At 33.9% G+C, this 142,818-nt stretch overlaps 12 protein-coding genes across 20 annotated transcripts in view; 6 read left to right on the forward strand and 6 right to left on the reverse strand.

Annotated features, from left to right (window-relative positions):
* LOC106759577 (ethylene-responsive transcription factor ERF113) overlaps nucleotides 1-825 on the reverse strand; it is a 3,409-nt gene extending 2,584 nt beyond the window's left edge. The window contains exon 1 of the mRNA XM_014642816.2: nucleotides 515-825. Coding sequence (XP_014498302.1) covers nucleotides 515-632 — 118 coding nt within the window. The 5' untranslated portion in view covers nucleotides 633-825. The remainder of the gene's footprint in view (nucleotides 1-514) is intronic.
* A 4,514-nt stretch (nucleotides 826-5,339) lies between these two features.
* LOC106758123 (protein MEI2-like 1) lies at nucleotides 5,340-13,062 on the reverse strand. 7 transcript variants are annotated; one of them, XM_022780069.1, is made up of 15 exons: nucleotides 12,619-12,699; nucleotides 12,347-12,501; nucleotides 11,915-12,047; nucleotides 11,713-11,752; nucleotides 11,015-11,155; nucleotides 10,406-10,848; nucleotides 9,453-9,569; nucleotides 9,214-9,368; nucleotides 8,855-8,952; nucleotides 8,376-8,774; nucleotides 7,586-8,180; nucleotides 7,219-7,303; nucleotides 6,771-6,839; nucleotides 6,489-6,668; nucleotides 5,340-6,248 (listed from the first exon to the last, which is right to left on the reverse strand). In XM_022780069.1, the coding sequence occupies exons 3-15, from the start codon at nucleotides 11,990-11,992 to the stop codon at nucleotides 6,099-6,101; spliced, it is 2,550 nt and encodes an 849-aa protein (XP_022635790.1). In that variant the 5' UTR covers nucleotides 11,993-12,047; nucleotides 12,347-12,501; nucleotides 12,619-12,699; the 3' UTR covers nucleotides 5,340-6,098. The 7 variants fall into 7 exon arrangements, with proteins under 7 accessions (XP_022635790.1, XP_022635791.1, XP_014496536.1 ...); XM_022780070.1 differs by lacking the exons at nucleotides 12,347-12,501; nucleotides 12,619-12,699 and adding an exon at nucleotides 12,913-12,986; XM_014641050.2 differs by lacking the exon at nucleotides 12,347-12,501 and having other exon boundaries at nucleotides 12,619-12,719.
* A 9,353-nt stretch (nucleotides 13,063-22,415) lies between these two features.
* LOC106758202 (trihelix transcription factor ASR3) lies at nucleotides 22,416-26,619 on the forward strand. Its single transcript, XM_014641150.2, has 3 exons — nucleotides 22,416-23,381; nucleotides 24,777-24,830; nucleotides 26,012-26,619. Exons 1-3 carry the CDS (start codon nucleotides 22,739-22,741, stop codon nucleotides 26,293-26,295), a joined length of 981 nt encoding a protein of 326 aa, XP_014496636.1. The 5' UTR covers nucleotides 22,416-22,738; the 3' UTR covers nucleotides 26,296-26,619.
* Nucleotides 26,620-29,682: 3,063 nt separating this feature from the next.
* LOC106759315 (ADP-ribosylation factor GTPase-activating protein AGD1) lies at nucleotides 29,683-40,725 on the forward strand. Of its 2 annotated transcripts, none has more exons than XM_014642431.2 (19): nucleotides 29,683-30,150; nucleotides 31,476-31,552; nucleotides 32,492-32,592; nucleotides 32,918-32,988; nucleotides 33,327-33,389; nucleotides 34,033-34,077; nucleotides 34,384-34,449; nucleotides 34,540-34,587; nucleotides 34,676-34,771; nucleotides 34,846-34,887; nucleotides 35,026-35,241; nucleotides 35,335-35,475; nucleotides 35,576-35,800; nucleotides 35,896-35,982; nucleotides 36,061-36,399; nucleotides 37,241-37,386; nucleotides 37,489-37,582; nucleotides 39,505-39,959; nucleotides 40,136-40,725. In XM_014642431.2, exons 1-19 carry the CDS (start codon nucleotides 30,106-30,108, stop codon nucleotides 40,248-40,250), a joined length of 2,472 nt encoding a protein of 823 aa, XP_014497917.1. In that variant the 5' UTR covers nucleotides 29,683-30,105; the 3' UTR covers nucleotides 40,251-40,725. The 2 variants fall into 2 exon arrangements, with proteins under 2 accessions (XP_014497917.1, XP_014497918.1); XM_014642432.2 differs by having other exon boundaries at nucleotides 29,685-30,150; nucleotides 35,335-35,466.
* Nucleotides 40,726-42,207: 1,482 nt separating this feature from the next.
* LOC106759565 (inactive leucine-rich repeat receptor-like protein kinase CORYNE) lies at nucleotides 42,208-45,185 on the forward strand. 2 transcript variants are annotated; one of them, XM_014642790.2, is made up of 2 exons: nucleotides 42,208-44,064; nucleotides 44,705-45,185. In XM_014642790.2, exons 1-2 carry the CDS (start codon nucleotides 43,088-43,090, stop codon nucleotides 45,012-45,014), a joined length of 1,287 nt encoding a protein of 428 aa, XP_014498276.1. In that variant the 5' UTR covers nucleotides 42,208-43,087; the 3' UTR covers nucleotides 45,015-45,185. The 2 variants fall into 2 exon arrangements, with proteins under 2 accessions (XP_014498276.1, XP_014498275.1); XM_014642789.2 differs by having other exon boundaries at nucleotides 42,320-44,064; nucleotides 44,702-45,185.
* Nucleotides 45,186-46,185: 1,000 nt separating this feature from the next.
* LOC106758710 (serine carboxypeptidase-like 45) lies at nucleotides 46,186-49,832 on the reverse strand. The gene is made up of 10 exons (XM_014641674.2): nucleotides 49,277-49,832; nucleotides 49,070-49,171; nucleotides 48,841-48,936; nucleotides 48,309-48,401; nucleotides 48,136-48,215; nucleotides 47,660-47,941; nucleotides 47,408-47,532; nucleotides 46,943-47,035; nucleotides 46,692-46,809; nucleotides 46,186-46,578 (listed from the first exon to the last, which is right to left on the reverse strand). The coding sequence occupies exons 1-10, from the start codon at nucleotides 49,521-49,523 to the stop codon at nucleotides 46,429-46,431; spliced, it is 1,386 nt and encodes a 461-aa protein (XP_014497160.1). The 5' UTR covers nucleotides 49,524-49,832; the 3' UTR covers nucleotides 46,186-46,428.
* A 6,160-nt stretch (nucleotides 49,833-55,992) lies between these two features.
* LOC106759261 (RNA polymerase II C-terminal domain phosphatase-like 3) lies at nucleotides 55,993-62,751 on the reverse strand. Its single transcript, XM_014642347.2, has 12 exons — nucleotides 61,765-62,751; nucleotides 61,537-61,660; nucleotides 61,393-61,448; nucleotides 61,231-61,294; nucleotides 59,683-61,116; nucleotides 58,831-59,442; nucleotides 58,617-58,763; nucleotides 58,255-58,523; nucleotides 58,047-58,158; nucleotides 57,708-57,965; nucleotides 57,248-57,294; nucleotides 55,993-57,147 (listed from the first exon to the last, which is right to left on the reverse strand). Exons 1-12 carry the CDS (start codon nucleotides 62,379-62,381, stop codon nucleotides 57,084-57,086), a joined length of 3,804 nt encoding a protein of 1,267 aa, XP_014497833.1. The 5' UTR covers nucleotides 62,382-62,751; the 3' UTR covers nucleotides 55,993-57,083.
* A 5,225-nt stretch (nucleotides 62,752-67,976) lies between these two features.
* LOC106758807 lies at nucleotides 67,977-69,226 on the forward strand. Its single transcript, XM_014641797.2, has one exon. The coding sequence runs from the start codon at nucleotides 68,091-68,093 to the stop codon at nucleotides 68,952-68,954; it is 864 nt and encodes a 287-aa protein (XP_014497283.1). The 5' UTR covers nucleotides 67,977-68,090; the 3' UTR covers nucleotides 68,955-69,226.
* A 3,154-nt stretch (nucleotides 69,227-72,380) lies between these two features.
* Nucleotides 72,381-81,165, reverse strand: LOC106758922 (optomotor-blind protein). The gene is made up of 4 exons (XM_014641935.2): nucleotides 79,830-81,165; nucleotides 79,607-79,657; nucleotides 79,368-79,440; nucleotides 72,381-72,898 (listed from the first exon to the last, which is right to left on the reverse strand). Exons 1-4 carry the CDS (start codon nucleotides 80,735-80,737, stop codon nucleotides 72,737-72,739), a joined length of 1,194 nt encoding a protein of 397 aa, XP_014497421.1. The 5' UTR covers nucleotides 80,738-81,165; the 3' UTR covers nucleotides 72,381-72,736.
* Nucleotides 81,166-93,609: 12,444 nt separating this feature from the next.
* Nucleotides 93,610-95,950, forward strand: LOC106758882 (dirigent protein 9). Its single transcript, XM_014641883.2, has 2 exons — nucleotides 93,610-94,461; nucleotides 94,910-95,950. Exons 1-2 carry the CDS (start codon nucleotides 94,204-94,206, stop codon nucleotides 95,840-95,842), a joined length of 1,191 nt encoding a protein of 396 aa, XP_014497369.1. The 5' UTR covers nucleotides 93,610-94,203; the 3' UTR covers nucleotides 95,843-95,950.
* A 2,137-nt stretch (nucleotides 95,951-98,087) lies between these two features.
* LOC106759344 (histone-lysine N-methyltransferase ATX2) lies at nucleotides 98,088-111,485 on the reverse strand. The gene is made up of 25 exons (XM_014642479.2): nucleotides 110,539-111,485; nucleotides 109,869-109,920; nucleotides 109,702-109,776; nucleotides 109,339-109,561; nucleotides 108,682-108,805; nucleotides 108,445-108,549; nucleotides 107,740-107,945; nucleotides 106,264-106,353; nucleotides 105,951-106,048; nucleotides 105,350-105,520; nucleotides 104,781-104,924; nucleotides 104,345-104,392; nucleotides 104,112-104,223; nucleotides 103,967-104,032; nucleotides 103,825-103,886; nucleotides 103,586-103,642; nucleotides 103,073-103,141; nucleotides 102,795-102,990; nucleotides 101,234-101,518; nucleotides 101,011-101,072; nucleotides 100,848-100,925; nucleotides 100,415-100,510; nucleotides 99,237-99,340; nucleotides 98,959-99,101; nucleotides 98,088-98,451 (listed from the first exon to the last, which is right to left on the reverse strand). Exons 1-24 carry the CDS (start codon nucleotides 111,135-111,137, stop codon nucleotides 98,960-98,962), a joined length of 3,264 nt encoding a protein of 1,087 aa, XP_014497965.1. The 5' UTR covers nucleotides 111,138-111,485; the 3' UTR covers nucleotides 98,088-98,451; nucleotide 98,959.
* Nucleotides 111,486-125,054: 13,569 nt separating this feature from the next.
* The window catches only part of LOC106759167 (importin beta-like SAD2), a 28,845-nt gene continuing 11,081 nt past the window's right edge, over nucleotides 125,055-142,818 (forward strand). Inside the window, exons 1-14 of the mRNA XM_014642189.2 lie at nucleotides 125,055-125,459; nucleotides 125,854-125,986; nucleotides 126,076-126,163; nucleotides 126,390-126,539; nucleotides 127,477-127,639; nucleotides 129,480-129,664; nucleotides 129,758-129,931; nucleotides 138,061-138,206; nucleotides 138,286-138,409; nucleotides 138,478-138,658; nucleotides 141,219-141,378; nucleotides 141,466-141,507; nucleotides 141,593-141,711; nucleotides 141,839-142,037. Coding sequence (XP_014497675.1) covers nucleotides 125,370-125,459; nucleotides 125,854-125,986; nucleotides 126,076-126,163; nucleotides 126,390-126,539; nucleotides 127,477-127,639; nucleotides 129,480-129,664; nucleotides 129,758-129,931; nucleotides 138,061-138,206; nucleotides 138,286-138,409; nucleotides 138,478-138,658; nucleotides 141,219-141,378; nucleotides 141,466-141,507; nucleotides 141,593-141,711; nucleotides 141,839-142,037 — 1,954 coding nt within the window. The 5' untranslated portion in view covers nucleotides 125,055-125,369. The remainder of the gene's footprint in view (nucleotides 125,460-125,853; nucleotides 125,987-126,075; nucleotides 126,164-126,389; nucleotides 126,540-127,476; nucleotides 127,640-129,479; nucleotides 129,665-129,757; nucleotides 129,932-138,060; nucleotides 138,207-138,285; nucleotides 138,410-138,477; nucleotides 138,659-141,218; nucleotides 141,379-141,465; nucleotides 141,508-141,592; nucleotides 141,712-141,838; nucleotides 142,038-142,818) is intronic.

Raw genomic sequence — 142,818 nt, forward strand, 5'->3', positions numbered from 1 at the left:
ATGTGGTTTTTTAAAATTATATATATTAAAAAAGGATTAGTAAATCTTTTTTACAATATCTATATTGTGATATATCGTTCATAAACATGCTATACCAAAACTATATATATAACATCAAAATAAACAAAACTATGATATTCTTTCATGAAAAACTAACCTGTTTTTCTCAAAATACAGTGTAATTTCGAAAAAAAAAATGTATTTCAAGTCAACAAATAAAGATCACAGATCTTTGTTCGTGGCTTGGGGTGTAGACATTTCATATAATTATAAGTATATACTCATTTGAATTAAGATAGATCAGAATATTACACCAAAAAATGAATTCTTTTACTTTGTTTTTTGATTTTAAACAGATTGATTCTTCATAAGACATCCAAAGATGCATCATTTCTTCCTTTCATCGGAATTTAAAGACAGAAAAAAGCTTGTTTTTTTATGTTATTTTTCAAGAAATGACATATATATATATACATAAATGATGAATTGAAATAAGTTAAGAAAGCTTGCAGACCTTGATCTGAAGAAGGCTGAGGTTGATCTGAGAGAGGAAAAGATGATGATTGTGAGATGGGAGGGTTTTGATTTGCAGTTGTCATAACTTGAGCAAGAGCTGAAACCATTGCAGACATGTCGGTTTCCGAAGACCATGATGCATAAGCATCAAATTCTTGTACTGTGTCGTCTTTCTCTTCCTCCTTTGATGTTTCTGAAGATAGTGGTAGTTTTCCATGCCTTCTTGGATCCACTTTTAGGTTTCTGCTCTATGCTCTTTTTGTTCTCAGATATGATCTTCTGCTCATGTCAATGCTGCTATATAATAACCCTCTTAGACCACTCAAATTTAAGGGCTCATAACCAACTAAAAAATTATATATCTATTCAACTTTTCCTCTCTCAACTTTCTTTTCTTCCATAATTAACCATCATTCACTCTCATTTCAATTTTTATCTAAATTGTTTCCTCTTACATTAAGCATGCAATTAGCTATCTTAAACTCAGTCAAGATTATAATCTAAGCTTAATTACATTAACACTGTTCTTTATTCAAAATCTCAAGACAATAAATTAATAGATTTTCACTTTTATATAGTATTTTATTCTCTCGTTTTTATCTAATATAAAACTTGAACTATCAATAATTTCTTGTTTGAAAGAAGATGATTCTCTTTCGTATTAGTACATATAAATAGTAATGTTTAATTCTTTTCTTAAACATAATAATGTAAAATTAAAATTCATGGGCAAAGTAATAAATTGTTTGAGCTATGATGTTAAAGAGATTTTTTTTTGTTTAGAATGTTCACTTTATGTTAGTTAATGTTTAAAGGGTAATGATATTTTGACAATATTTTTTGACAATTTTTTTAATAATAGGACATGTGTCATTATTTTATTGATCTATTTAAATTTATATTTTAAACGGATCAATCACAAACTGTCACGTATATTGTCAAAAAATTATTCAAAAAGTTTTGTTAAAAGAAGTTTTCCTTCTTTAAATGACATTCTTTTTTACAGGTGTGAGTTCTGAGTTATGAATTTGTAGACCAAATATCCATATATATCTATTGTCATATTCTTCTACACCAATTGTGTTTGGAACAAGTGGCTTCATAACATTTAAAGAATAATGACAGTGACATGATTATAAGTGGCTAAAACAAAGACACATCTCTTTTTTTTTCTTCCTTTTAGTAGATCAGATTTTCAACACCTTTATCAATTTGTAGGATCAATTTGAAGATGGTTCTTCTTTATCATTTTCATAATTAATATTAATTGGTTAGTAGATTTTAGAACTAATAACCATTTTTTGTATTTATTAAAAATTATTTTTAAATAATTAACTTTTTTTGGATAGGGAATAAAAATATATTTTTTTTATATTATAACTCATGTAAAAGATATGTACGAAGCTAACCAAATTTAACAAAAATTTCTTCGAAGGAGAAAGGAAAATTGATGAGGAAAACTTGTGATACATTTTGAAGGAGTAAAGTAAAACTTTTATTTAAGAATTTTTTTTATCAACTTTTAGTAGGTGTTAAAAAAAAACCTGACGAAATTTAGTAATATATATGTTCTTTTTGAAAAACTAAAATAGAAAATTTTTTAGCTGTGGAGCATGTTTGGGATAACTATTATCTACTTTTCTTAGAAATTTTTTTTTGACAAATTGGGATGACTGCTAAATTTTTTAAATACATTTTTTTAAACAAGTTGTTCTTATCCATCTAAAAATTTCAAATTTATAATTAATTTCTAATACTTTTTCTAAATATTTTCTTCAAGGTTCAACAGCTTTTTTATCAGCCTTATACTTTCTGGAACTTAATATGTAAAAGTTATATATATACGTGTTGTTGATTTGAAATAAAATTAACCATCTAACACTATTAATAGTATTCTTATATATAGTTAATTATAATAATATTAATCAAATAATAATATATAATTGACTTTTTAAAATAATCGTTTTTGGGTTTGATTTGATTCATAATTATCAGAAGACTTACTAATCACTTAACCTTTTTTTCTTTTGTAAATTCAATATTGTAATAAGATGGAATTTAATTTTAATATTTTCTACAATGTTGATTAATTAAAAGTTCTTAGATATAAATTTAAAGTAACTACTATTAAAAAATCAATAATTTTTAATCACACGACAGCCACAAATGACAGTATAAACAAACATTCAATTCTTTCACCACAATTAACTATTTAAAAGGGTGAAGCTTATATAACTAAACATTTAACCATAAGATAAAACATGAAGATGAAGATTTTCTGTCACGTTGAAATAGACAATGAATATATATTACACAAGGAAGAAGAAGACAACAGACAAGATTATGATTATCATCAAAGATTATAACAAAGATTTTGGTGATGTTAACTTGACACTGACACAGTTCCTTAAGTACACCCATCAATTTTTATCAACACTAAATAATTCAATGATGTTTTTTGATACAGCAATCTTCATGGCGATCGATTCAATCGCCAAATTGCATTGCATGTTGTGACGGTTTGTCTGGAAATAGTGCAATAGTGCAGAGTGAGGTAAGAAATATCTGCTTTCAATTGTCGATATCCCATATTTCCAACAACTTTCTTTCGTTCCAATCTCAAAAACTTAGTTCACAAAGTAACCATTGCAACTTACAATCTGCACTGCACGCCGCGTGCATGATGTACAACGTTGTCCTCATTCATTCACGCATGATCTTTGGTCCTTTCATCACATCTAACTATCTTCTTTCAGCGTCCTATGATACAATCAATCCTACAAAATTGATTATTTAGTTACGATAATTCTGATATCGTGTTAGAAGTGGATTTTAAATTTAACTCAATTTCATAAAATTAATTTGTAAAATAAAACTTACGTCCACTTATATACTATAAATTAATTTTATGTATAATAAAAAATAAGTGAATAATGAGAATGAGTACTTTTCACTCCTAATCGTATCGCATGGAATGATTGGTGATCTTACTTTAATACTTTAGATTAGTTGAGTTGAGAGACAACAGATCAGAATCTCTTTTACTTGGTAGCTTTATGAGTAGTAACATAGAAATGTTGTACTTAGACGATAAGCGGTGATTAATTAAGTAATTAATTAGGTGATTTAAGAAACATTCAATGAATGGATTTGGAAAGCAAAAGAAAAAGGGTGTCGGCGTGAGTGATTGATTGATTCACTGCATCACATGTGTGAGCCGCAAAGCAAAGAGCATGCATAATGCAACTTGCAAGGGAATGGGATGTGGATGTTGATGTCTACGCATGCATTTCTATCTGCATCGTCTGCATGTGCATGTGCAGTTTCCTCGCATGCTATCACTGTCCTTTCATGTGTGTCAACATCACTCTCACATGCCTCCAACATCCCCCACCTTATGTTATTTTTCTCAAATTTAATAATTACTAAATTACAAAGAAAAAAAAAAGTTACACACCTTCTTTTTGCGTTTTAATGTAACATCTATACGTTTTTTTTTTAATAATTTTAAGGTTTCCAATTTTGATGAATGAAAACATATATCATTGTCTTTATCCATGTTCTTTGTTCATAATTTGATCACAAATTAGTTCATATATATATATATATAAAACACACTTTTACATTTTGATATATATGATAGATATATACACGCTGTATTACCGAACGGTAGTTACTTAAATATCGTTCGATTCTTTTTTTTTTTGAATAACTACCGTTCAGTAATACAGCGTGTATATATAATATAAAATTAAAATAATCATAAAAAGTAAATTTTTATATTTAAAAGAAAAAAGTATAGAATAATATTCAATAAATATAAAATTTTTATGTGTAATCTTAATTTGCTAAAGTTTTTTTTCTTTTTAAATTCTTCATTCTCGATATATTGATATGTCATATGAAAATTCCTTTCGAACTTGAAAAAAAAATCCGAAAAACTATTCCAAATGGTTAATTGTTGATAAATGACTAAGTCCTTTTCTTTGAGACTTTGGTTGATTGAAATTTAAGATATGAAAATATTTAATATGATATGAATGACATATATTTTGTTTAATTATTTGAATACTATTTTGTCTTTAGCGATAGGGCAATTAATAGGGATGTCATTTCAAAACTGATAGAATTCTGACAAGTGTATTGCCACCACTCAAATATACTCTTTATTCTCATTATGGATCTGTCAAAAGAAGCTGCTTCTTTCTTTCTTCTCCCCCAAATATTAGATTCTATTTGCCATCACACTTTATGAAGACAAAAATGTTGCTATTTCTCTATCAGTGACAGAAAAATATAAACACAAATTGTAATTTCCTTTGTTTTCAAATTAGGGAAATCACACTCACATCTATCTTTTTCCAAAAAGATGGCATTCAACATAATTTTAATAAGGTTATTCTAAAAAGTATTTTTCAGGTATAATATAACAAGTTACTTGTTTAAATAACTCAAATCATATTACCATTTTTATATTATTTTTTGTTCAATTTTAAACATAATATTTGGAAATTATACATTTTCTTGTCGATTTAAACAAACAAATAAGAAGATGAAGAACTGTTTCATGCCTTTTGATTGCCATATGGGCACTTTTTTAATAAATAATGCAATGCGTTTGTTAATTTTTTTTTTTTCAAAATGGCTATTCTGTCAAAACTGTCTTGATAAGAAATTGTAAATAAAATTATTTTTAACTCGAATATTGAAATAAGTAATTCAAACTAGTTCACCAAAAACTAATTCACCGTCACTAACATGGAATAATTTTACTTTAAAAGAACTTAAATACAAAAACAAGAGAAAGAACTCAAAAATTAAGATTATTCAGCTCTTTGTAGCATTATGTATTAATACAATGGAGCATACATGTAAAGTTCCTTACATGCTAATTTGACCCAAAGTTACAATGAAAATAAATTAGAAAAATAACAAATTAAGAGAATCAGAAATTGCCAGTTTTGATGAATCAGAATTCACATGAAACCTTCTGTATTGAGTTTCCTCTAGTAGCATAATTTGAGATGTGAGTTATATCTTTACATGTGACAACAGAGACTCAAAAGACGAGACACGACAGGTACATTATTCAAAGTGTAACATTTTCAAGGAAAAAGTGAATAGAAGAGTGTGTATGCACACCAAACATCAACAATGATGAACAGTCAACGAAGGCTTCAGCACAGTACACAAATAGTAGAAAAAAATTTCACCAGTTTGGGATGAGAAGGACTCCAAAATCAACAATATACAGAAGAAAAAAGCAAGGAGAGGAAGAAGGAAAACAAAGGTAAAATTGATACAGACTAAGTTCTCCTCAAACCACTTTACAAGCCTCTCCTCCAGTCTCCAATGTGAAATTCCTGTACATGTAATCTTTTGGCACAGTACTCTTGCACATGAAAAGTTGTGATTTAGTAACAAAAGCCAAAAGAACGGGAAAACTTCTTGCCTTACTCAAGGTTAGTGTTGGTAAATATGTACCACAAACATACTTTATGAATGTGACTAGATCACTTGGCTTCCAAAGGTTAGCACCCACTAAAGTTAATGGTATGGCAGAAGGAACAAGGATGGCTTCCTTAGTCTGACTCCAACGAATGACTGTCTCCATCAGATGAGAGCTTGCTGATTCCCAAATTATGTTGACTCCCTTGGAGGCTATCCTCCTGAATGCTGCTTCTCACTCTTACAGATTTGTTGCGAATATTAATGCCCACTGGGAAAGGAACCTGTGTTCCTTGCAAAGTTAGTAGTCATTCTGTACGTAGTTTCTTCCTCTCTTGGTAAAAAAACGGAAGTGAAAATTTCAAATGGCTTGCGTAGATTCCATACTATTCTTGAAGCAGGTAAGAATACATGCTATATTATGCTTCAAGCCAGCAAGAATACATGCTAGCTACATTATGCTTGAAGCAAGTAAGAATATATACAATGTAACAGATAAATGGATCTTAAAAGGAAATTTATACCTGGTCACCGGCATTAGGGCCATCTGTATTGAAGAGGATAGGCCTGCAGCGCTTATCCTCATTCATCAAGCTTGAATTTTGGAAGTGAGCAATGAGTGCTGCTTTCCCTTGTATGCGAGCATATGCAAGTGATGCCACTTTCTCACTGTTGAATTTCTCCCATTTCTTTCCATTGAACACCTACCACAGTTGCATCATATGATTTAGTTAATTGGTGCAGGGTGTGAGTGAATGTAATGTGATTATAACATATTCAGTGTATCATCATTTTCTAAAGCATACCTGATAGAATGGTATAATCAAGTCGGGATTGGTTATGTTGATGAATGCATATCCCACATTACATTTGTTCTGCAATTAATGTTGATTCCGTGTGAATAATCAAACGAAAAATGAGAAAGGAATACTAAAGTAAATTAAATTTCGCAGTAGAAATGTTCTATAAAAGGAACCCGTTTTCATGCAAACTAGTATATTTTACTAAAGAAAATAATTCAGATGAGATTTGCATTTTCTTAAACTTTCTTATTGTTTGATTTGTTCATGAAAATGACTTTCCCTGCAAGAAGGTCGGTTCATTTTCTTCTCTTTGAATTTGATGTAAGAAACCAAGAAAGTATTTTCATTTTACTGCAGCACGAAACAGAGAAGGAAACAAATATGTTCCTGAAAGATATTCTATATACATAAAATGGGCGATTAAGTTATTTTAAAGGGAGCAGTCACTTGCCCTGAAATCAATTGGTAGGTAAACAAAATCATATGTTCCTCTATGACGTTCGTCAATAGCAGCCAACAGCATCTTGGATGTATACCTGCAGGAGAACAAATCAGAGTCTAGGAAAATGATAAGATTAACAAAATTAATGTAAACGAGGTGTAGAATTGAAATAGAATTCGCCACATCAAATTAATAATAGGTCTGCCTTAAGAAACCATATATCCTAAGGTTGGCTGAAAACTCCAAAATCTATTGCAAAGTGAAAGTACAACCCAAAATGTACCAAATGAATGTAAAAACGTTTTCATAGGACAAAGTAAAAAAGTAAACACAAAAGACTAAAGCTATTTAATGTAATATATACATTGCTACTTACTTGTTAGGAATATTCTTTATCATAAGTGTTGTTCGGATATCTTCCCCTCTCTTTATGCGGTCAATATCAAGTTCATACTGTTTCTTGTCTGCCAAGTCTGACACACCTTCAGTTCTCCTGCTTCTAGTACGTTGTTTGTGAGTCTCAAATGAATTAATCATATGGTTTCTTCCAGGAAACATTAGGTCCTTTTGGTTATGAAAATGGAGTCCAGGGTGCTTGGGGAGGATTCGAAAATCAACACAGTTTCCCCCAAAATGGGGAATGAAATTGCAAGAAACAAAGTCAGCACAATTTGATGTTGTATTACCAGAAAAATGCATATTCCCAAGAGATGCCCCTGCATAGGTATGTCTTCTGTCCCAAAAAGGAGCTGAAGCCACATGCTGGCTATTTATGGGTAGAACAGTTGTCATCATATTAGATGGTGACCTAGGAAGTCCATGCAATCTTGGCAGGGTGGGGGATGGACAAACTCCATCAAAATATAAAGGTGAATTTGGCCACATCATTTCAGGAGGCTGATAGAAGTTCCCACATTTGTAATGATGGTCAGGAGGAAGAGGGAAGCTTCCATTACAAGAGGATTTGAAAACTGAGAAAAGGGAGAGAATAAATATGATCAATTTGATATTTCTTATACATATCTTAAAAATTAGGCTTTTGTTTCGCATTTACTATCCAGGAAGTTCCATGATTTATAGATTTGCTAGCCATAGGAGGAAGAAAAAAAGAGAAACGACAGTAAAAAGTTATTACACATTCCAGTCTATTGCTCTTTATAACTTACCACATTCATTGAATTCCATGAAGCGTCCATTGGAGTTTACTGGACAGAACTGCATGCTTTCTATTCTTTCTTGTGTTTTAAGATTGATGTTTGCTGCCACCTCAGGAGAAGTACGGCAAACACTGTTAGCTAAACCATCATGAAATTCTGGAAGGAAATGGGGATGAGAAGCTGATGCGTCTTGAACATCAAAATTCAACTGGCCTGGTGAATCGTACTCAGTAATTTCACATCTGTTGTCAAACGACTTAACACTGACCAGTGATGGTAATGACTTGGAAACACTTGAAGAGACCCCATGAACACAAGCAGTTTTCACAGATGGTGTACATGAGGCAGGCTCAACACCAAGAATTCTTCCACCATCCATCTTACCAGGTTCAGAAATGCCACGCAAACCTGGTCCAACGTACAAACATCAGTAAGGGAAAAAATATGTTTCTGCTGTTGAATTGATAGTTGATTAGCATATGTTCTACCTGGCAAGCTAGTTGGTGACTTAAGAGGAGGGCTGTTCTGATGCAGATAAAGGTTACTTCCTTTCCGTTCTAGTTCTGGATGGATCTGTTGAGCCATACTGCAGCCAAAAAAAAGCAAAGAAAAATTAGCAGAACAAAAACTAAATAACTAACAATTAAATGGCTTCTGATCCTGTAATTTGCTTCTTGAAGCAATAAGGAACATAGAATGAAACACTGATACTATTTTAAAAAAATGCATACAAAATTGTGATAGACGTTTCGGGGTAAGATTTGACTGGTATTGCCAGTGTGACAGGAGCAAAATTAAATTTAGAAAGCGTATGTAGAGGAAAAGCACAATTGAACCCAAAGATTACCTCCGTTTTGAGTCTTCAGATAGGTATGGTTCAACCTTTAGCCTCTTCCTGATAGTATCATCTCTATTTAAAGCATGGAGAGCTGCCTCTGCTGCTCCAGAATCATAATATTCAATCAACTTGTGATGTAGTAGATCATGTGGGCTTTTTCGAATCTGCAGTTCAAGACAGTTAGCCAACTACACACAAATTGTTCTGATCAATATTTGTGCAATAAATTAATTGGTAACCAAACTCACCTCCTTTATTTCTCCATATACATTAAATATACGGTGAAGCTCATTACTCGAAACAGATGAATCATACAGAAAGACCACAAGGGTGCCCTGATTCATATATTTCTTGGAAGGAGTATCCTGATGAAATTTGTGCCACAAGCAAGACATCATTATCGAACTCAAAGCAAGCAAACACTTTAAGTGTTACGAGGAATCAAATTCTCGGCACAGTACGTTGTAGCATTATCAAAAAGACCAATAATTCAACTACAAGATTGGATGAGCTTCTGTGTTCTAGGAGAAATTTCTTTTAAGAAAATACAATGGACTCATCCATAAACTAAAATTAGTTTACACACAAGTTGAAATTAAAATTTTTTAAAAACTATATGGAAAAGTTTCGACAACTTAGTCTATGCATAAACTTGTTTTAACTTAGGAATTTCAACTTTACTTCCTGTTTTTCTCTTCTAGAAATCTTTGTGCAGAAACTCGTCCAAACATACCAATTTACTTTCACAACTTATTCATGCAAAGCAAACGTGTAAACAAAATCAACATTTACTGTCCATAGTGATGAGAAATGCAGCATCCAATCTTCCCGTAGTTGAATGGTCTAGTCTGGTGTGTTATCATTGCATTTTGGGCAACTCTGATATCATAATATGATATCACAACAAACCATTGTTGCTTGCTCTTGGGAGTAATCCAAATGCAAATCAAAATCGCACATTGGATAAAAATAATAAAATTAAACATTATATAAGATGAAAAACTCATAAACTCTCTGTCTTAAGGTTTTTGGTTAAAAGTGGTGTCAAATGTCTTATGTAGGGTAAGATTCAATGTCATATACACATGTATAATCTCTTCCTAATAAAGTGTTTGAATGTTCCCAAATTACTTAAAGAAATTCTGGATAAAGAATTTGTCTACACAAAAAAAAAAAGGACAAGAAAACAGCAAAAGCATACCTCAGAAGGAGATCTCAATTCAGAATCTTTGACATCACTATTAATGTTTCTCACAACTAATGTTCTAGAAGGGTGTTTCTCGTAACACTGTTCCCCATCAATTAAGGCACTACACAGTCCTAGTTGACTGTTACAAGCTCCATCAAGGATTTCAGAATTCTTTTGTCCAGAAGATGGACTATTATCATCTCCTAAATCCATTCCTCCAAGACTACTGAAAAGTTCTAGTTCATCCACGTCCTCACCAGAGCTGTCTTGGATGATCTGGTCGAGCTCAAGTTCATTTGTCACTGCAGAAAGGAAATCATCATCACTGGGGAGTAGATTTCCAATAATTTGAGCCTCAAGTTCTTCAAGAGAGTCAAAAAGTCTTTCTTCCTCGTAGTGGGAAGCAACAGTGTCAACAGAATGCCCATATAAAGCATTATTTGCTGATGATCTCACTGTACCAATAGAAGTCATACAAAGGCATTTTAGCTAGTAGTTTTCTTTAGAAACCTCAGCATACAACCCAAACTCATTTTAGAAGTTAAATTTGAACAGTAGAACCTCACTCACTTATCCACATAAACGAGGCGAAACATGCATTAAGAGGCAAATAAAACTTACATTTCCTGCTAAACAACTCTGACAGAGAACTTGAAAAGAGGCTACTCTCATTCTGAGTAGCAACTATATTGACTTTGCTACGATCTGGCAAATGGGATAATGCTTGTACACTCAAGCTGGTTTTTATTCCTTGATCAAAATCTACATGATATAAGAAAGTCAAAGACTGATTAATAGGCCATTCTGTACCAACAAAGTACTACATCAATGCATCTTTGAGTTACTTTCAGTTCATACACTTGGCATGACAAGTAATTTTCTAACTGCTAAGTGCCTTGCATCTTGTACTATCCTAAACTGATAGTGGACGATGTTGAGAAACAAACTAACCTAAAAGCTTATGTTGTCAGAAGCAAGGTAGAAATGGTTTTCAGCACACCTTAAAAGCCTTTTTGGCTTGAAGCAAACAAAGCAAAATAGCACTCAAACATGACAGATCAAGTTCTTCTAGTAATGAGTGACCAGATAAAATTTCAAAATTGCTCAACCAAGGCAATCTGAGATTCCTAATATAGCAACTTGTAAGCGCAAATCGAGCAAATGACTCCTAAATCCTTAACAACATATATACAAAAATCATATAAATTAGGGGGAAAAAGGTATTTAGCAGCAGATAACTGCAAAACGGATCCACTCCAGTAGCGTGCAGTCGTGACAACAATAATAATAACACAGTCAAATAGATTAGTAATACTAACCATAGCATTTCGGCATGTTATCTGATTTCCACAAGCTAACCTGCCTCAGCAAACAGAAAGAGAAAAGAGCAATAAATAAGGACTGGAACCGCAACAGTGTTTCAATTTCAATTTTTTACAAATGCCCCTAAAGTAACACCATGTACAAGTGTGTGTGTACATATATGTGTGTGTGTGTGTGTGTGATGAAATGAGAAGATACCTCATTAGAAGAACAAATATCTTCAGAGGAATACAACGATGAAGAGAAACAATTAAAGTCAATTGTTTCAGAAGGCATGATGAACCCCACAATGTACTATGCCTCAAAATTGAAAATCTCCTAACTTTTATATCTGTTGAGCACAACATAACATGGCAGTCAATTCAACCTTTTACCTCCCCAGCAAGAAAGCTACGAGGAATTATAAACCTTCCAAGTTTTCAACACACGGTAAAAACATAAAACTTTATAAACATTAAAACTCTTAATTGGGATAGATTGTGGCAAGTTAAAACTCATTAAACTAAGAAGAATGCGAGATGTTGTGTTGCTCCTAAAAATCTCTATGTGACATGTTATCAATATTTCTTTTTTGTAAATTAAAAACATGATTACGATTCACATGATCAAAACCATCCAGTTCCAAATCACCTAATAATTTCTCAAGATCATGACCCTCTAACATTGGCACGCAACATTAATTGCAAATCCACCGACATCGTGAACGATCAAGAGGATTTCAAACAGTTGAGCATCTTAATATTCACCCCCCTAAAAAAGCTTAGTTGCTTGACCCGTTGAACATTCTAAAACCACAAAGTCAAAAACCAAAACTTGAGAACAGAAAGACAAAAATTGACGTAAACCCAAAACCCAATGATGAAAAAGCGAAAAGGGGTGTCAAAAACAAAGACAGTGCTGACCTTGTGGGAATTGGAAGAGTATAAGACAGAAGTGGAGGGAAGAGGTGAGAATGAGTTAAATAGTGGTAGTATTTGGAAAGAAGAAGAGGAAGAAGAAGAAGTGTGAGAGAGAAAACGAATAAAGTAGGGCATAAGGCAAGGTGGGAATTTGCAAAAAGGGAGGATCATCTTTGTAAATTGTAGGTATCAATGCATGTGTGGCGTGCAAGATCCTCCATCCAAACCTTCTCACAACCTTTTACCGTTCCCTGCATTGCACGTTAACTAACTACTTCAACTTCTCTCCTTTCTCACCTTCACTTCTTCTTCTTCTTCTTCTTCATTTCCAAACTTCATCGGAATTTTGAGCTCTCGCCGGAAATGTGATTTTTCCGGCCAGCAGGGACTGGGAGACGACTGTTTTTTCCGTTTATTCGTTAACGGCGTGAATACGGTTTCATACTACGTTCCTCTTGAGATGAGATGACTTTCTTATCATTCAAATTTCCGTACATGTGTTTAACAAATACATTACATTAAATTGACTAAATTGACACATTGATTTGATGATTTAATTTTTTTTTAAATTAACACGGTGACTTTATTATTATTTTCTAAAATGACAAGAGTTTTGCTAACTTATTTTCTTTTAATGAATAATTAACGTAACCTATTATGGTGTTTTTTAGTATAAATATATTGATTTGTTAATTAACACTCTTAAAAATTCAAACATTCAACAACAAGACCTTTTTATAAGGTAGATCAAAAACAAAGTTCCAATATGAAATAATAAATAAAATAGGATGTTGTATACAAAGTTTTATTAGATTTATCATCTCATCAATTTTTTTTTATCCGACCATATAAAAATAATACATTAATTATTATTAACTTAACTGTTTTTCCAATATTGATTTTATTTTGTTGTTGGCTAATCTTTGTTTTAAATAGACTGAGTGTTCTTTGACTTGAAGGAATAAAAGGGAAAAAGATGGTTGTATGACTTATAGTAAACTTATGTAATATATATATATATATATATATATATATATATATATATATATATATATATATATATATATATATATATATATATATGATTTAAAAATTTCATACAGCAGTGATAGTTAACTTTGTTTAGTATTTTTTTTTATTTCATAGAAAAAAATTTGTACTTCTTATTGGAAATAGCACAAAAATTGAGATAGTTATCAATAATATTATATACAACTGATCATAAAATTAAAAAAGGAGAAAAAGGAAAGTTGAGGGCAAATAGAGAGATTAATTTCCAAAAAGGAGAATAATGTTTGTTCGATGACAGAAGCATGCATTAAAACCTACTTTAGCCTAAACATTAGTANTATATATATATATATATATATATATATATATATATATATATATATATATATATATATATATATATATGATTTAAAAATTTCATACAGCAGTGATAGTTAACTTTGTTTAGTATTTTTTTTTATTTCATAGAAAAAAATTTGTACTTCTTATTGGAAATAGCACAAAAATTGAGATAGTTATCAATAATATTATATACAACTGATCATAAAATTAAAAAAGGAGAAAAAGGAAAGTTGAGGGCAAATAGAGAGATTAATTTCCAAAAAGGAGAATAATGTTTGTTCGATGACAGAAGCATGCATTAAAACCTACTTTAGCCTAAACATTAGTAGTAAGTAGTGATTAGTAGAGGGTTAAATATGCTTTTAGTCCCTGAAGTTTCATTGAATTTTGGTTTTAGTCCCCGCATGAAACTTTGATAGCATTTCATCCTCTAAGTTTGGTAACTCTTACTTTTAGTCCCTCGTTTTGAACGGCGTTAACTTTTTGGTGATGTTGGTAACGGCACAACCACCTCACCACTGTCCACTGCCTGCCACGTAGGTTTATTTTAATTTGGAATGATATTAAGCATTTTAGCACGTGTGTAGGTGAGTTCGTCTTTTATAAATCACAGCCTAATAACGGTTAGGTATTTGTTCGTGATCTGGGTTGGGTGGAACGAAAGTTGTTGAGGGCTTACATGTGAAGCTGGGAGATCGTGTTGTTGAAGAGGTAAGTTGATAGAAATTGTTTTGTTGTTGTGTGTGTGAATGTAAGTAGTGGGGATTTTAGGGTTTGGCTTGGCACGATAGGTGATGAAGGTTTTTGTTTGTTGTAGTGAAATGAAAGGTGAGAGTGCAGCAAATGTTTGTATGCGAAAGACGAATGGTTCAGCAAAGTCTCAAAGTTCTGCATCATCTTCACGGTTACCACCTAAAATGTGTGGTTGTGGTGAAACGTTGTTGCTTTTGAAGGCAACTACTGCGAAGAACAAAGGAAGACTATTCTATAGATGTAGAAATTGGGCAGTAAGTGACTAATTCTTTCAGTTCATGTGCTCAACTTTCTTTCTATTAATGGCTTGTTTATTTGATTGCAGAGGAATTCAAGTTGTAATTACTTTGAATGGCATGATGAAGAAGTTACTCAAATAGAAGGAAAACGTGAAGAACTTGATCTGTGTTTCGGAAATGATAAAGATGTTGTGGATCTGAAGAAGAAGATAGAGAAGTTGAAAAGGAAACTAGAAGCAGAGAAGAAAGTTGGGAAAATGATGTTGTACTTGTTTGTGTTGTCATGGGCGTTAACTATTTTCTTTTGTATTATGTTTCTACTAAAGTTGAATTGTAATTAAGAAATTTGAATGAATAAAAGTGACTTTTTGTCCATATTATTGTTGTGTGTTTCTTGACTTTGTGTGTGTCGTGAGTTGGAAGTAGTTAAAGATATTGTACTTAAAGAAAGAAGACCATGGCAAGATATGCTAAGCTAAGTAACTAAAAATTGACTTTAGCAATCTGTTCTGTTATTGACCAAGCTCTTGCTACAATTTTATGACATCTCGATGCACCATACAAATCAGAATTTCAATGCCAAAAACTATACAACTTGCAGTGAACAAAGAAAGGTAAATTTGGTGGTTTGGCTAGTGAAATATGCAGTAGAATTGGCTTATTTTTGACAACTCAACCAACCAGATTTTGCTTTAATGAATCAAATGACATTTGGACCAACTATTGCATCCATATTTACCATTTAAAACTTGAACAAAGAATTGGANTCTCAGTTTGCATTCAAAAGTGCAGGTCTGAACTCACTTAGAATGCTAATTTTGCTGGTTTGGTTAGTGAAATTTAAAAGAAATGACTTTTAGTGTAATTTCTCTGCATAACCAAGTTTTAATACTNAAAAAAAACTTGTGGACACTAGCTTTTGAAGCTAAATTCAATCACTGCAGATTTGGACTATTTGAACTCTGAATATGCAGTAGAATTGGCTTATTTTTGACAACTCAACCAACCATATTTTGCTATAATGAATCAAATGACATTTGGACCAACTTTTGCATCCATATTTACCATTTAAAACTTGAAGAACGAATTGGAATCTTAGAAAGGTAATTTCGGTTTTAGTCCCTGAACTCTTACTTTGCATTGAACAGTAGGACCTTAAATATTATGCAGCAGGTTTTAGTCCCTGAACTCTTAGTTTGCATATTCAACAGTAGCACCTGTAACATTCACTATTATGCAGATTTTAATATTCTGCATATTCCACTATTGTGCAGTCCAATAAATTATGCAGATACCAAACAGCATCACGTGAATAAAGTTGATGGAAACAACAGTGGTCCCAATAAATTATGCATTCAATATTAGTAAAGTAAACATCTAGTGGTCCATTCCCACTCACAAAAAAATAGTGCATTCAGTACAAGTGGTCCCTGCCACCTACATCAGTTTTAAAATAGTACTACAGACTACAAAATATATTAAAGAAGGGTCTTCTTGCAACTTTGTCTCTTGATGCAGCTTGGTCAAGTGGTGCTTGCTTGGGAACCGAGATGGTGTGCAAGTCCTGAGGCTGTTCTTCCTGAAGCTTGGCCTCTTGATGCAGCTGCTGCTCCACTTAAGGTTGGTCCAGGTTGGCCTCTTGATGGCCTGCAACTTCCCAAAAAACCTTGCTTACACCCCTCCAAACACATATAAAAAGACCCAAATCTTGGTGGCAAACTTGGTTGGGGTTGATTCACTTTTATTTTAAAAGTTCCACACTTGACTCTTAGCAATTCCCCCACATAATCATATAGACGTGCATATTGTCTATCCCCATCACCTACCAAACAATCCAAGGCAATTTGTTTGGCCTTCCCAGCTTTCCAAGCAGAGATTCCCACACTATATGACTTCTTAATGTCATCAATNATTTGGTTGACAGTCATGTTAGCCACATTTACAAACCTGTCAATTAAGACCTGGGCAATCCAATTCACAGTTGCACTTGTGTTTCCAAACACTCTTCCACACCTATGTCTCCCTACTAAGGTTTTCACTTGAATTGTTTCCTTCCCTCCTACTTTGCTGGCCATAATAAGAAAGCCACACTTTTTCTTACATTCTGCCCTTACTCTTGTAAGGTCATTCTTGACAAACTTAATCTCTTTCCCATTTAATACACTATGCTCCATTAGTGCATTCTTAAAATCCTTCAATGAACCAAATTCCATCCCCAATGAGAATTTGAAATCCTTGTTCATATCATCTTGTCTAAACTTTTTCAACTTTCCCTTTTTCAAGCTACCATCCTCATCACTTTCTAAATCAGAATCCAATTCATCACTTATGTATTCCTCGTCAATCTCATGCTCTCCAACTTCATCATCCATTACAAATGAACCTTCATGGACATACCCTCTTCTAGTCACACGTTTTTTTCTTCTTCTCATTGAATTCCACCTATCCAAAACTGGGTTGATGTNTCTGCGAACATCATCCTCAACACCGAACCCATCATCATCATTTTCCATTCTTTCTTCTTCACTCTCATCAATGTCTACCTCTTCCTCACTATCAGAACCCTCATCATCACCAATTACAACCTCTTCCTCACTATCAGAACCCTCATCATCACCAATTACAACCTCTTCCTCATCAACTTCAACCTCTTCCTCACCAACTTGTACCTCTTCCTCAACATCATTATGTTCCTCAGCAGGATGACCTTCTTCCTCAGCCACACCCTCCATGTTTCCATCAACTGTATCTTTACCACCACTAAGAAACAAAACTTCCTCTGCCTCACTAGGGACATGTTGAACATACATTTCTACCATGTCCCCAGTCCCCTCTGCATACTTAGACAGGTTCATTGCTTCCCTGTCATCACTCAACAATCTNAGATTATTCATCATGATTTCCCTNGACCCCTTCCACCATAACTTAAAGTCTCCATCGTACTTAAATTCCTTAACGATATCCACTGCTTCAAAATAAGACCATCGATCTGGATCAAGGCCTACTACCACGTGAACCTCTCCGCCAACATATTGTAGCCCCCTATCAAACCTTCCCATGTGATGCAAACGAACCTCGAACACCATTTTTACACCTACATTCACACAATCACACTTAACTCACTATATGGACCCAAGAACGATAAACGAAATACCTTCACTTACCTTGACACAATACGTGAACGAACCACGACAATGCTTGGAGAAGAAACCGCAACGAACCACCAACGACCACGACAACGATAACCGCAACGAACCACCAACAATGCTTGGAGAAGAAACCTTCGAGATCGTGTGTGGAGTTCGAATACCTTCGAGAAGTAACTTTTCCCCAATTCGTAAAATTAATTTTCTCCTAAATTAAACTGCCCTAAATTAACCCTAATTTTTCCCTAATTCGTCTCAGACTCACGTGCACAGATAATTTTTAATCAACGTGGCAAGCAATGGTAAGTTAATGGAAGACTACGTGGTTCAGCCGTTAGCCACATCACTGTTCACACTAACGAAGTTTGTTTGTAGGGACTAAAAGTAAGAATTACCAAACTTGGAAGATGAAATGCTATCAAAGTTTCATGCGGGGACTAAAACCAAAATTCAGTGAAACTTCAGGGCAAATAGAGAGATTAATTTCCAAAAAGGAGAATAATGTTTGTTCGATGACAGAAGCATGCATTAAAACCTACTTTAGCCTAAACATTAGTAGTAAGTAGTGATATTAGCAGAATCTAATTGTGAACAGTAGTTCACAATAGGGGAATTGGGCTAGACCTACAATTCGGCCCAGCAAGAGAAAAAGAAAAAAAAAGTATGATTATGGGTTACTCTTCTTAGCAGATAATAAGGCTCGTCATTTACTACTTCGGGCCTTCTTCCTGCAGCTCGTGTTTTTCTTCCTGCACCAATAACAATTCTTTATTAAATATTTAACCTTCTTTTACAAATTTCTTATTATAATTTAATACTACTTCTAGGTTAACAATTTCATCTTTTTAAATAATAGAACAAACAATAGAATGATGTTTAATAATGTTAAATAGTTTAAATTTTTAATTTATTTGTAAGTATATATATATATATATATATATATATATATATATATATATATATATATATATATATATATATATATATATATAATATTAAGTGGAATTACAAAAAAAATAATTTTCTAAAATCAAATTGAATTAACTTATTTTTAATTCATTAATTCAACCCATGCTCAGCCAGCCCATGTGAATTGGATTGTCTTTAACAATGTAACTATGATGATAGAAATAAATAAATAAATAATTGTGAAATAAAAAAAGAAAAATTAGGATAAATAATAATAAAAAGGGAGAAGAAAGACATAGAATTACCTATAGCCCATTGTTTGTTTTTTACCAAGAAATGAAAAATGCTGAAAAGTCAACATGATTACAAAATTGGAATTATAAGACTGACTTATTGATGAAAGTTAAAAAAGGTGAAAAAGGTTGAGTTCAACACTCTTAAATAATATTTAACATATATAATGCTAGTTTGAAACTGAGAGAAGTTGTGAGTTCCACTCACTTATGAAACAAAAAATACTAATATCTAATATTTATTGATAAAAAAACATTATTATAAAATACTAATATCTAACATTTATCGATAGAAGAATATCCCTACAAAATTATTATTTTACTATTTTTAATTAGATTTACAATCCATTTCAATTTTATAAGAGTATGAAAATAAATTATTTATTTATTAGTAAATAAATCCAACAACAAATAATTATTTATCCTCCATATACCGTCTATCTCGTTTATCCATATTAAATAAAAATGAAACATTTTCTTAAGGGGTGATTATATGTAAGTAACTTCAATAATTAAGAATTAGGTTAATAATTCAACATTGTAGCCCAAAGACTCGGCTAAAAAAACATAAGAGAAAACAAACATTTCATTAAAACAAAATATCACATACCATAAGAAACGGATGAAACTTAAAAAATAAAACACAAGTTGAAGACAATGAAGATCCACAATGTTAAGAAAAAATTCTTTTAACAATTCTGTTTTAATAACTTTTTAATAACATAACAATTTATTATTAGTCTGTTTCAAATATTTTTTAAACATAAATTCAAATAAATTAATAAATAACGACACATGTTTTATTATAAAAAAAATTCTCAAAATATCATGGTCTTAATACTATTTAAATATGTAGCCAAAATTAGTTGAATTTAATCTACCATGTACTTTCTTTAACTCACTCTTCGACTTATCTTAGGAGCTTTATTTGCACGCATCCAATTCTTGAGGATTTGAGAGAAAACAAAATAAAAAACAGAGAGATTAAAAGAAATAAAGAACGAAAGAGAAAGAAAAATAGAACATATGTCACCACTGGATTTTCTTAATCTCAATTATAACCAGAAAATAGTGACAAAGGTTGTCAGAGGTTATTAAATATTCAATTAACAAATCCGATGTTGTTTCTTTGTCGATTGCAATCATGTTAATAACTTGTCCAGGCTCCAGCTTAAGAGTGTTACAAACAAATCGTGATGCAATACGATGGCAACGAATTCGAGATGGAATGTCCACTTGTTATTTGATCTGTAAAATGAAAATTTATCTAATGATAATTCATCACTTGTACGAATATTTATTTAAAAAATATTGACAGATATTTTAAAACCATATGTGGTACCTATAAATATTTTAAAAATATATATTTTATAATTTTTTAAAATAAAATTTCAAAAAAAATATAAAGTATATATAATTAATTTTAATTAAATTTAAAATAATAAAATATAAATTAATTTTAATTAAATTTAACTTAATAAAATATAAAAAAATAATTTATATTTCGTGGATAATCGATACGTACGGATATTAATAATATAATATCCACGTCTAACTTATTTTTAAATGAGTATTAATATATTTATTATTCGCGAATAATAAATATATGTGAATACTAACTCTACTAGATGGACTTAAAAGACTTATCTTAAAAAAGACACGGGCGTCTCACTAAGAACAACCAACCATAATTCTCGCTTAGGGCAAGATTAAGGTAAAACATGATTAAGACTATTGTGTGATTAAGATTTCACTAATCATAAGTTCATGTAAAAACTATAAATATAGATCAAATGTATGAGGTAGGTGATTCAAATTTACTATACATTTATTACTATTCTAAATTCAGAGTGAACTGTGCACTAATCTGAGCATCGAAGAACCTTTGATAGGTATCCGACCGAACGATATTGGTTCAAAGGAGAGATTTGAGAACAAGACCGGACGATATTTATAAGAAGAAGATAGCAGGAGGTGGAACCGAACGACCTAGAAAACAAACTGTGAAGATATCGACAATAGCTCAACTCCACAACTGATACACTAACTATGCGTTACAAATTTTATCCAATATCTCTGAATAAGAATTTTTTTTGGTCATCCAAATAATGGGAGAAGTAATTTCCCCTATCTAACACTACATTAAAATTCACATTTATAATGTGATTTAGAACAATTTTTGTCATATTTAACCTTGTAGTCAAAACTACTACAAAGATTAAAACATGATACTTTAAAATATAGTACTTAGGTACACAAGTAAAATTTTATTAGGTGAGTTTACATCTCACATTATATTAAAAATGAAAAAAATGAGCATTTTAAAAAAAAATGAGCATTTTAAAAAAAAATGTTGATAAATTTATTATTTTTAGATTTAGGTTAAAATTAGTATGAATTTTTTATTTAAATTAGATTTAGATCTTATTGGTAGTGGGTATTTTGAGTTATATAATTATTGTGGGACTATGAATTTAAATGAAGAATGTATTTTTGTTTGTTTTGGTTATTAGGTGATTTTGAAGATTTGATGAAATAGTTTTGGTTTATTTAGCGAGAATGTGTGAATGGCAGCTTACGTAATAGGCGTGCGATAAATTATAATTGAGTGAGAGTAGTGGGTAATGAGGGTTTTGTTATGTGAAAGCAGAAAGTGGGTTTAATGGAGGGGGCCATGGAGATTAAGCATTGTGCATTAAGTAAAGATTAGAGGGAAATTATTCGATAAGATAAGAGAGGTTGAGAAAGGAAAGAAAGGATTAGTGAGTGAGTGGTAGGGTAGCATGCCCTTGTCAACTCATCATCCAAAAATAAAAATAATTATATTAATTTAAAGATGAATAATGCATTTGAATATTTAATGAAGTAAAAGAAAAGATTAAAAAAAGAAAAAGAAAAAGCTCATAGTAACATCAAGGGGTTGAAGGTGGAATTTTAGACGTTACATGGAACCCCGAAACAGACCAAAAACAGGAATAGAAAAAAAAACTGAGAATGGACAATGAAATGAAAGTGCTGTTTGGGGAATTTTATGTCAAACCAACCCAACAAGTAACCTTTACAAACAAAGAAAATCCCATTAATTCAGAATTAAAGATAAGGATATGAACCCAATAAATAGTAATCAATAATAAATAAAAGAAACCCTTGTTAAGGGGTTAAGGGTCAAAACATGATTAGTGAAGTAAAAAAATTAAAAATAAAAACCCCAAATTCACTGGCAAAAGCCACACAACACAAAAACAAAAACCCATTCTCTCTTTCTCTCTAATTTTTTCCTCTCTTTCCTTCTTACGGAGAGAAACATAAATAAACAAAACCTAAACCCTCTTCTTTTTTTTTTTTTCTTAACGCCGTAACGGGCATTCCCAAAGGCACCGTCACAATTTCTCACGTGCCAGTCACGTGTTTTTTCACAATTCTCTTTTTCATGGCTCTGGACCAGCCTTCCAACCCCAACGCCGTTGACGGGGCGGGTAACGGCGCCGCGCCGTGCTCCGCCGCGGACGGAGGCGACGACGGAAGGCCGCCGGCGAGGCTGCCGCGGTGGACGCGGCAGGAGATTCTGGTGCTGATTCAGGGGAAGAGTGACGCGGAGAACCGGTTCAGACCGGGTCGGGGGAGCGGTTCGGCGTTCGGTTTGAGCGAACCGAAATGGGCGCTGGTCTCGGCGTACTGCAAAAAGCACGGCGTGAACCGGGAGCCGGTGCAGTGCCGGAAGCGGTGGAGCAACCTCGCCGGCGATTACAAGAAGATCAAGGAGTGGGAGTCGCAGGTCAGGGACGAAACGGAGTCGTTTTGGCTCATGAGGAATGATTTGAGGAGGGAGAGGAAATTGCCCGGTTATTTTGACAGGGAAGTGTATAATATTCTCGATTCTCCGTCCACGGCGGCTGCTGCGACTGTGGAGACTCCTACGGCCGCGGTGGAGGCGGCGGTGGATGAGGAAGTGCACCTGTATGATAGTAATCGGAGAGTTGGGAGTGATGATGGGTTGTTCTCTGATTGTGAGAAGGAGGAGGTTTTGCTTTCGGCCCCTTCCAAGGATGTTCCTGCACCCGTTCCAATCTCAGGTTCGTTTTTTGGAATCAATTTTGGACACGCCTTTTGTGATTTTGTGAACTATTGTTGTGTTATAGTAAGGGTTCTTTTTTTCCCCCTTTTCCTCTGCTTTTGGTACTGTTGATTTGTTGAGAATGATTGCATTACAGAAAAGTTATGGTGAAATTTATGGTAAAAAATTGTCTTATGATAGATAAAATCCATTGGTGAGTAACTGTGTATTTTGAATTTCAGTTTCATTCGGCTGAATTTGAATCAATCCAACACTCATAATGCTCCTCTGTTTATGCATTGGATAGTACCATATCTACGAACAATGCTGTTCTAATGGATTTCCAGACATACTCAGTGACTTAGTGCATATTTGTAAAACCGATGTCTCACATTTCGATGATGCAGTTCAACAAAAGTTTAAACGTCACTGAAAGTACCAAAGGATGAAGAAAATTGATAAAAACTTAAAATTCTTAAGAAGGATTTATTGGGTATTTGGATTTATCATTTATAATCACGTTGAAATACAACTAAGATGGTTTTAGGTAAATATTCATGTATTTGGTTCCATGTTAAGAAATTGAATATGAATCTGTAGTTAATTTTAGGTTGAAATAACTTTTTTGCTGGTTCATACAAATTCCATACTATGTTTTTTTATCATCTAGATCTAGAATAAAAACAAAGTACTTAAGTTTAGTTTAAAATCAATTTGTGTGCTTGGTTGCGAGTGACTTTCTCCAGCAAAAAATAGTTTTTTTGTGGTGATTTCGTGTCGATTTTTTCTTGAATATTGTTTTTTCTATGGCCGATCCAAACAGACAATTAATCATGCGAAATCAATTTTGAGTTACTCATATATAACAGTGTGTGTTTTCAAATACTCATCTATAGAGTGTGTTTGGTTTGGTTTTTGCAAGACACTGAATGTTTTTCACTTGTTCCGAAGCTGAAAATAGAGAAGCAAGTATGTTGTTGGATTGGAAAAAAGTGGCGTAGGTTAAAGCCCACATTTCTTCTAACACTCACACAGTGAGTTGAAATTTAAATATATTCACTAATATGTAATTTATGCGACAGATGCAACTCAGCGAAAAAAAGTTTTTGTTGATATCATTGTTGTTGGTAATGTCTAGCATTTATTGGTATATGCTAATGTTGTTGGGTTGTCTTTTGTGAAGTTGGAAAGTGTCTAGACATGCTACTGGCTTTCATGGTTTTGGGAACACTTTTCTTTTGTTATGAAAGACTAAATTTTAGTGGGCTTTTTCTTTTCGAAATTTTTTTTTTTCGATTCTAACAATGTTGTAAAGTTGGAACTTTGGAGTCAAGGGTACTGAGATTCCCATGTGGCATTCTTCAACTATGTATATATATATGTCCTTGATTTTTCTCTTCCTTCTGATTTGCAGAGAAGCAGTTTCAACCACTCCTTCAACTCTGTGAAGGGGAAGGCAATGCTGAAGGTAACAGAGTTTTTTACTCTTTTATTCTTAATGCATTTGAATATTTAATGATGGATTAAAAATCATGATTATTGTTTTAAGATTGGAATAATAGGATTAGCAGTTGTATTGGCACTGGCACCATTCTCATTGAAAGTTGAAACCTTGTATTTTTTCCGAAATGGATTCTTGTTGTGTTCTGTAGACAGCCTTGATATTTTGGCATAAAAGCTTAGGCCCAGGGTCTGCTGATGTGACCAACATGATGTAGTAGGCCCTAAACCTAGTGTCTATGTTTGTTAAAGGGCATCCAATGTCAATGACAGGATAGCCAAACAAAAACGTGGAAGCTACTTCGGTGTCCTTTCCATGTCTTCAAAATATCATGAATTCAGTGCTTATACAAAGCAAGCTAAAAACTCGTTAGTGACAGCTTGCTACCTTGTCCGCCGTGTTTGTTTCCCATTCTTTCTGTTGCTGCTGCATTCTAATTAATTGGTTACCTATTTTCTGCCATAAATTTTTGCTATTGCATTTAGAATTTCAATAATGCCAGGTCCCTTTTTTTCATTCATTTGTTATCCATACTGGTACCATGTTGCTTTTACTGGAATCTAAATCCGATTCCTGCATATCAAATTTGTCTACTTTAGTACAAACAGAATGATGGTTTATCTGAAGATGAAAATGTTACTAGGCTTGCAGTTAGCCCACCTTTTTACTTTTGGGATTAAGAATTGATAGGATTGGAGCATTCAATGTATGATGGGTTACTTAATAATATATTGGATGCTAGGTATAAAACATATATCTCTACAAAGTGAATTGGATGAGTAATGGTGCTGACTCATGCTTAACGTTAGCATTTTTCTGGGAAGTCATTGTATTGCACTTTGGATCTCATTGTCACTTTTCTTTTAACATTCCACATTCTAAACCTACCCCAATAAATGAAAAACTATTTTCCGCAATTCATGTCTGAAAAGAAAGTTCTTCTCTTTTAATAAATGTCAAGCTATGTCTTAGGCACAAGCTTTCATCATGCTATTACCTAAACTTTTGAGCTTTAGCTGCTAGGCCGTAGCTTACTTAAATAGGTATAGGAATAAGACCAAAGCTTCTATTATGACAGTCACAGTATCCTGGACTTAACTGATGTCATTATTGTAACTTCAATGTCTTGACATTCCTTAATTCTACAGGTACTACCAATGAGAAACGGGCAACCCCAAATCCGGAAATGGGTTCTACATCTCAAGGGGGACGGAAGAGGAAACGATTTTCAACCGATGCAGAGGAGGAAAGTTTGCAAAGTCAATTAATTGATGTCTTAGAAAAGAATGGCAAAATGCTTCGTGATCATCTTGAAGCTCAGAACACCAATTTCCAATTGGACCGTCAGCAACAGAAAGACACTGCAACTAACATTGTTGCTGTACTTGATAAGCTGGCGGATGCTCTAGGGAGAATTGCTGATAAATTGTAGAGCGAGGAGGATCAGAATAGAATAGTGTACAGAACAATTGGAGTCAACAATAGTGGTTCCCAAAATTTATCTCAGGGTAGTTTGTAGAAGATGAATGTCACACACACTGCTTACTTTTTTTCCTTTATCTCCAGTCACTGCATAATGTCACTTTTTTTTTTGTTGTTTATTACTGTTACTACAGCATTTTATACACAAATTTGGAGGTTACTACATTTATTTATTTTCTTCTTTCGGTGAGGTTTATATAATGAATATTTCCAGGTCAATAATAGCGGTTGTACAGATGAATTACTATTACTAATTTAAGGTACATTTTTATTAGTGGTATCCCTTTGCGTGCTCTTACAATGTTTTTCTTCTCTTGTATAATTCATCTTTCCACCAATCTTTGCTTTTTTAGGTTGATTTAACCATTAACCATACTATTGAGAAAAAGGAGTCAGTTCATCGAATCACTCCATGTTACTTTCTCTGCTCTTAAAGGAAAATAGCACCAAAATAAAGAAGTGGAACAGAACCGGTTAACCTAGGCTTAAATTGTCCTGCCTTAAATTGTCCTGGTTAACCTTGGGTTAAATTGTCATGTTTTCCTATTGATCTTTGGGTGACATGCTCTGTCTAGATTCATGGATTTAACTTAGTCGACTTAAGTAGATTTTTTTTTTTAATTAAAATGGATTTGCCTTTAGCATATCAGAACCTGATAACAAATCTGTCTCATGTGCATATCTTAGATGTTATTATTGATTGAGGTGGGCATTTCTTAAGAAATTAGGTTTCTAGAGTCAGTTGCTATAATGTTATTTAAGTTGATCTTAGAATATGTGTTCTGGAGGGACAAAATTTTCTTAACAAGTGATAAGAAATTATTTCTGATAATTTTACATGAAAACATATATTAGGTTTTGCTCGAGAGATAAACCCATTAAAAAGAATTAAAGACTTTAAAATAGGAGCCCATGCCCTTTCTAATTTTGTGTTCTCTAATAATACTTATGCTTAGTGGAAAATACTTAGATTCTGAATAATTTGTATGGTGTGATCATGAGTTCTTAAAAAAACATTAAATTGTCTGTTATGTTCAAGCATTGAATCCAAAAAATTCAATAAACTTTTGTATGTCACAGCAAAACATGAATTTCTTGCATATCAAATTCTGAACTACTTACTAAAATTATTTTAGTCTCTTATTCTTACTTGACAAAATTCATGTAACTTTGCACTGCTTACAGGTTTGAGTGTAGTGAAAATGACATAATAACAAGTGTTTTTTCATCAAGTGATCACTTGAGATATATATCATGCACACAATAGTTACATGTACCAGGTAAAACTTGTATATAGAATTGTCATGCTAACTGTACTTTATCCAACCACCACTTTATACTAGGTTTACATATGTAGTTATTTACTTCTTACTAAGTTGTCACATAAAATATAATTTTAAAACACTATCGTTTTTTGTCTCAACAAGTGTCACATTAACATAATAAAGATTATACCATAACTCTCTGTCAATAAATATTCACTTATTTTTGGAAGACAAAGACAACAATTGCCTAGTAATAAAATTATATATTGAAATGATCATTTAATGAAAAAGTACTTATTATTATACCATTTTCATTATAATAAAACCTTTAGCCAAAATAAAAACCTTGTAGAGTTGTCTAATGGAAGTAAGTACCTCCATTGTTAAAATATCATTACTTCCACTTTAATTATACTCAACATATAAATAGTCACGTTTTGTACTTTTAAGCACAAAGTTACCACTAGTAACATCTAAGAAACAAACTTGCAATGTGTCGATGACATTTATTCTTTATTCAAGATTTTGTAAAGAAGATCTACCTGATGAAAAGAGAGGTTCTAATATGTCTAATGAAATCAATCTTGACGACCAATTTAAATTTTTTTAAAAGACTAAATTTGATTGTTATTAAAAAAAATTGAGCTAGACAATTTTTAATGAACATATTTGTTATTTTTATAAAATAGACAAATTAAACAGGATAATACATACACAACTTAATAAAAGACAAAAAGAAGGGTGTGAAATTGTTTAAAAAATTTACAAAACTGACTTTTGGAGATAGATTATGAGTAGATCGTACGTACAAGCATGTACAAGCATACACATACACGTTAATTATGTTTGGAAAAAAGAACAAAGCTAAGAAAATAAAGCAAATTTATCATGTAAAAATTAGTTTATGTAAAAATAACACAAAAGTATGCTTATATATTTTTAGGCAACTGGCTGCATAGTTTTTTTAGTTAATTTTGGATCATTTAGTTTATCGATAAACTAATTTATTAAAAAAATAAATGTACATCAATTAAAATAAATAATGTAATGTTGAAGGAAGAATAAAATTTACTATAACAAATATCTTATTTTATAAAAAATAGTAAGAAAAAAATCTATTCTATGAAACAATTGGGTAATAAAAAATGATAACTTATAAAAGTAATCTTATAAAAATAATATAATAATGCATTCGTGTTTGCATACAATTGCACAGGTGTCAGTGGTCTTGCCTATGTAAAATTGGAATAAGCAAAACAAATTATAGAAAAAGAAGAACATAAAAAAAATAAAAACAGAAAAGAAGATTATTGTTGATAGGTGTCAGTTTTATAACATACCCAAAATAGGAATAGGCAGCAAAAAAAATAGAAAATAAAATTAAAAAAAGAAAAGAAAAAGAAGATAGATTATTATTGATGAGCATGCGAGGAAAATGTATTGGGAGGAGAGAGAGTGGGGCCCACCTACGGCCCAAGAAATGGAGGGAAACTAGGTTTTGGCCCACAAACCATTCCTTTCCCACAGTTTACACAGACAAACAATTATTCTGGTCACGCTCGGTGTAGCGCGTGCTGAAATTCGCCCATCAAACAAGGCCTTGTTTGTTGCTGGTTGTGGTAATGTGTGTGTGAGTGAGTGACGGAGGAAGGTTTAGATTACAATAATAAGGCCGTTCTCTTCTATCGTACGACAGCGTACAACGTTGTTTTTTCTTTACACCAAACTTATATTTCAATTATCAGATTTAACTCAGTAAAAAATAAATGTTGAACCATTTCAGTTCATTATTGTATAGAAAGAAAACGTGTATGTAAATAAATAAATAAATAAATCTAATAACTAAGTTATAAAAAGTAATGGAATGTTTTTTGAATTAACAGAAAATAATGAATTATTATTAGTGTGTATATTTGAATTAAATAATTGAAGAAAAATGTTGGCAGGGTGTGGTGATGGTAATTATTATGAGGGTATTATAATAATATGATTAAAAAAAAGAGAAAGATAAAAAAGAAAAAGAGGGGGGCAAGAAAGGGAAAGGTGCATGAAAAGGAAGTGAATGGGTGTGACTTTAGTCCAAGTGAGTGTCTGTTACACACATGGGATTCCAGAATTTTGGTTTGATTAGTGAAATTTTTGTTAAACAATTCCCAATATACCTTTTACTTTCTCTTCCTTTCATTTCATTTCTCTTGTTTGCTCAGAAGAGAAAGAAGATGCAGCAGTGAAACCAAACACCAACAACACAACACTCAACAACTCATAATACCCAACACACATCAAAATCAAATCATATGCTACCTCCAACTCCAAGGTTGTCTCTCAGCTAGGGTTTCGGTTCGCCACCAAATCTAACTCAACTCCAAATGGTCCTCTTCCTCTTCGCCTCTTTGATTCCGAGATCGACCATTCGTGCCGCGATAATGCTAAACAATACTTATTCTTAAGCCTGTTCAACCACCAGTAAGTGCGAATCCTTTGCTCCGATCAAAATGCAATTCGCCAAGCTCGATGACTCTCCTATGTTTCGCAAGCAGGTCATTCCTTTTTTTTTTTCCTCTTTTGATTTGTTGCTAGTTAGTTTTGATGTTGTGGGTAATGTGTAGTGAGTTTTGTTTGTCTTTGAGCTTGATCGGGTGATTTTAAGGGTTTATCGAGTGACGCTTTAGGGAATGAAGGCTTGATTTTTGTGCATGTTTTGGTCTTGTCAAATGGAATGTGAATATTCTGAAGTCTGAATGGTCTTGGCTAGTTTTGTCTGTGCTTGGAATCCTGACGATTCTTTTTTTTTTTTAATTCTGGGAAATCTCTCAAAAGGGAACAAAGTGGTTCCTTTTGAGGGATTTTCTGTATTTTAGTAAAGGTTTTGGGCCTGCTGTTTGCCTTCATAGATTTACTATGTGCTATTGCCAAGCTTATTGAGGGAAGTGAGTCTTTAGTTTCCGGTTTGTTGCCCTCTGAGGTTAGTCAGAGATGGGAGGATATTTTGCACTTGCACATTTGATCAGGCATCAAAGATGGGATTTGGTAGAGCTTGGGTGAGCAGTGAGAGTGAGAGAAAGCAACAGTTGTATCAAGAGAGTTCTCGTACATTTGATCAGGCATCAAAGGTGGGATTTGGTAGAGCTTGGGTGAGCAGTGAGAGTGAGAGAAAGCAACAGCTGTATCAAGAGAGTCCTCGTGCTTTTCCCCCTTTGTTACTCCATCACTAATTGGGGTAAGAAGACTTGGTCCCTAAAGGGGGAAAAATGGCACTCCAAGAAAGCTTCCCCGTTTTCTGCTGATATGGCAGGCACACATACAAATTCATATGATTTTACTCCGTGAAAAAAGTCACCCCCTTTCTACCTGCAGACCAAACTGATCGTTATGTTAATACTTTTATAGAGTGTTTAGGCATTGCTCTTTTTGGTTACTTCACGAACTTAACCATTAAGTTCCTTTTATATGTTAAATCATAGTGGTATTATTCTTAAGAGAAATCCGTTCTTCTCTATTATTGGTTGTAAATCTTGTACTTATATTTTATTTTCTAATAAACCATTTGATCATCTTCTGAATATTCTGAAGTATAGTGTATTTCTTGTTGGTTGAAGGATATGATTATTGGAAAGCTTTGTAAAATTTGAAATTTAGTGGTTATTGAATGAGGTTATTGTCAATGGGGTTGGAGATATTTATCCACTTTTGGCATAGTATGTGTGATAATTTGTTGTTGCATTGTATCACATCTGACAATGATGCTGGTCTTTTCAATTCTTCCCTTTGTTTCATATGTTTCATTTAGTACAGATTGATAGGTTCTCTCTTAACTGACTTGATGTTCCTAAGATTGCTTCTCCTTGAATTCTTTGATGAGCAGATACAATGCATGGAGGAAAGTGCTGAATCTTTAAGAGAGAGAAGTTTAAAATTTTACAAAGGATGTAGAAAATACACGTATGTATTTTTTAGCTCACTTAACTTAATGTCCCTTGTGTTCGTGGAAGGATCTCTGCTGTACAAATTGCAGTTTATTTATGCTTTTATATGCCTTTATTTTTTAACCTTGATGTCTTTTTCTCTTTTAATTTCTTCTAGTTCTGTATTACTTTAGCTCTTTCATCTGTTAATTTCTTGGTTGGTTTTTGTGATTTGTTTTCTTCGTGACTAGATGAAATCAGCATAAAATATTTTCTTTTGGATAGAAATTTTAGATTTGATAACCAGGGAAAATGTCCTTAACAAAGGCTCTGAGTAAATCACGACAAAAGCAATCAAGATAGCAGAACACCATAGTAGCATGAAAACAGTCATATGTTATAGCATGTTTAAGGACAGAAGTATTTTTGTTTGTAGGATCATTCCCTTTCAACCCAACAACAGCATAAGTTGCATGACACCATAATATTTTAACATCTTATTTGTGCCAAACCTTTAATATAAAATACAGAAACTTCCTTGAAAGTGGCTATTGGCCAGTGTAAAAGTGAGTCGCATTTTTATTTCCAAGCTAGAGCCTATTGGCATTCAACTTATCCTTTCAACAACATTCTGTATTTTTTTTTTTTATCTCAAGAACATTTATTTTCATTATGAAGGAGTAAATATGATGCACTTTTAAAAATAAAATTAATAGTTTTTCATTAGGTAGAAAGAGGAAACTCTTAGTTCTACTTAATAGTTTGTTACAATAGTAGATCCTCTATGGAGGATGTTCCTCATAGTAATTGTCCTGCAATGTCTGTCAATTTATCCAAAGGAAAACTTTAGTCTTTTTTTTTTCTCTTATTAGTTGTTAGGAGTATCTCATAGCTTATAGTTACATATTGATTTTGAAGTTGTTAGGTTTGTCTTTTGTTTATAAACTTTAATTGCTTTCACTTATGTACTTTCCAGTGAAGGTCTCGGGGAGGCCTATGATGGAGACATTGCATTTGCCAGTGCCCTAGAAACTTTTGGTGGTGGACATAATGACCCAATCAGTGTGGCTTTTGGAGGTATGCCCCTCTTTATATCTATCTTATGATGGTTGACGAGAGTTTCTCTGTTCCTCCTAGAATATTTTGTTTCCTTTTTTGGCACCCCAGATGAACTGTCAATAAAGGATGACTTATAATGCTTGACTTGTTAACATTTCATTCTAATAATTTCAGTTCTTAGTGAGATAATTTGTTTTCAGTTTTTCTCTTTAATGCAGTGGCCAACTGACTGCTTGGGATTAGTTGACTTCATAATTTGATTTTAAGTCTGTACTTTATCTTCAACTCTAAAAGTTTATTGGCAATGAAATACTTTCTGATTGAGTTTCCACCTTCATTCCAGGCCCTGTTATGACCAAATTCACCATAGCCCTAAGAGAAATTGGGACATACAAGGAAGTCCTTCGGTCACAGGTAGCTATTGTGTTGTAACTTATAAGTGTTTTTTAATACTTGTTGTTAAAGACTCCTAATGATGCATTTTAAAAGGGAGAAAATGTAAAATAGAGGATTTCTTAATTCAATCTGTCATTTTTTTATCTTAATGAATCTATTCCTTTCCAAAGAGAAAGAGAAAAAGGAAAAAAAAAAAAACTTATCAATAATGCATACAACTCAGAAGCCGAATCCCATTATGACCTTTTACAGTCAGCTTTTTCGGAGTCTCTTCCTGGATATTTGTCCTTATCAATTAGTTCTTAGTGACACATTGTCTGCTATACTGCTAACATAGATTGCGATCTTTCTGTCAGGTTGAGCATATGCTAAATGACAGATTGCTTCAGTTTGTCAATATTGATTTGCAAGAGGTCAAGGTACTCTTTTTTTATAAAGAATAAAATATTGAAAATTTTTATGTTTATCCTTTCAGTTAGATGTGTACGAAACAGATGTGAGAACTGATAGACTTTTCCAGTAATAGTATGTAGACCTGTGAAGTAATAATAGGCATGTACTTGGTCTTCGTTTCTTTGGTTAGTAACTTAGATTTTTAGGAATGTTAAGTTGAAATAATTAATTGTCTTATTTCCCCTAAAGCCCTACCAAGAAGCTGCCAAAAAAATCATTATTTCCTCAAAATGAGCTAATCCATACATACATGGATTGATGATTTGAGAAGGAATTCTTTTGATGCCCCTGTGGAAAGAGTAGTTTGTCAAATATTTGGGTCTTTCAACCAAACTTCAGGATCCTATGTAGGGGTTAAATTTGTCTTTCTACTCACTTTTTATTATTATTTCCATTTTAAACGAGCTAAACTATTTGGGTTTCATTTTCCGTGTTTGGGATTTTGTGAGTGTGAGTATATGAAGTATTTTAAACTTTATGACTTATATATGGTTTTTGTTTTGTTAATATTGATTATAAATATCACCTAATAATAAGGATAGTTGATGTTACTTTTGTGAGAAATTTATACACTTAGTTTCTGCTCTAAGGGTTTCTCTCTTAATTCAGGAAGCACGGAAACGCTTTGACAAGGCTAGTCTTATCTATGACCAGGTGCGTTCTCATTATCTAACTTTTTTTTTGTCTTATTTTCCCACGTGGTATATTCCTCCTGTGTTGGAAAAAAAAACATGGATGCTTAGCGAACTGCCTATGATAATGAGTCATTCAGGTAGAAAGAAATCATTGGAGATATAATGAATTTAACAAAATGAATTGACTATTAAGATGAACCAAAAGTTAGGTCTGTTCTTAAAAAGCAGAAGTGATTGAATTTCCTGGAAACTTGTTTTGAAACAAGCAGTTTTAGAAGCTGCAAATTTCTCTTTTCAACGATTGCCAAATTTTCTATTCGTGCAGACTCGGGAGAGGTTTCTGTCCCTAAGAAAAGGCACAAAAACTGATGTAGCTACTGCTCTGGAAGAGGTAGGCCTTTATGTCTTACCTGTTGATTCAGCTTAGATTCATTCTCGTGTATGTATTCTTTAAACCTTTAAACGTTTGGAGATGTTTCAGGAGCTTCATAGCGCAAGATCAACATTTGAGCAAGCTCGATTTAATCTGGTTAGTGAATTTATTTGATCAGAAGTACTTAAATGATTACTCTTTCCATGACATGTTTTCACAAGTAAATTATGAGTCTTTTGTCCAGGTTACTGCATTGTCAACTGTTGAAGCAAAGAAAAGATTTGAATTTTTGGAAGCAGTCAGTGGGACCATGGATGCACATCTTCGTTACTTCAAACAGGTAGGCATATTTGTTAAATTATTCTTTTCCTACAATCTGTTTCAGCTTGCTCAAGTTCAATTTTTCACTTGTAGGGGTACGAGTTGTTGCACCAAATGGAGCCGTATATTAACCAGGTTTAGAATCACTTGTCTTTACACTTATTTTTTGGTCTAAGAGGGTACACGTCAGTGTAAAAACATTTATTGAATAATTTTCTAACAGTTGAGTCAGTAAAAATAAAATTGATTCACTCCAGGCTAGCTGTTTTGCAGGTCTTGACTTATGCTCAGCAATCAAGAGAAAGGTCCAATTATGAGCAGGCAGCCCTGAATGAAAGAATGCAAGAATACAAGCGACAGATTGATCGGGAGAGTAGGTGGGCCTCAAATGGTTCTAATGGGTCCCCTAATGGAGATGGTATACAAGCCATTGGTAGAAGTTCACATAAGATGATAGAGGCTGTTATGCAATCTGCTGCAAAGGGAAAGGTTGAATCTAGGCCTGAAAATTGTTGATTGAAGTTGTTAACGATTACTTTCTCCCAGTGATTTACTTGTATACTTGTTGTTTCATTATTTTAGGTTCAAACAATTCGACAAGGTTATCTCTCAAAGCGTTCCTCAAACTTAAGGGGTGACTGGAAGAGGAGATTTTTTGTTCTTGATAGTCGGGGAATGCTGTATTACTATCGTAAGCAGTGCAGCAAATCATCTGTAAGAAGTGTAATGCAAAACATAAGTTGGTTTTTCAAGGATTTAATCTAAGTCAATGTTTGTTCTGAATGATAAATTTCACCTCATTCTTGTTATGTATGATGTATAGGGGTCGAGTAGTCAACATTCTGGCCAGAGGAATAGTTCTGAGCTAGGTTCTGGACTTTTAAGTCGATGGCTGTCTTCTCATCACCATGGTGGTGTACATGATGAAAAATCTGTTGCTCACCACACTGTGAACCTGCTTACGTCAACAATTAAAGTAGATGCTGACCAATCAGATTTGAGGTTTTGCTTCCGGATCATTTCACCAACAAAGAACTACACTTTGCAGGTTATTTGATGTTATTTTTGGATTTCTTTTAATTCATACAAGGATGGTGATTAAGGCTTTATAGTTTCATTCCTTAATTATGCTTGTCAGTGCAGGCAGAGAGTGCGCTGGACCAAATGGATTGGATTGAAAAAATCACTGGTGTTATTGCCTCATTACTGAGTTCTCAGATCCCTGAAAGGGTAACTTCCAGGAACTTTTGTTGGTCATGTAGAAATGAAGTAAAAGTCAATTTAATTAATGTTAAGATTGTTTATCAGATGTTGCCTGCAAGCCCAATGGGAAGTGGTCATCATAGGTCTACCAGTGAGAGTAGTTCTTTTGAAAGTTCAGATTTTGATCACTCCGCTGTTGAAGAATGTGCAGCAGATAGAAGTCTTGCTTCTGCACATCTGGAGCGCCCCTCAAGAAGTTTGCAACAGCAGCGCTCCTGCACTAAAATTGAGAAGCCGATTGATGTTCTTCGAAGAGTTTGTGGGAATGATAAATGTGCTGATTGTGGTGCTCCTGAACCCGATTGGGCATCACTAAATCTTGGTGTTCTTGTTTGCATTGAGTGTTCTGGTGTGCATCGCAACCTTGGTGTGCATATATCAAAGGTAGACCATACAATTGCACTCTTTTGATCCTTGTTTAGGTTTTATCTGCAAACCATTATTTTACTTTCCAGTATAATTTGTAAGGATGCTTGACAACGAGCTTGGTGTAATTAAAGAAAATTAAGGTGATATAAATTGTGTAATTTGGAACAGTTGGTTGTCTTTATAAAATAACTATGGTTGAAGAGCCTTTGTTGGCCTAAATTCCCAGCAATCCAATTTCAGCAAACAGAACTCCTTGTTGGATATACAGAGGAAGGGAGAATTTTCAGTATTTTTATCTCAGTAAAGTAATATATTTTACTTGTATTTTATTCTTTTTTTATTCGCCTATTCTTTGTGTCTTCTCTCATGATAAATTCTTTCATGAAAGAAAACTCTGAAATCTAACTTTTATGATGTACTTATAGATGTATTTATAAAATGCAACCCACCTTGTGAGTGCTTTTTTTATATTGTAGCTTAATGAGGATTGCAATTGAAACCGATTTGTAGATGTTTGGTGCCTCCTCCTTATAATAACAGATAATTGATTTTTTTTACTGCATTCCATAAGGTCAGTGACTTCATATACATTGGAGAAGATAAGCATCTCTTGTGAAAACTATGACCATTTGAACTGGGTAAAAGTAGGTACTCTTGATTGGATGTGTAGGAATATTGGCTTTCCTTTACTGATCATGTTTTCTTGTATACTTGTAGTTTTAGGACAAAAATCTTCTTTGATGCCATATAAAATCAATACTTGTGTCTGGTTTAGATATTTGGGGTTTAGCTGGTACTTCCTTTTTGTGATGAGGTTTTTAGATTAATCATCAAGCACCATTTTGTCTCATTACAGGTCAGGTCTCTTACTTTGGATGTTAAAGTGTGGGAACCTTCTGTCATAAGTTTATTTCAGTCTCTAGGGAATACTTTTGCCAACTCCATTTGGGAGGAATTATTACAATCAAGAAGTGCCATTCAGGTTGATCTTGTCCCTACAGGGTAAAGAATCCCCATTATTATATCCTTGTACTGAAGCCATTATTCTTACAACTATTATTGTTTGACCAAGTATTGCTGATATTCTCTTATATTATTGTGAAGCTTAAGCAAGTCTGATAAGCCGCTGATGTTCTTCTTTCCCAAGCCTTGTCAATCTGATTCTCTATCAGTGAAGGAAAAGTTCATCCATGCAAAGGTATGCCTTAAAAAAAAGAGGAGTATTCTCAGTATTTGTGATAACAATCTCAATATACATGGTTCCTATTTATACAGTTATAACAATAGGGAATCAATCTCTAGAATCAAGGAATTCATTCTGTGCTGATTATGCTAAATATACTAATTTTCAATAATAGGGAATAAATTAGAAAACCAAATGTTTTTTATAATATTTATAACATTATGTCCGTACTCTGTACACTCAACTCTTGCTGACCGAAAATGATGTTCTGGTTTTGTTCAGAAAAACCTGTGGAAGGGTGAGTTTTAGGGAAAATGAGAAAGGAAGACGGGTTTTGTTGATTTTGGATTAATTTAAAGTGATGTCAGTTGTTGAAACAGACCACGTTCTAATTATGACTTTGGAAGCTGAGGTAAAGAATAAAAGAAAGTAGGACATGGAACCCGAATTCCTAGGTATCTTAGGTTCAATGGTCTGTGTTTCTGTGATATATAAGCTCTTTAGCAGCGCTCAAATGCTAATTGGATATATAACATGAGACAAAACTAGAGGCAGAAACTTGGAGACTTAATTGTCACTGAGCCGACAGCTTATAAGTTTGAATTATTTATGAAAACTTACGTGTTCTGGCAAAAAACTGAATGCCTTTTATCAAAGACAAAAAGTTATGAGAACCTCTTTTGACATAGTTTTTGACTACCTTTAAGCCAAAATCAGTTCTGTCCTGTGGTCATGGGAGTTAGCATTTTATTTATAAATAAAACAATTACAAATCATTTTTATTCCCAAAAGGCGGAATATAAAAGATTATAAAAATAATAAAATAAAATATTTCAAAATAATAACCACATATCCAATCACCTTTATAAGGATATTTATTAATAAAATTTAAATTAAATTTAGGATGAACTTAGGTCCAATTTCTGGACTCATAAATTTTAAGTCGACTTTTGGACATTTAATATTCATCATTGAGTATTGAGTTGAGCCCTAGATGAATGGGACGGTACAATACTCTTTATTAGTTGCATTAGAAGTTAGTGCAAACATGTACAGGTAATGAAAAAGTAATTTTAATATTGAGATTTTAACCTTGTGTTTAGGGTAGTTGATTCATGACATGGTATACGAGCGTATGATGGATTGATCTATGTACAATCCTTAACGCTACTTGCCTGTTAATTTTAGCACAAGGTGGGGGAGTATGTGCATTATGTACACTTCAATCCCAAAAGCCTCTTTCATGAGGGGTATTTTAGGAAACATTCATGTATTTTTTCTTTTTACCTATCAGCTTAAGCTTTGGGAGTAATTGATTCATGGGAAAAAGACAATTTAATATTTCCTTTTTCCAATTCCCTTTCCTTCAGCTTTCTTTAGAAGCTGAGCTATGGTATTAGCTACAGAATATTGCTTTTATCTGCCATAATGTATTTGAATATCTATGTCTTATAGTTGTATCATGTGACGTTGTTCTCCTGATGCCAGTGATGTCATGCATGGGTATAGAAAACAACTGTTCTTCAGAAGAGATGTTTCCATTAAAAATGGATTTGTGCTGTTATAGATACCACTTATCAGAATAGTCTCATTTTATGATAATATGTTGAATGAACACATTTATCTAACTGAATATCAATGTTTCTTGTCAGAAGACTCGATTGAGTACTTTAATTTTTATTAATAATTTGTTAGTTGAGACTAGTAGTTTCTTAAAAATTTAAGGTAGCTTTTAAAACGACTGGAAAGGGTAAATGGGGTGGTGCTCTGAATTCGACTTGAGATTTTGCTTGATGATTACTTTTTGTTTGTATTTTAGACTTCAAGCCAAACCGTGCTTATTCAGTTTGTGAAGCGTACTTAGGTATTTATTTTTATAATATTTTTGCTTCTATGCTATTTTCTGACTCCATGAACCATTTCTGTTTCCATGGCAGTATGCAGAGAAGCTTTTTGTTCGCAGGCCAAAGGACAACCGACTCTCGGTGGCACAACAAATCTGGGAGGCAGTTCATGCTAATGACAAAAAAGCTGTATATCGATACATTGTTAATTCTGACGTTGATGTTAATGTTGCTTATGAGCAAATGTGCAACAGTTCCCTAACCCTTGCCAAAGTAATGCTATTACAAGAGCAGACTAGCCATGATCACAGCTCTTCTTTGGCCAGCAACACATTGGACTGGTCCTCAAGTAAAGAAGGCCCGGTCATGGACAATCTAGATGGGTGCACCCTACTTCACCTTGCGTGTGAAACTGCAGATATTGGTATGGTGGAGCTCCTCCTACAGTATGGTGCAAATGTTAATGCAACTGATTCAAGAGGTCAAACGCCACTACATCGTTGTATTCTCAAAGGCAGATCTGCATTTGCAAGATTAATGCTTTCAAGGTGAGTTTGTGCAACAACATATATGATATATCTGGTTCTTTCAATTATTTATCTATTCAGCTTTAACTCTGATATTGTCATTTAAATGAGCAATTTTGCCAATTCACTTAGAGTTTCATACTTATTTTAATTATAGTTTTGGCTCAATGGATGATATTGAAATCTTTAAAATGCAGGGGAGCGGATCCGCGAGCTGTGGATGAGCAGGGAAGAACCCCAATTGAACTTGCTGCTGAGTCAAATGCTGGTGAAAGAGAAGTCCATGCTCCATTAAATGACTCTAATGGATGAGAGTGATAGGCAAATATTTCGGAGTTTATTACATATATAAAATATGGAAGATTGGATTATGTAAATTTGTATTTCATAAATTGAAAAGCTGTTTTTTTTTTTAAGTAAAAAGTCCCTAGTGTGGAAGATTAAGGGAGAGGTAGGTTGAAATGCCTGCCCCTTAGTCATCTTGTGCAAAAATAGTGCTAAGATCTGTAATGTAAAATGGCCACATTGGTCTAAGTAAGTTGAAGAGTTATGCTGCACTGGTAGCACCCAGCCAGCACTTTGTAATATGATGTTTGTGTAATTTTGTTTACTTTTGAGGTGAAGCTGCGATGCACACTAGGCTAGGGATTTGTGTATGCTGTGTACATTGGTTTTTGTGAAGGTGTTGTGGCTGTAATTCAAATTTTTTGTATTTTTGGGATTACTTGGTAGGACATGTACCCATGATGTCATGTCCCTAGCTCTCTAATATTCGGATGTATTTATATATATATTGTCAAAGGCAAAAAGATAAAGAAAACCATCAATCACCTGCTGTTTTAGAGTGACCCCCTACCCCCCAAAAAAACTCAAATCATTGTAAATTTAATAAAGTTTCAATCTTGAAAAGACGGAGTGGGACACCATGTTCGAATGCATGGGAAATTTTTGGTCAATTTAATCAAAAAGTGAAGTGGTCCATTTCATACCAGTTTTCAGTATTGGAAAATTATGTCGAAAACACTATTTTTCGTACCCAGCAATGAATAATCATTGTTCCTGAACTGGTACATCGTTTGAAAAATGAAGTTTAGATTTTTTTAAGCTTGTAATGAAAAATTTTCACTGAGAGACATGCTTTTTGGACAAAACAAAGCTGAATCTAGTAGGTTAGGCAACACTCATGTTATGTTTTAACACAGCTCTAAACTAAAACCTCAACTTTTGTCACGGGTGACCTTAACATAATTATTGAGATTAGTGACAGTCTAACAAACACCTGAAGTGGACCCTCCTCAACTGGGCTATGACTTATGACCAGACCACATTGTAGAGGAAAAATCGGTTGTAATCTTTCAAATATACAAAAGCGATATGACCTTGTCTTTGTTTTTAAAAAATAGTCTTGAAAATTATGAACACCAATTCTGTTTCTAGTTATATAAATTAATCTTCATTTGATTTTCTCTCATAAATTAAAATAAGAATGTTCTCAGTTCAACTGTTTAAATTGATTTATAACTTGAGGAAAAAGTCTTATTCATTTTAACTCAATTTTATTTTCTGTACAAGTATTCTTTTTAAATGTTATATGAACTTAAAAACCAGACATTGTGGAGAATACTTTCAAAGGGAAAATGACTGATTTGTTTAGCGTGTGTTTTAAGCTGGACATTTTGGTACGCAAGTTTGATTAACTATTAATAAATTAACTTACAAAGTTGAAGTTCATTTTCAGATTATTCTATTCTCTAGCACCCCACCCCCTTTTCATGTTTTAATTTATGACTAATACTTTGTTAACAACAAAAATGTTCACTCTTCAAGGATTTTCATGAAATTGGTAGTTCCACCCAATTTCTGAATTTCACAATCAAAACTGTTTATAATATAAAATTTTACGTTATTAAGCTAAGAAATAAAAAACAGAAATTCTACACTAAAATACAAGTTATTTCTTAATTTTAATCCAAAGATAATCTTATTCATATTCGTATTCCACAAGAGAACTTTGAAGTAAAAATGTGGTTAAAGTCATTCCTAATCATAGCAGCTGCTGCCACCAATAACAGAGAAAAGAAAGAAAAGATAAGATCGTAAAGAAGGAAAAGCAAAAGCATGCAATATGTGTATATAAGAAATATAAATATATATAGTAATTAAAACGTAAGTAATTAAAGGCAATTATTTGATCGAAAAAAGAGATAACTTTACTAATGAGACACACCAAACATAACACATAGCTAGAGTTGTTAACCACTCACTCATAGCATATCACAAATTCCCAGGCAGCTTATTTCAACGGCCCATATGCGTTCTGATGAGATCGGACGGTCCACGAGAACTGTACATTGCCCCTCTCACGGATTACAATGTTTCGCTTTCGGACCAAAGGTGGGCCCCACATGGTACTGTGTCCTGAGTGCTGGCTCCTCACAAAGGCGGGAACCAGTTTTTTGTCGCAGAGGTATGGTTCTTTGTTGTCTTCAGAAAGAGAGAGAGTGTGTAGAGAGAGAAATAAGAGACAATCACTGAAGCACTCTACATGCTGTGTGCGTGACTCTGTCACTGTTTGTGTTTAAACACCTAAATCCAATGACATTGCAGTTTCTGAGGAGCATTTCGTTGTGTCTGTTCTAGTTGCAGTTATTGTTGTTGTTGTGGTTCAAGTTTGGTTACTACCACATGTTCATGCCCCTTCAATTCCTGTTCAACTTTTTGACTTTCTGTTTGGTTTCCAAGGAAAAAGATAGCAACTTGTTTCTGGGGCTAGTTTGCTTTTGGTTGGGTTTGTTAGTCCCTGCTGGCACCTAGGAATAGTGGGGTTTTGGTTTGTTTTTGTTTTCAAAAGGTTCAAATTCTTGTTCTGATTCCTGTGAAGGTAGAAAATTTATGAGTGGTGAGAGGAGTGAAAGGATGGGATTCGGTGGTAAAATGTAAACTATTCGGTGACAACATGTGTCCTTGCTTTTCTGAGATGGCTTTCTTGTGAAGATTTTGGTTTGAAAAGGTTGAGGAGGATGCTTATGCTTATGCTTATTCTTGTTCGCGTGCTTGAACTTTATTTAACCCATTTTAGCATCAAGTGTAAAAAGTTGTTCTTGGTCATGTTTCCAAGTGTTGAGGTGATGGTGGGTTTGGGCATTTGAATGATTCATGCCTCATTTTGGAGCTTCCGGGATTGGTTTCTGGCTTTGTTTGTTTGTTGTTCTTTGATGTTTAGGAAAAGGAACATCGCTTCTTCTCTTGCCAGGGAATTGTTGGCACTTCAGCCACTTTTTATTATTTTCTTGTTCAGCTTGCACCACAACACTGTGCAATGTCAAGGAAGGTTGAGTAAACATGTTTCTTCAGAGCCTCCATCGCCTTCTAGGCCATCACCACCTTCATCATCAGGATACAGGGATGACCCCAAGAAGATAATTTTGAGCTTGGTTTTAGGAGCAGTAACTGGACTAGTTTGTTCTGTTTTCTTTGCACTTGTGGTACGTTGTGTGGTGCAGTACCTAAACCGCACACCAATCCTCAAGGGGCCTGTTATTTTCTCCCCCAAAATTGCCCCCAAGACACTCCAATTAGCTTTGGCGAAGGAAAACCACTTGCTTGGTTCGAGTCCTAACGGGAAATACTACAAAACTGTGCTTGACAATGGACTCACTATTGCAGTGAAAAGGCTAACACCCTTTGGAAGCAGCTCCCCAGAGGCTAAGAAAAAATCAGTGAAGAGGCAGATACAAACTGAGCTAGAGCTTCTTGCAAGCTTAAGACACAGGAACTTGATGAGTTTGAGAGCCTATGTACGTGAGCCTGATGGTTTCTCATTGGTTTATGATTATGTGTCCACTGGGAGTCTTGCTGATGTGATGAATAGAGTTTGGGAGAATGAATTGGCCTTTGGTTGGGAAGTTAGGCTGAGGATTGCTGTTGGTGTGGTGAAGGGTCTTCAGTATCTTCACTTCACCTGTGCGCCTCAGATACTGTTGCACTACAACTTGAAGCCAACAAATGTGATGCTGGATGGTGATTTTGAACCCAGATTAGCGGACTATGGTTTGGCCAAACTTCTACCCAACTTGGATAGAGGAACTTCTCTCTACACTCCTCCTGAATGTTTCCACAACTGCAGGTAAGACAAATCACTCGGTTTGAATCATGCTCACTCACTGGTGTTTCAAACTCAGTCTGTTTCTTTTCTTCGTTTCTGACGTCAAAAGGGTACCTAGGTAGTTGACATCAGCTATTTGTTTGATTCGTTTCCTTTTCAAAAGCTCCAAACCTCATTGTAGTTATTCCCTTTTGAGCACCCTAATCAAAGACTCTTATTCTTCAATTTTTATTGTGTTCATTTGCGGATGGAAAATGGTATTATTTAGTAAAAACTATGTAAAGTGGTGCTTTTGTAACTAGCTATTAGTATTACTTCCTAATATGAAGTTTTAGACCTCGGGCTCTTTGTCTGGTCCAAACGAAAGTTCACATGCTGCAAACTACTGAAACATAGATTGGTGAGTAGAAACCCAACTAAAAATTATAGTTATTATAATATCACTGGACAAAGGTTTGTGCCCACTTTAACTTTATGTGTGTATAGCTTTTTTTCATTGGTATATATGCCCCTGGATGAATCAATATCAATAGTAATAAGTAATATCACTAAAAGAGGCTGCTTGCTTGATGCATTGAATGTTTATGAACTTCATTCGGTTCCTTCTTGTGAAATTTCATCGTATTCAGATGTAATGGTATTTGTTTTGCAATTTCAGCAGGTACACTGACAAAAGTGACATCTTCAGTTTTGGCATGATACTAGGTGTTTTGTTAACTGGTAAGGACCCTACAGATCCATTCTTTGGAGAAGCAGCGAGTGGTGGAAGTTTGGGAGGTTGGTTGAGGCACTTGCAGCAAGCTGGTGATGCGAGGGATGCCCTTGATAAGAGCATGTTAGGGGAAGAAGGAGAGGAAGATGAGATGCTAATGGCTGTTAGGATTGCTGCTGCATGCCTCTCTGATATGCCTGCAGACAGGCCTTCTAGTGACGAGCTTGTTCACATGCTAACGCAACTGCACAGTTTTTGAACCAAACCATCATTCTTGGGTTTCTAGAGATTTTTTCTTCTTGTTCTCTTATCCCTATATCTGTAATAAGATTATAGGGGTGTGTGGCTGGCCATGATTCTGGTGTAATTGATTGTTTTCCTTGATCTTGGTTTTTCATGGTGTGGTTTCTAATCATCTACTTTCTGTTTCTATATATTCTTTTGGCTGACTTTGCAGGTTGTAGTTGGTTTAGGTCACAATAGCACATTATGTTTGTAAATGACTTAGTCATGTTAACAAGAATTTTCTTCTCATGTGAACATTCAAAATATCTCTTTTTTTCTCTCTGGTTTGCATATGTAAAAGTGAAAGCATTTGATGCAAACCCAGCAAAGAAAAAAAAACATAGAAAGGAATAACATTCCTTAGCATGGAAAGTAAAAAGAGTAGAACTAGACATTTTGACATGTTTTACTGATATATCTGAGATGTGTAGCACTTCATCTAAATCAAGTAGATACTGAAAATAATTTTGTTAAAGTTGTTTATATGAAAAGTTTGTTGGTGAATGATGTGTAGCACAAATTTCCTAACCTAAATTCCAAATTGATACTCCAGTAGTGTGTTAACAGTACAACAATTGAATCGGTAGAATGAGCTTTTGTTTTTGTTTTAAACAGCTGTTAGAAACTGAGATCTAACATGAATTCAAACAAAAGCTGTCACCAAAGGGGAAATATTAAAAGAGAAAGCTAAAGTATACATGTGAAAATGTATGTCAAATGTTTTAACATTCTTAAATCTCTTCCATTATTAATATATTTTATCACTAATGAAGGATAAATTTATAATTATAAAATGAAATTATATGTAATACTTTTTTAGTAATAATTTATAGATAAGTGGGTATAAGAAATTTTAATTATTTTTTTAGAATGAGATGTAGGGAATGATTTGTGTATAAAAGTGTGGTAGGAGCTAGGCCAATGAGATAGAGATAGCGTGTTATTTTGTCATGGAAACTAATGAGTAATGTCAAACCATATTTCAAAATGAATCTTCCAAATAACACAATGGAAGCAACCATGTTGAAACAAATCACCAAATGCACTTGTAATGTGGTGCACTCAAAGTTAGGTATTCTAGGTCAATATACGTTATGCTTTTGGAGTAGGTCATCATTGATACAAAGGTCAATTAATCTTCGATTGCAAGTGAATATTTAATTTTAAGCAATATAAAAAAAACACAGTATTGAGTTTACAAAATACAGATTATAAACAAGAAGAAACTGTGATGGAGAAAGAAGATAAAAACAAATTCCCTTCGTACTTGGACACTATACAAAATTTTCTACATTCCAAAATGGCACCATTGATTAGCAGTGAAACCAAATAAACTACAATGCAACAATCACATCTTGCCAAATCCCCAACATATAATTTTTCAGTTATCAAAACTCTTCTGGCATTGGTCGTCCTTCTAAGAAGGACTTGAACAGCACAAGTGACCTCTCAGGCTGTGAAAATGGAGCCTCATGTGATGCTCCCCTGATAGTGGCAAATGAAAGGATGTCACCATAAACTTGAGTCCACCCACCCACCTGAAAATATTTCATAAGCACAACAAAAATTCAGCTACAAATTCTACGAACAAGCAAGCTGAGTTTAATTTGTATATAATCTCAGCAAAACTCAATAGAATAATAAGGTTCACCTGCTGCTTCTCAAACCACACCCTGTATGGCACAGTGGTTTTCAATCCTAGCTTTTTTGCCAATTTATGTACTAATGTTCTACTTCCAGTCAGAGGGATTACCGAATCCTGATCACCACTGCATAACAAGAGTTATTAATTCACTCTCAAAGACAATAATACTAATACACACTCTAATTAATGATTAATGCCATGCCAAATTCCAATTTGATCTGCAACAGAATTTACTTCATAATGACGCAAACATGTACCTGTAAACCAGTACTGGTATTCCCTCCTGTACTAGCTTCCCCACAACAGTGATTGTTGGTATTTCCAAGTCACGCAGCTCATAATCCAGGACACTGACAAGCATATAGCATAAAGCAGTTGACAAAGAAAGTTAGAGATGAATAATTTAAGACAAAACATAAAGTAATTGGAAATTTCTGTCCAAGACTCTAGAGAGTAACACTAAAAAACATGTTCACGAAGAGAGGCAATGCAGGACACTAATGTTTGACTACATTAGTTTCTGAACATGTTATCCTGTCCTATCCATGGTTCTTGTTGGAAGTACTAGAGATAGGCCGAGTTAATAATACTTAAATAGGTGTAAATTTCAGTTTAAAAATTGATTTTGTGAGATTGAGTTAGATATAAAGTTCATTTCTCAACCGGTTTTTATAAAACAAAAAAACACAATACAAATAATGAAGGCTAGAGAAGGGGATTACTTGCTGCATGCAGACCATCTTTGAACTCCAACAAGACGTGCATGCAAAGCTGATTGCACATCTTTTCTGTTCAGATAATTGACTGTTTCATCTTCCACACATACATCTATCGTCTCAGTGACTTGCTGTTTGACAAGGAAAAACAAGACCAGAATTTCATGTTCAGTACTACTTTGATTCAGGTTGGATAGAAAATCAAGTCAAGTTTGTTGGTGAGAAATGGAATTAAAGAGAGCTATAAGTTAAGCTCACCTGGGGATTGAGGACTTTGGTTTGTGAAAACACTGAAGATAAACAAACATCAAGGGTCACATCATACTTGTCCACAAATCTACTTGTTTCTGTACTAACTTGGCTCATAACACTTGAACAGACAGGAGAAACAGCACCATTGTAATATTCCCTCACATATCTTGAATAGTTACAAACAGAAGTGAACACTTTGTACGTTGTATCTGAAATTAACCCATGCGACCAGAAGAACTCTGCTCTCGAATTGAAATCCGTTGCAAATTCTAGAACTGGATTACCAAGCTGCAATGAAGGAAACCAGCTTCAGATGCCTGAATTGCTTAGTCAAAATGAAAAACTGAGATAAATCTTTAGCTGAACTTTTTGTGTTTTCTAATTTTCACAAAATATTTACAGATACCAAAAGATTAAAAGAAATCTGACACGTGTCAGGAATCACAGAAGAAGAATAATTGGAAGTTTGTGCCATAACTCACAGCAATGCCTTTCAGATTGAACAACTTCTCCTTTTTGTTGAATTGGAGCATAAGCTCAGCCAGTTGAGGAACATAATGGCCTAATGATAAATTGCAAAATATATAAATAGATACATAATTTGACTATTGCTTGCTTCAGTATACACAAAAGACATAATAGATGGAAGGGTTACCAGCATAGCTTTCTCCTACAATGAATAAACTTCTGTTTCTGTATTCTGGGAACTTTATAAACCAGTTTTTCAAGAACACCAAGTTATCCCTGGCTATAATAAAGAATAAAAAAAAGGAAACCAGTTTCAGAAAATCAAGGCAATCTTCAAAGAAGCAGATCTATCAATTTTGTAAACAAAAACAACACTAATTAGTCAGTGGACAAGGCATAACTGTAAAGTAAATTAGCAGCTTCCCAAATAGCAATATTGTTAATAAGCAAACTTTGGGGGAAAGGGACAGAATATTGCAAAAGGTAAAGATAGAAAACAAGAAAAGCAAAAGGGAGATAGTGAGAACTAAGAAGGGGAAAATGAAGAAAAAGAAAGTTGACCCGAATCTTCCTTGAGCAAATATTTTCTTTAGCCAGCTGAAAATGCTGCATCTAATGGTCCTTTACCAATTACGATTCTAACCAATAACATTGAGAATTATTTTATTGGGTACAAAAAAATTATTGAAGTTAAACAGAAGGATGAACATTAAACTTGCCTGTAATTTTGTCATTCACACCCTCATAAGCAGAAGTATCACTTGAGTAAGAGAATCCAACTCCAATTGGAGTTTCCAAATACAGCATATTAGCTTCTGCAACTCATGTGCACAATGCTAATTAGCATGTCATAGTTATGCACTTAGGCTAAAAATGAAAGTTCCCATTTACTAGAAAAAAAATACAAATGTGTAAGAAAATGTTGGTTCGGGAAGATTAGGTAGGTACCTCTGTTCCAGCTGAATTGATTCCTAACCAAGCCTTCTCCTTTGGGCCTAAATGGTCCATTCTCTGAAAACGCACCAACCCCAAGAGAAGAACAACCAGGCCCTTCAAACAAACATGAAACAACAACACAAAACATAAGTCTCCAAACTCAGAAATTCTTATCAGATTGAAAACTTTTATCAGCAAGAAACAAGGAGTGAGGAGTACCTCCATTGAGCCACAGAACAAGGGGCTTGGAAGCTGCATCCTTTTCAGCTTCAGCAAAGTAGAAAAAGAGTGCTTGCTGGTTTCTGTGATCAACATTTACATAACCTGAAAACTGCTGAAACTGAACTTGGGGTTGGCCCGGTAAGTGAGTGATCCTGATATGAGAGGGTGAAGGGTGCACAATGCCAAGCTGAAGAAGTTGAAGTGCTACACACATAACAATGGAACTCCAAAGAAGAGAACACATGACTTGGCTTTTGCTTCCTTGCTTTTACTTTCAGTTGCACTACAGAAAAAGCTTCACAGCTAGTTGTTATCGTTGTGTGTGAGTAAGTGGTGCCTATATTGTATATAGAAAGTAGGAACGTTTTTGCTTTTTCGATGCTTTTTATTATTTGGAGATTTGGTTTGTTTGGAAATTTGGGGTTGGAAATTGGCGAGGGAGTGAAAGTACAGTGAAGGGGTGGAGTGAAGTGGTGAGTGAAATGTGATGTGTTGATTCGAATCACTGTGTAAATGCACGTTGACAATTTTGAGTTGTTTTATTATTCTCACTTACTGTTTATTTCCCCCACTCTCACTTTTGCATTTCTTTAGGAAAATATATTTTGACAAAGATTACAACATTTTGACATATTCAACATGTCAATTTTGTCATGTTGTAAACCAAAATGTTCACTTAAGTAAATTACAATGTTTTGTTAACATGTGAGGTGAAAGATTTTTAACAAAATTTCAAAGATTGTTAAAGAAATATGAAAGATATGGGTGAAAATATATGAAGATAGTAACAAAAATAAGAAAGTGAGACTGAAAACTTTGAAAAGACAGTTTAACAGAATATTTTGATAAAGTATAGGAACTTTTCAATGCTATGTGGACATGCAAAGATAGCATTACACACCAATATGTGGTGGAAAAAGTTTAGAGAACTCTGATTCCAAGATTTGATGATATGGTTGTGGTTGTTTGAAGATCTTGGAGATTGAAGAACTAAAGTATTCATTGGAGGCACATGAATACTGTATATATTAATGATCGAAGACAATGTCAAGAATAAACACTTCAGGCTCGATCTCAATACAAAGATAAGAAAGGGTTCAAGAAGAATGACAAAGGTAGCACTAAGCACAAGGAATCACAAGAACAACAGAGTGAAGATTCTAGTGATCCTATCAAATGCAAAAAGAGAAAATCTTGCACCAAATCTCATGGAGAAAAAGAATGGAAATTTGATAAAATAAAGGTGAGATGCTACAATTATCGGAAGTTTGGCTATTTTGCCAAAGAATGTTGGAAAGGGGATGGAGCCAAGTGTTGGGTACAAATAAAGTCTCACGTCAGAAAAAATGATAAATGGACATGAGTTTATATACACATAAGATACCTCCATTGATAAGAGGCCTTTTGGAGTGGTACCAAAAGCAAATCCGTGAGGGTTTGGCCCAAAGCGGACAATATCTTATCAAATGTGGAGACTTATGTGTATGTGTGAGTGTTGAACCCCTCCCTACAAATGGTATCAGAGCCCATGGTTCAGGTCTGGTGACCGGGCTTAGAGGAGTACGTCCCTCCATGATCGGGTGAAGCCCTGGAAAGTGGGCCAGTGGCCGATAGCCTGGAAGTGAATCATGAGAGGTAGAGAGCAAGAGATGAGTAAGAGATGTTCAATGTCTGACCATGGACTGTGAGAGAGAAGTGTTGACCATGGTATACTCGAGGATAAGAAAGAAGTCTTCCGCTGTATGGGAGGTGGTCCTTTGTTTGAGGGGAGGATGTTGGGTACAAATAAAGTCCCACATCAGAAAAAATGAGAGATGGACATGAGTTTATATACACATAAGATACTTCCATTGATAAGAGGCCTTTTGGTGTATGTGTGAGTGTTGAACCCCTCCCTACACCAAGAACAAACTAAAAGATAGAGCTCATCTATCATAAGATGATACTTTAGAATCAGAGGTTGTGATGTTAATGGCCAGTATAAACTAGACAAATGGTGCAATTTGGAAGTCATGCAAGGGAGGATCGAGTTTTTTGATGACGGAAGTCTCACAGTAGAAGGATCTGGAAGGGTTGTTTTAAGAGATGGTGATGACAGTAAGGTTGTGACCGAAGAAGTTTTGTATGTGCTAGGGTTGAAGACAAATTTGCTAAGTCTATGCCAATTGCTCCAAAAGGGATTTGTGATGAGAATGGAGGATTATTGTCTTGGTATTTTTGATCAGAATAGAAGATTGGTCATCCAAGCACACCTGTCCCAAAATAGGACATTTCGCATAGTGATGAATGTTGTCAAACATTAGTGCTTTGTTATATTAGAAAACAAAACAAAATGGCAATGGTATTTGAGGTTTGGACATCTGAATTTTAGAGCTTTATCTCATATGAGTCAACATGAAATGGTTAAAGGTCTGCCTATGGCTAAAATTCTTAAAGCAATATGTAAAGAGTGTGTTCAATTAAGAAAACTAGAGGAAGCTTTCAGAAGTTTTTGTCTCAAAGGACAGAGAAATTGAGTGTAGTATATTCGGATGTGTGTAGTCCTTTTCAAACTGAAACACCTGGAGACAGCAGGTTCTTGTTGTTTGTTGATTATTAGATTAGGAAAAGTTGGTCCTAAGTCCGGACAAATTACAATGAGTAGATATGTTGTGATTGATGAAGGTGATTGGATTAAAAGAACTCTATTCATTCATTTTTTAAATTTAAAATCCAAAATATATCAAAATTTCAAAGACGAATTTCAACTTCGCATCAAAATTTAAAAATTAAAATAACCCTCAAAATAATAACATCAACTAATTAAAAATATTAAAAACACAAATATTATTCATTATTATCAAAATAATTATCTTCAAACAAAAACAATATATATAGTGGATCTCTTTGTGTCCAAGAGGCTCTGAATCTTTTCGTTGCTGACCTCTAGTTCTTCATTTCCTTCAAATATTTTATTTTTTAGAGAACATTTTTAGAACAGCAAAGTTAAAAGAAAGCCTATAATAGATATACTGTGTAAAAGGAGTGAGAATATATTACTGTCTCTCTTCTAATTAGGTTACTTTCTTTGGAAAAGTTATGAAGATTCTGTGGAATCTTCAAGCAAAAAATCTAAGTCATTATATATAGTAATCTGAACAAAACTTATTCTTACGCAAGCCTTTAAAAAGAGAAAAGAAACTTTTCAAAGAGAAAGTGAAAAGAAGAAGAAAAATATTTCTTGAACACAGTGAAACAATAAAAGTATTTCATCTGAACTTTAATTAAATTCAGTAAGAATATTAGTTCACATGGTTAAACTATAATTAAAACACTTAATTAATTAAGCTCTAAAAACAATTAAGAAATTGGTCATATGGTTGGAAAATGTGGCAGGAATGTGAAACCAAGCTGCTTCGAATATTCGATGTTCTCACTCATTTTAAGGTAGACAAAAATGAGAACAAAAACAGATAAAAAAAAAATAAAGAGAGAAAATAGTAACGTGAAATAAAAGAAGAGACAAGTAAGAAGAAAATAAGACAAAAATAAAATATGCATTTACTTTAAGAGAATAAAAGATTATGCAATAACAAGTGAAAATAATTTTATATAATCACAGTGTATTCCATATGATAAAAATATAAATTAATTAAATATTCACAAAAAATTTCATCAATTAAAAATTTCCTAATACAGAATATTGACTTGTTTCTTTAATGTTTTGAAATTGTAAAATTATTCAAATTTAGGTTAAAATAATATCTTATAAAAATTTGAAAATATCAATAGATCTTAAACTTGTTTGACATGCAAACATATCCTTCGTTTGTATTAAAAATAATATATCTTGACACATTTTTGTTTATAATATTTTGATACAGCAAGCATATTATATTTTTCTTAATTTATTATTTATTTGTTAATATGTTAACATATTCTAAACTCGATAAAATAATAACACATGTGTAATGTGTTAAATGTTATAAAAAAATTTACATTATATATACATTGTCCTCACATTATATATATATTTTACATTAAAATATTATCAAAAAAATTATATTAACATATAATTGCCCTTTACATTAATTAGTAATACCAAGAATAAAAACAATAGTTTTGTAAAAGGTGGAAACTTATATAAGAGAAAAAAATAAAGAGAAGATTGGAAATTGCACCTTCTTCTTTGTGAGATTATTATGAGTAGAATAATATATGGTGATGATCATGATTACCACTTACCATGTTTTGCTAAAAGCTTCTTCTACTTCTTCTCCAAACACAACCTTCACTCACTCATCCTCTTTTTCTTTCTTTCCAGCCATATAATATTAAATCATAAAAGCCATATAATATTAAATCATAAAACCATGTTTCCATGCCATATATCTTACATTTTTACTCATGGATAATTATACTTAAACAACATTTTTTTATAACATTTGAATATCATCTACGTGTCATTCTGTAATTGGTCTAAAATTATTCCACAGTCAATAATAATAATCATGGACATCATCATGGATCAATCACAGAATAACATATAGATGATATTCAAATGTTATCAAAAAATTATTGTCTAAGTATTATTATCCTTTAGATATACCGATTCATCTCTCCTAGCATGTGTTTAATGGAGAAAGTCGTGTATCGATCATATCAAAGATAGTTATTAAAAAAAGTTTTCTTTGGACAGAAAAAGAAGATCATTTAGCATCCTTGGTTAATGATGTTTGCTTCTGAAATGATGATGATGATTATCCTTGGTTAATGATCGTGTCTTGAAAGGAATAATAATAGGATGAAATTAATATGCTTTTTTGATGAAGAATGAAAAAGTAATTGTGTTGGATAAGACAGAGAGAAGAGAATGAGGTCAAAATCACCTTTAGAATGGGACTGTCTTTCTCTTTCTCTCTCTTTTTTCACAGTAAAAAGCTTTCTACCCTAACAAACAAAAACGAAACTAGGGCTTTTGGGGTATGCTTGTGACACAACCCACTGTATAATAATATTAATGAATATATATAAAAAATATGTATTACTCAAAGATCAATGATTTTTTAAGATATGTTTTGGACCCAACCCACTTCTCATAAAACGTTAAATAATTTTCGACAATTATTTCCTGTATCCTATCATTTTCTTCCGAAATACAATAAACAATTCTCAGTTTTTTTTTTCGTAAATCAATCACACCCTCTTTTTCCAGAAAACATTTTGGGAAACTTTTGATGGGGTATAAGAAGGAATTATCAATAATTTTTAAACTTATAGTGGGTTGATGAAATTGGTCTCCTAAACAATACAATAAACTAAAATTATATGTGATGGGATTTTTTTAAGAGATTTATTAGAGAGAAATTGTGACTTTAGTTTTAATTCATACACAATTTTTAACATAAAACGTTAAGACATTATATTTATACAGTTGTTATGATACCGTTAATGAATTTTTTTCAAGAATATTAGAGAGAACTTAAATATATATATATATATATATATATATATATGTGTGTGTGTGTGTGTGTGTGTGACTTTAGTTTTAATCCACACAAATAATTGATATCACTTTTAATCCAAAATATTAAAGCATTAGATTTGTGAATATTTCTTCTTATATGATATGTAATTTTATCAAATGTAAAACTTAAACTCATATATATTATTTTCAATAGTATAAGTTCATCTAAGAACAAATTCATCTGGTTCACACTATATATAACCTTATGTATATGTTATCAAAGCAACCTAATAACAATTGCTTTTGTAAAATAAGAATTATTATTTTTAATATGAATTATTGATTAATGTTTTAATATTATATTTGTTATATTGTCTTTGTGCTTTCTGTGGGGTTTTTTCGGCAGTTTTGAAAGGAAAAACACCATCTTCCCTTCCTTTTAAACACTGTTAAATTGGTTTTGTGAACAGAAGATTGTTGGGTTTGTAAAAGGCTGAACTTGAAATCTGTGAAGTGAAGACTATGTACAGACTCCGAATTTTGTCTCATGCACTATCCATTTCAGTCTCACTCTCTAATTCAAGCCAACAAAAACTTACATAGAAAGAACCCACCAACCCACACAATCCCATAACATAAAAGCAGTTTAATATGTTATATTTTATGAAGAAAAAAATTTATAGCCCCTATAATTCCCTGATACTATTTCTGTGTCAATCAACTTCTCTTGATAAAAGAAATGCTATAATTCCCTGATACTATTTCTGTGTCAATCAACTTCTCTTGATAAAAGAAATGCTATAATTCCCTGATACTATTTCTGTGTCAATTTATAGCATCTTCAAATATTTCATGAAATATAGTTGATAAAAGAAATGCTAAACTAACCGGGTCACTGTAATCATTTTAAATTTTCAAATATTAATTTAAAACAGTTTTTTCCAAAAATACTAATAAAACTTAAGTAAATTTCTTTGTATAGTTTCCTTATTCTATTTTATCCAAAAATAACTTATACAGAATTAATTTAATTTATAAAAAAGCATTTTCATTTTAGTTTTCTTCTCCTTCATATTACTTATAAAAAGGTTTTAAAAGAGTAAGAAAATCGAGTGCCATGTCTCTTTTCTTACAAGTGTAGTCCAATAGAGGACCCTTTATCATTAAGTTAATTGCGTAAAAATATAACAACACCAGGGGGCGGTAACATTATTTTTTCAAGATTGTATAAAAGAACAAAAGAAAATTGCAAAACAGCACTACAACGTTAATATAAAAACATTTTATCATTAAAATGAAATTTATAGATAGTTTACTGGGAGGCAGAGTTTTTACTCAGGTGCCAGATAGGAGACCAAAAGGGCAAACAAGGGATCAATAATGTTGCCAAAAATGAACAGGCACGACAACATGACTCTTATAAGAGGGTACAATTTGTGTGGTCCTTTTTCAGTACTGCACAAGAATCTGTATCTTTATTGTTGGGGGATTTATACAGACCACGAATTTTATTCTTTTACTATTTTGGCCCCAAGGGCTTTAAATGAAATATTGAATCAGAATGCCACTTTTAACAAAATTTTAAAGATTTTCCTATTGAATTGTGTTATAAAGAAGCGCAATCCGCATAAATTGAAGGAAATAGCAAGCAAAAGCTTTAGACTAAAAATCACGGTTAGACTTTATAAATGCTTCCTTTCATTTTCTACCCTTTGCCCCCTCCCTGCAAAGCTTTTGTTGTTTTGGGGGAGGGAGTAGTCAATGGTGTGATTTACTTTAAACCCTTGAAATGCTTTTACAGTGTGACGCATTGATATACAAATTCAGTTATCAGAAACTCATTTTGCTCGGCCATGAATCAGTTTTCCAAACATCCCGACTCAACTGATCTAGCATCTCCTCCTTATACCTCCCTTACCTCAGGCTGAGTTCCTCCACATGACTGAGGTATTTAACTTTCATTTTTGTCAGCAAAAAATAAATTTCACACTCAATACCATATCAGGCAAAATTTTCCGGGGGAACTACTCCCAGGCCACCCCACAAAATGTAACTCACCTAGTGCCTACGCCAGTCAACCAATTCTGTCAAGCCTACAGCACCGATCCCTTATGTCCCATGAATCACAAGGGCACTACACACTGTCCTCCATTTAACTCCTCCACAACTGGCTAGTCATCTTAGTAAAACTACATACACTCGCCAACCACCATCTCCATTCACACAGTCATCATGAATTAAAACTATCTCTGCTGACCAGTTCTGATCTAATGGTTTCACTCCCCCAAAATCAATGTGATTCTTGATTTATGTTATCACAATTTTAGTTAATGAAAGAGAATTAAGTCGGTTTCTTTTTTATGGTTTAATGGCAAAATCTTGCTCATTCGCCCTCCTATATAGCAATGCCGATGCTTCCACCCTGTTTTTCACAAGGGAAGGGGAAAGAAGCAGAAAATGTCAAATTCAAGAACAAAAAAGGCCAAAAGGACTACCATAAATGTAAATTCTGACATACTCACCAGCCAGGATGGACAACAAATCTTCCAGTGGAAAGAGCCCAATTCACCTGCTCAATAAAAAAGAAAAAATAAATAAAGTAGCACTTGTCAGGCTTCAAAAATTAATGCACAAGAACTAGGAGTGAAGATTTTAAATAATGTTCATCCTGGTGGGATTGTGGAAATAAGCAGAGAAAACAGGTGCCTTCTAACTGACGGAAGTAAAATGGTCTTTCATCAGTTCTCTAAACATGGCGAGGACTATTAAGAATTAAAACACAAATAATTTGATTTGCAGTCAATTTCATCGATAGGTAACCATTTTATCCCAACAAGGGTTACTCTGATATATTATGAAGAACTATAGCATTGCAGAATCTAATTTTGTTGACTAGTTTAATACAACAAATAAACAAAACAAGGCATGCTTTGTAGACAGAGACTATAATAACGCATTGAGACTCAGGACATAGAACTATACCTTATCAGTCCCCAGGGAATTCGCAACTACATGAGTAACTTGTTCATCAATCTGGTTGGTGCATACAGCACCAAACTGTTCAGCTGTCTGCCACAATGGGTGAAGGTGAGGATTTGCTTCACCAACAGGAAACACCCTACTAAATACTATACGACAGCCAGCTAAGATTTTTCTCTGCTCTGACGCTAATATATTTCTGACATCAACTTCTTCTAAGGATTGAGAAGCAAAAAAGTTTTGATGTATTCTCTCAATAACCTAGTGAGGGAAGTGAAGAAATTATCAACTGGAAGAACAAGCTATCCCAAATTCAAGAGAAAAAAACTGCTAAAAACTCACTGCCAAAGAGGAAGCCAGAGTTCCAGCTTCAGGTCTCTCATCGTGATCAATCTCAAGAAGGGAAGGACCAGGCAATCCAAACTGGCGTCTACTACAGGGGAAGTACGTATACCTACAATATATTAAAAATTAATATAGGGACGATGCATTGGCCCAACATACAAAACCAGAAGAGAATTGCATGAGTTCAAAACCCATTTAGACAGACCTTTCCACCACTATCAAGTTCAGTTTGTTATGGGGCCAGACCCTCACAGAATCATCTATGATTACAACTGCTGATTCCATTCCCAAAACGCCTTCCAAATCTTTGCTTTTGGGAGCCCTCTCCTCACCATCAACTGAATCAGTATCATCACCTCTAGAAATAACTCTTCCAGCAAACAGAACTCCCTTTGGATCAAGTACCTTTGCCATTTCTGTTGCATATAGTTTGTTTCCCATAGTGTAAAGATGTAGCTCATAGAGCTTACTAGCCTATAAAGCATTTGGGAAAAATATGAATATTTTAATTCCAAATGTAGCCCTTGTAATATGGCAGCCTAAAGCAAATAATAGAATTCATGTTACCTTCTCCAAGAAGTTCCAGATTCCTGGTCTGAGTTTAGTCCACATTCCCATATGAGGAAAGCGAAAAAGATGTCTGTGAGGCTTCTCACGGTCCTGTTCTTCTTTTTTTCTCAATATTTCGTCATGCACAGGATCAACTTCCACAAACTGAGAAAATGTTAGCATGCAGTAACGCAAACTTTAATCCAAAAAGGACTAACTTCATGCAAATTACCTTGGCAGAATTAAGTAGAGTATGGTCTAGGTCCAATACAAGACACAATTTCCTAGCGGCAAACATTTTATTCTGTTCTTCGATCCTCCTTGCCCTCTCCCTCTGAATAGCAGCCTTCTGCTGTTCATCATAACCTTCAAAAAGATGTTCAACATCTCCCCATGTACTCTGGGATCGAGAGGTACCTGGAGCACATATTTCATGAGCTGATCCTACTGTGCCAGCTTGCAAGTTCTGAGAGTTTGACACAACAGATTTCTGCTCCCCTCTATCTATATTAAGGGGGACAGATGCAGAAGAAAAACTTTGAGCTGCAGTTGAGTGCGTAGATGATTCTTGGGAAACAGACATAATATCAGCAATGTTTTTCAGATTCTTGGTGAATTGCCGAGTAATATCAGGTGCTGCACCTGATTGTGGAGGTACTAATTTAGTGTCCACCCTGCCCTCCAGCTTCTGGGCATTGACATTGTCCCCAGTTACCTGGCTGTTAGACACAGGGGATACTATGTTCCCACTCTTTTGAACAGAGTTATTAGTGTGGAGAATGCGCCTTGGATCACGGGGCTTCATGCGAATCTTTCCTGAATAATCATCTTGTAGGCTTTGTGCCTGATTCAGTCAACCACATGAAAAAATGTAAAATCCAATGAGCTTGAAGGGGATTTTATGACACTAAATTCACTGTCAAATTCTCAAATCAATTCTTTAGTCAAGGATCACAATTTTAAAAATTCAACTTAATTTTAAAAAACAATAGGAAAAAATAAATATATAATTGGATAATAACACCGCAGACAAAGTGAACATTCAAAAATTGACAAAACAAACAATCTCATTAAAGCATTTTACCGTAGAAGTTGATTGTGATGAAACTGGAAGAATTCCAACAGAAGTTTGAAGACCAGTAGCCATTGATGAACCAATACTCACAGTGGAGTCTGCTCCCGCTGCCGAATTTGAGCTTGTTGGATTCAGAATATTTGTAGCAGACTCAGAAGATTTATTCACGGCATTTCTTAATCTGTTTTGCTGCTCGAAAATTAAGCCTAGCAACATGGTTGGATTTACAACTATATCTTTCAATACAGCAGGTAAGGAAGATGCTATGTTGCTACTTGTAATTGGTACCTGTTCATTTCTAATGCTTGTTGCATTGAAACCAACAGAACCAGAACAAGAGCTACTGACTGTATTCAATGTCTTTTTGGGTTCAGGTGCAAATTTGTCCATTAAATTATTCTTCTCTATCAACTGAGTTCCAGGCCCAGTATTATCTTCCAACCAACCTCCAGTTCCAGCTATAGTTCTTACTTGACTCGAATTATGCTCAATATTTTCCAATGAACTTTTTAGTCTTTTTGATACAGTTACATCAAAAGGCTCCTCAACAGCCTTTTGTTTCCTTGAGATTGTTGATCCAGCATATTCCACTTTAGGCATATTATTTATCACAATGGAATGGTTATCCACAGCATTTGCTTCAGGATTAATAAGTCGACGCCTAGGATCTCTACTTTTTGCCGAGCTTTTCACAGGGAAAGACCCCGGACCTGCTGCATCAACTCTAGTATTAATCAATCCAAGCAGTCTGGAGTTATCCATGGAAGTAGCAGAAACAGGTGGCTGATCTATGAGGGTTGGCTTAGTGGTTGTTAAAAAACCACCGGTAGATGCACTAGAGACCTCCTCGTTTGTATCAACAACCATATCATCGCAGTCACCCGAAGGAGTTGGACTTGGTAGTTTATCATTTGTAAAAAGGGAACTTCGACCAAACTTCTGTTGATATGTGGAAACAGCTTTCAAAGCATCAGTTTCATACAGATGAAATTTAGTAGAACCTTCACTGTCAACTTCCATCTTCCCAGGCTGCATCTTAGCTGCTGAACCAGATTTAACCATGGCCTCTCCAACAGAAAGTAATTTATTCACAGGGAAGCAGGAAGGTGCCTCTCGGGTTGGTGATGGTAAACTGTCTGCATCATGATCTTTGTGAAGGTCTAGCAGAGGGAGCAGAATCCCTCTACCTTTAATACTATTTTGTCCAAGTTTTAAAGCCCGTGATCCCCCAATTATGTCACTATGCAAAGGCTTAACAGAAGAAATCAATGCAGTTGCTTCTACTGCTTGATTTTCTTGAATATTTATAGCATGGGTCTGCACTTCTAAAGCTGAATTTTCCTGAGACTTTATCTCAGGGGTCTGAGATTCTGTCTTCATGTAAATAGGCTCGCTACTTCCTAAAGCACCAACAGAATCAATTGCAGTCATCATGCCCTGGATCTGATCGAAGGAACAAACACATTTCAGATTATATCCAATCTTTGAATTTTCAAATTGAAAATTATGACAAAGATAATGAAAAAATTTCCTAATTTCACTTTCATTAAACGTCACCTCTTTTATATGCTTTGGAGATAATAATTGAGCCTGTTCTTGATCCTTCACAGAAGAAAGCAACCTGACATCAAAATTGTAGCCAAGGAAACATATGTTAGTGATAGAAGACCCTTGAAATAATTCACAGCACAACCTAACAACTTGTATTTTGATAAAAACCTTAAAATGCTATCCTTGTTCCGTTCCTTATCCGAAGAGTCCATGGAGCGAAATACCTAAAATAAATCATAAAACAATAAGGCAAAATTCTCACTACAAAAAGGAATGATATCAACAAAAGCAAAAAAATATTGTAGGTCTTACAGAATAAACCACTTCAATTGCATTAAATGACAATCGAATGAGATCATCCTTCTCAGAATCAGCAGGTCTAGAGAGCACCTCAGAAAGGGCATTGAGCAGCCTGCTGGAAGTTTGAACAAATGACCTACAATAATAAATCACAGTCTATTTAATTTGACGAATTTGTAATGTGTCTCCATGGCAAAAATTCAGTGAAAAGGAACAAAACCCATGAACAGCACCACTTACTCCGCCACATTAGCAACTGTAACACCCTCAAGAACGTCCCTCACACCAAGCTGCTCAGAATCAGAAACGCCCTTTTTTTCACCAAACTGCTCAGAATCAGAAACAGTCTCTGAAACAACAGAATCAGCCACAACACTCTCTGCCTCTGTTTCAGGGTCAGCATCGGCATCAATCTCACCCTCCTCCAACTCCCCTTCCTCTTTGTCCATATCCACAACAACCACCTCCTTAGGATTCACAGAAACAGAAGACTGTCGATTGGAGTTGTTGTTACCATTAGCATTGGCGTCAGAGTCCAGTTCCATCACAAAAATATCATTCAAAGGCTTGTTCTGCACGGCTTGTGCCCAAGCAAGGTTATACAAACCCGAAGCATATCCCCGGCAAATAGTAGGGTACTTTGAGTAAAGATCATGAACAGCCCAAACCCTAGCATCACTTCCATTGGGCTTATTGTTATTATTCACCTTAACATCCTGCTTATTGAAATCCGCTTCTGAAATCTCTTCCACCGAAGCAGTATCCGAAATCTCGCCCTCTTCCACATCCTCGACCTCCTTACCCATCTTCTCCAATTTTCCTAATTTCTGACAATCCAACAACGATCCGAAAACCATAGAAAGCAGAGACAAACAACAAACAAACCACAACGAATCGCACGATCTAAATGGCGGAAAAGTTTTACGGCAAAGTGATTAATTAGGGTTTATATTTGGGTCCTTCGAAATCTCTCGAGATTTAGGGCGCGACGACTGTGCTAAAACTAAATCCGAAGTTTCACTGTGTCGGATCTGTTTCGTGAGATCGGAATCGCAGAGAGTTCTCTTCGGATCCGACGAGCGATGAAAGAATCAGGTTTTTGGAAAGAGCGATGGGAGAGAAAGAACAGTAACGATAATAGTGAAAATTGATTATAATAATAATTGATAATGAAAAACAGAAAGAAAATATGATACGCGATGGTGGCGGAAGAATAGCAAAATCAGGGAGCGAGAGAGGGTTTTATAGGGATACGACACGAAGGAGAATCTAAGTGTGATGGGTTTTGAATCTAGACCGTCCACGTCACTGATCCGCGAAAGGAACACCGTGGGCTTAGTTGCTTACGAACGAGAATGACCCAAGTACAACCTATACTATTACGAGTAACACTATTCCTGTGTTTCCCTTTTTCCGTTAATTAATTTTAACCGTGTTTTCAAACGATCATTTTCATACTTCTGATATCTTTTATCACTAATTTATGCCATTATAGATTACATATATTTTCATTTCAGATTATATTTTTTTAGATTTTTTCATATACATATCCTCCTTCAAATATTATTATTTTTAAGATATAACGAACATTAATCCAAATATATTGCGTAAATAAATTTAAATTTTAGTTTGTTAAGTCGTAGATATTAACCTTTTTTTCCTAAGTTAATTCCCATTAGTTACCAATTTATCTTGTTTTAATTAAAATCTGAAACATATCTTTCCTGGAAAAATCTGTATATTCGAGTGGTTTATATACGGTGGAAGATTTTAAAGTTAATTTTTTAGCTTTTATATTTTACTATTTATTTTTTATTAGTTGTTTTTTTAAAATAATATTTTCACATCTAAAAAGTTTTTATTTTTATTGGACACTATATTCACTCTATCATTCTTTTATCATTGATTGATTTTTATTTCATTTGTAACTAAATCCAATTTTTATATATTTTTTTAAAGATAAAATATTCAAGACTTTTACTTTATACTTCTCAATATGATTTTAAATATTATTTTCTTTCTTGATTATTTGAGATAAATAATTTATTTTGTTTCTAACAAGATTATGGAAAAAAAATTGATTTTAACACTAGTGTGGAAAAACATATTTTAGTTTATTCAAAGTATTTCGATTTATTTAAAATCGATGTAAATATCAATGTAATCACATTATTGTGATTATAAGAAGTAAATTCTATATGTGGTCATATGATTGTATCTTTATATGCAAGAGATTTTTTATATTTGTATATTTATTTTTTTTTAAAGGTAAAATATCCAAGAGTTTTGTTTCGTGGTCCACAATATATTTTTAATATTATTTTTCCCGTAAGTATTTAAGAGAGATAATTGTGTTTTCTGTAATAATAGTATAGTAAAAAATGTTGATTTTAACACTGAGGCAAAAACAGTATATTACATTATTTAGATAATATCTGTTTACAAAATTGTAATTGTTATAATGAAAAATTATATGAGTCACATGGTTATAATTTTATATACGATGGATTTTCATAATTTTATATCTGTTTTATTAAAAGGTAAAATATTCAAGAATTTTTATTTTTTAGATTTTAATATAATTTAAAGTATTATTTTTTTTCACGTGAGGTTTTAGCTGTGGTTGTGTTGATCGTGGTTAAATGTGGAAGAGAATGAAACTAGTTGGATTAGGAGGTGTTTTTGGCATATGAGGTTTTAGGTACTTAGGTTTTAAATTAAAGGTTAAAAATATTAAGTTCAGTGTTAAAGTTTTGTTTGTAATGATTTATAACTTGTTAGAGTAATTAATTAGTTGAAAGTATGATATAAATCAAGTTAGTAGTATTTTTGCTGGTCTTTAAATATATTTTAAGGATTTTGAATGGTGATATTTTGAATTATAAGATATGTGTTAAAGGAGAGAGTTTTGGACTTGTTGTCGAATCCTTTACTTAGAGTTAAAAATGTGTTTACAAATGTTTCTTAGTGTTTATAAGGTCATGTGAATCATTTAAATTTATGTAAAGAGTGTCCAAGATCAGTTTTCAAAGCATTTTAAATTTTGGTGCGATGTTGAACGTTCCTTGAACATCCCCTAGACGCCTTTTTTTGTGCAAGATCTGGCGTTGAACGCCTTCGAGCACCCCCCTAAGCCCCCTTTTAGTCAAGATCTCTGGCCGTTGAGCGCCCCCTAAGTGCCTTTTTTTTACATGCATTGAGCCAATTTTAGGTATTTGTTTTAGGGTGTTTTATGTTGGTTAGGGAGTCTTGTTGCAGTTTATGATACTTTGATAGATGTTAATAGTTTTCACATGATTATCTATATAAGTTTACTTATGTGAATAGATGTTGGCCTTAAGGTTTTGCGTAGAGAGTGGTGTCAATTCCTTATATGGTTGGGCTTATATCTCATTGGTATTGTGTCTCTTCGATGAACCTCCTCCTTGATAGACCCAACATTTACTTGTATTGAAATTGTGGTTATTTGTTGATGTATTCATTATTTTAGGATAATTCTGTTTACACTGGTTTACCCTTGTTTTCTCTGTGCTTGTACTGTATGATTTGTTCATGCATCGACTATAATCATCTGGTGGGTGTAAGTAGAGGCAATGATGTTTTTTTGGAGCAAACATTGGATTGAGAGATGACAAATGTTTACTTTCTTTTAGATTAGCTATTTATATATAGTTTTGATAAAATTCGTTTTATGATTATGTTAAATGGCTGTAAATTGAATTTATATTTCCATTTCTTAAGTGATTTTTCTTATTATTATGTGATGATACATGGTTTAATATTATATTTTGGAATGTTAGAAATTGAATTTTAAATGAATTTTAAATTGAGTTTGAAATGAAATGAAATTGAAACTAACATATCGAAATTGAAATGAATTGTCAAAATGCAAACACGTTTCAATATGTTCAAAAGATTTAAATGCAATCAGGTGACATAACTTTCCACTTTGCAATATACAAAAGTGTATTAGGGACCACCACCCGGTCAAAGTTACCACTGGACGGGCGGTTCATCAAAGGTCCAGGCGTGAGAACAACAAGGGCGAGGTCCGAGCGGGCATTGCCATCCGCTGAAGGAAAGTCGGTAGTGGCAAAAGAACAATCCAAACAGATCCAGCAGTTAATACCACAGCTCAGCTTTCATATCATTCCACTTTCCGCCATTACTGAAAGCTAAGAACCGCTGCCCGGTGACACCATAGCCGGACGGTCGGTTACAGGATTTACCTGTAGGGTACGATTAAGGGGTAAGGCGGTCGACTGACAGAGAGGCCGGACGGTCACAGTCATCAAGATTAAGGTAAGTTCAGAATGATTTGTGTAATTACATGTTTTAGGTGGTTGGGCCATAATTGGGCCTTAATTAAGGTAACCTTAATACCATGTCCATGTCCACCACTATAAATACGAGTCAAAGGTCACAGGTAGGCAAGTTCATTTTATTACGCATTTAATTCTGAGCTAAGATACCCGACCGGATAACAAAACTGACTTAAGCATCGGAGTGCCTTTGGCAGGTACCCTCCGGACGTCTGGAACATAGGAGCACGCGGAAGAACTTGGACAGTAAATTGATCAAGGAGAAATTGTGTAGGTTTGGATCTCGGCCCTATACCGCAACAAAAAGAATAATTGCACATCATCTCATTGAATGCTAGTGTATAGATTGAACTAAAAAATTAATACTTTAATAATTATTTAAAAGATTGAATTAAAAAAATATGAATAATATATATATATATATATATATATATATATATATATATATATATAATAGAAACAGTATTATTAATATTAATATTAATATTAATTTTAATACATGAATGAAAAAGATAAAAGCGCCTGGATTTGTCATCAATCTACTTACATGCAAAAAACGTAATCGAGTGGATTCATTTATATAATTTTCGAAAAAATACATTTTTACAAAGTAATGATATAGCAAGTTATGATAAAGTTTTCAACAAAGAATAGAAAAGGTATAAAATATATAAAAACAACATAGCACGTACAACATAAAACATATAAATTAAAAATAATTACTTCACATATTTTCTGAAGTCCAACACGTTTTTATAAAAGATAAAGTGCCCTTAAAATGGAAAAAAGGAAATTACAAAAATAACTATGAATAGTAAATGTAATAAAATGAAAATGGTGAATGAAACTTAAATAAGCTGTGAATGTAATGTATGCTCATTACATCAATTACAAATATTAAAAGAAAAAGTTAAAACTATAGAATAATTGAATTTGAGAAAAGGTGCAACCAATATGGTAACACAAAATGTGAAATTATCAGAACTTAAAAAAAAAAATATGAAAGCTTAAAACATTAAATAAAATTACCATTTTCTATATATTTTCAGTTTTTATGTTTTGTTGACCAATGTTTTTGAATTTTGAATACTAACTTCATATAATTAGAGAGTAAAATTTAATTTGGTTTTCTTGTGGCTTAATAACATAATTTTAGGTTTATTAGTGTGTCCAAACCCTGGTCAAAACCTTATCCTTTTCTAATTGATACATTATAATTGATTTAAGGAATTTTTGAAACTGATTTAGCTCAAAATATTACATATTTAATATCTTACGTGATTGTGTATAACTTTCTGTAATTACATAGATGAAGCTCGGAGTAAAAGAAATTATTTAAAAAGCCATATACATATGCAGAATTATATCTGGCTTATATTCACATCACTTAAAGATGTGGAATTTAATTTACATGAAACAAGGGAGCAAATTGCAACAACTTATCAAGAATTCCCCCATGGAATCCTATTTATCATAACTTGTTGGATAATTTGGAAGTTAATGTGAATATAATAATGTAATTGCAATTAAGCTCGTTAAGGACCCTCTTGCAATATCATTAAGATTGGTGGGTCATATCTCAACATACTCTTTGAGAAAGCAATGTTTCCTCAATATGGGTGACAAAGTTTGACTCTTCTTCCTTTTTCCCTCTTTCTTCATTGACATCATTGTCCAATAGTAACTAACACTCCCATGCAACTAATATCTTTTAACAAATATAAAAAATTATTATAATGATAAAAATAAATACAAGTAATAATTTTATTTATATCGTAGAGTATACTTTTATTATAAAAATTTATTTTACTTTTAGAAAATAATAAAATTTTTAAAAATAGTCAAATAAAAAATAGTTAAATTTAAAAATAAAGTACTTCAAATAAATATTTAAAGGTAAATAAAGTTTGAAAAAAAAAATGTAAATACGAAATAAGATAGTATAGACATTTAAATTAAACAACTTCATTTATATTGGATTTAAGGTGAATAAAAATCTAGGGTGACACCTATTAATTTTTTAATCAGTAATTAAAATTAATTAATTAATTTAGGGATAATTTGTCAACATTCAGTATAGTAGGTACACAGGTGGCATGCTAGATCTATTTCAAATATTCAATTCAGGGACTTGACCAGAAGACCGCCAGAGTCTATTTGGCTTCATCCACACTGTTCACCAATCCATATCATAACCATCCAACGGCGCAAAATCTTAGAAGGTGATTGCCGCGTTGCACCCGAATGTACCAGAAAGCTACCTGGCTCCCTTATCCTGCGCACACCGCCCCTGCCACTGTAACCACAATGGCCGAAGAGCCCGAAACTAACCCACCACCGCCGGACCCTCCAATTCCCTCTGCACCGGAGGTTGAGGCGGAGACGGCTCCTCCGGCTGCAGCAACTGCATCGCAGCCGAGCATCGAGATCGCCGCCCCTCCGGCGTTAGCTCCGAAGCGGCAACGCCGTCCGAGCGTCCGTCTAGGAGAGATCGGCGACCAGCGCGCCGCCTTACATGGCCACGACTCACATACGCGCCGCCCGAGCATGCCGCCATGGAGCTGGCGGACTCCGAAGGAATCTTCAAGAACTTCGAAGGCGCGCTCCGTCACGAACATCGCGAACGGCGGCGAAGAGTTCGGAAGCACCAACAACCGTAGGGGAAAGGCGAAGCGAGGAGGACCAACAGCGAAGCGGTTGAGATCAAACTGGACTCCGCGAGCAACGATGGATGAAAACGGTGAGGAAGAAGGTTTTAGGGATTTCGAACATGAACTTGAACAGGATCAGAGTCCGGTGCACTCGGTGGAAGATAACGGTGTGGATTATTGGCACGTGGATCGGAGCGAGGATCCTAGAGTTAGGGTTTCGGATAACGACGGCGTTGAATCGGAATCGCGGGAACGGAGGAAGAGCGACGGAGTTAGGTCTTGGCTTTTCGAGTTAGGTCTGAGTAGGTATGCGCCTATGTTTGAGATCCATGAGGTCGATGATGAGTTGCTTCCTATGTTGACATTGGAGGATCTCAAAGATATGGGGATCAACGCTGTCGGGTCCAGAAGGAAAATGTACAATGCAATCCAGAAGCTGAGGAAGTGCTTTCCGTGATCATGGTGTAATGGGATCAAGATGAGTTAATGTATGTATCTATATGTATTATGTATGCGTAGGTTTTCATAGTTTCTTTGTTCTGGTTTTAAGTTGTGGATAGAAAATGCAGTATGTATAAGGAATTTTTTTTTATCTATGGTGAATGAACAATAGGGGGTTAGTGACTATTATTGTCTCTTTTCTTTGTTGAAACTTCTTGTCTGCCCTGTTTTCTTTCCCATTTGTTCTGTGTGATCATGTTGCCATAATTGAAATATCTGTTTATCTGATCCCATGGTTTCTTTAACATGAGAGAGTAATGAATCTGATGCATGACCACTTAATCAATGCACCACTCATATGGTCATTGTAGTTTTCGATCTATTGTTCAAAGATTGTTCATTATTTTGTAGTAATGTGCAATTTAATGCTCCTGCAACTTCTGGTTAAGTTGAAGAGTGACGTGATTTTTTGAAATGGAATTATTATGGAATCATGATTTGAGAAATATGTAGAGTCATTAAGTTGTCCCACAATTGATGATAATGATCTCTTGATTATACTTCTATTTTTCCATCAAAGCATTCTCTTTCAGAGTAAGATTTCAAGCTGTTACTTGCCCCTGGTTGTTATGAAATAAATTACTCGTTCATTTTCCTTACTTGCCTTTAAGCATGTATGCTGATTGACTTTAAGCCTTGCATTGTTAAGTGCTTATGCACTAAATTGGATTTCATTCTTTATGTAGCCTGACTTCTTGTTTGATTCTTCCGTCTCTTGTTCCCCCATAGACTCAACAACTATGTTGATTGTTAGGATATTTATTCTATTTATCATGATTATATTGTGAATAGGGTTACTCTAATTATCATGATTATATTGGATCTAGATTACTCTAATTATCATGATTATATTGTGTCTAGGTTATTCTAATTATCATGTACTCTTGTATCAATTTATTATTATAAATAGAAGATTATGAGAGGGATCAATCAAGCTTAGACATCTCCTCCTCGGTGGAATTCATATCTATAAAATATAAGATTGCCGACTAGACAGAATTTTGTTTCTGTATACTGATTAACCTTTCAGCTACTGTATGCTAACTATGATACTGCAGTAGGGGTGATCTTTTTTATTTTTTTATGAAATAAGGAACACAGGGTCAGATATGATATTGTACTTACAGTTTATACTGATAAGATTTCATGATCTCCAGATAATTGTGTTGATGTTTATATTCTGCAAAGTAAATAGTCATAACTTATGGTGGTTGTGGAGACATCTTTTTTTTCCTTTTTTTCTTTCTCATTGTATACTTTGTAATTTTGCATTCTTATGTAAAAAATGACATAGTGGATGTGGTATATTTTCTATGTTATGATCAGTATTCCAACTAATTGATCCTTATCGTAACTACATTTTGCAATGCCTTAGCTGGTTTGTGTTTGTAATGATTCAATGAGCTGGGTCATAGTTGAAACCACTGCCACAGTTTGCTTGAGTGGAAAGTCTCAATAGTAGGATCTCATGTGGAAAAGTTATAGCCACAGTTTACTTAATACGGGAATTCTAGAACAGTAATTGCTACAGTGCCACTTCAGTTGGCTTCAATCAGATCTTGGCAGGGAAATGCAAGTGAGATAAGCCGGAAAATGACTTATAGTGATTAGATTTGATCCGTCTTTTGCATAGATTGGTATCATTTCAGCTACCTTTAACTTTAAACTGGCCAATGTGCTTATGAAGCTAATCATGGTTTCAAACATACTTTTTGAATTAAGGGTATCTCCTCATATTGCTTTAAATGCATTGCACTATATGATAAAACGTTTTGCCACCTAAGAAATCCTTATTCTATTTGATTGATTTAAAACGTCCCACCTCGCAAACAAGTTAAGAATATATTCAGTTTGATTGATTTCTCATGTCTGGTTAAGGTTTACCATTTGTTCTCTTTTCTCTGGAATTCCGTTTGTCTCTAATATCCTTTAAAGAAATTGAAGTTAAATGGACTGAATTTCATTGGCACCATTCCATACGTGTAAAAGTAACAATATTTCGCACAAAAAAAGGGTAACACGAGGATCAATTGTTCTAAAAAGTTTAAATGATTTGTAAACTAGTTCATCCTTAAACTAATTCGCAATATAAGGGAAATTCACGAGTGAACTGAACATTTGAAACTGGTGAAATTGAAATACGAGTTACGAGTAAATCGAAATCACCAGTTTAGGCCACCAAAAGTATATATATTACTGTTACATTAGTATTCTAACTTAAAAAGAACAACTGCAATCTCTGATATCTCAATTGAAATTTTAAAATCAATCACTCAATATTAATCTTTATCCATAAATATATGTTAATATTACAGTTTTAGTCAGTCATTTTTTCTGGGTTTTTGAATAATGCCATGATGAAATTCACTACCCATTTAAAAACTATGAAAGTTGTAGACACCTTCAAAAATCAATTAAAGTTGTCCATACAATGGGCCTCTCAAACTAGTAGAAATGAGTCCAGTCCATAGTCTTCGTAAACGCTCTTAAACGAAGTAGGACAATGGCCCAAGCAAACCAGAAAGATAAGGCAAATTCTTCCTACACTTCCATACTTTCTTTCTGCACCCCAACGAATATAATTGTTTTTTTTTTTTTCATTTTTTTAGATTGCGCAATCTAATTCAAGTTAACATCCTACTCGAAGTCAAATTCTTAAAAAACATTCTCGGTACCATAAAAAATTACAAGAAAAAAAAAAACATCTCGACAAATAAAAAAATCCTGTCTAGATCTTGTTAACTTCGTTTCAGTATTTACAAGAACTTCTAAAACTACAATTGCTAAATCTTTAGAATATTTGTATTATTAATAAGCTATTTTTCCTATTAAAAAATAAATGAAAATTTGTACTTTTCTTAATTTATATTGTTAATGCTTAATTTTTTTCATTCTTGATTAAAGTCCTTAATTTTTTTTAATGAAAGGATTTCTACACGTATTTTCCTCTCGAATAACTGTCTTGTTTTATTTTTTTACATGCCTACTGAACTTTCATGTGATTCTATTTTTCTTCTAATAATATTTTAACGAAAGATTTTTTCTTCCATTAATATAATTTAATAAATACCAAACTTGTCTCCATTAACATTGGATACAATGTCGATATTTTCAAAAATAAATTTTAATAAACTAAAATAAATTTGACCAATTAAATTTTAAATGTTGGTGTACATATATATATACTTGTAGCTGACACAGAAATATTTTATGATAAATTTTAGATACAATATCATACTTAATCAGAAATAAATCCACTCATTAAGAATCATAACAATCATAATAGTAACATATACCTACACTAATTTAAGTTTTTTCTTTTTGTCTATAAGCAGAAGAAATTATATATAAAAATGAGAATAAAAAGAGACTAAAAGGGGAATAGGGTTAGTGGATAAAATTAGATTGAGTTTTGTGCTTGAAATACATTTGATGGCAATTTCTCACCCACCCCTTCCAACATGGGAATACAATTTAGGGTAATTCTACCCACCCCAACCAAAACCCTAATGGAATAAACATGTTTTGGAGGGGGACATATATATATGTGACTTTTTCCATAATCTCCATGTCAATTAAGAAATATAGAAGGGGAAGAAAAATCAAAATAAATAATAATCAAAACCCATTAGAATAGAAAATTAAATCGAAAAAAAAAAACTAAAAAAAAAGAGGTTGAGGAAGTTTAGATAAGTTAACAAAGATACAATTAACAGCATGGAAGTTAATTAGTTGTTCTTAAGCAGTGGTTCTACCATAATGGAGCACCATGACATGATCCGAGGTTGAGGAATCTGAAAGCAAAGATGTTGTGGTGTCTCTGGGACTCCATATGTTATCCCTCACATGCTGCAACGTCAAGAAAGGTAAAAGTTGCTGTCCTCTGCATGTTATCTCTATCTGCAACAGTGATTCATTCATTGCACATTTATTAATATTACTGTTATTATCATTCTCCATTATCATCTTCCACATCACGTGCCCACACAGTAATATATCCACCACCATCACAACAAAACAAATATATATATACATATGATGTCAAGCAAAAAAGAAATACACAGTACATGCATCACCTTATTGCCCATGGTTAAACTCATTATACATATCATCATCACAACTTTTCATCTAGTGCGTTATTATAACAAATTATACTTGTTATAATAATCTTCATTTTCCATCTTATTCCATTTTCCCAACTTCTTTTTTCTTTTACCTTTCTTATGTTCATTATTCTTATATACTATAAACCATCATCATGTTTACTTTTTCATATATTATCCCTCATCCCGATATTCATATCTCCCTTTACGCGACGCCTCGCTTTAGTTTGCTTTCAAGTAAAGACTCCCCTGTTTAAATCATATATATATAAGTGCAAGACAGACAAAATATGTTAAATGCTCATAATTTTCTTCATTAGTCTAATAAGAGGTAGAACAATAGGATTGAGAATTCACTCTTATGTTTCATGTCACGTTAAGAAGTGAACTTTAAAATCACAAAAACGACTTGTTACAAGGTTTACAAACATTTATATACTTTAAATTGATCTTATTTCTATTCGATGTGAAACTTCCAATATGCTGACAACTATAAGAGAAATTTGGACTGTTCCTTTAGTTTGTAATCTATGGGAGTAATAGTAGTGTTTAGGGAGAAGAGATGAGTTTGGTAAAAATGAAAAGAGTGGTTGAAAAAATGGAGGATGAGAATGAAGTCATGCTTTGTCAGTGGCTTACGTCTAGGGCCTACTTAGGAAGGCATAAGATCTTTGTAACTTCTACTTTACGCATAAGATTGATCCACACAGGTCTCCACTTTGGTATTTGATTTTAATGTTTGAGAAAAGCAAATTTCTTTAAGGCAAGAGATTCCTATATCCTTAAGCATGCACGCATATTTGGGTCAGCGGGCAATCGTGGAAATGCCCACCCAACCCACCATCTCAAAAACTGCCCTATCTTTAATCATTATGGGGGCCCATTCAGACTTTCCTCCCAAGCCATAATCATCATCTCTTAGACTTCAGTCTTTTCTTTTTCCATTCTATTATATATTTCATCTCTATTAATTAACATTTCTCACTAATCTCCTCTTATTATTATTATTATATTAAACACCATAACGTACAATATTATTATTATTATATCATGCAACGCTCGATCCATCAACCACGCCGAACAATAGGCAAACCCACAATCTAAACTATACTATTCTTCGTTTTTCCTCCCTTCAAGAGACCTAATCACGCCTTTATATTACTAAATTTTTCATGCTCATCATGCACGTCTCCATCACGTTGCAACCAACACCCAAACCCTAATGCATGCCACCGTCAACATTACTACTGCCCTTTTCATTTTTCATCATCGACTATGGCTATAGTTAACTTCTTTCGTCTGTCATATATATATATATATAAAGAAAAAAAAAACTAAAGTCCATATTTATTTAACATCGTACGACAGGTTTGAACTCGACAAAGTATATTAATAAAGAAGCGATTAAAGGGGCGTGGTTGTTTATATATAATTCCAACTGGTTTTTTTTAATGGTGCATGGAAATCAGTTAGCAAGTTTTGGTGTTTTTAAGTGAGTTTTGATGGTGAATTGGGGAGATGTGTGAGTAAGATTAAGATTTTGTTGTTATTAGAGTGTTTATACTGTGGTTGGTGGAAGATGCTGCGTAGACATAATGGGATTCTTTCTTTTGGTTCCATTCCATGAGAGTGCAGCACTTGACAGTTTGATGGAGCTTTTAAGCCAAATATTCCATGGAAAAGGAGAGAGAGAGAGAGAGAAAATGGGAATGGGAAGGGCCTACATTTGAAGCGAAAGCGTGACGAAAGAGGAGAGAGAAAATCGAAGGCATGCAGATAGGTATTGAGTGGTGAGAATGACAGGGTCCACGTGTGATTTTGGAAGCCCTAGGATATGATGTTCGAGTTAAATTAAGAACAAATATCTGGTAACCTTTTTGTATGAGTAGTGCTGTCAACTAAGTAGGCCAAGATAAAGATATATCCAACTTGAAGATTATGTGTTTTTACATCTTAAAGTCAATGCACTCTTTATAAATTACAAAAGCAACAAGCAAAAGGGAAAAACAAATAATAAAACCCCTTCCACAATCAAACTCATCTTTTTGCTTTCTTCCACTCATTATTCCCTTGACTATCTATTATATATATACATATCCATGTTCATATTATATATGCCATATATAAAACAAACCACCTTCTTCTTTTCTCTATTAACCTATATATATATATTTATATGCTTCACCCTATTTCTTAACTTAGAGGAGAAAAACTCTCAAATAATCTGGATGTATGCTAATGCTTTAAACCTATGCAAAGTATATCTAAAACTTTTCCAGAATTTACGATCAGAAACTCATAAATAAACTGTTTATATATACACAGAAGAAAGAGATTAAGGTAGTGTGTGTATATATATAGATATATATATCCCTATAGCTTAAGTTATTGGATCATGTAACACACTCATTATAAACCTAATGATTAGGTCTTTATAGTTTGAAACCAAAATCATGTGTGAATTATGTATATATATGTTCCGGGCGGCATGGGAACTACATGCAAACCAGCTAGCATGTTCTTATATATATTTTTATGATGTCTGGTATACAACGGAGGAGTCTTAGGTTGACTTCTCGTAACAAACAAACAAACAACAAGCAAAAACAAATTGGAAAGCAGCAGCCAGAGAAGTTATGTTGAGTGCGTCACACATTCTAATTAACTATCACAAACTTATTATAGATTAATCTAATGATGTTTAAACTTTAAGTTCACGCAACTCATTCCCAGAATAATCTTCTTAATTATATCAAAAACTAAATTTTTATAGATAGTAGATTTTTTCAGCCCAAAATAGTTTTTCAGAAAAGGTAAGTCCGTACTAAAATTAATATATGTAAATAAATATGAGAAATATTCAGACAAATAGCTGTCCTCTTTATAACAAGCAAACATAAATTTATTCATTGAAGTAGTTGTCTTCAAATACAGGGTTTTATAGTAAACAAATCCCACATACAACTCAATGACACCTCCCTGCATCTACTTATAATTTTTTTAATAAGAAAAACAAAATCCTAACCATATATTTAAATTACTTTATTTCAATATTACTTAATATAATCATAGTCAAAGTTCATTCCTTCACGATAATATATTCTCATTTAATATATATAATTTACTCTCTCATCCTTAATGTGTAAAGATCATGCAGCATGCATATATATAAATATATAAAATATTATATAATATAAAAAAAAAAACCACGAGGGTTGACCGAAAAAGTAACTTGCATGAAAATCTGACGAACAATGGAATGTTGATTTTATGTATTCTGCAATCTCGCATGGCTTATTTTTTTAGACAAATCTGGTAATGGATACCATGAACGTATACGAAAATTTGCGTACTGGACTACAAAATTAAATTAAACAAATGGGTTTCTGAATGAAAGTTGTAATGCATGTTCGATACATTTGACACTGATGCTTCTGTTTCTTCGTGTCAGTTTGGCATGAAATGTCTAAGACAGTATTCTATTCTTAAACATGTTCCTTGGCTTTTGTTGTTTAGTGGATAATGCTTCTGTTGTTGCCAATACAGACAAAACTTGTATTCAAGATAAACAAAACCTAAACATAATATAAGACCATTGATATATATATATACATACATACATATACATATACATACATATACATATACATACATACATANTATATATATATATATATATATATATATATATATATATATATATATATATATCACATATTATTTATATATCATACATATATTTTCTACTCTTAATCCACTTATTATTTTTAAAAACTTATATTTCCTTCTAAATTTCATTTCCTGGCAACCTAATATCAAACTTAAGCGAAATAATTCTTATGAAAATTTGGCCTTTGTGGAAAAATAAATATCAAAGCAGATATTACATACAGATTGTTTTATTTGAAAAATAAAATCCTATATTTTAAAAGTAAATAAATCATCATATTTTAGTTACAAGTTATTTAGAAAACTATGTTTAGAAAAGCTTATCTTTAACAAAAAAATTAGGTTCTTCGATTGAATTTTAAGGAAAAAAAAAAAACGTTTTTGACCCCAAAAATCAGTCAATTCGATAACATAGCAAAGATCAAATGCGATAAACATTGAGATTGAAAACACTTCCTGAAAATTCTTGTGGGTAGCTAGAATAAGAGAGGATTTAATACCTAAAATGGCTTAAATCTCCATGTTAGGAAAAAGAAAGGTTAACATTTAAAAAAGAGCAAAGATAACTTCAGACGAAGTACGTTGTGATAACTTCAGACGTACAACGATATAACAAAAGAAAAAAAAATCAATCTCAAAAATATATTTAAAAAATAATTAAAAAGAGGAAAAGCAATCGAAGCTCCTTTACTAATTTTTGTAATGATTCAGAGTTAAGAAATTCACCTTGTTTAAAAATGTTTCCATCATGCTAAAACTGAGTATGGTATGATCGAGTTAGTGCAAATGATAAATGAGTGGGGTGAGCAGCTAATGATTGTACATATATATAGATCTAAATTTTTCTCCTAGGTCATCAGATCTAGCAATTTTAAGGGCATGCATGAATATTATGATATAGATTTATGCGTTGCTTCGTTTTCTCTAAGGATTCAAACCTTTTTTTAGTAATTATTAGGCAACAAGTAGTAGTGGTGTTCGATGATGAAGTGTGCATGAAGTATTATAAAGTTCTGGGTCGACACACTATAATGCGCACATTCTAATAATATCACTCAATGCATATATAGCCTCGTGCACATGTTTCATTATGAGCGTAGATCATAAGTATCTCAAACTACACCTAATTTCTCTACCTAATTCTATACTAGTTCTGTACACTCTATCGTTAACTTTCCATAAGAACTTAACGTCCACAATCGCAACAACATACTTGCATTATAAATACTAGGGTTATACATATATATATACATACAGTCTATATATATACATATAAACCTATTTCTACTCTACAATCTTTGTGCTCTGACAGATGATGCAGACTGATTATTCTTAATCCTGTTTAGTGTGTGTGTCTGTCTATATATATATATATATATGACCATTTTCTTGTAAATTAAATCCTAGGTTACCAAGGGTTTTCTTCTAATCTACCCATTAGTTTACCGTGTGCATGGCCAACAGTTCAGTGATGAACTATTTGTGAATCGTAATTTAACTATCTTTTATCTACACGATAAACATTATACTAATCTTAATCTGGTTTAGTTCTTGAAAAGATTTCAATTTTTTTAAACTAGTTCCTCCCTCTTTCTGTATACAGATATGTTGTGTAGATCATTTGAAGTTACTTTCATGCAAATCAGTGATAAGTCACTGAAATCATAAACTACTCGAGCATATACTCGCGGGTGATTATTATGATGATACTGAGTATGTAAGAGTATTCTAATCTGCAACAGTGAAGCAAATTGCTTCCATGGTTAGAAAGAAAATATATATTATTTTTTTGCCGTGAAGTGATTAATTAGTAATTATGATATGTCTTTAATTAAGGTTCTCCTTTTGAACAGTTGCGGTACACCTAACTAATAATACCCCAATTCGCACCACCAAACACGACACAAAAATAGAAGGTTCTTGGGATCCTATGTGGAAGCTCCATATATATGTAGTTATATTGTCTTGGTGGGATGGACAAAAAACACCATGATTCTAATCAAGGCATGTTACACCATGACACAGAATGAGTATGAGATGTAATGAAAATGGAATTGCAAGACCAGTTTCGAGAAATATACTTCTCACCTGCATACTTTTTTTAATGATTTTAAGGGAAGAAACATATATTTGGTCCATCACTAGATAAACCTGCTTTAGTTCTGCTGTATCTTTCATCTTTCTAACCCCACTAGGTTTCTATTTTAATGTACTTTGGTACTTTTGATGAAAACGTAGTTCTATTTCCTTTTCGGACACTCCTATGTAATCCGCTATGTTCATTTTCATCTCGCTAATTACATGCCTAATAAAGGAGCAGCAGATAAATGGGATTAGCAAGGTGCATGAGAAAGAGAGCAACGATGGAAAATCCCTAGCTTTTGCTACTTCGCACAAAAGCGCGCACACACACACATATATATATATATATATATATATATATATATATATATATATCACACACATATATATATATATATATATATCACACATATATATATATATATATATATATATATATATATCAGCAGGTAGATTAATTATTAATTTATATATTTATATAAAAAGCTAAAGAGATGGTTGAAAGTCGAAAGTACCTCTGATTCGCTTTCCAGTCTGAGTTTGCTAACCAGATACTTCAATAGCAACCGAACTGTCATCCTTCCGTCTCTGAAAGTTCACAAAGTCAAAAAGAAATGATGAGTTTGCAGCTCCAAATACGATCAAATCATGATCAAAACGACATTGATTACACACTGACAGGAAAAGCCCCAAGCTGCTCAAGAAAGAGAGAAGAAACAAACAAAAAAAGAAAGAAAGAAAGAAACCCACTTACTTAATTCTAAGGTAGTTCTTAGGTATTTGTGGCAAGAATGGTTCTTTCGCTCTGCATTGTGCAAATTAAAACAAAGTGAGTTTCATCACAAAAAGCCAATTAAACTGCACTAGCCTTGCTAGCTAGATGCATGCACACACACACACATGTATATAGTGGATAAAAAGAAAATAAAAAATAGAATAATGGAAACAAATATTAATCTGCATTTTAACTGGCTTACTGATTTTGAGAGGCTTGTAACATGAACCATATTCCAGAATGAGGTCTTCTGGGAGGATCAACAACTCGAACGGTGACATCGGAGCTTGGTCCTGCCCCAGCCACGTCATATTGATCAAATCCAGAAGAAGAAGAAGAAGGAAAGTGATGAAAGGGTGTGGGAAAGTAGGATCCTAAGGGAGGCCTGAAAGTGGAGTGACATGTTTGTGATGAGGAAGAAGAAGAAGAAGAAGGAGGAGGTGGAAGAGGAGTGAAAGAGGAAGAAGAGGGCATAATAGGCATAGAAGGAGGAAGTAGTGGACCAAATGCCCAGTTCATCATCTCTTGATGACCAAAGGTTGAGGTAATTGGACCACTAGCCATGGACATGGATATGGAAGAAGGCGACGTCGTTTGATGCTCAAAAACCAAAGAAGAAGAACCACCAAAACTAGACCCTCCTCCTCTCCCAGAAGTCACCACCGGAAAAAACGCCGGCGGTTGATCGAACCTCCGCCGTGAGGGCAGCAAGTCTAACTCCACAGGCCCTGAGGCGATTGTTGTTGGAACGGTTCGATCAAGTTCTTCCTTTGTGCTTGTCAAACCTATGCCTAATTGAAGCCAGTTATTGTTATTATTGTTGTTGGTGTTGGTGTTGATGTTTCCTCCTTCTACTTCTTCATCCTTTGAGGTTGAACCACAGCCACCGGGTTCAGCTTCCTCGTTGGTGTTGTGTCTGGAGGATTCTTCCGCCTCGGCCATGATGTGCCTCCTCACCACAAAATCAGATCCTAGTAAGCAATTGTAGCCTCCTTCAACTTCAATGACCTGGTTCATAGCAGTACTCGTTGTCGTGTTACCGTAAATAACATAATCACCACTCCTATTAATGTTCTGATGTTTCCCGTTTTGAGAAGGAACCATGGTCATATTGAACTCACTTCACAGACCAAGAAACCAAATCCGATGATGTCGAAGCTGTAGTGGCTGGACACGTGTCTGATCTCAGCACAATCCATTAGAAGAAGAAGCGGAAGAAAAAAAAGAAGAGAAGGGGTGTGGAATCTCGGGTTTATATTGTGCAAAAGGGTGAGGAACAGAAGTTGCATAGTGGTTTGCCATCATCGATATCATGATCAATAAGGAAGAGAGTTAACAGTAACAAGGCAGCCATGAACTATGCAAATAATCCTCAGTAGCCGCAGCAAGAACAACAAAGAGAACTAAATAATTCTTTCTTGCAAATCTCACTTTCCATTAATTCTCTTTGTTTGGACGCTTGTGGGATAGAACTGTTTGCAGAAGCTATGAGAGAAAATAGAAAGAAAAAGAGAGAGAGAGAGAGAAAGAACGAGAGATGGTGGTCTCTCTGTCAGTTGAATAAATAAATAATTTTTTAATATTTTATATTTCTATACATGTCTTTCAGCATTATTCTATAGCAAGAATTTGTGTGCCTGTATAATTTGATAATTTTCTTAAACTCTAATGACGATGACTGTGTGATTAAACAAAAAATTACTTGCCCAACATCATTAAGTTGAAATGCCAAATTGTTTAATTAATGATCAATCTCAGAGAAGATGGGGTAGCTTTTGGTATAATTAAATTTTAAAGGCTGATCATGTAAACACATTTTCTCTTGTAAGGGTGACGTAATTATTTAGTTGTGTATTTAAAACCTTGATTATTCTTAATTTTTGCAAAAAACGAGAAATGTGATAACTTTCTGCTCTTTTTCAACAACTTTTTTTTGCAATGCCTATTAATTAGTGTATTTTAATATGGGGGTGAACAAAGAGAAGGGTCCTGCCAGCGAACAGTTTTGGGCCATGTTCCGAGGAGAAAATGACTGCAAAGGGACTCACCCTTTTTGTTATGTCCCTAAAAGCTCCTTTTTAGCCCTAATGACCTTCTGGTCGGGTTACCCTAATTATTAACATTTTAAATCCTCGTAAGTAATATTTGACAGACAAAAAAAATAAATAATAAAAAGTAACTAATGTACCTTTTTAAAATATATCTTGATTTATCTGGTTGTTTTGTTTTTCAACTCTAACAACTTTTACAGAGAAATAGTACAACTTTATAAAGTGATTTATGTGTGCATGAATGAATGGCTTGTTGAAATAAATTTCTTGTTGTTGTTCTCTCTTTTGGAAAAAATATTCGATGGTTGTCATCTTCTAGTATTTTTGCATGTTCATTTTGAACTTTTTTGGTTTATATGTCCGATGTGATCCTGATCAATGGACTTGCTCTGAACATTCAACTGCATGCTTTTTGAATAATGCAACTTTTGAAAATGTTGTTGTCAAAAGTTTACTTTTACAGTGACTCTTATTACAAGTTTTCGAAGAAGTAACTCTAAAGGTATAGTTTTTAAAGAGTGGCATGGCAGCAATACCAAACTTAATTAGCCCACACACATTGTTATTAATATTTTAGCCTCATATTGCCCATCCTTTCTGCATAATTAAATGAGAGATCATATTGTAATGAATCTGATCACTGATCATGCAAAATGGCTACACCAAATTGTTTTTTAAACAAAAGGGTATTGAAATACTAAAAAGTCCACATTAAATAACGCAGCAGCAGAGAGATCAAACAAAGTGCAGTTTTTTGGGTGTTTTGTTGTTATGTGTGTTTTTTTCTTTTTCTTTTTCTGCTATGGGAATTGGGGAAGGAGATGGAGAGAAAGGAATATAAGTAATTTAAGTGGGAGGGCATGATGACCTACCTGTCAAGAATGGCATAAAATAGAAGGACACATATAATAAAAAAGGGCAAAGGACACATTGGACACAAGTCATTAATTCATTATTAAGATGCAATTATAAAGAAATAAATAGAATAGGAGTTTCATTTGGGCATGCATGATGATGATGGTGTCTCCACACAACCCAAGAATCCAAACACTGCGACGTGGGCTTTTACTGTAAGACATTCGTTGCAAAAGCCATGTGCTTCCCACCCTCCTTGCATCTATCTGTACGGTCTCTCTCTCTCTCTATCTCTTTCTCTCTGTCTCTCTCTTAATTTGTGTGATATGTTCTGTTATATATATATATACTATATTTTTTCTACTTCTTGGGAGGACCAATATCAAGAGAGTCTTCAAAATCAATTTTGTACTGTCACTATGTTCCAAACCAACTCTATCAGACACTATCGTTAGAACAATTGTTACAATTGAAGTATGGTTTGTGTTAAAAAGGTATTCTGAAGGATCGAAAGAAAAAGAGATATTTAAACTGTTCTTTATCTTTAACTAAACAATATGAAACAACATAATCATATTAATTTCATATTTATACTTCAATTTTCAATGTTTAAAGATGAACAATGAGCTTGGCTGAACATTGCTGAAAAGCTGGTCCTTTCTTTCCAGCCCATAGAACATGCTCTCTCTCTCTCTATATATATATAAAGCAAAACAGCTTTATTTCGAAAGAAAATTTCAAAGGGTGAGGGGGGTCAATCGACCAAATTCCCTTACTTAAACTATGTTGGAAAATTTTACAAGTCTTTGACATGCCGGGCCAATTCCAACTCTTACAGAATGTTTTGGAGAAACTCTCTCTCTCTATATATATATATATAGAGAGAGAGAGAGGGGTTTATCAGCAAACCTTGCACGCATTAAGTGTATAAAATAAACAGTAGTTGGGAAAGAAGTTGTGATTGATTAGAAGATTTGGGAAAGTTGGATATATGTAGTGGAGTTTTTATTTTCTCCCGGAGGAATTGAATGTTGATAATGATTAGTTTGGTTTTGTATGTGATGGTTGTATGAAATGCTGCAACCTCATTTTTCCTACAAAGAAAAAAGCGTTTGCCAAATGGAGAAAATAAGATATAATGTGTCATGCGCTTATAAAGGCAGCAACCAAAAGAGATGAGAGGCGTGACCTCTGGTGGCAGTGCATGGATTGGAATCAAAGGGACACTTTGTTCATGATGGCGATATGTTTCTACCCTCAAATTTCACCTTTAAGATACATGCATAATGTTTCACCCTAATTTTCAAAGTCTTCACTAATTTAGAATATATATATATATATAAGTGATGTATACTTTGGTGGGATTAAATTAGGTTTAAAGTCTATTTTTATTATCTGTAATCATGTTATATCAATGCAATGTAATTTTTTTTTTGTTTTTTTAAGTTTTGAGTATAAAATATAAATGGTGAGTGTGATTTTTTGATTATAAAAAGGAAAAAAGAAAGAGGAGGATCTCCACTTTACCACCTAAAATTCTTGCTGGTAATGATGTAAGAGTATATTTCATAAGCACAAAATCTTAATATATATCTTGAAGTGTGGACAAACTAAGTTAGACGTAAGTAGTTAAATTTAAAATAATATATAGTAGCGACGAATTAGGAGTTTATTGGTAAAAAAGTTGACGCTGAAAACAACTCGAGATTAAGAGTTTGTCTCTTTGTGTTTCGTCTTCCCTTATTATTATTATGGCTTTTCCATTTTTCATCATTAGTTTCTTCCATCTGTCCTTTTGTCGAAAATTTTACTGACCCTTTTCAACAGAATTGCATTAATTTACCATGAGACGATCGAAGAAGCCATGAAATGTCAAAGGAAGAGAAAAAGAAAAATGTGAGAGTATACGTAATAATCATGCATGGGATGGTGGGATGACTTTTAGTAAATGTAAGAGATTCCATGGGGTATGTGATTTTGATTTAGCAGGGTACTAAGGGAAGGGGACCAAACAATGATAGCATTTGCAATGTAGATGTTCCCATTAGAGAAAGTGGGTTAGCTAGAGCCATGGTGTCTTTTTCCCACTTTCAAACATGAGTGGACAATTGAAGAGAGACAAGTTTCACTGTGTAATTATTTTTTTATATCTTCAAAACAATTATCTTCTTTATTATCGTCATCATGCCATCATCAATACGACCATCATCACCAATTCCATCCATACATAATAATACATTACAAGACAAGATCAAGAGTAACAAACACACTCCAATTGCTAGTACTACATACATGTCTGTCTACTATATAAGGTTTTTTGTTCAATTAACCTCTATAGTGTTAGGGCATTGACTGTTGACTTTTTGAAAAGAGAGAGAGAGAGAGAGAGAGTTGCATGTGCATGTGTTATGATGAGTGGGTATGTCAGTGCATGCATGTGAGAGTGTGGGGGATAACTGTAAGTTTGGGAAACCGAGAGGGAGAAAAGAGAATATTGCATGGGTTATGGGGGGTTAAAAATTTGTCAGATTCGTGTGCACGGTCCACTTTTAGGCTTTAAGATATATGTAGGAGTGCCATGCCATGTGATATCGTAATTTATAGCCTAGTACTTTCATTCCACTAACCTTTCCTTCATTCTTCAATTTTTAATCTTCTCTTTTTTTCAAATCATTCACTACAATACCCTAATCACAATCTTCTTCAATCTATTTCTCACCACATTTTTCATCTTTATATATACACTCATATACAAATAAAATACACATCAAATAAGATAAAATATATATATAGTTTCTTTATAATATATTAAGTATCTATTCTTAATACAAATAACTACTTTTCTATTTCGTATTGTTTAAGCCTTCTTTACTCGTATGTGTTTTGTTTACCATACAAAAAGTACTTTTGTATTTCTTTTTTTTTCTTTCTTTTTGGTTTGGTCGAGGGAAATAAAGTCAATGAAAGGAGAACATAAATGTATGAAAGAAAAAAGTTCATCATTTCTCTTGGATGAAACGTAGGAATGAAAGAAAATGTTTAGTGTCCACTAAAAACTTCCCCACCTCTCTTCAAGGAAATCATGAGGAGACTGATTGCTCTATTTTGTTCTTTTGATCTTAAAATTAATATAAAACTAATTGTAATAGTAATAAGAGTATAAATTATAAATCTTTTAAATATACTTTTTACCAAAAGAATATAGTATGACAATCTTTTTTTGAAAATATTTCTTTCAGTTTGCATAATTAAGTAACCAGTTTTTACCAAGAAAAAAAAAATCATTGAATTCTCAACTATATTTTAGAAGGGTAATGATACATAGACAACATTTTTTGACAACATTTGAACATCATCATACATGTCATTGTGTGTGTGATTGGTCCAAATGACATAATGACACCACCATGAACCAATCACACAATGACACATAAGATGATAGTCAAATATTGTCAAAAAAATGTTGTCTAAGAATCTTTATCCATTTTAGAATGATTCTCGTTAAAGATTGATTTCTCATACCCGTTCTTTAAAATAAAAACTATTTTTAATCATAAATAAAATATAAATTAACTTTTACTTTTTTAAAATGTGTATAAAAAATCATTAATCAAAAGAATTATTTTTCTTAAACATGTAACAATTCGATCCATAACAAAGAAGAAGCTAAAATAAAAGTAAACTTATTTCAGATTTATTATAAGAAACTTGGAGTTAGTTCACCAAATGGACTGTTTGACAAGATAGGTTGTAAAAGCCAAAAGCCAAAGGACCTGAATTTCTTAGAAGTACTTACTTATCATTATCTTACTCCATTTAACTTGTCAAGATGAATCAAATCGGTTTATTTTTATTTCAACATAAACAGATTTAAAAAGGTTAATATAAAATCTAATAGTTCAGATCATGATTTCAAATGCCTTGTCTAGTACACCATGTCAGACTCAATTAGTCCTTTTTTTAGTCTCAATTTTGAGAACTCAATATAGCCTTTAGTAGTAGAGTGGCTCAATTTTTGACAGTTTTAAGTTTTTCTGTGTCCATTTTTTTAATCTGATATATAATCTGAAATATAAATTATGACATGACATTTTAATGTTATGGTTGGTAAGTAAACAAGGTCTGCATAATGAAGAGAGAAAGAAACTCTCAGTTTTTTTGCAATAGTTTGAAGTGAAAAAATTCTGGTTCTGCCCACCTGAAACATGATTCAACAGTATAATTTTCTTTTATATCCTTCACTGAGATACTTTTCTTGGGGAAATGATAATGGAGATAACTTTTGTGGTATTTTTATTAAATATTTACATTTAAAATTCATTGAGAACAAGCAATATTTAATTAAAAAAACTAAAAAAATGTTCAGATATATTATATGAATGAGCCATCCATCATCCATATTCTTTCTTTCTTTCACTGTGTCTCTTGGGAACACGGAAGTTAGAAAAATGATGATTGCTGGTCTAATCATCCTACACCCTGCATAGTGCATACATAGCTTTGAAAGTGAGAAAATAGATACATATAGGGCATGTCCTCCACTGCAAACTATGCAAATTACAGACCGTATTGTCATCACCATGCATGCACATATATATAAATATATGTATATATATATATATATATATATATATATATATATATATATATATATATATAATATTATATAGAGTTGATTAATAATGGTGGAGGAGGAAATGACATGGCCTCCAAGTCAGTCATGGAAGTAAAGATTCTTCATCTTTTATAGAAAACCATTATTTCCCTATACAGTGCGCAGCGTAGCTTCTAAGCTCAGCAAATAAAAGGTGCAAGCCACTTCTAAATCAAACAAAACATTTTCTATGAATTTGCACATCCATATCCAAATGCACTGACAAACAATATTGTTGGGAAGGAACCAGATAGGAACAATCAAATTCAGTATTCAGTGAGCATGAACATTGTTCATTGAAAACAACACAGTCTCAAAACTTAACTTTTTTTTTATCAGCAATGAAAAGTATATTTGTTCAACAAATATTCCAGCTAAAAATTTATATACTTAAAATGGCAGAAATTAATATAAATTTTACTGTCTTAATGGGTAAGACTTTTCAATAAATAAGTAAATTCATTATACATCAAAATTACAATGTTTACCCTTGTCATTCATGTAAATGTAAATGTATATGTAAAATTTGCATATTAAAACTCTTGACTTTGCAATTAGAGAATAATTAATACAAATATACAATATTTGATTAGATTCAGATAACTGATATATTTACCTTCAAACAAAAAAGTACAAAAAAGTTATATATAAAACTAAACATAAAAATATGAAAATTTAGCTTTCGAAACTTTATGTATAATCTAAATTCATGTTAGAATCGTCATCTAATAGAAGAAATTTAAACTTTCTGAAGGTCTCGGACAAAGGGATTCTCTATCATCGTCCTTGTTTCTTATTGTAGTCGAAGGTCTGGTTGGAATTGTTAGACAAACTGAAATCAAAGAACTTTTGAAAAGGATAAAAGAAGGTAACAAAAAATTACAATTAGTATGTTACAATTTGATGATTATTGGCTAAAGCTAATTTAAAAAATATTATGACTATAAAGAGCATCCTAACATGTTTTGAATTGGTGTTAGGACTGTTAATTTCCACGAAAACAAGTTAGTACGTATAGGAGTTCAGCAAATAATGTTTGAAAGGTTTTCAATGGTTTAAATTGTATAATCATGAATATACCATTCAAGTATTTTTAGGTATTCCAACAGGAGGAAATTATATAGAAGGAAATACTTTTAACTGGATATAATATCAAAAATTAGAAAAAGGTTAGTCATATATGAAAAGGTAACATATGTCAACAGTATGATGAAATAGTAAACCACAGTTTTTTCAGTTGTTTGGCAACTGGTCACATATGGAACATGTGCTCTTTCGTCACGCTTAAGTTTAAATTGAATTTTGGATATGAAATATAAAAAGCTTGGAAGGGAGAACTATAATTACATGTGCTCAACATCACAATACAAATAAGAGAGAAATATGTCATACTTAAATTTATATGACACTTCAATATATATGGGAAATGAATATGTTGATTGAAACAATCTCATATATGAATATATATGGAGTGTTTATGGGATTTAAATATACATTTTTTTTTCTATTTTATTTTTTTACATGGATTGAGACAACCCAATTGTTTTATTAATTAAATTTACTATTGCTGGTAAAGAAAACTACTTTTCCTCTAAAAATAATTACAATGGATTAGAGTCCAACAATGTCAAGGTGTTAAAACATGGTTAATTATAACCTTTATTATTAGATGGTTAATGGTGGCTACTGGAGAAGAATACATACATGTGGAAGAAACAAATAGTAGTAATTATTATTTGTCCATCAACTTTTTTGTTGAATATAATAATCATTGTTATAATTAAGAAAAGCTGTAAACTAGGTACTGTGACATGAGTACAATATTCTGTGTCATGCTCTTTTCTTTCTCGTCTGTGCAGAGCCTACAGTGCTAATTTTTCATTTCTTTTCGGATGAGAAGAGTACTGATACAAACACAAACACACACATGCTGTCTTTATTGTAATCCTGTGACAGAGACTAGTCTGTGTATGGGTGTGGTTATTTAGGGTTCATGATATCAATAAACATTAGAAACAAAATTGACAGCAATAATAACGATTCTTTCTTACACGTAAAACTTTTACATTTAACAATATCTTTTATCATTTTTTTGTTTCTTTAGAGATATAAAAGTTCACTTTTTCATAACGATTCTATCGTTATTGATGAATATAAAAGTATGTTATGATATTTCTGCTTAGTTATACTGTATTAAATGAATGTAAAAATATGTTATGATATTACTATTATGTGTTAAATGAATGTAAAAATATGTTATGGTATGATTATTCAATTGAAAGAGAAAGAGATGCCTTTTGTAGGTTTTTGTTGATCCCATTTGTATTGGTTGATGGAATTTGTGGGCTGGTTTTACTGATCTACGAGGGTGAAAAGGGGGCCAACTTTCTATAAATTCCTCCTTTCGGCTTACCACTTTGCATTGTTGCATGTCCCCTTAGAACACAAGCAAAACCCTCTTTCATCACTTGAAGAATATTCTTTTTCAACTTTCCTTTTATAATCTTTTCTCGATCATTATCATTACTCATCTTATATATAACTATTTCTCATCTTTCTATGTATAGGGCAGGCCCTCCTTTAGGAGGGACCAACATTCTTAAAACCAAATGTCTACTTCATTAATTAATGTCTGTCCTATAAAACCCTTTCTCACATATGCACCAGTATTCAAAATCTCTTCATGCAAGTGGCTTACAACTTCTTCTGTTTCTACATAGAAATATAAAAGTCAAGTAAATTTGCGTAGACAGAGGGTTTTCCCTTAATCATTTGATATCAAAATATGCATATATCTGAGAGAGAGAGAGAGAGAAAAGAAAGAAAGATAGCACGCATATATATAGAGGAGCATATGGTGAATGCTGCCACAAACTCTGCTAACTAGAATTGTTCTGTATATCCATGACTGCACTGCAGGCCACGCTTGCTGAATTTTTGACACAGCACAAATATATAGGCATTTAAGAATATTGCAGGAGGAAGATGCATTAACATGTACTGTAATATATGACTTTCAATTTACCGAACAGAAATAAATACTTCCTCCTTTAATATGCATGTCATCAAACCCTAAATATTCCCTTCTTCTTTCCCTCTTGGATTTTTTTTTTTCTATATCTTTACTTTTTTTTTTTTACGAGTACTAACAAGTGGTACAATTAGGGCACAAAGTTTATTTTACTTTAGTAAATGTTGAGCAGGATTCTTTAACATTTTAATAAATTAAAAATGAATTTTTCTTTTTAAAGTAATTTTAATGTATTTTGTTTTTTCATTTTGAGTATTGTCTTATATGTGAATGATTTTGTAACTTTTTCTGTAAAAATTCTGTGAATATGTATGGATAGAAATAAGGGAAATGTCAGCCTTGATGGACATGGATAAATCAGTGAGAACGACAAAAAGAGAATGAAGCGCCCAAATAAAGTGAAAATTTTTACAATTGTTGGAAGTCCTACATCGATTAGAGACAAGATCAATTTATAATATATAAGTGGAGTGCAGATCTCGTCTTACAAGCTGATTCTGTGGAGTTGAGTTAGACCTAAAATTTATTTCTAACTTATTTCTAACTATCAGATGATCTACAATGTATTAATGTTGGAAAAGTCAACAAATATTCCCTTTAAGATATAATGTATTGATTTGTTTTTGTATAGTAGACAATATGAAATTGAAATCGAACATCATTGATTAAGATTTTTTACTTATGTTTTGCTTAGCTTTGCTCTTTGCTATCCTTTCAACTCTATATTAAAAGTCTAACCACACTGCAAATATCCTCATAGGTGGAGAAGTCTAGGCAGAAGCCGCCATAGAGAATGAGTGTTGAAAATGTTATTTTGAAGATGCAAAATATAGAATGTAGAATTACTTATAGTTCTAGATGTTAACATTGAGAAGCTATATCTATTAAACCCAACAAGTTTATATATAAAATAAAAGTATAATTGTTTTTAGTTTGAATTTTAAAGAAAAACTAAAATCATATTATATTAAAATTTTTAACTCACTCTTAGTATCAACTTTTCTATTCTTGGACTGTTTTTTCTTAAATTCGGTAGTATATATTAATTATGCCAAATAAGGTTTGTAAAAGGAAAAACTAGGTTTTATTAGATTTAGTGGTTTCCAGACTATCAACTTTCTAACGAACTATTTTGTGGGTCGAAAAATAAATTGAATGGTTATGAATAAATACAATTAATCTTAATATGATCAACTTAAAAATGAAGTGTGATTATCTATAATTAGAGACTGTGATTTATTAAAACCTCGTTCTTAAATCTTATATATACTTATTTCAAATAAAAAAGTAAATAATCTTGTATTCACTACATTATTAATTTTTAACTGTGAAAATTATACTGACTTTGAGATAATCTAAAATCCTAATTGGTGAATTTTGCAATCGTTTAAGTAGATGTTCCCAGTACCCACCCATCTAATGTGAAATCTAAAAAATCCTTTATTCAGAAAGTGACTCATTCATGTCCAACTGCCTTTATTACTCCTAATTTGTTTGCTAATAATAAAAGGAAAAACTTTTTTAAGAACACTTTTTTAACAATTTTTTGATAACACATACATGGCAGTCTGTGATTGGTTTGTTTTAAATATTTTTTAAACATAAATTCAAATAGACTAATAAAATGATGACAAGTATCCCGTTGTAAAAAAAGTTGTCAAAATATCATTGTCCATAATAAAAAGAATGCATTCATTTGGGCTATATAATATATGTTATGAACAATGTTACACAATTTTAGTAGCTACGAAAACTTTTCTGGGTTATTGAACGTCTCAAATGTTTATTTATAAATCCTATAAATATGACCAACAATTAAATCATGAAATTTTAGGCAGAGAGGAGACGAATTAAAACGAAATCCATGGATGATTACTGAACCAATCGCAATCAGAAGGGTCATTATTGGAAAATAATCCCAAACCAATATATGAAATCACATCGCCTTCAAAGTTTTTCCAATATATCATATAGATATTTATTTTTATCAGTAAAGATTGATAACATTTGTGAATGCTGGTTCAGAAACAGGACAAAGACTAACTATTGAATGTTATATTTCACATATTATTAGTTATGTTTCACCATCTTTTCTGATGAGATGTGGCTTTTGTTGGTTATATGTAGGAGAAGATTCATTAAAAGATATAATACTAAGGTCATCTGAATGGAATTATCTAAGGGATTGTATTAAGGCGGAAGAGACTCGCCTTTAAAAAGAAAGATTGTTAGGATTCCAAGTGCGAGACTAAGTGTAAAATTGGAAAAATGGAGCATCATATAAAATTGAAGATCCATTAACTTATTGTCTTAAAGTATTAAGTATAAAGTGGCATCAATCCTTTACGTTATTTGACTCATATCAGTGCTATATCTTTTTAATAAACTTTTTTCTCGATAGAACCAACAGTTTTGAAAATTATTTGTTTTCTTTGTGATTCAAATATTCTCTTCTAACTATTGTATAGGATAAAGAGAAGAAAATCCATTGGTAACGTTATAACAATGATAATTAAGAGAGGTAAGAAGGAGTAGTAGTAACACTGGTTGTTCTGTTCATAGGTTATAGAATGATTGTTGCTGGGATTAATACCAATACTATCCAAATATGTGTTACTTAGAGAAACATTTTGATCATTATCATTAACAGAACCAGAACATGTAAGGTTTGAAGCACCTTGAATACTATCAATGATTTGAGTTTCATCAGAATTATCAACATGATCAATAACAAGTATGACAGGATTAAAAAAATTATAAGTTTCAGCAGGGATATGATTATCTTTAAAAGGAAAATACATACCAATCTATGCCAAATTGTAGTTAACATTATTACAAGAAGTGAAATTAACATTGGACAAAGTATGTTTAGGAAAATCAAAAACCAGTAGACCATGTCGATGCTTAGCAATGCCAATCGTCTCCATGGTGTTGAGATTCTGCAAAAGAAAATCATTAGGTTCCATTATAAACCGAAAATGGTTAGCTTTGAGCATAAAGTATTTGTTCTTAATCTATATATACAAAATTTCTGTACTGTAAGACCAATTTAAAATCAATTTTAGAATCAACTTTAGGATATCTTTGATATACATACAATATAACACAAGGAAAACAATTAACACATTACAATTTTTTTTTTTATATATTTAATAGATCATACATAAACCAGACAAAATAACATAAATTTTACTCTAATAATTTTTTGGTAATAATTATCTTATTTTACTTTACATAACTATAACTTTATAAGTATTTTATATATTCTCGTATATTATATATATAATATTGTAATATATTAATAAGGTATTATTACATGATAATAGAGGTAATGATGATCATAACAAATAAAACCTAGAAATCAAAGATATATCTTATTAAAATATCAAATTACATTTTCTTTTTATTTCAGAGGAGTACTTGTTGACTTACAATATTCCTTGTGTTCCTTCCCACTTTTTATTTTTATTTTTTATTTTTTTTTACAGATGAAAACTGCATTAATCAATATCAATTTTCTCAATTCATGAATCAAAGTTGAATATAATGGTATCCCCTGCTAATGGTATGTTTCTAAACAAAAACAGATACTGATATAATGATCATTAAAACTAGACGCAAGGTTGTCACCCCTCCAAATATAACTTTTGTATATGTAATTTCAAACTATAATCCATTTGTTTATGAGATAATAAAGCAGTGTGATTTTAGTCATGTAGTTTTGTTAGCAACATATACCTATACTAATTGATGAGGAGTTGTTTTAACTAAAACATCCCATTACAGACCAATATTCAACCACTCCATAATAGTTTTTTTCTTTCCACATTATATTCTATCTGTTCCACTTTATGATTAAATACATACCCTCTTCTTGTACATGCCTGTATATATAACACCCTGAATCATTTTCATCAATAACAAATCTTCCTCTCAAATCCTAGTGAAACAGATCCCCCACCAGTACAAGTTTTTTGAGAGTAAAATGGCCAATGTTGAACACAATGGTAACACTTGCCAGAGCACCCTCTGTCTTTTGTTTCTAACCACAACCTTTCTTATTGCCAACTCTGCAAGGATCCTAGATGAAGTAGAACCCCAACCCCAGGCCATAGGTAACTTAGCAGCATCTGGAACTGTCAATCCTTCCTTCACAACAGGTCCAATCACCACTTCACCACAGGCAGGTCCTGTCACCACTTTGCCGATTAACCAAACACCTGCAGCCACAACCACACCACTGGTAGGCAATGAAGCTCAAATACTTTTATTTATTTCACCTGTGGTACTTCTGTGTAATTGATATGGATATTTTTAAAATGTTATAAAATTTAAATTTAGTTTATATCGAAGCATGAATAATAATAAAAAAAGAAATGTGGAGGCATTGTCCTTTAATGATAAAGAAACAAAAATCTTTATAGATGATTTAAACAAAGGTATGAGATTGAATTATTATAGATAGCCATTTATAAAGATGATAATCATATTTATAGTTTCTAATTGATTTTTACTAATATCCAAAAGTATGTTTTTAGTTTAGATTTAAGAAATTATAAATATTTATTTATTATGTTTTATCAATTTTTATTCATAGGTAAATATTTCAGAAGTATCTTTTGTATATTTAAGTATAAGTATAATGGTTTCTTTATATCTAATATATTAATGGTATTCACCCATCATAACAGGTAGGACCTGCCACCACTTTGCCAAGTGGCCAAACACCTGCAGCCACCACCATCAGTCCTGTTGCTACAGAAGATTCCGGAGATGAAGATGACAATGCAGACCCCCCAGTTCCGGAAACAGAAGCTCCAGCAGAGAACATTCCTCCAGTGGCAATTCCTACTCCAGAAGTGGTGCCAGCTATCCCTAATGCAACACCTGTGACACCAAATCCTGTGGCAAAAGAGTCATCCTTCTCTTTCTTCATGCATGACATCCTTGGGGGGTCACATCCATCAGCAAGAGTGGTGGCAGGAATTGTAGCAAACACTGATGTCACTGGCCTACCATTCTCCAAACTCAACAACAACCTCTTCCCAATCACTGGAGGAATCCCCTTGGTCAACCCCAAGCTCAATGGCATCATCACCAATAACAACCTCCCAAACCTTGTTGGCCTCAGTGGTGCACAATCCTCCACTGTGTTTAAGAACAGTGGCACCAGCAACACTGTCACTGGCAGCGACAACCAGCCATTTGTCTCGGCAGGTAACCTCCCTGCAGGGTTCACCATCCAGAAGCTCATGTTCGGATCGGTGACAGTGATTGATGATCAGTTAACAGAAGGGCATGAGCTAGATTCTGCTGTGATTGGAAGGGCACAAGGATTCTACTTGGCAAGTTCGTTGGATGGCACTAGCCAGACCATTTTGCTGACCATTTTGGTGCATGGTGGCGAACATGATCAACATCACGAAGGATTAGAGGATAGTATAAGTCTCTTCGGGATTCATAGGACAGCTTCAACAGAATCTGAGATAGCAGTGATTGGTGGAACTGGGAAATATGAGAATGCAAAAGGTTATGCTTCACTTGAGACCCTTCTGAAGGAGGACCAGCACACCACCGATGGGGTGGACACCATCTTGCATTTCAATGTCTATCTCACTGAGTAGAAATTATCTACAATTGAATCGCTTTCATATTTGCAGTTAAGTTTGACTTTGTGTATGCTTTGTTCAAATTGGTAATGTCTCCTTTAATGCTTGCTTAAGTTTGAAATATAACTCATTCTGCTCCCTTTTTTTCTTATACCATCACTCCGTATCTCATTTGTCAGACCATCGCCTCAGTAAAGAATTATCATCATCTTACTTTACTAATACATCGTTTAAGTTTATTTTAACTTTTATACAGTGAATGGAAAAATTATCTATTTTTCTGATGTTGATAATTGGGCAAGATTATCATTAGGTAGAAGATTCACCTCGAGTTTATTGTTCTCCTATTATAGGGAACTTAATATTATGGAGAAATACAAAATAGTGCAGAGTGACAAGATTTAGCACCAAAGCCAAATACTATATCATACAACAGTTGCATGCAAAATTATCAGTCTTGGAGAAAACTTCAGTTTGGAAATAATTGGCACACTGAACTTATTTGTGGTGATAATCAAGTCAATCTTTATACATCCACAAGGGTCTTTCGTGAAAGAACTAACTAATATATAAAAAGTTAGTCATTCTGTGACAGAGAAATTCTTATTAGGAGATATATTAGTAATCAACTTGAATTTATGTTCACTGAAATTTGAAAAGGGACTTGTGTATTTGTGTTAACTTAAGGCTCACTAAAGAAAAGAGAGAAAACATAGCTGTCATGAGACTGATATAAAAAAGAGTACGATGAAAATTAGGAACCCCTTGTCACCTTGTCATAGCAGAAATGTCAAACAACACCATAGAACAGTACATAATAGATAATGAACAATGAAGACTTGGAACTACTTATAGATTATAAGGTGCTTAAAACAAATAACAAATTTGAAAACATTTTCATATATTAAACAATAGTTGTGAGAATATTTCGAAAAATCTCTCCACAAATATCTGTAGAGAAAAAAAGAAAAATTTGCATAAAACTTAATATAGAAAACCTCTGTAAATAAGTGAATTTGTTTGAATAAACTTTTCGAAAAACACTCTTTAGAAGAAAATATAAAAATAAAATAAAATAGATCTGTCAGTAAACTAATTTTGTAAAATTTTCTATTATTAGTTTCTCCAAAATCTAATCTTAAGTTTATGCATATATTTATTTTAATTACGATATTTTCTTTTATTACTTTTTCAAAAGTACTTTAAAAAAATTTATGCAAACAGACTTTATATATTATAAGCATTACGTTAATTTAAGTTTATATAAAATTTCACTTTATTTTTCCTTCTAATTTTACTATTTGTAAATATTTGTGGAAAAGTTTATGATAGACATATGATAGAGTTCCTTTCATAGGGGACAAGAAATAATAAGCATAGAAGACATTACCACAAGGAAAATAACAAATACCTAGTACAATAAAAAAAAAGATGGGAATTTTAATTAAAGTCCAACTTATATAGCAACTAAATCAGTTAGTTGACAAGTTTAATTGCCAAAAAGTATTGACAACAAGAATTCATAAATGGTCACCACCACTCCTCTAGAATTTAAAATTTCTCAAATCAAGATCAATATTTCTCAAATCAAGATCAATTCCAGGAATACATACCTCTCTTGAAGCATTTTTTTTTTTTACAAACCGATCTTGAGGTTTCAAGCACGTAAGTGCAAATGAACAATATCTACTGAATCAATCTTCCACTCTTCAATTAACAAATCTAGATGGTGTAAAATCCCATCACAGCATCAATAGAAACTGAGTTTGACATTACCAAATAAAAAACAATTATCAAGACGAGTAGTGAATTAACCTTGTATATAACCTAACAACAATCACCAATTAAAGTTAAGGTCTTATTTATAATAAACAATTTCTAAAAGCACATGAATACATGTAGTATAAGCCAAAAATGTATATGTATTCAGCTTATTTTATAAAACTCAAGGTCAACCAAGAAACTCCAACTTCAGAAATTTCTAATATGAACCATTATTCTACTTTTAAGACTAAAAAGGTTGAATATAATTCTTTAATCTCAAAACAGACAAAAATAATAAATAAACAACATATATTAAGCACTTCAGTATTATTTAGTCCCAGTTTATTGCCTAATTATGCATTGAGCTTCGTGTAAATACAAATTTTGATTTTGTATTTAGTTTGCATAATACTAATTTCTACGATGACTACTCTAATTATATATACAGATTTTGTCATACCTAAATTCCCGAGGCAACGACACATTCAGCAAGTACTTCCATTTGAAATCTCAATTTCTTTTCATTTTTATGAAGGTTTGATGTAATTACAACTGTACCTATCCAATGACAAGTTACAATATCTCAGCAAGTTGGTTGAAGTTAAACAGCCGTAATTGTGGCAATGAATTTCAAATGAAACATTTGTAAAAAGTCTGGTACATCTTTCCAATCATTATAACCAGAACTCCAATGGAAACCTCCCCTCAGTGGGCTCAGTCGGGGTTATGATGAAACAATGGGAAGAATCAGATGTGCTATGTACAACACTGTCCTTTCAAGGAAATGGTAGAATCCATGACAGAGGTTGGACAAACAATTCATCTTCAGAAGGAACTTACATAATATTAGAGTTAAAAATCTGCAAAAATAAAATAAAATCAATAAAGGAGAAAAATAAATAGCAAAAGTAGCAAATACTTAATTCAAAAATAAAACAGATCTAATTACCAGATTCAATGAAATGTGAGGTTGAAACAAAAATGAAAATGTTCTAATGCAGAGAAACCTCTGCCAGAGAAAAAAAATTTCAGACCTAAACTAGGATAATACAAAAAATAAAGGAAAAACAAAAATAGTAGTGAGACAAAAACACAAGAAAGATCGGTGAGAGTTTAAAATGATTACAAGAGAGATGTGAATTAAATAAATAAGTAAACAAACTGATAATGAGAAGAGCGAATTCAAAAACGTAAAAAGATAAACTAAAAATAAAAATGATGAGAAGTAAAAAAACTGCTAGATGGTCGTTGTAGAATCATCAGAGGGTTACAAGGGTCACGCGGAACTACCAACCAGATAAATTACAGCTATTAACTTTGAAATTCAATATTGACAACTTCAAAGACAAGAAATATCACTGTCATACCTCATTCTCCTCTCCAATCTATCAATTCCCTTCTTGGTGCATAAAGGGTAGCAGCCCGCTCTTCTGCTTCCGTATCGTTTACTATACCTCGGCACTTTGGGAAGCCACAGTAACAAGCAAGCCGTTCATCAATTGAGAAAAATCTGTCAAATGAATAAAAGAAAGTCAGCACAATATTTGCTAAATGCAGTGGTACCCACAACTAATCCCAACAAAAGAACAAGTTTTGTATTTTTTTTTTTTGTGGCGAAAAGCACTCAGTTAGAGAAGAGGGAAACCTATAATCATATGTAAGCTCTTCCCACTGTTTAATGTCCCTCTTTGCAAATATTATAATATGCTCGTCGCCATTAACACTTATTACTCTTGAATAGCAATTTGGCTGCATACAAACAAAATTTATACAGGTAAACAACTAAAATAAAGCTGCATGAGTTCTTCAGTAAATAAGCAAGTTGAAACGCAGTATTTCCAAACTAATGTCAACAGCATAGTAGCCAATTCCATATAGTGGCGCAAAGCAGCTATACATCAGGCAGCAAGATCACTGGTATTTTTACGTCAAGGTACACATTACATCATTTACACTACACGTGTAGATATGCTGAGAAAAAAACATAAAAGTAAAGATATTCATAAAGGATGGATGAAGCCATTAAATCTGATGCTTGCGAAATCATACCCAATTTAATAAAAAAAATTAAAGGGTGGAGCTCAGAAAAACAGGAGAGCACAGAACCAAAAACAAACATTTTCATACTCAGAGGATAAAGAACTGAGGGTAAAAAAACATTGTAAAAGTCAGGGGTCAACCACAACAATGAAATCTTGAGAGGGAATAGCTGGAAAGTAATGTCTGGTGTCAGAAATCTAGAGAGAGAAAATTGGATCCTCATCAGTGAATTGGACTGCAGTTCCTTGCTGAATGGTCAATGCAAGCAAGTTTGGATTAGGTTCAAGAAATGGAGACAAGATGCCAATATTGTCCCCACAAAACAGCACCAAACAACACCATTTGGTGGCAGGAAAACTGAGAATACGGTTTTATAGCACACAATTAACTACTATGGCCAACAGTAGAACGGTGGAACTAGCATATACCAGTATTAACCAAAGCAACAATATACTTTCATGTAAAAGAGAAACTATGCAGGTTAAAGCCTTTGAAGGCCTTATGAAACTGTTCCACAATCAATGCAAACCACATTATCAAAAGTCATTTAACAATGCTATAAATATGTCAAAAAATACGCATATTTTAAGAATCTCAAGCATACAAACCCCATACTAAAAATTAGAAACTCCTACAGGCTCCAGTCTTCAAATAGTAAGATAAAAAGGGATACATTAAGCGAATTTTATATATCAAAATAAGAAAGCGTATTAGAATGGCAATGATTAACAAACAACATATGAAATCATGAAAAATATAAAATTAAATTAGAAAAGAACATACCGCACAAGAATGGTTTATTAAATGAGCAATGCTTCCTGCTCTAGTAGCATCAATGACTCGTTCATCGTCAATCCGAAACATATATGTTCCAGCACCCTGCATAAGGGAAAGAAGCACGGCTTACTACATCCTTTATAAGAACCTACATAACAATCCAGAAGGTGCAGACTGATACTATATTTTTATAGCAGAAGGTGCAATAGTTGAAACATTCTTGCTCATGTTGACAATCAAAGGTTCTAAGATCCACTGTCTATTTTAGTTGAAGATTTTAGAGCTATCAGAATATGTTCCCTTTCATCAGAAGCATTTATTAGCTTGAAATTAAAATTAATATAAGCTATTAATGAATTTCATATAAAGTGCTTGAAATTGATGTACTAAAATTGTGTTCCCTGCCATACAAGCTCATTCGATAATTCAGAATACTTACCACCAATGAATTGTATATAAAGTGTTCTCTCCGGTCAGCTATTGGTGGTCTAACAAGTTCACCAGTGTATTCAATCACCTGAATAAATAAAGTCAAGATGTAAACCCTTAAATGTATAAATGCTATAACAATAGATAATGCAAATGGAAAATATTCCCCTTACCATGTCTCCACCTTTATGTGGATGCTTTGCAAAGATGCCAAATCCATGAATTCTTGATTTCCCTTGAAAAAATCAAACATTTAATTTAATGTAACTCAGGGTCACTCCATAGTTAAATCTCAAACCACAACCCTGATAAGATATAGTGAACTATGCAAAAGAGTAGACAATTCCCCTTTCCCCGACTATTTTCAAAAATATATATTGACAGAACTATTCCTACCAAATGCAAGCCGCTTCCGAAAGGTTTCCCTCATGTACTCATATTTTTCAGAGATAGAAAGTATGTTGTTAGATGTGTCAATCAGAGATGTTCTTAGCCTTTGTTGGCTACAAAAAAATTTGGAGCAGACTCCTCTGCCAGAAGGCTCTGGGTCATTTGATGATCCATGCTGGCAGTATCCACCTACTAAGTAAGGCTGATTCTCCACGAACAACCGTTTCAATGATGCAGCTGCAAGTGCTTCAGGTTCCTTTCGACCTCTCCTGCCAAAGTAATCATATGGTTCTGCCAAGAATAAAGACAAACATTATTTAATAAAATTATCTTTAAGATATTGTAACACAGCTAAAACGTAATACCCATCAAGTGGAAAAGATGACTCGTTATGCATATCCATAACCCAATCCAAGACATTATCACTTTTGATGTTTTCAGTGGTTCAAACACATTTTTGTACCAAAAAGATGACTAGATAGATTACAGGTGGCGAGCATTTTGAAACTATGCTTAATCCTGATTCTTAGGAGATGTGAAATTGTTTTGACATATCATAACATCCTCCAAATCAAAAATAATGGGCTAGAGGGTCTTTCAGCCTGTGTGTATCTTAGGCCCTTCTCTTAGGGTCAATGTTCCAAACTCTAATCCATTAGCACTGTTGAGATCATTGCATCCAAGGTATTATCCACTATGACATTAGTTTTGAACCTCGCAACTTTGTGCTTAAAAGAAGAATATTCATAAAATCACCCTTAGCCTCAATTCTTAAATGATGTGGAATCATTTGGATGCAATAGAAACAATGCAATTACGTTAACCTTATATAAGTATCTTCTTGGCCTCTAGCCAAGCATCAGAATAATTAATGCAAAAACATCCTTAACCAAAAGATATAGCTCAAACCTAAACCAACCCAAAAACAGGGTATAACAAGCTCGACAACTAAGAACTTCAGCAAGAGATGCAATAGTATTTACTTGTACAGTAGCAAAACAACGCGTTCTATAAATTGAGAAATGATTGATTTTGAGATCGCATGTATTCATCAGCTGATTTTGCCAGACTCAATAAATGGGTGACTTGGAATTGATCTTTAAAAATTACACTGCCCTAGGGCATTTTATACATCAGCTTGGCTACTCTGCCACGCTGCCCTAGCACACAACTATTTCCCTTTCCAGATGGATCCAAAAACTGTTTAATAAGCAGTCAATTGTAGACCCAATTAAATCAAAAGAAAACCAATTTCAAGCAACGTGATTTGAGTATGCCTGCCACTAGTCCAGTATGAATCAAAGTATGTGATATGCTAATCACCACAGTTTATGTTAAATTGGAAATAAGTGGAACTTGGCTAAAGATTGTATACTCCAAAATGATGATCATGAACAAGTATTTATATAAAATAAACAAAGTAACAAGGCAACAAGGCAACAGCTAATTAATTAAAGATCACCAAACATAATTTCTATTTTTTTTTCTCTTGGTTGCTAGTGGTTAAGCTAGCAAATAATATGAAAGAGATAATTTGGTTTAGTGAAACAAGTGTCAAAAGTCATACCACTTCGAGCACAACCAGATGGATTGGGCGGTGGTTCATAGTCTGAACATAGACCAGCTACTCGAACTATACGATCATCAGCAACAGAATGTTCATTGGACGGTTGCCTATGTTTCTTGCAGAAAGAAAGTAAGCGTATGCACTGATCTTCATCGTCATCAACAGAAAGCAGATAGAGCCTATCCTCATTTTCAAGCTATAAATAAAATAGCAAAAATAAATAAATGGGCAATGACATATTTTTGAATAATAAATGTGTCAAGTTGGGAGATAAATACCTCGACACAGAGACCAGCAGCACGTGCACAGAGTGGATGATATGCTACTCGACAAGAACTATTTGAACACTGCAGAATTAACATTGGAAAAAAATGCAATCAAAATTTAAAACCAAAACAGAAATCTCTTACTGTAACAAATGCTAGTTAAGAAGCTGAACATACATGCATAAACACATGTAGAGTGTGCATCAAGTGAGAGTAAGACAAGCTAATATTGACCCCTATAATTGATGTTAAAGAATAATTGTACTTGTAATCTTGGCCATTTTTATATATTTGTAGTAGATACTAGAGCTCAAACCTATTATACTCCCCAAAACAATAATTTCAAAAATTAACACTGAAATTCATACATGCTTTTATTGTCACTTTAGGTATAAGGGTGCAAGTTGATCGTTTGATGTGGATTAGGAAACAGATTTGTTAATCTTTATATCAAGAGTATCCTACCTATTGACCAAGAAAATTCTAGCTTAAGCTACTCTTTAATTTAAAAGTTAGACGACTTACTTGGATGCAGGCACCATAAGATACACCACATATGCTGCATAGCAACTTCCAGCGGTCCTGTTCAGATACAGAATTAAAAGGAAAGCAAATAGAAATGTAGTTTGTAGTAATAACACTTAATGATAAAATCATTGACACGAGAATTTTGATAAAAAAGAAAAACTAAGATGTTTGTAGTCAAAAACTTCAAGACAAAAGCTAAACAAAAGAAAATAGAATAATTAGAAATGAAAACCTACCTTACTGATTCTACTCAAACCATCAATAGGCTCCATTCTCTTGACATCAGCTAAACAAGTTTCTGGTAAAAATGTCAACACTTAGAAATCATACCCAAATTAAGGAGTAAAAAAGAATAAATAAAGTCATACACAAACAAACCAGGTATCCACATGGCACAAGCCAAATGAGCCCACCGGCCATCTGTAGTAGGCTTCATTGCTCCACCTAGAACAAACTCCATTAGATACCAAAGACATACAGTTCTACTTATAATTCAGTGATATATTAAAAGATTCCAGCATACCTATGAGTGGACATAAGCAGCAAGGTGGAGGCGGAGCTCCTGAACGACATAAATTGCATAACCATAGCACCCCATTAACAGGTTCTAGTTCTCCATAACATCTAGCATGGACCTAAATGAATATCATAACTTTTGGTTCAAAAACAATAAATGGATGGAGTAGTACAGCTCTAATGATACATACAGCGGTACCACAATGAAGGGCCTTGAATAAAAAAGTTACATAGCCATACCATCATTCTGCATTTGTCACACTGCAGAAACAGATTGTTCTCATACTCCTACAAGATAATTGACTCCCATTTAGCAAGCAAAACATGAGGTAACGAGGTAAAATTATACGCAAACAAACAGCATAGGTCATAACATTTCTACTTTGTCAGAATAAATTTATATCTTGGAGAAAGGAGAAATACAAATTGAACAAAAGAGCATGTAATCATAAAAAACACAAGCAGGAGCTCTGGAGGATTGAAGAGGAAAACAAAAACCCTACCTCGTCCATGTGGCACACATTGCAAGGGAATAACATTTCTATTTCCTTAGAATGGATTAAAACCACAGGAGAAGGGAGAAACAAGAGACAAAAATTGCAACTAAAAGAGCATCCAGGTGTCTAAAACAACAGGCAGGAGCACTATAGAATTGAAAAGAAAAATGAAACTCTACCTCATCCATGTGGCACACGTTGCACTTATCGAGGTCAAACCAGTTAATATGAACTTGTCTATAACCAAGAGGCAAGTTATTATGTCTTTGGGAACCTAACTTGCAAGATGAATTCCTTGAAGAGATTTTGGATTTAGACAATCCCTGAAAATAACAACACTTCTTTCAGTAAAAAGAAAGCATCAGGTACACAACTTGAAAAGTATATGTATTCTAGCAAAAACGCTGGGTTGGCTCAAGAACTTGAATATAGCATAATGAGAGAGATGAAACTAAGCAATAATCATGTGCAGCCAGTAAAAATGAACATTAGAGAAAAGAGAAGCACATGACTAGATCGTGCAATGCATGCAAAAGTGACAACTTGGTACAGCAACAACCATGTTCTATCCTACTATATGAATTGGTAACACCGTTCAGCTATATCAAAAACAAAACACTTTACAGCTTACTATGTATTACGTGCAATAAATTATAATATTTTCAGGATAATTCTATTAGTTTCCAAATTATTGACTTTATGCTCCATATCAAAAGTAAAAGAACTAACTTATAATTAAAGAACATACCTGTATAAGTTTAAGCACCTTAGGATTGGAGAAACCAAACATATCAGACCCAGATGCGTAGCCCTTTTCGACCCCACCTTCAGCAAGACTGCTATCAGAAGCATTCTTTTCCATTTCTTTTATCTTTTTGAATATCTCGTTCCAACAAACAGATGGAGTATTACCGTTGAACTGGAGAAAGCATTCATCATAACATGATTAACACAAGACATTGGTTAGAAATTATCATATAATATCTTAGTATCTTTTGCAAGACAAGGAGAAACTAGGTCAACAAGTAGGGGAAGTTTGTTAAGTAATTTAACAACTAACAAATAAACATATAAATCCTGCTATTAAGCAGGCAAACAGCATGCCACCATGGATCTTAATTTCTGTCATCAGAAACAAAAAATTACAAAATTTTTAAAAGGAAAAGGGCTGGCATATGTTAGAGATGGTGAAATAAATATATTTAAAGGGGATATATACCCTATAAAATAAATATAGAATTATAAACATTACATGATTTACAATCAAACTATCAGAGAAACAAATGTCTACATTAGAAGATAATTTCTTATAAAGCAAAAGCAAATCAACTCTTATACTAAAAACCAACCTGCTCGCCACCATCAACTGTCACTCTAAATAGAGGACGAAATTTGGACTCTGGATCTCTCAAAACCTCCATCTTATAAGAAGCAAAAACTTCTGGGTCTAAACAACAAAAAAAGCAGATCATGGAAGGTAAAAAAAACTATAAAATCAGAACTACAAGAATTAAGATACTAAATATGAAGAATATGACATGTTTGACTGAACTTTTAAAATAACAACCAAAAGAATATGACATGTTTGACTGAACTTTTAAAATAACAACCAAAAGAATATGAATTCAACATCCCAAACAACAGCGATAATAAATGTTTCACCAGTAACTGAAGTAAACTTCCTCACTGCTGTGTACCCTTCAGGCCAGATAAACCTTCCGTCTCTGAATGCAGAATCTTCAACTATTTTTCCTGAATAAAAACAAAGAAGTTCTTAACATCCCTTTTATTGCACTGACCATTCGGCAACTGCCAAAATGCCAATAATCTAGAAGTAAAAGGGAAGAGCACAAAAGAGAAACCACCCTCTTTGCCTATATAAAATTAAAAAATATGCATGCAGTAAATCCAGAGATCATCTTTCAGTCATTGCATTATTAGAGACCAAGGTAAATTTTGTTCAGCACACTGTACAGTGTAACTTGTTCACCCTTGAATATAACAATATTAAAGAATATAAATTTGATCCATGTCAGCATAAAAGTCTGGACACCGCCAATAAGCAAGAAGATGCCACACAATTGGAGTAGCTAAAACATCTCACTATCGAAAACAAATGAAAAGATTTTAAACACATGGCATCACAAGATTGATTGTTAGATTAAAATTGTCTCAATGATGCATATCAACTAATCAAATTATATCCAGATACAAAAGAGTTCTCAAAGGTCAAGCCTTTTGTTTGGAAAAGGGTACTTAGAGCATATCTCCAATGGAAGCTGCTTACCATAGTTCCTCATGAATAAAAGCATTATATTTTAGTGTGGGTTCTATACATGAATTGCTTAAATTTAAACGAGTTGCTTAGAAATTGAAGAAAGTTGCTTCGTAAGAAACTCTCAACACTTTATAAGCAACTCTAATTTCAAGCAACTCATGTGTGGAACTCACATTAAAATAATATTTTTGTTTATAAGCAACTAGTTGCTCTTAACCTTTTTAAAATAAAAAGCCTTGCAGCTGGTGCAAGAGTCTCCTCGTATCTGTGTTAGCACTTGTAGCAGAGGGTCCTCTGCAAGTTTTGACATACTATCAGGTTGTTTTTCATTATACAGTCAAGAGCTTTGGGTTTAGTGTATTATAATATTTGAATCAAAGTGTGTCTATACCCAAAACATGTTATGAAATAAGAATTGGGACTTTGTTTACTATTTGCATTCAGATCATAGCTGTTTTCAAGCAACTAGTTACTTTATACATGCAAAATGATAACGACAAGAATCACAGGCAGCATTTTATAAATGTTGCCTCTTCTAATATGTAAAGAAAAATGTCAAGTCCTCGTAATCATTTTTTTTCTATCCAGTACTAACTAAAATAACCAAGCTATTTATGTATCCAAGGAAGTACTTCCAAATCCATAATTTATCCTATCAAAGGAAGATTACCGAGTTGAAGAGAGTAAACAGTAAAAGGTTGTGTTTTGATGGTTGTCTTGGAAATCACTAAGGAAAATTGGAAACATGACTATATTGCACGATTAATAAAATAAGGATTCAATCAAGTAAAGAGCGTTTGACATGGAGAAACTCTTGGGAATATATAAATATTTAAACAATGGTAATCAAGAAAAGTTACCAAGGCTTAGAATTTGGAGGTCTTCTAATTCGTAAGGAAAAGTTTCAACAGTTTCCTTAGCCAATAAAGTCCTCTCGCCTTGTAAACAATCATCGCCTGAATCTGTACATCCTCCTTCCTCTCTACTTGCATTGTTACAATTATCAGCTGCACATCTTTTCTGTAACTCTAGCATTTCCAAAGGAAGCTTCTGTTCACTCAAATATCTGTTTGAGAAAAATAATTGCAAAACCAACAAATTTGAGCAACCATGTTTAACTTCAAGTACCAATACCTAGAGAGATTAGAAAATACATTACACAGAATAAAGGCTTAGCTCATTAATTTTAATTAGCAAATTATGTATTAGCACAGTTCCTTATTCGGCAACTAAAGCACACACATAATATAGTGAACTTTAAGGAATTTAAGATTGCATATCAAGAAGAAAAAAAACTGAAAACTTCAAATCATTGTAAGATGATTACAAAAAAAAGAAGTTTATCAAATTTGCTTCATCATTTTAATATATAAATCTTCATATTCCTCAATGCAAATATAGTAAACACTCAATCACATTAGATAAATCATAGTAAGCTGAAACAGCAAAACATTAATTTTGCCTAATAAAAAGGGAAAATCATTTTATGGTTCACAACTTTTGATGTTCTATTTAACAAATATGATAACAGATAAAGAAAAAAAAAAAGGCAAGATTAACATTACCTTTTTGCCTCTTCTAAACCTTCAATAAAACTATGTTTCTTGCATTTTGAGTGTAGATCGGTAAGAAGTCCACTGAGAAATGATTTCACCTGTTGCAGTCTAACCCTAGAGAAGAGGAAGAATATACAACAGAAATACACATCTTAAAAGGAGGAAAAGATCACACAGTATAGAAATAAAAGTCTCCGGGTAAACATTGAAAACCATGTTATCCTTAATTTTCACAGAATATCAAACCTTGCAAAGTCATGGGTGCCAAAAAATTGGACAGGAACTGATCTTCCTCCCAAACTCATCTTTAAACCTTTACAGTTGCTAGCAAGTGATTCCTCCAAAACAACAGCCGGCCACATTGCATGACCTGCAACAAAATAATAAAAAGACACAAGCATAGATGTTGAAAAATTAACAAGACCTAATAGTGACTAGAAATGCCAATAATAAAGAAATAAGGTAAATTGAAGTAGACATAGTTTGATCTCCTGAAAATAGTGTTTACAAGAAGGATGTAAAACAGTGATAAGATTAAAATTTCTTATATTCTGCTTTCTTCTATAACGTGAGCTTTGTTTTAACGTGGAGGAGGATAGACAGCATGTCAGCCTCCTTCAGTATGATGCCAGAAACAGGTTAATAATTGACCATATTAAGCTCAATTTTACTGCTTGAATCAGAGAACCGTGGGATAGATTGAATACCTATCTACTTCAGTAAGATACCAGATACAAATTAATGATTTACCATATCAAATTTAAAAAGTATAAATACCAAATCAATGCAGCAACAGTAATATTTAAAGTGATGCACCAAAGTTCTAAAAGATAGGACGTCAATTTAAATAAAATTTTCCACACAAAGCCACGCAAACGGAACAAAACAAGATTGAGCACAGACCTGTTAGCTTAGCCCATATTATATCCCCAGGCTCAAAGTCTTGACAATCATCCAAACTTGCAGCCATTGCAAGCATCTCTTCAACATCATAATCGGAGACATTGTTCTCACGAACTTTGGCAAGATTCAATTTTAAATGTTTCACCTCATCACGGGAAACATGGAATCTAATATTCTCATTTGAAAGAATTAAATTTTCCTCATCTCCATCATCATACTTGACCTGCACATAATTATTAATGAAAGGATGAAATTTCAAACAAGTCCAATGATGTCAAATTCATAGATCAAAGATGCACCAAATTTTTCACTCAAAGCTATCCATATCATTCAAGTAATAATTTAGATAATTGAGGGACATACATGATGTATCTTAGTTTCCTTGTCATAACCTCTGACATAGCCAGTGTACGCTTTCAAATCCATGGGCCAAAAAACCTGCAGACAACAAGGTACAACATCAAAACACCGTAATTACATGAACAAACTCAATGGAATGAACATGCAATGTAAAGGTTACAAAACATAACCTTGCATCTTAATCCAACAAACACCTCAGGATCAGCATTATCAAAACTCAACCTGCAGCAAACGCAATTAACAATCATTTAAAGTTTCCTTCTACCATAATCACAAACACACAAAAACAAAACATCACAACCTATCCACAGAACTATGCATTCAACTTCCCCCCCCCCCCCTGCATACCAACTAAATCACAACCTTATGAAACTCTAATTCCTTCCGTACAAACAAGCACTGCATTTGAAAATAAATAATAAAGCAAAAAAAAGAACCCAGAATGTTTCTTTCCCGCAAGCGAGATCTAACGATTATGATTTTCCCTACCCACAACAAAACACGAAACAGAGATTCAAGTAAAAGCTCAAATTCCCGGAACATCTATTTGGACCAAGGTCTAAACCAGAAATACCTTCTCAACTCACAGAATTCCCAAGCAGACCCTCGAGGAACATTTACTCAATTAACATTTCCCCCTCCCAACAACAACACCAGAAGCTGAAATTCAAGCAAAAGCTCAAATCCATCGAGCTTGTATTTCTAAAGTCCAAACAGCAATACTTTATTTTTACTTAAAACCCAGAAAACTTCAGAACAGACCCAAGAACACCCAATTTCCACAAGAACAACATTTTATCTAGCAATGCACCCAACAGAGAGTAAGAAGAAGTAAATTACCCGACCCATTTTTTCACAGGGCGAGAATCAGGCGACATTTTGGGCAAATTCTCCAAGGAACCACACTTAACATTCCCAGCAGCACCAGAATTCCCAAATTGGTTTCGACATTCCCTCAATCGAGGTCCGTCAGCATCCCCAATCGCAGTGTTCAAATCCACACCCAGCCTCTCCAACTCAGTGCTCCCAATTTTCCTCTTCTTCAGCAACCTTGTCTCATCCTCATTCTCGTCCGCATTCACCTTGCCCTCGGTTTTGCACAGCGCCGTGGAAGGGGAATGCCTCTTGCGGCGGCGCGAGTAGACGAAGAGCAAGGGAGGCTTGGAAGAAGGAGGGTGGGAGGAGGACGATGAGGACGACATGGTTTTCTTGTGGTCGTGGTTGGTGAAATGATGATGCGCGGCGAGAGTGGTGAGTTTTCGAGCCTTGACCTTCTTGGACATGACGTTGGAAGAGCCGCTGGCCGTGACGCGGCAGGGCGACGTGGCAGAGTAGAGGTGGTCGAGGGGAAGGTAGCGGATGGGCGTGCCACGCGTTGTGTGGACGTCGATGGTGGCGTCGTCGTCGGCACCTCCTCCTTCCTGGAACGCCGCTGCCATATGGATGGATATGGAAATGGAAATAAGAAGAAGCTTGGCTAGGGTTTTGGCGATAGAATGAGAAAAGAGAGAGAATTAGAAAGTGTTGTGTTGTGTGTGTTTGATTTGGAGGGAGAGGGTTATTGCCCAAATTATTCTGTTTCCCGCCGTGTCGAAACACACACACTCACTTCTCACTCTCTCTCTCGTCAGAGTGAGATTGAGAGAGAGACAGCTCTTTCCGCACACAACAACGATAAAAGGTTAAAGAAAAGGAATCTATTATCAAATAATAATCACTGCAAGATTATATCTGAAATCTCCTACACACTGTCTTCGCCATCGTTTCCACCAGCAAGTCTTCTTCTTCTCTCCTCGGTTTCTGTAAATTCAATATTTTTTTATTCTGTTTTATGAGAAATTATATATACCATTTAATATGTTTGTAATCTTTTAATTTTCGTTAAAAATTAAAAATAATTTATTTTTAAAATTTTAGTCTAATTTATTCTTCAATCTAAAAAAATGTATAAATTTATTTTTTTTATTTAAATTTTGTTAAATTTATTTTAAATATATATAAATAAAAAATAATTTATTTGGTAAAGATTTTTTTTCTTAAATAAAGGGACTTCTTTGTTTTAGGATATTATTGATGATTAATATGTGTCATGCAACTTTTACCATTTTAGTGGAATTTTTTTTTTCTCCCTTATTATTTTTTCTCATCTCGTACGGGACCCAAAACAGACGCTTGTTAGTAATTATGTTCTTAACTTGTATTTAAATATAACTAATTAGTATATACATTAATTAAAAAGGTAGTTAATATTATTAATCAAAGTTTTAAGAAAAGCAAACTATCCTTTATTAAAAACTAATAAAAAATCATTAGAAATAGAATACCAAATATTTCAAGTATGTGTTCGAATAATATCTTTAAATAATATAAAATTGGTTTTTATACAACTACAATATAAAACTAATTTGTTAAATAATATGAAATTTTGTAAGATTTATTAAATGGGATGAAAATCGTTAAGACTTTATTATATACAGTTTGTTTAATAACATAATACATGAGAGTTTTTCTTGATTTATATTTTAATGCTGAGATTGTAAATTGTCTGTGGTTTCGGTATTTTTAATTAATATTTTGTACTGGAAGTAGGTTTTTATTGTCATCATTGTTTATCTGTCCTCCATGCCTTAGGTAAGGTTCCATTGTTTTTGTTACATAAAATAGGCTTTGATTATTTTTGTACTTTTTCATGTTCGTGGAGATGGATGAAATGTCAATTTTATTTCTATTATTGTTTTTATTTTTTATTTAATGTTTATTTTACTCCTTGGGCTTTAAATATTGCATTTGTTTTATCAATTTAACATTACCCTTCAAAAATATCATTGTGATGATAACATGGTTATTAAATTTTGGGTTAAATATGTCTCTTATTTTTAACTATCATACGATTTTGGGTTTAGTTTCTATTCGAAACTTTGATGACTTTTAATCTTCGTAGTTTTAAAACTATTACTACTAATTCTTAAAATTGGATAACGTTAAATTGTTTTTGACGTGGCAAATGGCAAACACACGTCTCATGCCACCTTCCTTGCCATGCTTCTTTTTGTCTTCATCAATGGACTAGTTTCTCTTCAAACCAGAAAAAGTCAATGTCATTCAAACACAAAACCTCGTTGTCACCATTTCCAAAACCTTTGATCGTCACAGAAGCAAGGAGCTTTGTGGGTTTGGCAAGTTACTACCAACGTTTCATAAAAATTTCCTCTCGGATAGTAACGCCTTTGACACAATTGACCAAGAAGGATCAACCGTTCGTTTGGACGGATAGATATGAGTCTAGCTTTCAAGAACTGAAGAGAAGGTTGACTAGTGCACCAGTGTTAGTTATTCCTGACACATGAAAACCCTTTTGAGGTTTTCTGTGGCGCTTCCTATCAAGGATTAGGGTGTGTACTAATGCAAGAGAAAATAGTGGTTGTTTATGCCTTAAGGCAACTTAAAGTGCGTGAGAAGAACTATCTCACTCATGACTTGAAGTTAGCCGCAACTGTTTTTCTTTGAAGATATGGAGGCATTATCTTTATGGTGCGCAGTTTTCAAGTGTTCAGTGACCATAAAAGCCTCAGATACTTGTTTGACCAGAAGGAGCTGAACATGAGACAAAAGGGGGTGGTTAGAGTTCCTAAAAGACAGTGATTTCGATCTTTTATACCATCCTGGGAAAGCTAATGTGGTGACAGATGCTTTGAGTCGAAAATTAGTGCACATTTCAACACTAATGGTGAGGGAGTTAGGGCTAGTGAAGAGCTTCAGAGATTTAGAGTTGCAGGTTGAGTTAGAGCCTGATGAGACCAGGTGCAATAAATGGGTGGTGTTTAGTAGTCTACTAGAGAAAATAAAAGAAGGGCAGTTATTGGACCCCGAGCTTCAGACGTCCACAACTCTGATTGGTACTGAAAAAGGAAAGGACTTCAATATAGGGACAAATAGTCTCTTGCGGTTTAAAGGCAGGACGTGTGTCCCGAATGATGGAGAGCTAAAAAGGTTAATACTTGAGGAAGGACACCGAATTCGTTTTAGTATACATTCAAGCATGACTAAGATGTACCAAGATCTCAAGAAGTCCTTCTGGTGATCGGGTATGAAGAAAGATGTAGCTCACTTTGTTGCTTCTTGCTTAACTTGTTAGAATGTCAAGGTAGAACATCAGAGACCTGGAAGTCTATTGCAGGAATTGGAGATCCCTAAGTGGAAATGGGATAGCATAACTATGAACTTTGTTACCCATTTACCATGAATTGTTAGAAGGCACCATGCTATATGGGTGATTATGGACAGACTGACCAAGAGTGTTCACTTCTTGGCAATCAATTTGAGAATGTCGATGACAAAACTGACTCAATTGTATATTAAGGAGATTGTGAGGTTGCACGGTGTACCTTCCAACGTCGTATTAGATAGAGACCTGAGGTTCACTTCCAGGTTCTAGCAGACTCTTTAGAGCGAGATGGGTAGTAGACTGCATATGAGCTCGACTTATCATCCCCAAACAGGGCAGTCCAAGAGGACAATCCAGACGCTCAAAGACTTGTTGAGGACGTGTATCCTGGACCACTTGGGAGTCTGGGATGAGGTGCTGCCATTGGTTGAGTTCACTTATAACAACAACAACCAAGCTAGTATCGATATGGCGTCATTTGAGGCCTTGTATGGGAGGCGTTGCATAACCCCTCTGTGTTGGTTTCAAGAGGGTGAATCTTTATTGACTGGGCCAGAGTTGATACAACAAATCACGGAAAAAGTGAAGCTCATTCGAGAAAGGATGAAGACATCTCAAAGCAGACAGAAGTCATATGCTGACCATAGGCGAATTAGAGTTTGCAGTCGGGGATCACGTTTTCCTCCGAGTGACTCCTACTACTGGTGTAGGAAGAGCCATTCGGGCAAGGGAATTATCTCCTAGATACCTTGGTCCTTACTAGATTCTGAGGCGCATAGGATCAATTACCTATGAGATAACCATGCCGCCTCAACTTGCGAAACTTCATCCAATTTTTCACATCTCACAGCTCAGGAAGTATGTGTCAGACCCTTCTTATGTGCTAGAGGTGGAAGATATTCAGGTCCGAGAAGACCTATTTGTGGAAGTGCAACCAGATAGAGTTGAGGAAAGCCAAACCAAACAACCTAGAGGTAAGACTGTCAGACTGGTCAAGGTCGTCTGGGACGGTAGAACATGCGACTCTACCTGGTAGCTAGAGGACAAGATGAGGGAATCCTATCCCAACCTATTCACTAGTAAGTCTAATTTTCTGGGACGAAAATTTTATTGTTAAGGAGAATGTAAAGGCCTTAAAAATACAGGGTTGTTGGGCCTTGAGTGAGGCAGTTAGACCCATAAGTCTAAGGTCAGCACAACCTTTGACTTCTCATTCATTCATTCCACATAAACCACTCTCTCTGGAACTCAGCTTTTATATTTTTCTATGCATTCTCTCTAACCTTGCTCCACTTTCTTTTTACCATTTCTCAAATTTCCACCGTTGCATTTTCAATTAGGTGGTACCCCACGTTCCTGGAGTCAAGGGTTTCCAATCCATCCGATTAGTTTCGCGTCTCTCCGCTGATAAAGTAAATTTCCCTTTCTCCTCATCCTAGGGTTTTATTCATGCAAATGTTCTACCTTGCAAGTAACGTTCTTATTATTTTTTCTTATCGTATCAAGCTCTAAAAACTGTGCTCTACACCATTTTGGTGGCTTATAAGTAATGTCGAGATTACCTCTGTTGGAGGTACTGTTAGGAAGTCTTAAGTAAACTGTACTGTGAGAACTAAAAGGTATGGAGAACTATTTTGTTTGATTGATTAAATTGATTCAATGATGGTACAAGGCGTAAACTTTTCTTTTTTCGTGTCGGGTATATTTTGGTGGGGAAAACAATGTTAATGTAGGTTGGGTAATTGAGAATATAACGATGAATTGGTTTTGTTACTAATCTAAGTGGAAATGGGTGTAGTAGGATTCTGGAAAAGTGTATGGATGATGGATACATGATTATGTGGGTATGTATTTGACTAATATGTGTAAAGAATAATGTCTGAAGCTGGGAGATGATATATTTAATTTATGTACATGGTGTTTGGTTGCCTTGATTTTTTTTACGAACGGGGTTTTGGAGATATGGGTCATATTAATTTGTTGATGATAGTTGTTCTGTTTTGGTCAAGTATAAAACACACTTTATATGTGTTAAAGTGAGGTTAGACTAGTAAAACTTGTTAGTATGATGATTTAGTTTCGAAAAGAAAATTTCAGAAACTGTTCAGATCTGCTGAGAGGAGTCTGGTCCTGACTCCGATTGGGTTGGCTATCGCTTGAAGAGACTGTCCAGATCAGTTGGTCACCGGTCGAAACTGCGACAGTGGTTGGCGGTGGATGGTGGCCGGCGACATACGGAGGCAGGCGGTGGACGGTGGCAAAGAGCGATGGTGCACAACAGAAAAAGCAGCGAATGCAATAGCCTTTCATGGTTTGTTTGAAGAAAAGACTTTCGGTCTCAAAGGGAATGAGTTTGAATCCCACTCTAATGATACTCAGACAAACTCTCTATTTGGCAATATTGGTAAAAAAGTTAGAACTTGACTAGGGCAATTGGAGCCCATTAAAAAAAGAGAACTTTAGGGGGTTGCCGGCGGCCATGGCGGTCGGGCGCCGACAGACAACAAAGACAGTGGAAGCGGATCAGACAAGCTCTGATACCAAGTGAAAAATAACACAGATTTATTATTCAAATCATGAAAAATACATCATGATACCTTCTATTTGTAATAATCTAATTTTCCTAAAAAAAAGAAATAGGGAAACTAGGAAATCTAGAAAAAATAAAATAAAATAAAAAATTATGTATCTATTTCCTCTAAATAGGAAGATTCTAAAGATATTATATCAAATTACAACAATCATTATTATTTTTTATGTTATTACTGAGCTCTCTGTGATTTTTTATATTGTATTGCAGATTATGTCAGATAAAAGTATGGAGGACAACGATATTATACCAGCTCCCAAGCTTATTGAAGTTGTGTTCCAGAATTGGAAAGGACGTGTGGATCACTGGGTTGAACCATATCTTAGAATTATCGTTGAACGCCTGCGTCACACTGAAAAATCATATTTGAAATGCCTTTTCATGCAAGTGGTAAGGGGATGTTATGTTTAAAAGTTATATTACACGAGTAAAGTAACAAATTTTTGTGCTCGTGGGCTATAATGTTCTGAATATCTTGCTTGTGCTGGGGTCTGTTGACTTAAAAGTTTCATTAAATAATTTTAGATTGTGGTTGAAAGATATTTTTTGAATTTCCAATTTATTGAATGGGGGTGGCTTATAAAAAGTTGGCTAGGTGTTTTTGAATAGTAGTTTTCTCACATTCTATGGAAATGAGTAAATTGAGTAACATATAAATAAAAAAGACCCGCAAACCTGATGTCATGATTTTTTTGTTTGAGTGTGATGTCATGTTCTCCTATGTAGTTGATTCGTGATTCACTAGTGAATATCTTCTTGGTGTTTCTCCTCCTTGGATCTTCTAAAAGTGGTATCAGAGCCAATGTTCATGGTAGTCGGATAAAATGAGTAGTGTTAATGGTGAATCTTGGTGTGTAGCCCTTGTATCTGGTAGTCAATCTAGGCGGTGTGTTGCTGAGGTAAATCACAACATAAGAGTCTTCGTTGATTACTTATGGATGAGTAGGAGCTTCCACTTGGGGGTGTTTATAATGTGGAAGAGACTCATATTTAAGGGGGAGTCCACAATGTTGAAGAGACCGACACTCAATAGGTAGTTTTTTGTAGCTCAAGTGTGAGTTCAAGTCTCGTTATATTAAGTGTAGTGTGATGTTCTGTTCTATAATTAACTCCTGACCCAGTAAATGTCTTGTGTTCTCTTGCCCGGATTTTCCAAAAATTTGTCCTGAGGAAATGTATACCTATTTTAGTTAACCCAATATGGATTGTACTTCCTTGAGTGTTGTGATTTCTTGGTTTTTTTTATTTAAAAATGAAGAAATAAAACTTAGGGATTTGTTAACAAAATTTGAGGCCTTTCCTGATCTTCCAACGGGTTTAGTTTATCTGTTATATGTTTGCCCAGGTTTTCAAATATTATTTGTCTCTTTGGAAATGACATAGAGTAATTCCTTCTAAGAGGAGATACTTTTTTTCATATTGCATATGCTCTTTACTACAACGCAACACTGACTCTCGACATATTGCAAAAGCTAGGTGTTGTATCAGAAATCTTCCATCTTTGGTCCCTGTTACTGCAACAAGTTAAGAAGAGTGGAATGCGTGCTAATTTTAAGAGGTTTGTTATGTTTACCTTTTGTTATCACTTGTTTCTATTTTACTTTGTATGTTGATATTGTGCTTCCTTACAACAATATATAGATTGTCTAATGACAATTTGAATGTGTCTTGAGATGGAAAACTAACAACGTATGTGCACGGAAAATGAAAAGAAAGTATGCCGCCTTGGTTTGACATCATTACTGGCACTCCGTTTTGATCAATTACCGGCAGAGGCTTTAGGAAGGGTGTTCCGAGCAAATCTTGATCTTCTAGTTGCTTACAAAGATCAAGTTGCAGGTCTTATGTCTCCCTTGTCTCTGTAACTTAGTTGTAACATTCATGGGGTTAGATTGATGTCATTTGTATCTATTGCTTGGCCTAAACTCCTCACAGTAGTTGTTTTGTAAGTGTTTAATTTTCATGTATTTTGTACTGATTGCAGAAGCTGCTAAGGAGGAAGAAGCTGAAGATGAGGATGATGGGATGATGCCGATACTATCACACTTCGAAAGTCGGCTGAGCTGGTATCTGAATATGATGGCTTAAAAAACATTTGCTTGCATATAAACGAGTTCTATAGTATGTCTGTATGCATGTATAGAGTTGCTTGCATATAAACGAGTTTTATTGTTGGATGTAGGCGAAGTCATTCGGGCCTAATGATTCAAATGATGACAATTCAGATGATGACTATAGTGATGATGAAGTGTTGCAGTCTCCAATTGACGAGGTTGATCCTTTTGTGTTCTTTGTGGATACAATCAAAGGTAAGCTAAAATGTTTAGTATTCCCCGTTGCCATAATAATTCTCGTTGTCATCATGTGACAGACTCACCTTACAAAATAATTTTTACTGTAGTGATACAATCATTGGATCCATTGAGGTTTGAGAACCTCACCCAGACGCTTGAGTTCAATTATCAAGCTCTCGTCGATGGTGTTGTCCAACATGCCGAGAAGAGAAGGGCAGAAATTGAAATTAGTACTTGGGAATTTTTGTGATTCTTAAAAAATGTAATTATTCGTTTGGTTTTATTTTTGTGAAAAAATATTATATTTATTTATTTATTAACAAAATTTTAATTGCATCTTAAATTTTGTAAAAATTTGTCCACTAGATTACTTGAAAAAAACTACGATTGCTAATATTGGTATATCACTTGTAAATATGTGATTTTTTAATTATTTCTGTAAAAAATTGTTACCATATGACACGTGACATTGAAAATATTAATCTTATGTAGGATGATAATATCACATGTCAGTGCTATTACTATTCTTAATGTCAAGTGACAAGACAATGATAATGTTCCGCGTTAGTGTTGGTATCAAGTGGTATGATAATGTTACATTTAGACTTTGATCTAAATTTAGTCTTATGTATGTTTCTTTAGTTTAATTTAGTTTCATTTTTTTTTTAAATTAAACAATATTATCTCACCAAATTGAAACTAAATTTGTTATTTATATAATGTTATATCTATAATTTTACTAAAAATGTCTTTTTAACATATATTATTATATATTATTAATTCAAACATGTTTTATAAGAAGAAATTAATTAATCTCATTTATAAAATGATAAATTTAGTCCTCCATTAATTAAGACCAAATTTTTAATATGTATAAATGTTACACTGATATTTATATTAAAATTTAATGGTAAAAGTCATTATTAATAAAAACATGAATTTAATGTAAGAAAAAATCAATTTTACTAAAAAAAACTATCAATATAACATGTATAAAAATAATAAATCTAATTTCAAAATTTAGAAAAAAATAATATTATTTTATTTCAGAACAAATTGAATTTGATAATATTGATACATGGTATTGTTTAGTTATATAAAATTCATACCATGTAACATGTTATTAACATTGCTATTATTTCTTTGAATAATAGATATAATTTTAGATATTTTTTAAAAAGTTATGACGATAAAAAAATTGAAAACGAAAATTCACTTGAAACTTAGTTGACCAAAATATATTACATAATAGTGATAAATATAATAGCACGACTATTCCTATGTACAAGATTGGTTTGGTAGTTGTTTCGGTGAGGTTTGGAGGTCTCTTAAAACATTCCAAGATGCTTCAAAAACCGGACGATTCTTGATGATTGGATGGACATTGATGACCAAGTAGACTGGTTGGATGTCGGACGATTACCTTGTTGTCTCATACCTCCAAGTTGTTTGTTCTCCTTTCCTCTTTCCAAGTCGGACGAGCGGATACCTGTCAAAGGCACTCCGACGCTCGAGTAAGCAAAAATGTACTATAAGTGATGCATGTGGTGTGCATAATGTGCAACCTTTCCTGAAGTCATACCTGATACCTTTATTTATACTAGTTGTAATGAGTTTTTAACTTTCTTGGGTCTAATGACAGTCCAACCACGCCGCAACCTCTATTAGGGGCCTTAATGAACTATTATAGTTTATAATCTAACCATGTGATTGACTGGTTTGATGGATGGTTGGCCTGGGCGGTCGATCTGATGGATGTCCTAGATCGTCGGCCTGGGAAGAGTTGTTCGACCTGGGTGGTCGATCGTCCTGAGAGAATCGTTCAGTTCATGGAGCTGGGGGGACCGTACGATCTGACGGGTGGTCGGTCTGAGTGTTTAGTCGGCCTTGAGTGGTCAGTCGACTTGAGAATTGTTCGGTTCATTGAGCTGGGAGGGTCTTAAGGTACATAAGCCCCTCAAGCCCGAGTATGATTTTATTATGCGAATAGGTTATGTTCAAGGCCTTCTTAATGCGGACGAGTTCTCCTTTGTTCGTTGATGAGATGACTGACCGAAAGTTTGGAAGGGGTCGTACTTTCGCCGACCGAGCTAGATAGGCTAGTGATCTTGCTTAAGTAACAAGTCATGAAGGTATGCAAAATGTTTTGGTGGGGTTTGAAGGTCCCTTAAAACATTCCAAGATGTCTCAAAGACTAAACGATTCTTGATGACTGGACGAACATCGAAGACCGAGCGAGTTGGCTGGATGCGAGACAATTACCTTGTTGTCTCATACTTCAAGTTGTTCGTTCTCCTTTCCTCTTCTCCAAGTTGGGCAGACGGGTACCTGTCAAAGACACTCCAACACTCAAGTCAGTAAAAATGACCGAACGGTTATTACTATAATTGATGCATGTGGTGTGCATAATGTGCAAGCTCTCCCGAAGTCATACCTATGACCTTTGTTTATACTAGTTATAATGGACTTTTACCTTTCTTAGGCCCGATGATGGCGCAACAACACCTTAACCTCCATTAGGGGTCTTAATGAGCTATTATCATTTATAATCTACCCACGTGGTCGGTTGGTCTGATGGATGGTCGACCTGGGCGGTCGATCTGATGGATGTCCTGGGTGGTTAGCTTGGGAAAAGTTGTTCGCCCTGGGTGATCGGTCGGCCTGAGAGAATCGTTCAGTTCATGGAGCTAGGAGGACCGCACGGGCTGATGGGTGGTCGGCCTTGAGTGGTTGGTCAGCTTGAGAACTGTTCGATTCATGGAGTTGGGAAGGTCGTATGGTACATAAGACCCATGAGTATGATTATATTATGCAAAGGGGTTATATTCAAGGCCTTCCTGATACAAACAAGCTCTCCTTTGTTTGTTGATAATATGACTGACCGAAAGTCTGGAAGGGGTTGTACTTTCGTCGACCGAGATGGATAAGCTACTGATCCTGCTTAAGTAACAAGTCATGAAGGTATGCGGTCGCTAACTTCGGTATTGCCGACTGTGATTCCTTTAAGGATGAGCCGTAGAGGCTAAACGCTCGAGACCAAAGTTGGCCGAGGGTTGAGGCCTTGGAGGCCGAGAAGTTGAGGGTCTTTGGAGGCCACACGGTTGAGAGCATTCGGAGGCCAAACGGTTGAGGAGACGAGGTGTCTTTGAAACAGACATTAGAAGGAGGAGATGTTACTTAGTAGTTAGTATTATATTAACTTTGTCTGTAGTTTTGTAGTAGTCAAATTGTATATAAAGATTTAAATTCCATGGTTATTCTGGATGAGTGTAAAGTTTATATTTTAGTTTATAATTGTTATATTTTATCATATATGAGATAACTCTTAATGTAATTTATATTATATATTTGGGATGTCACAACACAATTTAAATATTTTTAATTCTTGGATAATTTAAACTTTTGAGAAATTCACTCATTTTTTTTTTATGTTTAAAAGTCTACCATAGAAATTCGAAAAGAAAACTCAGAAAGATTGTTCGGTCAAAATTTATATTTGTTTGTTTACGATGATAACGATATTTTTAAATATTTAATCAACGACTTTCGTGTCCACGTGTGACTTTCTTATGATTATGAAACTATTAATTTCTAGGAAGTTCAACTTTAAGTCAAAAAATTCTTAACACTTAAGAGTAACTGGTTCAAATTTTATAATATTACAACGTAGATGATTTGTTTTGAAAATGACTTTGTTAATATATGTGTCACTGATACATGTTTAGAGATTTGTGTTAGGTTGAATGAAAAAATCAGAATAAATAAACTAAGTCAAATTTGTTCATATTTATGTTATTTTATAATTAGATATATAATTTTATGCATAAGAAATGACTAAAAAACCAATTTCAACCAGTTTGATCACTTCATATGTTCTGTTGAATTTATAAATCATGTAGAGTCAAATTTATTTAATTAAATATACGAGAGTTTTAGACACTAAATAAGTAAATTCGTTCTAGGTTTTTATATAATATTCTCATGGTTAGTGGCTCTATAAGTAAAAAATAAATAAAAATAAAATAATAAACATTAACTTTCATTTGATACACTTAATAAGAATAAAATAATTAAAAAATATATATTTTTTTTTTGTAGTTTTTTGAGAAAAAGTAAAGTAAAAAGTAAAAAAAATATTTTCAATTGAATGTAAAAAAATTGTCTGTCACAATATTATTTTTTGTAAAAAAATTTAGACATACAAACACTTTTGATCAAATATTTGCATTTATTTAATTCGTTTAGCAAGTCAAGTATTGGCTGAATAAGAAAGTTTTTTCAAACTTTAAGAAAATAAGTTTTTAAAGGCTAATTAACTTTGATTTATCTTTAATTGTTTTGTTATTTTGATTTATATATAGTGTTTATGTCAATATAATGTTATAAATAATTCATTATAATCTATTAACATTTAAATTGAGATAAATGCATATGTTTTAATGCAAATATATGATGTTGTAGTTGTAATATACGGCGTAGTGAGCAGTGGAGATAATTGTTTTCAAGGAGATAATAATATGTTAGAAATTTCATGCATTAAATTCATGACTTTTGAGGAAATAAACTTTATTCTACTAAAACTGTATTCACACTTAGAAACGAACATTTGTATTTCTTTTGTGTGGAGAAAATTGCATTTGTATATATTTCAGATCTATATGAAAAAATGAAGTTTTATTTTGAGAAGCTTTCGAGAGAGATTTGTAAATGTATATAGTTATTGATTGATACATGTGTGTGAATTAATTATTTAGTACTACAAAAGAAATATCCTTGAAACCTTAAAAACTCACAAATTTCCGTAGTAAGTTAGAATAGGTCAAGATCTAAGTTATCACGATAATTTCATTTAATTTTTCTTAATTACGTTAGCTTAATCATTGCATTATCTTGTAGGACTTGTTTACTTGAGTAGATTTACAAGAAAGTAATTGAGAAAAATTGGAGGTAATTTTTTTTGTTCTTTGTTTGAATAGATTTGGAAGTAGGTGAGAGAAAGGATTTGAAGGTAATTTTTGTTGTTTATTTGAATAAATTTGGAAATAAATGAGATTAAATTTGAAAGTAAAATTTGTGAGAATTAATGTAGGATTTAATTTATATGACAGATTAAAAAAGTTTACTTCCAAATATTCAAATAAACAACAACAAAAATTTATCATCAAATCTTTTCAATTATTCTTCTCAAAATCCACTCAAATCAATAAAGATTTAATGTTTTCCATTATCAACACTCTTTAAGAATTCACATATAATCTTAATCCAATAATAATTGAAAAACGAGATCCAGACCTTGCTAATTCAATATTTACATAGTTTATGAATACAGAGAGATGGATAAATTATGAGTTATCGTCCATTTTTATTTATTTACGTACTCTATAATTAATTATGCTCAATTAACGGATTAACGTTAATAAATAAAATGTTTATCACATAAAAAAATCTGAGTAAACTTGTTTTTTCACGATTTTATATCAATATATAAATCTTGAATTAAAAAACATTAATGAATTATTTTAGATTTAATATATTTTAACTTTAAAACTTGAATGCAAAGTCAAATTCATTTTTATTTTAAATTGGGACATATCTTGATTCTCAAACTTAACAATGGTTATAATAATTCTAACCCACCAACATTAAATTTTGTAAGTGTTAAATAATGTTTTAAAGTGAGATTTAAACTAAAATTTATCAACTAACGTAAATAACTTAAATGCTAATAACGTTAAACAAATTTACATATATTATCTTTTAAATTTAAAAGTCAAATTATATTGCCAAAGAAAATAAAGCATAGTTTATCTAACCATTAATGATTATATCTGTTTTGATATTAAAGTATTGATATTTTATGGAAACATATTTTATCTTTTGTGGTCATTATGATTATACTATACTTATTTATTTCAATGAAAAACGGTTGAAAGATATTAATTTTGTAAGTTTTAACTGAATAATTTAAAATAAAATATGAAATGACGTGTACAAAGTTTAGTAATGAGTTCTGTAATTAGGTGGAGTTGGCAGCCAACCCATCAAAGCGGCAGCTTCCTGGATGAGAGTCGAGAAGCGTGAAAGATCGTCCAACCGCTACAAACGTACGCACCAAACACCAAAATCACAAACGGAATTAAGAAATTACTCATTAACGGTTTAACATACGTCAAAAGGTTTAACCTATCCCGTACGCCTCTAACGTATCTTCGTACCCAAACAAGCCGCTAAGAGTCCAACTACACAAGCAGAGTATCACTTCATATATTTATCCTTTATTTATTTATTTTTATTTTTATTTTCTCAACGCGATGAAAAGTACTTCCAGCTAGTAGTAGTATGAAGATGGTTAAAAACCCGTAAACGTAAACCCTAGTAGTTTAAATAGCCTCCAGCTTTTCCTGTTGCGCTTTCTCTCTCTCTCAACGCAACTTAACTTAACACAAATCGGAAGCCACTTACTCTGTTCGATTCTCGTTGCTCTCGCTATCGTTCGCGCTCTAAACCCTAGAGGACGCTATTTCTAGGGTTTATATCTGAACTTGTAATCGGTTTCGGAATTCTTGGATTGCGCGCTGATCGGAGTTGGTAGCGGAGGTTTTTTGATCGAATTTTCGGTTCCATGGATCTTCCCAGTCTCGCTGTTATACTCCAAGCCGCTCTCAGTCCCAATCCAGATGAACGGAAAGCTGCCGAGGAGAGCTTGAATCAGGTGCGACTCCTTCCGATTCTTTAATTTTCTCTCTGATCAGAGTTTTCATTGCTTTGTATTTACTTGATTCACTTCCGGTTAGTGCTTAAGAAGTACGGATAGTTGTGAAACGTTGTGATTTTTTTAGTGTCTTCTTGGGTCGTCGGTTGTTGATTGAATTTTGGTGTACGGTTGTTAATTGAATCTAGCAGTGTTTTGATTTGATAAATGTAAATTTGGCTGTGTTTCTTGCTGATCGTTTTTAGTCACGACCTTGTTTATGTAGTGAAAAACATCGGACTTTGTTGTCTGTTGGCATGGGCGTCCCGGTTTGCGGTTGTAATTGAATGTGTCAATGTTGCAGTTTGTTGACTTCTTTTAACTTTTATATGCTTGTTGTTGAATTTGCATACAGTTTCAGTATACGCCTCAGCATCTGGTGAGGCTGTTGCAAATCATTGTTGACAACAACGTTGACATGGGTGTACGACAAGTGGCTAGTATTCATTTCAAGAACTTTATTGCGAAAAATTGGTCTCCTCTTGATGGTATGCACTTTTTATCATTGGTTCGAATTAGATAATGAAGTGGGATGTTTGCTTATCGCATTCTTTATTTTTGTGGTTTGTTTATGTAGAAACGCAGCAGCAGATTTCACAGAGTGATAAAGATGTGGTGAGAGATCACATTCTGGTCTTTGTAACCCAGGTTCCTCCTCTGTTGAGGTATGATTGTTCACCTTTGGTGCCTCATATCTGGTGGCTATTTTTGTGTATTTTGATATGTGTTGTTTTCTTGCTGTCATGTCTCTCTTTACCTTGTGGGGGATGACAACTAATGAGGGTTTAAATTATGTACCATATTTCTTCCCTTTTAAACAACGTTTTGTTTGTGTTTTTCTTTTTTATCCAATTCTCCGTTGTGTTGACCTGGCGTTCCTTACGTCTAAAGGGTACAACTTGGCGAGTGCCTTAAAACAGTTATACATTGTGATTATCCTGAGCAGTGGCCACGTCTTCTTGATTGGGTGAAGCATAACTTACAGGATCAACAAGTCTATGGGGCATTGTTTGTGCTCCGGATTCTTTCAAGAAAATACGAGTAAGTTTGTGACTTCATGTCTATTATACCTTAACTGGAAGAACCAGGCTGATGTTCTTACCCAGTTCTGTTGGTGATATTTTTTCACTATTTGGTACTTTGTCCGTTATTATTAATAATTGTACTTCCATAACACATGGAAGTTCCTGTTTGGTTTTCATTTTTTATTGTACGGTTACAGTGCCATTTACACACAAATAGGTTGTACTATGTTGCTTAGATCATTTGGTTGAACTATAAATTTGTTATATATGCATGTGTTGTAGGGATAGAAAAAATGATTTAATAAAAATGTGGAGAAAGATTCAAATCTAAGAGAATGAGAAACTCTCAATAATAAAAAATGTCACAAAAGGGGAAAGATAACATAAAAATAAGAATAAACTATGCACTTGTTTTGCATGTCGCCTAAATAGTTGTCTGCTTTTCCAGTACCAAAAGAAAAGTTAACAAATAAATGATTAACAATTTGAATGTTAATTTCATGATCATTTTGAGGTGTTGAAGAAAATGAATGAAGATTAAGATATCACCATAAATTTGAGATGTTTCATTAAGTCTGGAAAGGAAAATAGAAAAGACTAGAGTTTACAATATTTCAAATAGAAGGGACAAACCTCATTCCATGGGTTTTGGACAGTATGATTATTTTTCTATGTTCATTAATAAGATTTGAAGTTTCCATTTAAAAAAAGTTGTTGGAGGGAAGACCCTGCTAAAGTTGACTATGCAGGTTTCACAATGGAGAATAGTTACTGGCAAAGCTAATAAATATTCTGTACTAATAACGTGGTTAAAAAAATTTCCATTTCAAAGTATTACATTTATGATTTTGCAAGAGCTCATTCAAAAGTACCCTGTGATCCTTGAATAGTGGTCCAGATTCATTAGTCTAGTACGTGTTAGGTTCATACGCTCTATTATATTTTCTTTTCAGGTTCAAGTCAGACGAGGAAAGGGTACCAGTTTACCGCATTGTTGACGAGACATTTCCTCATCTTCTCAATATATTTAACGGGCTTGTCCAGATTGTTAATCCATCACTTGAAGTAGCTGATCTAATTAAGCTTATCTGTAAAATATTCTGGTCCTCCATTTATGTACGCTCTCTCTCTCCTCACATGTATTCTTAAATTAACGAGTTTATTTTATGCATTATGCTGTAGATCAAACCTTGTTCAGATTCATGTTACTTCAATTGATAGTCATTATGTAAAATCTGTGATTGTTATTAATTAGGGTGTACAATGTATTCTATTTTAGCCCAAGGTGGTCAAGGCTGTCAAATTTTAGGGAGTAAGTGTGTTTGGATTAATGTTTGGAAGTGTTCAGGCATAAGTTTGCATATTTCTAAGCAGTGAAAGGAGAATCAACTCCCTTGTGTCATTTATGTAAATGATCGGTTTAAATATAACTCTTTTCCGATCACATCCTTTAGATTGTGTTGGACTTTTAGAGTTTACCTAAAACAAAAATAATAGTTAGAAAAAGCCTAATCATAGTCTTCGAATTTCAGCTTAAACTCAATTTAGAAAATCGACTTGGATGTGAGTTCTGCCAAACTTTGTAAGCTTTATTTGATGTAGAATTAAAGACTACCCTTGAGACCTCAACCAACTATGGCAACCTCCAAAAGAGGTTTTAACTAAGGCAACTGCAATTAAGGTGATTTTCCAATAACCCCCTCTTGCCTAAGGTTAATGGCTTGGAGCATGGCTAATGCAAGTGGCTAAGCCATCTTAGAAGTTGGGCTCAACTTTAACTTCATGAGATTTATTTGTAAGGTGAGGATTGTGCATGCTTTGTAAGTTCTATTTAAGTCATACTTCTAGTTGATTTAGGATTAAACGCTACTTTTGTTACAATTTAGCCATCCCCTAAAGAGGCCATAATAAAGGTGGCTAGGGGTGACCACAATTAAGGCCACTTTCAAACAATATTATCAAAACAAATAATAACATCTTACATAATAAGTATTCAACATTCTAGCTTCATAACTAAGCAAACAATATATTGGAACTGGATCAGAAACAAGACTACCTGAATTTTTTATGGATAGAGAACCTTAATCCCCAATCTGTTATCAAAGTCTTGAATAGGGAAGGGGACAAACATAAGAATGAAATGAATTCTCTGGTAATTTAAGAGTCTTTCGTACCTGAATTTTATTGGTAGAGAACCTTAATCCTCAATCTGGTAAGTGTTGAATAGGGAATGGAATTAACGGACAGAAGAAAAGAATGAATTATCTGTTGATACAAGAGTCTTGGAGCTCTTCTCACCAGCGAATACTCAGATACATGATATCCTTCTCTTAGTTGTCCTACCTTTTTATGAGTTCTCCCCTTTAACCTTACTGATAAACTAACTGCAGTTAATCAAATGTTAATTAGAATTGATGCGCTGCCTTTCTTTTACAAAAAGCAATGATACCATTCTGTTAAGTTTTAATTGAAATACATGACACCCTCCTTTTACTTTGGGGGTGGTAATGCCTTTTAAGAAAATGACGCTTTATTGTCCACTGTATTTTAGTATCTTTTCATTCCTTGCCATTGGGTTTATATTGCCATTAAATTTAAATAAGCAAAGAATAGGAAGTTATTGTGGGATTGTTATATCTCTAGTATCATGTTTTCCTCTCACGTCAAATATGAGGCGGAGTTAATGTGATCAAAAGTTAGAAGAACAAAAATAGTCAACACTACAGTCCATGTGAATCCTTGTCTAGGAAGTCTTTATTTATGTGTTTGTATCTCAATAAATCTTTCTTTCATTTTTTTTTGGTTGATCTGGTCGCTGGGGATAAAATGAAATAAAGGAGAGCATCTTTTACATTTTGAGATAACTTTTTCGGCCACCTCATTTATTTTGATGCTTCTCAACTCAAATTTCTGATAATTGACCTGTTAAATTATGGATTTTGTTGAATTTATTCAGTTGGAGATTCCTAAGCTGTTGTTTGATCAAAATATCTTCAATGCTTGGATGATGCTTTTTTTAAATATATTGGAGAGACCTGTACCCTCTGAAGGTCAGCCTGTTGATCCTGATCTTAGAAAATCATGGGGTTGGTGGAAGGTCAAGAAAGGGACAGTTCTCATTCTAAATAGGCTCTACACTCGGTATGTTTAGGTGTCATTGATTTATATATAAAAGAATTTTTGCTGTGTGACTTCTTCTGAATTTCTATGGTTGTTTAAATTACCACATGGCAGTTTTGGAGACTTGAAGCTTCAAAACCCTGAAAACAGAGCCTTTGCCCAAATGTTTCAGAAGCTTTACGCTGGGAGAATCTTAGAGTGCCATTTAAATCTATTAAATGTTGTTAGAGTAGGGGGCTATTTACCCGACAGAGTTATCAACTTGATTCTTCAATATCTAAGCAACAGGTGGGTATCCTTTGCAGTCTAATTTTTCACCGTGAATCATATTATATAATCATATTCTAGTCTACTTTAATTAACTGCGTGCTTTTAATTCTGATGAATGCCACACATCATTTGGTAAATGCATTTTCTTTTTGACTTGGTTTGGAGATGTAATATAAAAACCATTATGGTCTCTCCACCTAACAGGATTAGCTTTTAGGATTGTTGGTTCATGATATTTGAGCTTTTTTTATCTAGGGGTCTAGATTGCTGCCCCCATTCTTCCAATAAAAAATTTGAAATTCAACAAATGGAAGGTGGTTTTATTTATGCATTATCCATAATTTAAAGAGCTCTTGACTTAGGAAATGCTGCTACCGAGGAAACTGTAAGAACCATTATGATAAAGAAAACTGAGATTTTCTTGATGGTTCTGGTTACAAGACTTTGTAAAACTTGAATAGAGTTTGCCTTAGTTTGATAACTTTGATGTAAGATATGATAGCAAAAAGCATTATTATTTAAGGCACACGTGACAATGAATATTGGCAAAGCGGGCTCCATAGAATTTAGGAGGAGCAATGAAAGGCAGTAACAAGTGCTTTAATTTCCTGGTTTTGTGCTGTTTTTGATAGAACAACAGTATAGCTCTCTTCGTTTTGTAAATTTGTTTTGGACAGCAAACCTTAAATTAGATTTAGATGGGCTGCATCTGCCGAAACTTTATTTCAAAACTTTTGTAGACAATGCACAAGAAGTAAAGCTTAAATTTCTTCAATTGGTAGCAGTTCAAACTTACTTTCCATGACAAAAATGACACAATCATAGTCTTGAGGCAATCCTTAAAATAGCATTTATGTATTATTGGTGAGGGTGGAAGTGGGACAACTAATTAACGCATTAACACCACGAAGAAACTCTGTTATCAACCAATCTTCAAGGATAAGATTTTTGGATTGAAGTTCATTGCATAGTTGTTGAGGACCACACATTTGTTTTGGAAAATAATCAGGAACTTTATCCCAAACTTGATAAGAATTAATGCTACCTAAAACTATAGAAAGAATCGAGTGTGATAATGTTGATTAGAGCGCGCCAACGCCATTTGTTCTTGCTGTGAAGTGCTATAGGTGGGATTGATTTTTCCAGCATCATGATCAACTTCGGTAACAACTTGATAACTCCATCTATTGTGCCATATCACGGTTTGTGAGCCTTTTAAGCGGTGACTATATTGGCAGCGGAAATGATCGGTTGAAACAGAGAGAACTCTGCAGCGGTGTGTGTGAAGAATGGAGATGCGATGCAGGAGGTGCTTCGGTGGTGGTGGAATCTAACTCAAAAGGCCTTCTCTCGGAAGGAAGCTAGAGGAGAAATGAAGATAAGCACTAGGATGATTGACTTGGTGGAGAAAAGCTGGAAAACTCATCAACAATGTAATTCTCTAAATTTTCAAAAGTGATGATACAAAGAGAAGGAGATTTATAGTGATATCTCCAATCTAGATCTAATCTAATGGTACCTATTGTTTCCAGCATTCACGGATCTACCTCCACGTGGTGACATGTGCAAAATATGTTGGAGGTGCTGAATTCTAGAAGCACACGTGTTGTGAATGTGTAAAACGTGATGCCATGTGTAGCAGCTGCAGGCGCCACCGAATGTTTCATGGCTTCTAGCCGTTTCCTTCTTTGGACCATCTTTATTCTTCCTCTTGAGTTCCTAGCTTCCACTCAAAACATGTAAAGAATACTTGACCTTCTAGTGGTGACTCTTCAAGCTCTTGTTGAAGTTTCTTGGCCATCCGTCTTGTAATAGGACCTTGATGTGTGGTGCTAGGACCTTGTGTATCACAAAACAAAGAGGAAACGATGGATCGATTCAAAGTGTTGGATGACAATGCGGTTTAATACACACAACAAGAAGTTGGAGTCATCAAGGTTCTTTTAGGTTTTGGGGAAGTAGCAGAGGATGGGGAAGGAGGAGGAGGAAGATTTCCACACAAGACCGTTAAGGATTTGGCATGACGTTGAATTGATATGGAGAAAGAAGATAAATAGCAAAAAAAAGAAAGATGGAAAGAAGAAATTGATTCTATAGTTGTATATGAGGTGCCTGCGACAGAATATGCATAGCTCTTTGTATAGAATTAACTAGCTGTCGTATTGATAGCCATACCAAAGCTAACTACTATACAAAAACTGACATCTAACTGATTCCCATTGATTTAACTGTTGGAGTTGTTAGAATAATTGCTGAGTCTACTAATTGCTGAGTCTACCTATGTTAGTGTAGTTAGTAGGGCTAAAGTAGGGAGTAATGTGTTGGGTTATCTATAATCATTTTACCTAGCAGTCTAGGACAATCCCTTTACCTTCCATCTCCCTATTGTATCAACTCTTTATCTATATAAATAGTAGAACATTAGAAGGGTCTTTCAAGCCCTTTAGAAATATTATTCTCTATTTTCGATCTCAAGTTGGTATCAGAGCATGTTCATCCTTCTCTAGTTTCTGTCCTGTGTTGTCCACCATTGCTGTTCGCATTTGTCTGGTGCCCTTTGCCGTTGTCCGCGGATGTCTTGTCACTATCTGTAACTGTTAACTGCAGTTTGGAGCTCTTCATCTTGATTTGCCGCTGTCCGCAGATTGTTCGTTGTCGTCTGTCGTTACTGTTCCGTCTGGCGACCATTGGATTGGTTTGTCTCGTCAAGCGACGACCTACCCCACCAGTGTCGGAGTCTAATTCTCCTCCACGCTCCGCCACGCGCCGTTCCTTTGTGTGCCGCGAATAGGCGCATGCAGTTCACGCCTCCACCCTCTGCTCGTCGGAAAGCCACCGCAACACCTCCATAGCTGTCGCCCTCTGCTCCTCTCTCTGTTCTTACCCTCAAAACCCTACTTGGGTGTGTCCAGAAGCTCCCCTTGAAGAAAACCCTAAGAAACCCTCTGGGGTTTTTTGGTTTCTCACGGTTTTTTGGTTCCTTCTCCTATTTTTTGTCAAGAATGGCATCTGGAAGTGCTCTTTCTTTCTCTGGAAGTCCCTTAATTACTTCCGAAAAGCTAAACGGAAAGAATTATCTGTCTTGGTCTGCCGTTGTGGAAATATGGTTCCTCGGTCAAGGACATTATGACCATCTTGAGTAGGATGGGAGCCAAGTACCTTTTGTCAAAGCTGAACAATGGAAACAAGCGGATTTCCAATTGTGTGCCCTATTGTGGCAATCTGTGGAACCCCAACTTTTGATGTCTCTTAGAGCCTTCAAAACATGTCACTCTTTTTGGAAGAAAGCTCAAAACATTTATGCTAATGATATTCAACGTCTCTATGATACATCAAACAAGCTTGCATGTCTCAAAATGACAGATCATGATATGGTCTCCTTCATGACTGAAGCCCAAGCAGCTGTGAAAGAATTGAGAATGTTCTTGAAAGTGGAATCTTCGAAAGATATGAAGAAGAAGCTAGACAAGTATTATATGGTGATGATCCTCCGTGCTTTGCATCCAGATTTGAATCACATCAGAGATCAACTTCTGACAAGTCATGAAACAATGGAACCATCCGTCATGGTTGCCACGCGAGGAAGAGGAGGACGTGGCACTAGAGGAGGAGGACGTGGAGGTCGGGGACGTCCACAGTGTACTTATTGTAGGAGGGTGGGTCACACCCAAGAAAGCAACCAATATCTCTAAGGCTGAAACTCCCACTTCCAACTCCAAGTTCATTGAGAAAGAGTATCAAGAGTATCTGCGATTAAAGTCTAACAGTTTGGCGCAATCATCTCAATCCCCAAGTACATCCACAACTTGCATTTCTCAATCCATGGAAGATCAAAATTCATGGTAATTGACTCAGGTGCTTCTGATCACATCTCTGGTAATACCTCATTGTTGTCATCCCTTTCCCTCCAAGAAAAACCTTATTTCATTACCCTTGCAAATGGCTCTAAAACTTGTTCCAAAGGAGTTGGCCAAGTCTCCCTGTCTCCCTCTCTAACTCTGAAGTTTGTTCTTTTTGTCCCTAATTGTCCATTCAATTTAATTTCCTTAAGTCAGTTAACCAATATGTTACATTGTTCAATAACTTTTGATTCAAAATCTTTTGTTATACATGAATGTGGCTCGGGGAGACAGATTGGAGAAGGATATGAAGCTGGAGGTTTATACCATTTTAGATCTCGTCCACGTGTATCCTGTGTTGCATCTCTTCCACCTAAAGTGTTACATGACTGATTTGGCCATCCTCACTTGTCAAAGTTAAAAAAGATGTGTCCTGAACTTAGTGGTCTTCAGACTTTAGAATGTGATTCTTGTCAACTAGGAAAACATGTTAGATCTGTCTTTTATAAAAGGTCTCAATCAATGTGTAATTCTAGTTTTTCTATTATTCATTTTGATGTCTGGGGACCTAGTTGCGTCTCTTCTTTTGGTTTTAGGTATTTTGTTACATTCATTGATGAGTATTCTAGATGTATTTGTGTTTATCTAATGAAAGATCGCTCTGAATTGTTACCCATCTTCACATCCTTTTTGAATGAAATCAAAAACCAATTTGGTCAAGTAATTAAAATCTGAAAAAGATATAATGCTAAAGAGTATTTCTCATCTACTTTTTCTGCAATCCTTAGCTCCCATGGTATTTTGCATCAGTCCACTTGTCCTTATATACCCCAACAAAATGGTATAGCAGAAAGAAAAAATAGACACTTGGTTGAAAATGCCCGTACCCTTTTGCTTATTGCCCATATTCCTGTTCATCATTGGGGGATCCATCTTAACTGCATGTTTTCTTATTAATAGGATGCCCTCCTCCTCTCTTGATAATAAAGTCCATTTCTCCATTCCCTTTCCAATGACCCTCTTTTTTACACCCTTCCTCGGGTTTTTGGTTGTCTGTTTTGTTCACGACATGTATATGGGGCTAGACAAGCTCTCTGCTTGTGTGATCAAATGTGTCTTTTTGGGCTATTCTCGGCTTCAAAAAGGGTACCGGTGTTACTCTCCTGAAACAAAGAAGTACTACATGTCTGCCAATGTTACATTCTTTGAACAGACACCTTTCTTCTCTCCATCTGTTCAAGATGTTCATATCCTCCACCAGGTCCTTCCTCTTCCAGTGGTTGAGTCCAATATCTCCAATGTCTCAGTCAATCCTAGTCATGCCCAAGGTCCTCTCGAACCTTCCTCTCCACATATTGATATCCTCCGACATAGTACCTCGATGAGTAATCCTCTTCCAGAAAATGGTGGATCTCCTCCTTCAGATTCTTCTCCCTCACTGTCTCTTGTCACGCCTCCTGGTGAAGATGATTCTGGTTGGCCCATTGCTCTCAGAAAAGGTACTCGTTCCACTCGAAACCCTCATTCCATTTATAATTTTCTTAGCTATCATAGAGTGTCGCCCTCTTTTTATTCCCTTTTATTCTTAGTATCTCCTGTGGTTATACCTAAAAATGTGAAAGAAGTACTTGATCATCTTGGATGGCGACAAGCCATGATTAAAGAAATGTAGGCTCTTGACCACAGTAATACTTGGGAGCTTGTGCCACTTTCCCCGGGCAAAAAGGCTGTTGGTTGTCGATAGGTATATGCAATTAAAGTTGGCCCTAATGGTGACATTGATAGGCTCAAAGCCTGGCTAGTTGCAAAAGGGTACACTTAGGTTTATGGCCTTGATTATTGTGAAACCTTTTCTCTCATGACCAAGATGACTACCTTTCGTTTGTTCTTCGCAATGGCAACAATTCGTCATTGGCCACTTCATCAGTTGGATATCAAAAATGCCTTTCTCCATGGTGATCTTGAGGAAGAAGTTTATATGGAGCAACCTCCTGGATTTGTTACTCAGGGGGAGTCTGGTATGGTTTGTAAATTGCATTGATCTCTATATGGGCTCAATCAATCACCACGTGCTTGGTTTGGAAAATTCAGCTCCATTGTTCAAAAATTTGGGCTTAAATGCAGTGAAGCAGATCATTCAGTCTTTTATTATCATTCATCTCTCGGGAAATGTGTGTACTTGATAGTATATGTTGATGATATAGTTATTACAGGAAATGATACTGTTGGAATATTTCAATTGAAGGAGTACTTGTGTGGACATTTCCAAACCAAGGATCTTGGGAGCCTCAAATACTTCCTAGGCATTGAAGTAGCTCAGTCAAAAGATGGATGCTCTGGATATTTTGCAAGAAAGAGGCATAATTGATTGTAGACCGGTTGATAGTCCTATGGATCCAAATAAAAAATTAAAAACAAAAGAAGGTGAGTTATTCTCCGACCCAGAGAGATACAGGAGGCTAGTTGGAAAACTAATCTATCTCACTATTACAAGGCCGAATCTATCTTTTGTAGTTGGAGTGGTTAGTCAGTTCATGCAAGCTTCATGTGTTGGCCATTGGAATGCTATCATTCGCATTCTAAGGTATGTGAAAAAGGCTCCCGAGCAAAGGTTGTTATATGAAGAAAAAGGAAGCCTTCAGGTATAAGGATATTGTGATGCTGATTGGGCAGGTTCTCCTATTGATAGACGGTCTACTACTGCATATTGTGTTTTCCTTGGACGAAACATTATCTCATGGAAAAGTAAGAAACAAAATGTAGTGGGTTGATCAACAGATGAAGCTGAATATAGGGCAATGGCTTCATTAACATGTGAACTTATATGAGTGAAACAGTTCGTTCAAGAGCTTAGCTTCTGTGACATCAAAGTATGAAGATGTATTGTGATAACCAAGCTGCTCTTCACATTGCATCAAATCTAGTGTTTTACGAGAGAATCAAACATATAGTAATTGATTGTCATTTTGTTCGGGAAAAATTATTGTTAAAAGAAATATGTACTGAGTTTGTTGGATCAAATGACCAACTCGTAGATGTATTGACTAAGTCGTTAAGGGGACCTCAGATTGAGTTTATTTGTTCCAAGCTTGGTACATACAATCTGTATGTTCCAGCTTGAGGGGGAGTGTTAGAATAATTACTGAGTCTACCTATGTTAGTGTAGTTAGTAGGTCTAATGTAGGGAGTAGTGTGTTGGGTTATCTATAATCATTGTACCTAGCAGTCTAGGACAATCTCTTTACCTTCCATCTCCCTATTGTATCAATTCTTTATCTATATAAATAGTAGAACATGAGAAGGGTCTTTCAAGCCCTTTAGAAATATTTTTCTCTGTTTTAGATCTCAAGTTAGTAAAAAAGTACTAGCACATGTAGGCCTTGGCTGTTCTCTTAAGTTTTTACTGTGCAAGAAAGTAAACGACAATAGTGTTGCTCAGTGCAATTGGGGGGTGGGGGGTATGTACAGTTGATGGGTCCTGATGTATTGTTCGATATGTGAATCTTTCATTAACTGTCCCACATAAATCTGTAAAAACTGCCTCAATGACCTTTATTCATAGAAAATAACTGATGGCTGGCCATTATAGTGGGGGTGTACATAGGATGTGTCGTTATTTTGAAGTTTGTGGTTATTGAAGACATTTTGTCTCTACAAAGACAGGTGCATTATAATTGTGTGATTTCTGTGTTCTGCATTATATCCTATTTTTTTCTCAAATATCAACTGATATGTTTTCTCAAATATCATCTGATATTTTATCTGCAATTATGAGCATGTGGTTGGTAAGTTAATGCATTAAATAAATCCCGCTCACAAGACTTATTCCACAGTTGCTACTACTCATCATAAATTCAGGATTTTGGTGAACTTTTTCAAAAACTCCTATAACATGAGCCTAGTAAACATCAAAGGTCTGGTTTTCAAAAAAAAAAAATAAATTTAAATACTGTGAAAGCCGTTAGACTTCCAATTATATGAGGTGCTCATGTGCTTTATTAGATTTTCAATAAGCTAAAGGAGGAGTAGATGCTTGACATTGGAATAGAGCATCTTTGGTCATGGGGTCTTGAGGCTTTGTACATATAGCTGTTACTATGGAAATAAGAGCCCTATGTGTGATGCTTTTATATTTCTGCTATTGGTTCTTTATGAATGTATCTTTCTCTTTCCTGAATGTCAAATCAGACCAGGAAGAATGTTGTTATTGTCTATTTGGAAGGAAATCATGAGTTGTTGAGTGCTATATTTGGTGCCACTAGATAGCACTTACTAATTAGTTCTCTGTAATTTTGGCATCACATGCAGTATCTCAAGGAATAGTATGTATACTCTGCTGCAACCACGGCTTGATGTCCTTCTTTTTGAAATAGTGTTCCCCCTTATGTGCTTTAATGATAATGATCAAAAGCTTTGGGATGAAGATCCTCATGAGTATGTAAGGAAAGGCTATGGTAAGTTGCCCTGGTGTGTATGGAAACAGTATTTCAATATGCACTGGAATTTCTTATAGCTTCTAATTCTTGGTTACAGATATTATCGAAGATTTGTATAGTCCTAGGACGGCTTCCATGGATTTTGTGAGTGAATTGGTTCGGAAACGGGGGAAAGAAAATCTTCAAAAATTTATTCAATTTATTGTTGAAATTTTCAGAAGGTAATGGTTTACTGTTAGAATGAATAATCTATAATTGGGTGCAATATTTATGATTTGCTGTGCATTAGGTATGATGAAGCTTCTGCAGAGTACAAGCCCTACAGACAGAAAGATGGTGCCCTCCTTGCGATTGGGGCACTTTGTGACAAATTGAAGCAGACTGAGCCATACAAGTCTGAACTCGAGCCAATGTTAGTGCAACATGTCTTTCCCGAGTTCAGCAGTCCTGTTGGCCACCTTAGGGCTAAGGTACGATTTCCTATTATAGTTTTTATTTTTATCTCCATATATTGCCATGTGATGTCGGACCTTTACCATTCCAGTTTTCTAAAATACAACTGAGCTTTATTTATAACAAGGTACTCAACAACATCGAAAACGAATTTAACTATACTTGACTAACATTCTTCTTCTATTCATATTTACATACTGTTACCCTCCACCAAAAAAGGATACAATGTCCTCAAGGGTCTTGAGCTTCATGTGGGATTGTAAGAGCAAGATAATATCTGATTAGTCCCCAAAGTTTTCTAGATCTGCTTCCTAAGTTAGAATAACAGGATCCATACTTCTAAGTATCTGTTAGGTTCCAAAGGAACCTAACTAAGAACACTCAAAGACAACAGAAAATAGAATTGAAAGAAAGAATTCTATTATTTCAGAACGTATAAGCACTGTACAACGAATGGGGTTGGGAGCATAACCTCCCTGAGAGCATAACTTCTCTACACAAGCTAAAGCTTGACTATACAAAATATATTCCTGATACCTCCTGACACAAACCGAGTCTTATTTATAGAATTCCTCCACCTTCTATTCTAACCCATTAAATCGTATCCTCCTGTATCCTATCATTACACACTGTTGCAAAACAACCTTGTCCTCAAGGTTGGAACAATGAAACTTGAGGCCATTGCATTGTGATGTAGTCTTATCTTAGGGAGAGAAACCGCTGGCTGCACCTTGCAACTTCAAGTCTGGAGGCTTAGGTGGTGACAACTCCTCCTCCACTATCTTCCATTCTTCCTCTTTCCTTCCTATCACCTCCAAATTCCACACCACGGTCCACGGTTTCACTTTGTTTATTATGGACAAAGCTTTTGGCTCCCCCCACCTTCTAGCTAGTGTTAGATCTCTAAATACCTTCTTCCTTCCTTGATTGAACACCCTCGTCAATACTGTTCGGTTTCGTCCTATAATGGTCGACATCATTCGGTTTCGTCCTTTAATGGACAATACTGTTTAGTTTCGTCCTATAATGGTCGACAATGTCCGGTTTCGTCCTTTAATGGGCAACACCATCTGCTTCAGGATTAATTCTTTATCGGACCGCTCGGCAACCTCACCTGGGGTATTGTGCTTGACCTCAGATCGCGCGGCAACACTCGATCTACGTTTGGTTCCTTCAATCCTCTCTTGCTCGGTTCTAGCAGTTCTCCCATGTTCGATGCTGGAACGTATTCTTCTGCAATTCTTGACTAGTTATTGGCTGCCACCCTTTCAAAGATGGTTCCCCGTTTACGTTCTCCAAATTGCACAACCATTGCCCCCTTCAGGCCTTCCCAAGAACGATTCTTGGCTTTCTCCTTCCAGGCTTTGAACCAATAGCGAGCGCTCTCCTCCATACTAAATTCCGCTAGGTGCACTCTTTCCTCCTCTGCCACACCTTGTAACTCGAAGAACTTCTCTGCCTTCGAGACTCGCCCACACGGATCGAACGCTTCAAAAGTGGGCAGTTCTATCCTTTTCTTCCCGCTGGGTTGCACTTCGTGGCGTTCTCCCGCTCCCTCTCCCATGTTCTCCTCTTGCCTCCTTTTGTTCTCATTGACGGAAGCTTAGTCCTGGTTGGTGGTTTGTCCACTCAACATTTTCAAAATTTCTTGTAAATCTTGGTGTATTGTTGCTAAATCTTGGCGTAATGCTGCATACTCTTGTCACAGCGCCACTGTCTATGCCTTCCTTCTATCAACCGCAATTTCCATCGCCCCCACAAATTCCAGTAGCGTCTCGATATTGTAGTTTCTTGACTACTTGATTCTGGTAGCTTCCCGAAGCGACAGGTTCTGGAATCCAGCGCCCCCACTTCGAAACGGTAGGTTCTTGGTAATGTCTTTTTGTCCTTTCTTGATTCTCCAACACTATTCTCGAAACAACAGTTCTCCTGCTTTTGGTAGCCTCTCGATTCGACAGCTTCTTGATCCTTCACCCCCATTGCAATCCGGAAGGTTGGACCAATTTGTTAGGTTCCTGGGTTTGGAACCTAACTAAGAGCACTCAAAGACAGCAAAAAATAGAATTGAAAGAAAGAATTTTATTATTTCAGAATGTATAAGCACTTCACAACGAATGGGGTTGGAAGCATAACCTTCCTGAGAGCATAACCTATCTACACAAGCTAAAGCTTGACTATACAAAATATATTCCCGATATCTCCTTGCACATACTGGGTCTTATTTATAGAATTCCTCCACCTTCTGTTCTAACCCATTAAATCCTCTCCCCCTGCATCCTATCAGTATCTCAACTTATGCTTCGTAAAATCAGTAGATCTGATCTATGCAGTGTTGAGTGCTTTATTTGGATGCAAAAGGATCACACAATGGGCATATTTGTTTAATGGCCCAATTATCATCCTTACCACGGTTGGAAAGGGTTTTAGGCTGTCATTCACGGTGTTCTAAACTAAATAAATGAAGCATTATTTGCAAATGCATAGGTTTATTTGATTTCGTTTAAGTTATTCTAAAACTTACTCAGATTATGGAATTACTGTGTAAAGTACAAAATTTAATTTTTGTTTGAAAAACAGGCAGCATGGGTTGCTGGACAGTATGCCCATATTAACTTTTCAGATCAGAACAATTTCCGGAAGGCTCTGCAGTGTGTGGTATCCAGAATGCAGGATTCAGAACTTCCTGTGCGTGTTGATTCCGTTTTTGCTTTGCGCTCTTTTATTGAAGCTTGTAAAGGTGGTTTTTACATCCTCATTATTTTTTTTAATAATTATGAATATTTTTTTTCTATATGCTTATTTTTCTCATGACTTGTTTGTGCAGATTTGAATGAAATTCGTCCTATTCTTCCTCAACTCCTTGATGGTACGAGGGTGTGAGAATTTTGTTTCTCTCCAGAATTATTATTTGACTTGCTGAATAAGTTTTAACCAAGCGAAATTTTATCCAGAGTTTTTCAAACTTATGAATGAGGTTGAGAATGAGGACCTTGTGTTCACATTGGAGACTATTGTGGACAAGTTTGGGGAAGAGATGGCCCCTTATGCACTTGGGTTGTGCCAAAATTTGGTAATATTTCTTTTCCTTTCACAAATTTCTTAGAAATTATTAATTTTTAACAGTTTCTAGAAATTTTTAAGTTTTATTAATTTCTAGAGGTAATGTAAAAATAACTTAGTTTTATTTTAAACAACAGGCTGCCGCATTTTGGAGGTGTATGAACACTGCTGAAGCTGAGGATGAAGCTGATGATCCAGGTGCTTTGGCTGCTGTAGGTTGTTTACGTGCTATTAGTACAATACTTGAATCAGTGAGAAGGCTTCCTCACCTTTTTGTTCAAATTGAGCCAACTTTGCTTCCTATAATGCGCAGAATGTTGACAACTGATGGTCAAGGTACCTCTCCCCATGCTGCCCTTTCTCTCGTGACAATCTTTGTCCTACATTTTTCTCGAATGTTATTTTGTGTTTTTGTTATGTGTATATACACCTCTTTTCATTAAGTGTTACAAAAGTTTTGGAGAAGAGGTTATCGTGCTTGAACATAAAATGACATTTTGCTGCACAAAGTACAAAGAAAACGGAATCACTAATTGAGCAAAGCTTCTAAAATCTCTCAGCATGTCAGTTAGGGAAAACTCCTTAAAAAAGACAATAGGGGTTTTCTACCAAACAAGGCCAAATGCTCTATCATATATCAAACAGTTATTGTTAGGTTTCTGAGTAAGCAACCTAATTAATCACGACCGCAGTAGGTGGAAAAGATAATGAAAGAATGATTTTCTCATATTAATGGTAATAGAATTCTCTGAATAAACAAAAATAAACAAGGATAATTGGGTGCAAAACCTCCCTCACATGATTGGGAGCATAACCTCCCTCATAGGATGAAAGCCACCTGTCAACAAACTTAATAATAAAAAACTTTACCTTAACAATAGACTCTAGCTCTATTTATATTAATTATTTCCTGCCCATCTATACTGAATATTTTCCTAGAATATATCTTTATTTAATATAAATATCTTGTACTGAATATTTCCCTAAAGTTACTATAAATATCTTATACTGAATATTTTCCCTAGAATATATCTTTATTTACTATGAATATTTCCTGCCCATCTTCAGCGCTACTAGTTAGGATAGTAACTTTTCAACTGATCGATTACAGCTCTTC

Source organism: Vigna radiata, chromosome 4 (genome assembly GCF_000741045.1).
Source record: "Vigna radiata var. radiata cultivar VC1973A chromosome 4, Vradiata_ver6, whole genome shotgun sequence".
Lineage (NCBI taxonomy): Eukaryota > Viridiplantae > Streptophyta > Magnoliopsida > Fabales > Fabaceae > Vigna > Vigna radiata.

What these genes read in the sequence shown, in the direction of transcription:
- LOC106758123 (XM_014641048.2), bottom strand. Translation starts at nt 12,786, where the DNA reads ATGATCCTCCCTTTTTGCAAATTCCCACCTTGCCTTATGCCCTACTTT. An exon ending in ACCTACCAATTGATTTCAGG is followed by an intron (nt 6,840 to 7,218) that starts GCAAGTGACTGC and finishes CATTAATTGCAG; the next exon opens with AACAAATGTAATGTGGGATA. An exon ending in GCCCTAATGCCGGTGACCAG is followed by an intron (nt 6,249 to 6,488) that starts GTATAAATTTCC and finishes CAAGGAACACAG; the next exon opens with GTTCCTTTCCCAGTGGGCAT.
- LOC106758202 (XM_014641150.2), top strand. Translation starts at nt 22,739, where the DNA reads ATGGCTCTGGACCAGCCTTCCAACCCCAACGCCGTTGACGGGGCGGGT. An exon ending in TGCACCCGTTCCAATCTCAG is followed by an intron (nt 23,382 to 24,776) that starts GTTCGTTTTTTG and finishes TCTGATTTGCAG; the next exon opens with AGAAGCAGTTTCAACCACTC. An exon ending in AGGGGAAGGCAATGCTGAAG is followed by an intron (nt 24,831 to 26,011) that starts GTAACAGAGTTT and finishes TTAATTCTACAG; the next exon opens with GTACTACCAATGAGAAACGG.
- LOC106759315 (XM_014642431.2), top strand. Translation starts at nt 30,106, where the DNA reads ATGCAATTCGCCAAGCTCGATGACTCTCCTATGTTTCGCAAGCAG. An exon ending in TTGATTTGCAAGAGGTCAAG is followed by an intron (nt 33,390 to 34,032) that starts GTACTCTTTTTT and finishes CTCTTAATTCAG; the next exon opens with GAAGCACGGAAACGCTTTGA. An exon ending in ATCTTCGTTACTTCAAACAG is followed by an intron (nt 34,772 to 34,845) that starts GTAGGCATATTT and finishes TTTCACTTGTAG; the next exon opens with GGGTACGAGTTGTTGCACCA.
- LOC106759565 (XM_014642789.2), top strand. Translation starts at nt 43,088, where the DNA reads ATGATTCATGCCTCATTTTGGAGCTTCCGGGATTGGTTTCTGGCTTTG. An exon ending in GAATGTTTCCACAACTGCAG is followed by an intron (nt 44,065 to 44,701) that starts GTAAGACAAATC and finishes TTGCAATTTCAG; the next exon opens with CAGGTACACTGACAAAAGTG.
- LOC106758710 (XM_014641674.2), bottom strand. Translation starts at nt 49,523, where the DNA reads ATGTGTTCTCTTCTTTGGAGTTCCATTGTTATGTGTGTAGCACTTCAA. An exon ending in TGTAGGAGAAAGCTATGCTG is followed by an intron (nt 48,216 to 48,308) that starts GTAACCCTTCCA and finishes ATTTATCATTAG; the next exon opens with GCCATTATGTTCCTCAACTG. An exon ending in ATACCAGTACTGGTTTACAG is followed by an intron (nt 46,810 to 46,942) that starts GTACATGTTTGC and finishes CTTGTTATGCAG; the next exon opens with TGGTGATCAGGATTCGGTAA.
- LOC106759261 (XM_014642347.2), bottom strand. Translation starts at nt 62,381, where the DNA reads ATGGTTTTCGGATCGTTGTTGGATTGTCAGAAATTAGGAAAATTGGAG. An exon ending in CAATTGAAGTGGTTTATTCT is followed by an intron (nt 61,449 to 61,536) that starts GTAAGACCTACA and finishes GATTTATTTTAG; the next exon opens with GTATTTCGCTCCATGGACTC. An exon ending in TCTGGAACTTCTTGGAGAAG is followed by an intron (nt 58,524 to 58,616) that starts GTAACATGAATT and finishes AATGCTTTATAG; the next exon opens with GCTAGTAAGCTCTATGAGCT.
- LOC106758807 (XM_014641797.2), top strand. Translation starts at nt 68,091, where the DNA reads ATGTACCAGAAAGCTACCTGGCTCCCTTATCCTGCGCACACCGCCCCT.
- LOC106758922 (XM_014641935.2), bottom strand. Translation starts at nt 80,737, where the DNA reads ATGACCATGGTTCCTTCTCAAAACGGGAAACATCAGAACATTAATAGG. An exon ending in TTACAAGCCTCTCAAAATCA is followed by an intron (nt 79,658 to 79,829) that starts GTAAGCCAGTTA and finishes TGCACAATGCAG; the next exon opens with AGCGAAAGAACCATTCTTGC. An exon ending in GACTGGAAAGCGAATCAGAG is followed by an intron (nt 72,899 to 79,367) that starts GTACTTTCGACT and finishes TCACTGTTGCAG; the next exon opens with ATAGAGATAACATGCAGAGG.
- LOC106758882 (XM_014641883.2), top strand. Translation starts at nt 94,204, where the DNA reads ATGGCCAATGTTGAACACAATGGTAACACTTGCCAGAGCACCCTCTGT. An exon ending in CAGCCACAACCACACCACTG is followed by an intron (nt 94,462 to 94,909) that starts GTAGGCAATGAA and finishes CCATCATAACAG; the next exon opens with GTAGGACCTGCCACCACTTT.
- LOC106759344 (XM_014642479.2), bottom strand. Translation starts at nt 111,137, where the DNA reads ATGGCAGCGGCGTTCCAGGAAGGAGGAGGTGCCGACGACGACGCCACC. An exon ending in TTGTTGGATTAAGATGCAAG is followed by an intron (nt 109,777 to 109,868) that starts GTTATGTTTTGT and finishes TGTTGTCTGCAG; the next exon opens with GTTTTTTGGCCCATGGATTT. An exon ending in CTGCTTATGTCCACTCATAG is followed by an intron (nt 104,033 to 104,111) that starts GTATGCTGGAAT and finishes AGTTTGTTCTAG; the next exon opens with GTGGAGCAATGAAGCCTACT.